The sequence below is a fragment of the Bos mutus genome, chromosome 9 (assembly GCF_027580195.1).
Source record: "Bos mutus isolate GX-2022 chromosome 9, NWIPB_WYAK_1.1, whole genome shotgun sequence".
Lineage (NCBI taxonomy): Eukaryota > Metazoa > Chordata > Mammalia > Artiodactyla > Bovidae > Bos > Bos mutus.
The window spans coordinates 54,397,412-54,541,590 of NC_091625.1; the positions used below are offsets into that span (position 1 = coordinate 54,397,412).

The 144,179-nt window shown below is 37.7% G+C and overlaps 1 protein-coding gene across 1 annotated transcript; it reads right to left on the minus strand.

Annotated features, from left to right (window-relative positions):
* Positions 1–26,821: 26,821 nt before the first annotated feature.
* Positions 26,822–107,434, minus strand: MANEA (mannosidase endo-alpha). Its single transcript, XM_005892995.2, has 5 exons — positions 107,289–107,434; positions 98,334–98,912; positions 61,812–61,921; positions 32,961–33,037; positions 26,822–32,113 (listed from the first exon to the last, which is right to left on the minus strand). Exons 2-5 carry the CDS (start codon positions 98,872–98,874, stop codon positions 31,444–31,446), a joined length of 1,398 nt encoding a protein of 465 aa, XP_005893057.2. The 5' UTR covers positions 98,875–98,912; positions 107,289–107,434; the 3' UTR covers positions 26,822–31,443.
* Between the last annotated feature and the right edge of the window lie 36,745 nt (positions 107,435–144,179).

Genomic DNA, 144,179 nt, shown 5'->3' on the forward strand with positions numbered 1-144,179 from the left:
CACAGTTAGCTTACAGTATGTCATTATAGTACAAGTATGCAAGCTCTAGAGTTTTCTAGGTCTGGGTTTAAATCCTGGTCCTATCCCTCGTGAGCTTTGCAACCCTAATTAGGTTACTATCACTTACTTTAACTAATAACACATAATTCCAGGAGGTAAGTGCTACAATTACTTGCATTTTATAGATAAGGAAACTAAAAGTGGAACTAAAATTAGCTCCTTTACCCTACAAGAATGTTCTGAAGGTTTATGAAACAATAAAGTTAAAGCAAAACCATAGACACTCAGAAAATATTAGCCAGAAATATCATCCTCATCTAATCAAAAATATATTTAGGGAGTAATGCAATTTCAACTATTCTTATTTAGAGCTTGTAATTCATGAAAATATGTTGTGGACTATTCATAGTCCATAAAGTTCTAAGCATATTATAAAATGTAAAATATGAGAATTATTGTGGTGTTTAGATTTAAGAATTGAAAAGAGAATTTTATTTTTCTCCTACTTTTAATTCTTCTATTAATTTCTTTTTAAATTAATTTTATTGGATTATTGTTGCTTTAAAATGTTTTGTTAGTTTCTTCTGTACAGCAAAATGAATCCCCCACACATGTGCATACATATATCCCATCCCTCTTGGACTTTCTTCCCATTCAGGTCACCACTGTGCATTCAGATGAGTTCCCTGTGCTATACAGTATATTCTCCTTAGTTATCTATTTTATACATAGTATCAATACTGTATATGTATCAATACCAATCTCCCAGTTGTTCCCCCTTTCCCTTTTGGTATTCATACATTTGTTCTCTACATCTGTGTCTCTATTTGTGCTTTGCTAATAAGATCATCTATACCATTTTTTCGGAGAAGGCAATGGCACCCAACTCCAGTACTCTTGCCTGGAAAATCCCATGGACAGAGGAGCCTGGTGGCCTGCAGTCCATGGGGTCTCGAAGAGTCAGACACGACTGAGCGACTTCACTTTCAGGCATTGGAGAAGGAAATGGCAACCCACTCCAGTGTTCTTGCCTGGAGAATCCCAGGGACGGGGGAGCCTGGTGGGCTGCTGTCTCTGGGGTCGCACAGAGTTGGACACGACTGAGGCGACTTAGCAGCAGCAGTAGCAGCATACCATTTTTTTCTAGATTCCACAACTGTGTTAATATATGATACACATACACACACATGATATTTGTTTTTCTCTTTCTTCATTCTGTATGGCACTCTTTAAATCCATCCACATGTCTACTGATGACTCAGTTTTGTTCCTTTTAATGGCTGAATAATATTCCATTGTATATATGCACTAAAACGTCTTTATACATTCCTCTGTTGATGGACATTTAGGTTGCTTCCTTGTACAGCATTATTGTACATAGTGCTGCAATGAACATTGGGGTGCATGTATCTTTTTGAATTATGGTTTTCTCCAGGTATATGCCCAGTAGTGGAACTTCTGGGTCATATGATAGTTCTATTTTTAGTTTTTTAAGGACCCTCAATACTGTTGCCCATTCTGGATGTATCAATTTACATTCCCAAAAATAGTGCATTAGGGTTCCCCTTTCTCCACACCCTCTCCAGCATTTATTGTTTGTAGATTTTTTGATGTTGGCCATTCTGACTGGTATGAGGTAATACCTCACTGTAGTTTTTTTTTTTTTTTTTTTTGAATTATATTTTAATTTTAATTTTTTTTATTTTATTTTATTTTTAAACTTTACAATATTGTATTAGTTTTGCCAAATATCGAAATGAATCCACCACAGGTATACATGTGTTCCCCATCCTGAACCCTCCTCCCTCCTCCCTCCCCATACCATCCCTCTGGGTCATCCCAGTGCACCAGCCCCAACATCCAGTATCGTGCATCGAACCTGGACTGGCGACTTGTTTCATACATGATATTATACATGTTTCAGTGCCATTCTCCCAAATCATCCCACCCTCTCCCTCTCCCACAGAGTCTTATGGACTCCCACAGAGTCCATAAGACTGTTCTATACATCAGTGTCTCGTACACAGGGTTATTGTTACCATCTTTCTAAATTCCATATATATGCGTTAGTATACTGTATTGGTGTTTTTCTTTCTGGCTTACTTCACTCTGTATAATAGGCTCCAGTTTCATCCACCTCATTAGAACTGATTCAAATGTATTCTTTTTAATGGCTGAGTAACACTCCATTGTGTATATGTACCACCGCTTTCTTATCCATTCATCTGCTGATGGGCATCTAGGTTGCTTCCATGTCCTGGCTATTATAAACAGTGCTGTGATGAACATTGGGGTACACGTGTTTCTTTCCCTTCTGGTTTCCTCAGTGTGTATGCCCAGCAGTGGGATTGCTGGATCATAAGGCAGTTCTATTTCCAGTTTTTTAAGGAATCTCCACACTGTTCTCCATAGTGGCTATACTAGTTTGCATTCCCACCAACAGTGTAGGAGGGTTCCCTTTTCTCCACACCCTCTCCAGCATTTATTGCTTGTAGACTTTTGGATCACAGCCATTCTGACTGGCGTGAAATGGTACCTCATAGTGGTTTTGATTTGCATTTCTCTGATAATGAGTGATGTTGAACATCTTCTCATGTGTTTGTTAGCCATCTGTATGTCTCCTCTGGAGAAATGTCTATTTAGTTCTTTGGCCCATTTTTTTGATTGGGTCATTTATTTTTCTGGAGTTGCTTGTATATTTTTGAGATTAGTTGTTTGTCAGTTGCTTCATTTGCTATTATTTTCTCCCATTCTGAAGGCTGCCTTTTCACCTTGCTAATAGTTTCCTTAGTTGTGCAGAAGCTTTTAAGTTTAATTAAGTCCCATTTGTTTATTTTTGCTTTTATTTTCAATATTCTGGGAGGTGGGTCATAGAGGATCCTGCTGTGATGTATGTCGGAGAGTGTTTTGCCTATGTTCTCCTCTAGGAGTTTTATAGTTTCTGGTCTTACATTGAGATCTTTAATCCATTTTGAGTTTATTTTTGTGTATGGTGTTAGAAAGTGGTCTAGTTTCATTCTTTTACAAGTGGTTGACCAGTTTTCCCAGCACCACTTGTTAAAGAGATTGTCTTTAATCCATTGTATATTCTTGCCTCCTTTGTCAAAGATAAGGTGTCCATATGTGCGTGGATTTATCTCTGGGCTTTCTATTTTGTTTCATTGATCTATATTTCTGTTTTTGTGCCAGTACTATACTGTCTTGATAACTGTGGCTTTGTAGTAGAGCCTGAATTCAGGTAGGTTGATTCCTCCAGTTCCATTCTTCTTTCTCAAGATAGCTTTGGCTATTCGAGGTTTTTTGTATTTCCATACAAATTGTGAAATTATTTGTTCTAGCTCTAGAATACCGTTGGTAGCTTGATAGGGATTGCATTGAATCTATAAATTGCTTTGGGTAGTATACTCATTTTCACTATATTGATTCTTCCAATCCATGAACATGGTATATTTCTCCATCTATTAGTGTCCTCTTTGATTTCTTTCACCAGTGTTCTATAGTTTTCTATATATAGGTCTTTAGTTTCTTTAGGTAGATATATTCCTAAGTATTTTATTCTTTCCATTGCAATGGTGAATGGAATTGTTTCCTTAATTTCTCTTTCTGTTTTCTCATTATTAGTGTATAGGAATGCAAGGGATTTCTGTGTGTTGATTTTATATCCTGCAACTTTACTATAATCATTGATTAGTTCTAGTAATTTTCAGGTGGAGTCTTTAGGGTTTTCTATGTAGAGGACCATGTCATCTGCAAACAGTGAGAGTTTTACTTCTTTTCCAACTTGGATTCCTTTTATTTCTTTTTCTGCTCTGATTGCTGTGGCCAAAACTTCCAAAACTATGTTGAATAGTAATGGTGAAAGTGGGCACCCTTGTCTTGTTCCTGACTTTAGAGGAAATGCTTTTAATTTTTCACCATTGAGGATGATGTTTGCTGTGGGTTTTTCATATATAGCTTTTATTATGTTGAGGTATGTTCCTTCTATTCCTGCTTTCTGGAGAGTTTTTATCATAAATGGAAGTTGAATTTTGTCAAAGGCTTTCTCTGCATCTATTGAGATAATCATATGGTTTTTATTTTTCAATTTGTTAATATGGTGTATTGCATTGATTGATTTGCGGATATTGGAAGAATCCTTGCATCCCTGGGATAAAGCCCACTTGGTCATGGTGTATGATCTTTTTAATGTGTTGTTGGATTCTGATTGCTAGAATTTTGTTAAGGATTTTTGCATCTATGTTCATCAGTGATATTGGCCTGTAGTTTTCTTTTTTTGTGGGATCTTTGTCAGGTTTTGGTATTAGGGTGATGGTGGCCTCATAGAATGAGTTTGGAATTTTACCTTCCTCTGCAATTTTCTGGAAGAGTTTGAGCAGGATAGGTGTTAGCTCTTTTCTAAATTTTTGGTAGAATTCAGCTGTGAAGCTGTCTGGACATGGGCTTTTGTTTGCTGGAAGATTTTTTATTACAGTTTCAATTTCCGTGCTTGTGATGGGTCTGTTAAGATTTTCTGTTTCTTCCTGGTCAAGTTTTGGAAAGTTGTACTTTTCTAAGAATTTGTCCATTTCTTCCACGTTGTCCATTTTATTGGCATATAATTGTTGTAGTCTTTTATGATCCTTTGTATTTCTGTGTTGTCTGTTGTGATCTCTCCGTTTTCATTTCTAATTTTATGGATTTGATTTTTCTCCCTTTGTTTCTTGATGAGTCTGGCTAATGGTTTGTCAATTTTATTTATCCTTTCAAAGAACCAGCTTTTGGCTTTGTTGATTTTTGCTATGGTCTCTTTTGTTTCTTTTGCATTTATTTCTGCCCTAATTTTTAAGATTTCTTTCCTTCTACTAACCCTGGGGTTCTTCATTTCTTCCTTTTCTAGTTGCTTTAGGTGTAGAGTTCGGTTATTTATTTGACTTTTTTCTTGTTTCTTGAGGTATGCCTGTACTGCTGTGAACTTTCCCCTTAGGACTGCTTTTACAGTGTCCCACAGGTTTTGGTTTGTTGTGTTTTCATTTTCATTAGTTTCTATGCAAATTTTGATTTCTTTTTTGATTTCATCTGTGATTTGTTGGTTATTCAGCAGCATGTTGTTCAGCCTCCATATGTTGGAATTTTTAATAGTTTTTCTCCAGTAATTGAGCTCTAATCTTACTGCATTGTGGTCAGAAAAGATATTTGGAATGATTTCTATTTTTTTGAATTTACCAAGGCTAGATTTATGGCCCAGGATGTGATCTATCCTGGAGAAGGTTCCATGTGCGCTTGAGAAAAAGGTGAAATTCATTGTTTTGGGATGAAATGTCCTATAGATATTAATTAGGTCTAACTGGTCTATTGTATCGTTTAAAGTTTGTGTTTCCTTTTTAATTTTCTGTTTAGTTGATCTATCCATAGGTGTGAGTGGGGTATTAAAGTCTCCCAATATTATTGTGTTATTTTTAATTTCTCCTTTCATACTTGTTAGCATTTGTCTTGCATATTGTGGTGCTCCCGTGTTGGGTGCATATATATTTATAATTGTTATATCTTCTTCTTGGATTGATCCTTTGATCATTATGTAGTGACCATCTTTTTCTCTTTTCACAGCCTTTGTTTTAAAGTCTATTTTATCTGATATGAGTATTGCTACTCCTGCTTTCTTTTGGTCCCTATTTGCATGGAAAATCTTTTTCCAGCCCTTCACTTTCAGTCTGTATGTGTCCCCTGTTTTGAGGTGGGTCTCTTATAGACAACATATGTAGGAGTCTTGTTTTTGTATCCATTCAGCCAGTCTTTGTCTTTTGGTTGGGGCATTCAACCCATTTATGTTTAAGATAATTACTGATAAGTATGATCCCATTGCCATTTACTTTATTGTTTGGGGTTCGAATTTATACACTGTTTTTGTGTTTCCTGTCTAGAGAATATCCTTTAGTATTTGTTGGAGAGCTGGTTTGGTGGTGCTGAATTCTCTCAGCTTTTGCTTGTCTGAAAAGCTTTTGATTTCTCCTTCATATTTGAATGAGATCCTTGCTACAATAATCTGGGCTGTGGGTTATTTTCTTTCATCACTTTAAGTATGTCTTGCCATTCCCTCGTGGCTTGAAGAGTTTCTATTGAAAGATCAGTTGTTATCCTTATGGAAATTCCCTTGTGTTTTATTTGTTGTTTTTCCCTTGCTGCTTTTAATATTTGTTCTTTGTATTTGATCTTTGTTAATTTGATTAATATGTGTCTTGGGGTGTTTTGCCTTGGGTTTATCCTGTTTGGGACTCTCTGGGTTTCTTGGACTTGAGTGATTATTTCCTTCCCCATTTTAGGGAAGTTTTCAACTATTATCTCCTCAAGTATTTTCTCATGGTCTTTTTTTTTGTCTTCTTCTTCTTCTGGGACCCCTATGATTTGAATGTTGTAGCGTTTAATATTGTCCTGGAAGTCTCTGAGATTGTCCTCATTTCTTTTAATTCGTTTTTCTTTTATCCTCTCTGATTCATTCATTTCTACCATTCTATCTTCTAATTCACTAATCCTATCTTCTGCCTCTGTTATTCTACTATATGTTGCCTCCAGAGTGTTTTTAATTTCATTTATTGCATTATTCATTATATATTGACTCTTTTTTATTTCTTCTAGGTCCTTGTTAAACCTTTCTTGCATCTTCTCAATCCTTGTCTCCAAGCTATTTATCTGTGATTCCATTTTGATTTCAAGATTTTGGATCAATTTCACTATCATTATTTGGAATTCTTTATCAGGTAGATTCCCTATCTCTTCCTCTTTTGTTTGGTTTGGTGGGCATTTATCCTGTTCCTTTATCTGCTGGGTATTCCTCCGTCTCTTCATCTTGTTTAAATTGCTGAGTTTGGGGTGTCCTTTCTGTATTCTGGCAGTTTTCAGAGTTCTCTTTATTGTGGTGTTTTCTCTGTGTGTGTGGGTTTGTACAGGTGGCTTGTCAAGGTTTCCTGGTTAGGGAAGCTTGTGTCGGTGTTCTGGTGGGTGGAGCTGGAGTGCAATGAAGTGTCCAGTAATTAGTTATGAGATGTGTATGGTTTTGGGGTGACTTTGGGTAGCCTGTATCTTGGAGCTCAGGGCTGTGTTCCTTTGTTGTTGGAGAATTTGCTTGGTATGTCTTGCCCTGGAACTTGTTGGCCCTTGTGTGGTGCTTGGTTTCAGTGTAGGTATGGAGGCGTTTGATGAGCTCCTGTCAATTAATGTTCCTTGGAGTCAGGACTTCCCTGGAGTCAGGGTTTGGACTTAAGCCTCCTGCTTCCAGTTATCAGTCTTATTTTTACAGTAGTTTCAAAACTTCTCCTTCTATACAGCACCATTGATAAAACATCTACTTTAAAGATGAAAAGTTTCTCCACCGTGAGGGTCACCCAGAGAGGTTCACAGCATTACATGGAGAAGAGAAGTGGGAGGAGGGAGTTAGAGGTGACCCGAATGAGATGAGGTGGAATCGATAGAGGAGAGAGTGGGCTAGCCAGTAATCACTTCCTTATGTGCACTCCACAACTGGACTGCTCAGAGATGTTCATGGAGTTATACAGAGAAGAGAAGAAGGAGGAAGGAGACAGAGGTGGCCAGGAGGATAAAAGGGGGGAATGAAAAGGAGGGAGACAGATCTATCCAGTAATCAGTTCCCTAAGTGTTCTCCACCATCTGGAACACACAGAAATTCACAGAGGTGGGTAGAGTAGAGAGGGGTTAGGGAGGAGACACAGGCGACCTGGTGGAGAAAAAGGAGAGTCCAAAGGGAGAGAAAGCAGTCAAGCCAGTAATCTCGTTCCCTAGTGAAAAATGGGTACTGAAGATTGGGTTCTTAAAGATACAAAATTGGTAACAAATACATAAAAGCAGAAATTAAAAATCTAGAGTAGAGTTTGGAATTTCAAAAATACGATGTTAAAGAAAAGAAGAAGGAAAAGAAAGAGAGAAAAAATGAACAAACAAAAACAAACAAGGTGGAGAAAATTATAAAGAAAATATAGGTACAAAATTGATAACTAATACCAAAAAGCAAAAGTTAAAAATCTAGAGTAGAGTTTGGAATTTCAAAAATACAATGTTAAAAAAAAAGAAGAAGAATAAGAAAGAGAGGGAAAAAAAAAAAAAAACCAAAAACAAACAAAGTTGCAAAAATTATAAAGAAAATACAGGTACAAAATTGATAACAAATACCAAAAAACATAAATTAAAAATCTAGAGTAGAGTTTGGAATTTCAGATATACAATGTTAAAAAAAAAAAAAAAAAAGGTCAAAAAATTATAAAAAATGTATATATGAAGTTTGCTTTAAAAAAATAGGTGTTTTTTTTTTTTTTTTGCAAAGTAATAGGTTATAAAAGTGAAAATTAAAGGAATAATAGAAGACTTAAATTTTTTAAAAAATTAAAAGAAAAAAAAAGAAAGAATGATCGTAAAAATAGTAAAAAATATATCTAGGACTTTCTCTGGTTTTGTTGTGAGTATTGTGGGTTCAGTTCATTTTTGGCTAGTTCCTTGGTCCGACTTATATTTCTCAAGATCTATAGGCCCCTTCCTATGTAGTCGGTACTAACCAACTAACTAAACTACAGGGTTTAAATCTATTGCCTGTAGCTTCCAAGGCGGTTCCCTCTGTTATAGCTTCTTCTGTTTGCTGGTCTCTTCAGTGTGTGGTTTCCGCCCTGACACAAAGGGGATGGTGGAAGACACTTTTATTTATTTATTTATTTTTGGCTCACTTGTTCAGTTGTGCTGTGGGGAGGGAGGGAGGGATGCTGCAAACAAATAACACTGGCGTGTCCTCACAGTGCCTCAGCCACACTGGGTCTGCCCCAGCTCACGGCGCATGTAGCCTCCCTGCCCACACTGCTTAGGCTCTAGGTTGCTCTGCCGGGAACCATCCGTGCCCGGCCCTGGGCTGCCTGCATCTCCCAGGTCCAGGCCGCTCAGGTTCAGGCACTTGGGTAGTCCTCAGAGGCGCAGACTCGGTTGGGCCTGCGTTTTGTGCCCTTCCCAGGTCCGAACAGCTCAGGTGATGAGGTGTTTGGCGAGCACCAATGCTGCGACTTATCGCCTCCCCGCCACTGGGTTATCTAGGTGTACAACCGGCGCACCTTCTCAGGCAGATGTTGACTGTCCAGACCCCCAAGAAGTTTTAGTTAGCAAAGAAGCCTGCTTACAGTTTTATAGATAATGTCTCTCTGGGGCTGCGATTGCCCCCTTCCGGCTCTGGCTGCCTGTCACCAGAAGGGGATGGTCTGCAGCCGGCTATCTCTGTTCAGTCCTTTGTTCTGTGCGCGGGCCTGGCGGTGTCTTAGGTTAGGGCTGGCTTTTCGCGTGGTAGATATCCCACAGTCTGGTTTGCTAGCCCAAATTATTTCGCTCAGATAGCGCTCATGGTATTCAGGCCAGAACCTTACCCTAAGCGATGCAGCCCGCGCCGCACCTCCCTGCCCAGCCCCCGCTTGCCAATGGCGTGTGCAGGCGTCTGCGCTGCTTCTCCGCTGGGGGAGTTACCGTAGGACTCACAATCTGCGGGTTTTAATTGTTTATTTATTTTTCCTCCCTGTTATGTTGCCCTCTGTGCTTCCAAGGCTCGGCACAGATTCGGCAGTGAGAAGGTTTCCTGGTGTTTGGAAACTTCTCTCTTTTTAAGACTCCCTTCCTGGGACAGAACTCCATCCCTCCCTCTTTTGTCTCTTATATTATTTCCTACCTCCTTTCGAAGACTTGGGTTGCTTTTCTGGGTGCCTGATGTCCTCTGCCGGCATTCAGAAGTTGTTTTGTGGAATTTACTCGGCATTTAAATGTTCTTTTGATGAATTTGTGGGGGAGAAAGTGTTCTCCCCGTCCTACTCCTCCGCCATCTTAGCTCCTCCTCCTCACTGTAGTTTTTATTCACATTTCTCTAATAACTAGTGATGTTGAGTACCATTTCATGTGTTTGTTGACCATCTGTATGTCTTTGGAGAAATGTCTATTTAGGTCTTCCACTGTTTTTATTTTTTTGTTGTTTGTTTTTGATTGGGTTTGTTATCTTGATATTGAGCTACTTGTATATTTTGGATATTAATCCTTTGTCAGTTTCTTTGCAGATATTTTCTCCCATTCCAATGGTTGTCTTTTTGTGTTGTCTATGGTTTTATTTGCTGTGCAAGAGCTTTTAAGTTTAAGTAGGCCCCATTTGTTTTTATTTTCATTACACTAGGAGATGGGTCAAGAAAGATCTTGCTCAAATTTATGTCAAAGAGTGTTCTGCCTATATTTTCTTCTAAGAATTTTATAGTGTCTGGCCTTAAATTCAGGCTTAATCCTTGTGTTTGTGTGTGTGTGTTTAGCAGAGTTTTATTAAAGTATGAAAAGGGACAGAGAACGCTTCTGACATAGACATCAGAAGGAGGGCGGAGAGTGCCCCCAGGCTTAATCCATTTTGATTTTATTTTTGTGCATGGTGTTATGGAGTGTTAAAAAGGATATGTCATCCTGCTTTTTTTTAAATTGAAGCATAGTTGATTTACAATGTTGTATTAATTTCTGCTGTACATCAAAGTGATTTAGTTATACATACATACATAAATATGCATAAGTATTCTTTTTTATATTTTTTCAATTATGGTTTACATAGGATATTGAATATAGTCCCCTTGTTGTTTATCAACTCTATATGTAATAGTTTGTATCTGTTTACCCCAAACTCTCAATCCATCCCTCCTCTGCCTCCTTCTCCAGGAACCACAACTCTGTTCTATATGTCTGTGAGTCTGTTTCTGTTTTGTAGACAGATTCATTTGTATTATTTTTTTAGATTCCACATATGAATGATATCATATAATATTTGTCTTCCTCTTTCTGATTTCAGTTAGTTTGACAATCTCTTGGTCCATGCATGATGCTGTAAATGGCATTATTTTGTTCCTTTTATGACTAATATTTCATTGTATGTATGTACCACATCTTCTTTATCCATTCATCTGTCAGTTCAGTTCAGTTCAGTCGCTCAGTCGTTCATCTGTCAGTGGACAGTAATGTTGCTTCTATGTCTTGGCTATTGTGAATAGTGCCACTATGAACTCTATTTCATTTTTTTTGAATTATAGTTTTGTCCAGATATATGTCCAGGAGTGGTATTGCTGGATCATATGGCAACTCTAGTTTTAGTTTTTTGAGGAACCTCCATACTGCTTTCCACAGTGCCTGTACCAACTTACATTCCCAGCATCAGTGTAGGAGGGTTCCCTTTTATGTATACTCTCTCCAGGATTTTTATTTGTAGACATTTTAATGATGGCCATTCTGACCAGTAGGAGGTAGTACCTCATTGTAGTTCTGATGGCGTCTACTCTGGATCCTGATAGTTCTGCCTATAAAAAAATCTGATCTGTAGAAATGTCATTTGCAACACTAAGCTTTTTTTTTTTTAAAGAAAGGAAAAGAGGGAAACTAGGAAGAGAGGAAGGGAAAAGAAGGGGCAAAAGTATAAAGCAAGGAAGAAATAAAGAGAAAGAAAGTCAAATATAAAAAGATAAAATTTTTAAAGTTTGAAAATACATTTAAGTTTATTTCCAAAGTGCTTATTATTTTTTTAAAGTGTTAGTGTCACTAATGAATTGTTAGCTCACTTGAAGCTAGTTAGGTAAAATACGTTTCTCATATTCAGAGTAGAAAATATTTTATTTCCTAGAGCACAGTAATTATCATTAAGAAGGCAGGATGCTTCTAAATGGTGAATAAAAACACATTTTCTGGAGTTCTTGGAAATCTGTGCACAATAAAGAAGAATTATTTCAGCTTATGAATGCTTGGGTTTATGCCTACAAAAGTTAAAAATTCAAAAAGACTGAAGTGTTGCAGGGTATCATTAAAGAAAATAGGTATTTTCTCAGCTATTGTAATAATATATGATGCCATAATGCTAAGAAACAAAAGAACACTGTCGATTAATGAGAGATATCTTAATTAGAGAAAAGTTTTGGGAGTTTCATTAATGATAAAGAGATGACTGAAATCAGTCTACATGGCATTATAATCATGTCTGCAGAAAAGCAGATATTGTTTAAATAAAATGAATATTTTATAAGGGCTATTTAGGAGAGAAAAACTTTAAGAAGCTATAGCACATAGGAAAAAAAAAAACTATATCAATCGGTATTAGATTTTACTAGATTCTGTGAGCAAATAAATCTGAATCTCTCTCAAAACTGTCAGCTCTTATAAGACCATAAGACATCCTCAGAAATACTTACTTTTCTCCATAGAAATTAAAATTGTTGTAAAACACCCTACTACTACTCAGACATAAGGCATTTGAAAATATCACACTACTGAGTCTCAGTTTATTTTCCTTTGCTTGACTAAATTGCATTCATGGAGAGAACGCCTGCAAACCCATAAAAGCAGTTGTCATGAGTACTATCTGATTCCGTGGTTCAGCCACAGTAGGGGGAATCCTTGATTTTCATAAGAAACTGTACAAAATTGTATGTTTTGTTGTGCAGTTGCTCAGTCATGTCTGACTCTTTGTGACCCCAAAGACTGCAGTGCATTAGGCTTGCCTGTCCTTCACCATCTCCTGGAGCATGCTCAAGCTCCTGTCCTTTGAGTCAGTGATACCATCCAACCATTTCATCTTCTGTTATCCCCTTCTTCTTCCTTCTATATTTCCCAGCATCAGGGTCTTTTCCAATGAATCAGCTCTTCGCATCAGGTGGCCAAAGAACTGGGGCTTCAGCTTCAGCATCAGTCCTTCCAGTGAATATTCAGGATTGATTTCCTTTAGGATTGACTAGTTTAATCTCCTTGCAATCCAAGGGAGTCTCAAGAGTCTTCTCCAAAACTATAGTTCAAGCATCAGTTCTTTGGTGCTCAGCCTTCTTTATGACCCAACTCTCATATCCATACACGACTACTCGAAAAACATAGCTTTGACTACAGGGACCTCTGTCAGCAGGTAATGTCTCTGCTTTTGAATATGCTGTCTAGGTTTGTCACAGCTTTTCTTCTAAGGAGTAAGCATCTTTTAATTTCATGGCTGCGGTCACCACCCACGGTGATTTTGGAGCTTAAGAAAATAGAGTCTGTCATGGTTTCCATTGTTTCTCCATCTATATGCCATGAAGTGATGGGATGAGATGCCAAGATCTTAAGTTTTTTGAATGTTGAGTTTTAAGCCAGCTTTTTCAGTCTCCTCTTTCACCTTCAAAAAGAGGCTTTTTAGTTCCTCTTTACTTTCTGCCATTGAGAGTGGTGTCATCTGCATATCTGAGGATATTGTATGTACTCAGCAATAATAGTTCCATTCAGGCATTAGCAGCTCATAGATAGTAGACTTACAGTCTTATACAACTTTATAATTATTTTTCTCAAGCCACATTTCTGTTTTACCCATTGGTCTCTAGTAGGTTGTTCATCTTAATTAAACCAAAGTTCGATGATTTCAGGCCCCAAATTGTACCCCTTTATAAGGAAACCTGGGCTTCCCAGGTGGCACTAGTAAAGAACCCGCCTGCCAAGCCAGGAGACATAAGAGACAGGGATTCAATCTCTGGGCCCGGAAGATCCCCTGGAGAAGGAAATGGTAACCTACTTCCAGTGTTCCTGCCTGGAGAATCTCATGGATGGAGGAACCTGGAGGGCTACAGTCCATGGGATCACAAAAAGTCAGAAACAACTGAAGTGGCTTAGCACACAGGCATAAGGAAATCCATCCACAATGAATAAACTGTGTATTAGTTTGAATTCTCAGAACACATGGCAAAAATTTCAAGACCTATGTACCATTAAACTTGTTTTCCTGAAAAAAAAAAAAAGCATACTGTGGAATTCAGCTGATGTAAACTTGGGCAAGGTATTGCTTTCTACCTCAAAACTGGTGAAAATACTAGAATCTGTTTCATAATGTATGTAATGTACTTAAAATAGTGCTTGGCACATAGTGAGAACTCTGTTTGCCTGTATGTTGAGCCCTTAGACTTTAAGACTTCAGTGACTCCTCTGTGAATGCTTCTGTAACCCTTCAGAAGGGATTGAACTTTCTCTTCCTAATGCCTTCTTCATGCGTACATGCGTGCTAAGTCATTTTAGTCCTGTCCGACTCTTTGCTACCCTATGGACTGTAGCCAATCAGGCTCCTCTGTCCATAGGATTCTCCAGGGAAGAGTACTGAATGGGTTGCCATGTCCTCCTCCAGGGGATCTTCCCAAATCAGGGATCAAACCTGGGCCTCATATGTCTCCTGCACTGGCAGGTGGGTTCTTTACCACTAGTACCACCTGGGAAGCCCATGCCTTCTTCATATCAACCTCTATTTTGAGACTTATGTGACTATATGCAGTTATATTAATCAGGACTCTTTCTGTTCCATGAAATAAACCTAACTAAAATTAACTTGATAAAGAAGATTTACTGGCTAATGGAGTGGAGCCAAAAGGCAGGCATGGTTCAGGGTAGAATTTGAGGGTTCAAAACACACTATCAAGTCTTTATTTCTTTACCTGTTTCTTCTGTTTTCTTCAATGTGTTGCCTTTTTACTCAGACAGAAACTTTCCATGTCAGACAAAATGTATCTATGAAATGTTCCCCGCCTGTATTACTAGAGCTCAACTGAGCTTGGTTCACATGCCTAGCCCTGGAGCTATCACTTAGCAAAGGGAGGAAACTCATTTGCCAGTTGATATCATATGTCCAACTCCAAAATATAGAGATTAATAATCCTATGAGGAATATACAGAGTGGTTCTTCAAATATAAAGGACAGAATTTTTATCAGTGGGGTTGAGGGACACTAGGCAATCAGAGACAACTGATAACTTGTGAAGAAATGATTCTTTCCTTTTAAGTTTGTGAACTCCTTGGACATGGACATATCACATTAATTTCATTCCTCATCATATAAAAGTAAGCACTCTGTGTATGTTAAATGGAAATAGCGGGGTGTAATCTAAAGCAAAATAGAACAGTCAAAAGAGGCTTCATTGGGAAGATAATATTTGAGCAAAGATGTCAAGAAGGTGAGGAATCACCATGGTATATGTATCAAAGCCAGGAACTAAAGTAGGTTGCTTCTGACTTCATTCAGATTTCAGCAGTTGTTTCCTTAATGGCTTTTACTGTTCCAGGATCCATCCTAGATACCATTTGCATTTCATATCTATGTTGTCTTAGTCTTCCCTGGTCTATGACAGTTTCTCAGCCTTCCTTTGTTTCATGATCTTGACAGTTTTGTGGAGTTCTGGTTATTTTTCAGAATGCCCCTCAATTAGAGTGAAGTCTGTTATGGTTTCTCATGACTAGACTGGGGTTATATATTTGGAAAGAATAATACAGAGGGAGCATGCTTTTGGAAGTTGGAAGAAAACAGATCCTGTTTGGTGATGGGAACGATTCACTGGAGAGGGTAGACTTAATGATGTAGAAGTGAAAGGGGACGATTGCCAGAGGAATGTCTGAGCAAACAAGAGCAAATTTTAGAAGATTACTCATAGTTAAAAGCAGGGTTGACAGAGTTTCTGAGCACAGATGATACAAGTAAGACTGTGGTATTGGAAGATTGGCCTTATTTTCCTTTCATCAGGTATTAGTTTTCTATTGCTCTGTAACAAATTATCACAAATTTAGCAGTTTGAGACAACATATATTTTATTATCTCAGTTCCCATGAGTTAGGATACCTGGCATAGCTTAACCTGCTTCTCTGCCTAGGGTCTCACCTACTGTAATTTAGGTGTCAACTGGCACTGAAGACTCATGTAAAGTTCAGAGCCCTCTTCCCCACTCCTGTGGTCTTTGGGGAATTTAATTTCCTTGAAGCTCTAGACTCATGGTGGTTTGCTTCTTTAGGCCAGCAAGAGAATATCTCTGTCTTCTGTCTTTAACCTCTGGACTTTCTTTTAAAGGTTTCAAGTGATTAGGTAGGTCCACCAAGGATTATCTACTTTTCGATTAACTTAAAGTCAACTATTAGCAATCTCAAATTATCATCCTCAAAAGCTCTTCACCTTGGCCATTTAATAATTACAGGAATGATAACCCATTAACGTTGCCTTCTTCTTTTAGATGTAAATTATACATCTTACCCATATGCAAGGGAAGGTGATTCTATAAGGGCATGGCTCACTGGAATCATCTTCAATAGCTTCTACTTTCTTAGGTAAGCAAGAAGCAAGATCACACATTGTTTGGATGGAGGAGAAAGTAGTGGAGGTTTGAGGAATGGAAAAGAGGATGAAATGTATCTAAGAATGTGTGTACTCTGACTCTAAACAATCTATTCAAGATGTGCAGGGCTTCTCCAGCATGTAGTTTTCTAGTGTAACTACTTATCCAACCTAATCCTCATACTGTAGCCAGCTACTAAATATTCCAAAAGATATTTGCGGGGCTTTGTCACAAATAGTAAGAATTAATTTTACTGTCCCTAAGATTTAGTGATCTAGGAGGAATTATGATTAATGGGGAAATGAGGTTAATAGTCAACTCATGGTCTTCTAAATCTTAATACTGATTGATATGCATGTCAACATTTACTTTAAAAAATTTTGTGGTCCATGCTGTTTTAATAGCTGTGTTAAATTTAGCAAAATGTTTGGTGGAAGGAACACAGGGATTATGCAAATAACCAGATACTATGACTCTCTCAAGCATTATACTGTTAAAGTAAATGACAGATTAAAAGTCTATTTAACTAGGACACTTCTAGAATTTCTCCCACTAATATGTTAAATCAATACAATAGCCTTACTTTTATGGAAGGAGTGGAGTTTTTGTGTATTGCTTCTGTTTGCTTTATAGAACTTCCCTAAAATTGACTTTGTATAAAAAGCTCATTAAAAATAATAACATATGAAATAGAGCTACAGTTTTATTTTTAATATCTTAGTTAATGAATAAAATGAAATTACATATGTCAATATTATTTGGTTACAACAATCAAATATGGGATGAATTTACAATCTTCTTACAAGAAGCCCAAGAGGAATAGAAAAACAATAGGTAATGTTCAACACAAACCTTGTGTGAATACCATGTTTTGTATATGCAGAGCTTCATATGAATCTTTCTTCAGTTCAACAGACATCTAATTCACACCTACTCTATGTCAAGCACCGGGACTATAATGGTGGAAAAGATACTCACTAATTAAGGCCAGTTTTAAAAGCTCCAAGGGAATGCTGCATTTCATTAAACTTAGTGTTGAATCAATGACTGTATTTTTTTAACTTCTATTTTATTATGTTCTGTTTTCTGTATTATATATTCTTAAAAGAATTGAAACCAAAGATATTTTCTACCCTCAAGGTGCTTATGGTAAGAGATACACATGTATGAAACTTCTTTCCAAACAAAGTAGTAGAAGTTAAGACTAGAAGTGTACTCTGAGTGCCTAGCCTGGTGCATGTCAGAAAAAGGTTGGGTGTAGGGAAATAATACCACTAAAACTGAATGACAGAGTTTGTTCAGCTCTGTCTCTACTCAACTGTGCGACATTGGCAACTTCGGTACATATATTTTCTTAATTATGAAATGAAAGCCAACTAAGAACGTTGGATGAATTGTTGCTGTTGTTGTTTAGTCACTCAGTCGTGTCCAGCTCTTTGCAGCAAACAAGGCTTTCCTGTCCTTCCCCATCTCCTGGAGTTTCCTCCAACTCATGTCCACTGAGTCAGTGATGCCATCCAACCATCTTGTCCTCTCAGCCCCTTCTCCTCCTGCCTTTAATCATTCCCAGCAGCAGGGTCTTTCCTAAAGAGTCGGCTCTTCACAGCAGGTGGTCAAAGTATTGGAGCTTCAGCATCAGTCCTTCCAATGAATATTAGGATTCATTTCTTTTAGGATTGACTGGTTTGATCTCCTTGTAGTCCAAGGGACTCTTAAGGGTCTTCTCCAACACCACAATTCAAAAGCATTAATTCTTTGGTGCTCAGACTTTCTTATGGTCGAACTCTCACATCCATACATGACTACAGGAAAAACCATAGCTTTGACTATACACATCTTTGTTGGCAAAGTTATCTCTCTGCTTTTTAATATGCTCTTCAATTTTTTCATAGCTTTTCTTCCAAGGAGCAAGCATCTTTTAATTTCATATCTGCAGTCATTGTCCACAGTGATTTTGGAATCCAGGAAAATAGAGTCTGTCACCATTCCCATTTTCTCCCCATCTATCTGCCATGAAGTGATAGGACCGGCTGCCATGATCTTAGTTTTTTAATGTTGTTTTAAGCCAGCTTTTTCATTCTTCTCTTTCACCTTCATCACAAGGCCCTTTAGTTCCTCTTCCCTTTCTGCCGTAAGGGTAGTGTTATCAGCATATCAGAGGTTATTAATATTTCTCACAGTAATCTTGCTTCCAGCTTGTGCTTCATCCAGCCTGGAATTTCGCATGATGTACTCTGCATATAAGTTAAATAAAGGTGACAATATACAGCCTTGGTGCACTCCTTTCCCAATTTTGAACCAGTCTGTTGTTCCATGTCCCTTTCTAATGGCTGCTTTGTGACCTGCATACAGATTTCTCAGGAGGCAGGTAAGGTAGTCTGGTATTCCCATCTCTTAAAGAATTTTCCACAGTTTGTTCTGATCCACACATTCAAAGGCTTTAGCATTGTCAATGAAGCAAATGTTTTTTCTGGAATTCTCTTGCTTTTTCAATGATCCAACAGACATTGGCAATTTGATCTCTGGTTCCCTCTGCCTTTTCTAAACCCAGCTTGAACATCTGGAAGTTCATAGTTCACATACTGTTGAAGCCTGGCTTGGAGAAGTTTGAGTATTACTTTGCTAGCATGTGAAATGAGTGTAACTGTGTAGTAGTCTGAACATTCTTTGGCATTGTCCTTCATTTGCGATTGGAATGAAAACTGACCTTTTCCAGTTCTGTAGCTACTGCTGCATTTTCCAAATTTGTTGGCATATTGAGTGCAGCACTTTCACAGCATCATCATGAAGGATTTGAAATAGATCATCTGGAATTCGACTACCTCCACTAGCTTTGTTTGTAGTGATGATTCCAAAAGCCCACTTGACTTCACATTCCAGGATGTCTGGCTCTAGGTGAGTGATCACTCCGTTGTGATTATCTGGGTCATGAAGATCTTTTCTGTATAGTTCTTCTGTGTACTTTTGCCACCTCTTCTTAGTATCTCCTGCTTCTGTTAGGTCCATACTCTTTCTGTCCTTTATTTTGCCCATCTTTGCATGCAATGTTCTCTTGGTATCTCTAATTTTCCTGAAGAGATCTCTAGTCTTTCCCATCCTATTGTTTCCCTCTATTTCTTTGCATTGTTCACTGAGGAAAGCTTTTTTATGTCTCCTTTCTATGCTTTGGAACTCTGCATTCAGATGGGTATATCTGTCCTTTTCTCCTTTGCCTCTCGCTTCTCTTTACTCAGCTATTTGTAAGGCCTCCTCACACAATCATTTTGCCTTTTTGCATTTCTTTTTCTTAGGGATGGTTTTGATCACTGCCTCCTGTACAATGTCATGAACGTCCGTCCACAGTTTTCAGGCATTCTATCAGGTCTAACCCCTTGAATCTATTTGTCACTTCTACTATACAATTTGTATAATTGTAAGGGATTTGATTAGGTCATACCTCAAGGTTCTAGTGGGGTTTTTTCCTACTTTCTTCAATTTACATCTGAATTTGGCAATAAGGAGTTTATTATCTGAGCCACAGTCAGTTCCCGGTCTTGTTTTTGCTGACTGTATAGAGCTTCTCCATCTTCAGCTGCAAAGAATATATTCAGTCTGATTTCTGTATTGGCCATCTTGTGATTTCCATGTGTAGAGTAGTCTCTTGTGCTGTTGGAAGAAGGTGTTTGGTATGGCCAAGTTTCTCCTGGCAAAATTATGTTAGCCTTTGTCCTGCCTCATTTTGTACTCTAAAGCCAAACTTGCCTGTTACTCCAGGTATTTCTTGACTTCCTACTTTTGCATTCCAGTCCCCTATAATGAAAAGGACTTCTTTTCTGGGTGTTAGTTCTAGAAGGTCTTATAGGTCTTCATTGAATTGGTCAACTTTAGCTTCTTAAGCATTAGTGGTTGAGACATACACTAGGATTACTGTGATATTGAATGGTTTCCCTTGAAAATGAACAGAGATCAGTCTGTCATTTTTGAGATTGCACCCAAGTACTTCATTTTGGACTCTTTTGTTGACTATGAGGGCTACTGCATTTCTTCTAAGGGATTCTTGCCCACAGTAGTAGATATAATGGTCATCTGAATTAAATGGACCATTCTGGTCCATTTCAGTTCACTGATTCCTAGAATGTTGATGTTCACTCTTGCCATCTCCTTTTTGACCACTTCCAATTTGCCTTGATTCATGGACCTAACTTTCTAGGTTCCTATGCAATATTGCTCCTTATATCCTCGGAGTTTACTTTCACCACCAGACACATCCACAACTGGGCATTATTTCCACTTTAAATCAGCCGCTTCATTCCTTCTGGAGTTATTTCTTCATCCTTCTCCAGTTACATATTGGGCACCTACCGACCTGGGGAATTAATCTTTTAGTGTCATATCTTTCAGTGTTGCTGGAATAACATGGACAGAACTTAACACAGTTGTTCATACACATTAGATATTTGTTAGAAATATTTATTTCCTTTCTTCCTTTGCTTTTCTTTTCCATTCTCATCCTCTTTCCAGTAGAAGTCAAGAGAGTCAATATCTCCATTCAAGATACCTGGAGTAACAGGCAAATTTGGCCTTTGAGTACAAAATGGAAGCATGGCAAAGGCTAACAGAATTTTGCTAAGAGAACGCACTGGTCATAGCACACATCCTCTTCCAACAAAACAACAGAAGACTCTACACATGGGCATCACCAGATGGTCCATACCAAAATGAGATTGATTATATTCTCTGCAGCCAATGATGGAGAAGCTCTATACAGTCAGCAAAAGCAAGACCAGGAGCTGACTGTGGCTCAGACCATGAACTTCTTACTGCCAAACTCTGACTTAAATTGAAGGAAGTAGGGAAAACCACTATTCAGGTATGACATCAAATCCCTTATGATTATATGGTAGAAGTGACAAATAGATTCAAGGGATTAGATCTGACAGACAGAGAGCCTGAAGAACTATGGACGGAGGTTTGTGACCTTGTACACGAGGCACTGATCAAGATAATCCACAAGAAAAAGAAATGCAAAAAGGCAAAATGGTTGTCTGAGGAGGCCTTACAAATAGCTGAGAAAAGAACAGAAGCTAAGGCAAAGGCAAAGGAGAAAGGATAGATATACCCATTTGAATGCAGAGTTCCAAAGAAAAGTAAGGAGAGATAAGAAAGCCTTCCTCAGTGATCAATGCAAAGAAAAAGAGGGAAACAATAGAATAATTTGAAAGACTAGAGATCTTTTCAAGAAAATTAGAGATACTAAGGGAACATTTCATGCAAAGATGGGCACAATAAAGGACAGAAATGGTATGGACCTAACAGAAGCAGAAGATATTAAGAAGACCTGGCAAGAATACACAGAAGAACTATACAAAAAAGATCTTCATGACTCAGATAACCACGATGGTGTGATTACCCACCTAGAGCCAGATATCCTGGAATACCTAAGTGGGCCTTAGGAAGCATCACTGCGAACAAAGCTAGTGTAGGTGATGGAATTCCAGTTGAGCTATTTCAAATCCTAAAAGATGATGCTGTGAAAGTGCTGCACTCAATATGCCAGCAAGTTTGGAAAACTCAGCAGTGGCCACAGGACTGGAAAAGGCCAGTTTTCATTTCAATCCCAAAGAAAGGCAATGCCAAAGAATGTTCAGTCCTCCACACAATTGCACTCATTTCACATGCTAGCAAAGTAATACTCAAAATTCTCCAAGCCAGGCTTCAACAGTACATGAACTGTTAATTTCTAGATATTCAAGCTGGATTTAGAAAAGGCAGAGGAACTAGAGATCAAATTGCCAACATCCACTGGATATTCGAGAAAGCAAGAGAGTTCCAGAAAAACATCTACTTCTGCTTTATTGGCTATGCCAAGCCTTTGACTATATGAGTCAGAAGAAACTGTGGAAAATTCTTGAAGAGATGGGAATACAAGACCACCTGACCTGCCTCTTGAGAAATCTGTATGCAGGTTAGAAGCAACAGTTAGAACTGGACATGGAACAACAGACTGGTTCAAAATTGGGAAAGGAGTATGTCAAGGCTGTTTATTATCACACTGCTCATTTGACTTATATGCAGAGTACACCATGCAAAATGCTAGGCTGGATGAAGCATGACCTGGAGTCAAGATTGCTGGGAGAAATATCAATAACCTCTGATATGCAGATGACACCACCCTTATGGCAGAAAGAGAAGAAGAATTGAAGAGCCTGATTATGAAAGTGAAAGAGGAGAGTGAAAAAGTTGGCTAAAACTCAACATTCAAAAAACTAAGATTATGGCATCTAGTCCCATCACTTTATGGCAAACAGATGGGGAAACAATGGAAACAGTGACAGACTTTACTATATTGGGCTCCCAAATCATTGCAGATGGTGACTTCAGCCATAAAATTAAGACACGTGCTCCTTGGAAGAAAAACTATGACCAACCTAGACAGCATATTAAAAAGGAGAGACATTACTTTGCTAACAAAGGTCCATCTAGTCAAAGCTATAGTTTTTCCAGTAGTCATGTATGGATGTGAGAGTTGGACTGTAAAGACAGCTGAGTGCTGAAGAATTGATGCTTTTCAAATGTGGTGTTGTGAAGCCTCTTGAGAGTCCCTTCTACTACAAGGAAATCCAACCAGTCCATCCTAAAGGAAATCAGTCCTGAATATTCATTGGAAGGACTGATGCTGAAACTCCAATACTTTGGCCACCTGATGCAAAGAACTGACTCCTTGGAAAAGACCCTGAAACTGGGAAAGGTTAAAGGCAGGTGGAGGAGGGTATTACAGAGGATAAGATGGTTGGATGGCATCTCTGACTCAATAGACATGAGTTTTAGTAAGCTCTGGGAGCTGGTGAAGGACAGGGAAGCCTGGCATGCTGCAGTCCATGGGGTCGCGAAGAGTCGGACGACTGAGCAACTGAACTGAATTGAACTTCCAGTAGGAGTAAACTAAATGAGGAACAACAGAAAAGTTATCACTTAAAAACAAAAAACAAAGGCCCCCATTCTTCATGCGGTTATAACATAACAAGTTTTGTTTGGCTATCCCTCTGAAAGATAATATTATTGTAGCAGAAATTCTGAGGAAAAAAAAGAACTAGAAGATAAACTCTTTATATAGGCATGGAACAGTAATGGGACATCTTGTATACCTTGTGAAAAAGCTTGTGCTTTATTGTGTAGACAGGAAATTGGGAATCACTAAATAATTTGAAGCAAGAAAATGGCCTAGACTTTGACTTTGGAGGTTGATTTGAATTAGACGATACTGCAGCTTTATACACTAGTTGAGAGGATATAATAGGTCAGGTGAAAAATGATGAGGTCCTGGGTATGACAAGAAACAGTACACATGGAGAATAGCATAAACACTTATGAGATATCCACAGAAAAAAAGGAAGTAGTACTTAATGTTTGATGGGACTTAAGGCACAAGAGTGTGTGAGAAGGCAAAGAATGACCCCGGGTTTCTGGTGGTATGGCATGAATGACAGTGTGGTAAACTGAGAGAATGAGAAGGTAAGTTGAGAAATTCCACTATTAGTGGAAGTGGAATTGTTGGTTATGTGGTAAAGATGTGATTAACTTAATAAGAAATTGCCAAATGGTTATTAAAGTAGGTGAAATATTTTTTATTACTACCAGAAAATTATGAGAACTTTAGCATTGTCAGTCATGTCAATTTTAGCCATTGTGTCAGTGTGTAGTAATACCACATTTTGGGTTTTCTAAAATTTTAATATATCAGATAGTTTATCTGTTTTTGTGTATGTTGGTAGAGATGTATAGCTGTAGTTTTGGCAGATGTTGAGACTCAGTCACTATCCAGTTAGGATACAGAATAGTTCCCACTCCTAAAGCTTGGTGACCGCTAATTTAATCTGTTGGTAGATTTGTCTTTTCCAGAATATCATATAAATAGAATCATAAAATACATAATCCATGGAGGCTGACTTCTTCTACTTAATGCATTTGAGATTCATCCATGTGGTTGTATGTATCAGTGCATTGTTATTTATTATTGCCAAGCAGTACTATATGAATATACCAGTTTACTTTTCCTCTGACCCACTGAAAGACATTTGGGTTGTTCCTATTTTGAGTATAAAAATGACAGTAATGGCCAACATTTGTTGAACATTACCATGTTTCAGGACTGTTTAAGGCACTTTATTTGTACTAACATATTTAATATTCACAATGGTAATTGAAAGGAAAAGATTAGAGTAATAAAATATAGAGAAGACAAAATTTTAAAGTTGGTATAATTTTATAGAATTCTTCCCCCCATGGTAATTTTATTTCTTGATTATAATAGAAATGAAGACTTTTTCTTTTTCTCTTGATGCTGTTGATAACATTAACATAAGAATAATTTTAGTGCTGATTAGCAATCTTAGCCATCATCTAAACCAATCCTTTCATTATAAAGATATGGAAACTGGGCAGATCAGATTTTAGTAAACATTTTGGTTTATTTTTTGTTAAAGAATGATGAGCCATGGTTAATATACTACTGATTCAACAAGTGGAAATCTTTTTCTATATAAAATTCTGAGCTATATAATTTCACTTTCCCTTCTGGAACTAATGTATATTTGACTCAGTTCCTCTCATTTTGATTATGAGAAATATCCATTCTGTCATGGATATAGCTGATCAGACATAAGGAATAAGAAAATGTAAACTGCATCACTTAAAATATAATGCTTTATAAGTTAAAAACTTATGTTTAAGTTTTAACTTATAAGTTTAATAACTTAAAAACTTATCATAAAAGAAAGCTAGCACCAGTACACTCTCTGACAGAAAGTGAAGAAATATTTAATTAATGGATACTCAAAAATAAATTACATGAAGCACTGTTTGAGGCCCATCCACTCCTTGGGATGGATATAGATGGATGGAGACATAACTGCTATCAGTAAATGGTGCATGGCATGATACTGTAATCACATACTATAAAGATATTTGTAAAAAAGTCTTATGAAACTTGATCTTCATGCATTTTAGGGAAGGTGCTGATAAATACATCATATAGTAATAGTATCCTCTTTATGAGAATCCTCAGGAGAAATTCCTCTAATAGCAAAGCACCTATACTTTTCTCTTGAGAAATTAATTTCTGTCTTATACTAGAGACATTTTCACAATGTGTAGATAATTACATGTCCTTTTACCTACTGGCCACTTGAAAGCTTAAATTTGTGACCACCAGTATAGCAGTGTATTTACATTATTTAGTTTTCATTTAATGCTGGGTTCAATATTTTTATTCTTGCTCTCTTCTTGGGAATATATTGCTACATGTTATATATTCCAGCAAATCACTAATATCCTTTTGGAAACAAAGCAGGTAGGAAAGGCAGATGATTTGAGACTAAAGAAAGTTGAATGGCAGGTAGGTAGGCAGGGGCAGACAGGCAGCAAAAGGACAGAAAATAGGCTTCACAAGTGGTGGTGGTGCTGGTGGTGCTGTAGTCGCTCGGTCATGTCCAACTCTTTGCAACCTTGTGGACTGTGGCCCACCAGGCCCCTTTATCCATGGGATTCTCCAGGCAAGAATACTGGAGTGGGTTTCCATGCCCTCCTCCAGGGGATCTTCCTGACCCAAGGATCCAACCTGTGTCTCCGGCCTTAGCAGGGAGATTCTTTACTGCTGAGTCACCTGAGAAGTGGAGACTAGAATTACACTCAATTACCTGTTTTTTTTTTCCCTACCTTCTTGCCAGGCATCAACAATGGATCCGTATCTAAATAGCAATAGAATAAAAGCATTCCAAGTCTCTCTCAGTGAATACTAATTCAAATCAGCTATTCAGAAGTCAAACTAGGAGGAATAATAGAGATGACTGGCTGAGAGATATGTACCTAACTCACTTTTTGATGCTTTAATTTTTGATAGGACCTAGGGAAAGCTAACACATAATCAGAGCCACAAGGACTCAGTTTCACTGACTTGTGTTTTGCTGTTATATACTTGGAATCTATTGTGTAATAATCATCACAATAACTAGTCTTATGGAATTCCCTTGAGTGTTATAAAATGTTGAGGACGTTTTTCATGATACAATTTTACCTTCTTTACATCAGAAGTCACAAATTAGTGACCAATGAACTGGTCCAACCAGAAAATATTTTTAAAATATTTTGCAGTATTTGCCAACAGGTATAATTAGAAAAATCCTCAAATACGCAGACATACACCCTCATTTTAGGGACGCAGAGCTACAGAGGGGGCAACACAGACAGGAGCTGTTAGCATCTACTCCTATTGGGTTACAATTGTCCACAGCTGCAGGTACTCCATGGGGTATAAATCTCATGCATTTACTTACATTACCTAGTAGTTTCCAGTAGGTTTCTGCAGTTTTGGTCCTAGGTATAATGCCTGTTTGAGAAATGTATTTTAAAATGTATTGACAAGGCAAAGTCTGTCTTCAGAGGGGAGGGGATGCTTCTTTTCTGGCAACAAGAGCCATATAACATCTTGCATTCACTGCTTAGAAGCTCTCTCACTACCAAATGTGTAGCCAACCATATACACTAGTATCATATACATATTCCTTTTAAAATTTCATCATTGATTATATATTAATTTTGTAACTATTTCTTAGAAAAAATATGTCAAATCCTTTCTGCAGAGTCAGTGTGCACATATTCTTATAAGAGGAAACATTAAATAAATTTTAGTTGAGGATGACTCAAGTAAAAAAAATGAAATGACAAAATACTATGTTAATGGAATATTTTATTTGCAAATTAAATTAAGCCTTAAGCTACAAACACATAATACTCATATGAAGAAAAATAAAATTTGAGTTCAACTACTGTTCATATAATGACTGTCACTACATATTGTTCTTACATGATATCTGAAAAACCAAGAACACAGTTTTCACGAATGTACTTTAAAAAAATATAACAACACAGCAAATTTTCAAGGAAGAATTTAGTAATCAGATTTGCAGTTGACTTTTACATGATGTCAGACTGGACTGCTCTATCATAATACTAATAGCTTAATAGTCTGTCATATGGATAATATGGGTGATTAAAAAACGTTATTATAGAATGGTGGTCAAGAAATATAAATTTAGTGTGTATAAACTGAAGAAGTATGGCAGCTACTCTTAAGTGACTCTGTTCGAACATAAATTTCTAAAATGTATTGCATGTATTACAACTGAATTTCCTTTAAAGTATTTTCTCTTTTGGATTTGATATTTTCAAGATCAGGATAAAGGTCACTTTAGATACTATCATCAAATTAACATGGTGATATATAGTGTTTTCAAAATGGCTTCTGTAAAACTGACTCAAAAAGACTTTTCTCCATGGACATAATCCCTTAATTAATACATTTAGTTTAAATGCTGTTAAGTAGCTGAAGACTGCCACTTTGTGTTGTTTATGATTGTTCAGATTTTTAACCTATTCTTTTAAAAAGTCAAAAACACAAAAGCATGATGACACAATCATAAACTATAAATGAACTGTATATAGAATTATTGCTACTGTGGTACATCATTAGTTTGTATAGTGAAATAATTATTTCAATGGGCTAGACTCTAAAAGGCATTTTAACTTCATGGTTACATTTATGGTTATATAAATTCAATATGTAAGCTACCTTAAATGAAGTTTAGAACAGACAATATAAAAAGTGCTACAAGTTTTGAGCTTATAAATTTTAGATCTGCAACTACTTGCCTATTAGGTCTTAAATTATTCTGCCTTTTGATTCATAAATAGTGATTATAACAACAGCAAAATCTAGTCACATTGAAAACCGTTCTTCCCTTCACTGATAGTTGGAATATAACAGCACTACCACTAAGTTCTTTGATTTGACTAAGGAGGAATTAAGTAAGCCAAAGTAGTACTTGAATTTTCCAGGATAGTAATCTTACATTAAACATACAGTAACATTTAGCCTTTATGTGGACATATAACAATCAGTATACAATTTAAAGTACATTAATATTTGTAAAAATGACTGAAATTTTGCTGGTAGTAAAAAAAAATATTGCTTCTACACTAGGGCACATAAGTGTCCACCCTTAATTCAAAATTTAGGTAAAAACTTTTAAGGACTGCTTCCACATGTAAGCACTGTAGAGTTTATAAGCAGTCATTATGTTTAAATTTCATAACTCTGGTCAGTTTCAAAAAAGGTTTGGTTATGGCTCAATCAGTAAAGAATCCACCTGCAATGTGGGAGACCTGGGTTGGGAAGTTCCCTTGGAGGAGGGCATGGCAACCCACTCCAGTATTCTTGCCTGGAGAATCCCTATGGACAGAGGAGCCTGGTGGGCTGCAGTCCATAGGGTTGTAAAGAGTCCAACATGACTGAGTGACTAAGTACAGCACAGCACAGGAACTTAGTAGGTTCTCTAGTGGTTTGTTACTTTGATGTTTTCAAGTGAAACTGAAATTGTTAGTCACTCAGGCTCCTCTGTCCCTGGAATTCTCCAGAAAAGAATATTGGAACGGGTTGCCATTTCCTTCTCCAGGGGATCCTCCCAACCCAGGGATGAAACCTGTATCTCCTGCATTACAGGCAGACTTTTTACCAACTGAGCTGGTTCAGGAAAGATCAATTTCCTAAAGGATGTCAGAGGAATACGATTATGCTCAAAGAATAAAAAATAGGAAATTTTTAAATTTGGGAAATGGTTTCTTATTTTTCTGTATATAACACAAATTCACAGATTTTAAAAGTATGTACAGTTAAAAGATGTGTTCTTTTTAAATGCTATATAGAGTGCAGACTGAATACTACTTTTTAACTGTTAATCAGAAAGTAAATATTTCATAAATAATTTTTTATATCTAAGATAAAATTTATTCTGTGCATGCTCTTATAAGATGAAAGTTAACTATTTTATATAACAAAATAGTCATTTTTAAATTGTACTCTTAAAAAAAAAAAATTAATATAGAACTGAGATCAACATTAATAACAGTAGTTTTTTATAATATCAGTCCTTAAAAAGAGAGTAGTAAAAGAAAGATTTGGTTTCTATACAGTCAAAAACATTAGCCTGATTAAACCTTAAAATAATAATAATTCATTTTAATCCATGCATTATATATATTACACTACTTCTCCCTTTAAACGGTTCCTTTAGTTTATTGAATTAAATAAAAGCAAATAATTTTTGTGATTATACAATCTAAACTTGTTATGAGTTAAATGGTAACGAATACCTGAGGAAGATTTTGAAGCATTCTTCCCTAAGAATAACAAAATTATTAGAGATAATTCTTTCAAATAACTTTTTTTAAAAAAGAAAATAAACATATTCAAAGAATTATAAATTAGTAAACTATCTTTAGAGCTGATTCCAAACATTCTTCCCTTGAGAATTAACTTTCTGCAATGAAGACAGAATCTATTTTATCTTAATTTGAAATCTGACAGTGGCTGGTTGGGGTAGTGTGTGTTGGGAACCACAACAAAGCTCAGAGGTGAGTCTGTGATCCTAGATGATCTATAATGAGAGAAGGAGACAAATGGTGGTGTCCGTGCTGAGGATTTCTGACCTTGTTTTTTATACTTTCTCTTAACCTCAGAACTATTTCATAAAATTGTCTATTATGGGTTCAAGCATATAACATAAACAAAGACAAAAATTCCTGTGTGGTAGGTAGATATCTAAACTTTAATAAAATATAGTAAGTAATAAAAATTATTAGGTATGACATATTTAGAGTTTATCCCTAATAAAACATATAGTGGCAAACTGACTATAATAAAAACAAAAAAAATCCACTGGTTATATCAGTATGAGTGTTCCTATGAATATGGTTATAATACAATAGTGAATTATTCTTGTAATCTCTTCTAGAAAGTGAATTTACTAATTACCATTGTACTAATTTCCCATGGTCTGAATATTCTGAGATATGGCAAATTCTCAAGTTATAAATCAATTTAACATTAATCATGCCTCTTTTCAAAGACATAATAGTTTGCTTTGAAAGCACTGCTTAAAAATAACTCAGTAGACAATGACATTTATGACAAATTCCACTATTTGTTTCTGAATGAATGTCCTTATATTCTGACTATATGTATTCTATATTGCTGACATTTAATAAATATCTAAAAAATATTCATGTAAGAGCATATAGATTAGTTTTTTTCTATAGTTCTAGTTACAAATATTAACTAAAATAACAGAGTGTCTTTTATTCTCTAGTTTTTAAAGAGATTCATTTTTTACAGATGATCAATTTGTCACACTATGACAACAGACCACAAGTCTTTATCCTGTTAGGTAACATAAAAGTATAATGTTTTTAGATGGGGATATTATTATATACAATAATTTAAAGTCTTTTAAATAAAACATTTCCATTATTAAATGTTACATCTAATAAAAAGTCAAACATAGGAATGAAATTTTATTTCCATAACCTTAAAATCTGAAATGCTAAGTAAATTTTCTCTATTAGTTTTGGTAAAAATAGCTTAAAAACTTAAAAGGTGGCAATTCAATGTTAGTATCAACTTTTTCTTAACAATTCATCTGTAATTAAATTTAAAATCATGAATAATAAAACAAGTTAAAGATTGACAAGATACCCTAAAAATAGTATTTTAGGCATTGTATTTCCAGAATAATTGTAAATTGGCTATGTTTTTTCAATAACTGAGAAGCAATTCTTAACTTTTATGAAAAGCCTTTATGAAAAGATTTTCCTTCTGAAGTCTGGAATTCATCACTACAAAGTAGAAACATCAGACATGCAAAATACCTAGCAAGCTCTAGGAAACCAGAAATCTGCATATGATGATATATATTGTGTTACAGAAAGCAGGCCTTCATCTCAGTAAGGCTTAAGGCATATTTTCTTCTGAAGAATTATTGGAACGTTTTCCAGAGTCTGAATGCTAATAGGACAAAGCTGATTAGATCATTAAAAAATGAACCATGTGTATTATCTTTTACATCTTTGTTCTTCAACAGACATATCAAATATATACACAGTTCTATTTCTTTGGGCGCAGAATACCAGTAGGATTAATTGTGTGCTAACTACTCTCTGAAATGCAAGCAATTGCCTATTGTGAAATAGAAACAGCTATCAAAGCAAGATTTCAATTCCAGTCACAGTTTCAGCAAATTTATGCCATAAGGAATATTATTTGCACAACTTTTCTCTCAGTGTAACACTGTGAAAGGTGGCAATGATATTACGATCCTTAACAATGTACAAATTATTTTTATTAGAGATAATGGTAACAGTACATATTGATTTTGACAGTTTTCTTCCCATAACCCAAAACAAAAGGAATGTATTGAAATTAGGTAATTTCTGTAATTATTAAACTTAAGTCAATCCATTAAGAAACAGGTTGTGTGCTAAGTTCCTGGTGACCCAATGCATAAATTGCTCTTTCCTTTCTGTATTTTTCAGACCACTTGCGAGTTAGCTCTAGATAAAGACTTGGTTTATGAGGCCGGTAATCCAGGTACACGATATTACTGGTTCTTTTGGGAACAGCACTTTCAATCTGAGTTCCTTCATGCCACTCATTAAAAGAGGTGATGGAAATTATACTGGGGTGGGCTTGGAGTGCAGCACTCAGAGCAGTCTCATAATATTTCCCGTTGATTCGGTTACGAGTGTTATGAGAGTTCCATGGTCGGATGCTGGTATCTATGTACCCTGGGCCCACACTTGGGATGAACATTAGGTCGAACTGATCACAAAAATATTTTATCTTAGCCCAGTTTTCATAGGATGAGCCATAAGTAAAGCCATTTGTGGCAAAGTATGTGTAAATTCCATCAAAACCACCTCGAAGAATTCTGTATCTATGCTTTTTATCTACTAGAAGTGCAATAAACAATGCATCATAAGGAGAGTTGCGAATGCTCTGAGACCCTGAGCTGGTTAAAAGATTGGCCCATTTTTGAGATGCTGTGATATAGGAATCATAGACATAAAACATTGGAAGAGCATTGCCGTTCTTAGTCTTGTACCTATAAAAGGCAGGATGATTTCCATACCTAGAATATAAACATATATGAAAATAAAATGAAAATTCATGCCTTATTTCCCATAGCCAGTTATTTATGTACTGAAAATGAAGGTAATCAGTACAGTTTAAGTGTATTGTTCACCTTCTTTGTGGAATTAGCTACGTAAGTGTAATCATTAAAAACACATTTTTAATTTTACACATTGGGAAATGAGATACTGGATACATTAAGACATTAACAAACAAGAAAGTAATTACTTATATTGAGGTTTAAAAATTATGACTAACACAATAAAAAATCCATTTTTCTACATGAAAATACTGCTTTTGTGTCTGTGTGTGTTCTAAATGATACATGTCCCAGCTGTTGCTGACATGTTTCTTTATAAGAGTATGGCATCTGTCACAGACTATTATCAGTAAACCCTTAAACAAAATGAAACTGTACTAATAAATTCTTTCCTTGTAAACATACTGAAACATAAATGAAAATATTAGATATGAATCTACCATATCTAATACCAATTCATATTTCATATTCTGAACATTTTTTTAAAAAGACAACTTTATATTCATAAAATTTACAGAATAATTTTGTAAATTATTTTTACAAACATGTTACAAACAATTTTGTAAGAATGTAAAATGTTAGATGACAAACATCATAGTCTAATATACACATAAGAGTAAAAACAGCAACTTATAATTATTCACAGAGAAATCAAATTATAAGAAAATTCAGAAAAGTTCCTCAAAATGCTTGCAATATTCATTACAAAAATAAATTGATATTAATGTCATACTATGTCATTCAAATCTCTCAAATATAATTTAAATACACTTATAACAGCAATTATAGGAGAGAAGAAACTCACTTGTCTATAATGTACTTGACATTTTGGTACATGGTTTTATCATCTCGATTCTTATATGGTTCAATATGAAAAGTGACCTAAAACAAAAAATATTGATAGAGAAAAAATTATGATTAACAATGAAAATGAAATAATAAACTGACTTAATAAACTGACTTACCTTAACCTTATTGAAGTTGACTTATATAGCTGAGTAACAATGTGTTAATTATTGTTGTACAGTAAAGTGACTCAGTTATACACATATACATTCTTTTTTATATTCATATTCTTTTCCATGGTGTATCATGGGACATTGAATATAGTTCTTTGTGCTATGCAGTAGGAGCTTGTTGTTTATCCATTCTCTATATAAAAGCTTACATATACTAACCCAACTTTCCATTCCATTCCTCCCCACCCTACAGCACCCAACAGTCTGCTCTCCATGTCTGTGATTCTGCTCCATAGATGGGCTCATTTGTGTCATGTTTTAGATTCCACATATAAGTGACAGCATGTGGTATTTGTCTCTTTCTTACTTCATGTTGTATGCTAATCTCTAGGTCTATCCAGGTTGCTGCAGATGGCATCATTTCATTCCTTTTTAATGGCTGAGTGGTATCCCATTGTGTATATGTACCACATCTTCTTTATCCATTCATCTATTGATAAGACATTTAGGTTGCTTCCATGTCTTGGCTATTGGGAACAGTGCTGCTATGAACACAGGGGTGCAAGTATCTTTTTGAATTATAGTTTTGTCTGGATATAAACCCAGGAGTAGAATTGCTAGATAATATAATTATATTCAGTTTTCTGAGGAACCTCTGTAGTGTTTTCCACAGTGGCTGCACCAAGTTACATTCCCACCAAGAGTGTAGCAGGGTTCCTTTTCTCCACACCTTCTCCAGCATTTGCTATTTATAGACTTTTTGATGTTGGTCATTCTGACTTGTGTGAGGTGGCATCTCATTATAGTTTTCATTTATATTTCTCTAATAATTAGTAGGTTGAGCATCTTTTCATTCGGCTACGGCCATCTGTATTTCTTCTTTGGAGAAATGTCTAATTTAGGCCTTCTGCCCATTTTTGGATTGGGTTGCTTGTTTTTCTGTTACTGAATTGTATGAGCTGTTTATGTATTTTGGAAATTATACCCTTGTTGGTTGCATCATTTGAAACACGTTCTTCCATTCTTTAGGTTTCCTTTGTTATGCAAAAGCTTATAATCTGATTAGGTCTCATTGTTTGTTTTCATTTCTATTGCCTTGAGAGACTGGCCTAAGAAAATACTGGTACAATTTACATCAGATAATGTTTTCCCTATGTTCTCTTCTAGGAGTTTTATGGTATCATGTCTTCAGTCTTTCAGCCATTTTGAGTTTATTTTTGTGTACGGTGTGAGGCTGTATTCTAACTTCATTGATTTTGCAGCTTTACAACTTTACCAGTAACACTTGCTGAAGAGATTTTTCTTTGAATTATCCTTAGTTTCCTTTATTAATGTTTTACAGTTTTCAGGGTATAAGTCTTTCTTGGCAAGGTAAGATGTATACTTACTGAACACAGAGGTTGCTAGAGAATTCTAACAAACAGTAATAATGTTTACTAAGTGCTTTCTCTTTTAAATAATGCTCTAAATATTTTATACTTTTTACCTTCAGTTAATTCTCACAAGTCTATAAGGTAGTTACTATTAGTATCTCCATATGAAGCAAAGATAAGGCAGTTCAATGAGTTGTCACCTAGCCAGCTGGAGGCAATATAAGCAATCTGAATTCAAAGGGCAAATGTTTGATCACTGTGCAGTGGTTCATCCTATATACTTATTCCTTTTAAAGAATAAGAATATATTCTATATTCAGATATATCTTTCTTTAAAAAAAGGCAAAACAAAGTATGATCTAGAAAAACCTGGATTCTTTTTTCATGCGTGAACATTAAGTTTACATTTAAATGCTGCTGCTGCTAAGTCGCTTCAGTGGTGTCTGACTCTGTGCGACCCCATAGACAGCAGCCCACCAGGCACCCCTGTCCCTGGGATTCTCCAGGCAAGAACACTGGAGTGGGTTGCCATTTCCTTCTCCAATGCATGAAAGTGAAAAGTGCAAGTGAAGTCGCTCAGTCGGGTCTGACCCTCAGTGACCCCATGGACTTCAGCCCACCAGGCTCCTCCATCCATGGGATTTTCCAGGCAAGCGTACTGGAGTGCGGTGCCATTGCCTTCTCCAACATTTAAATGCAATCAATAGCAAATGTCTTTAAATGACAGATTCTCCTATACAATTAAAATAGCATTTTACAAAATAATACACATTTAATATGTACTATTCAAATAATTTATAACAAAATTACTTAAAAATCAAAAACATACTATACTGAACAATAATTTTCAGAATACTCATTATTAAATACTCGTTATTGATGTGGTTTATACATCACTACCATGATGATAGAAAGCAGAAACCAAAAATACTTTTAAAGCACTGTGCACAGAAAATTCAATTTTTCTAACCAAAAAAAGGTTATATATAAATCAATAAAAACTAATTTTGGCTACCAAAACCATTCTGTAGGTCATTTATTACTAGCGGAATAGACTGTCATTTAAAGGAAAGATCATGTGTACTATCTACTTAAGATTTGCAAAACAACTATGAGAATTTTCATATTTATTACTAATTTTACTGACTTACCATTAAAAATCTTTATGGGAATCTGATAAACTTATTGATAATATTTTAATTTTAGAGTGGTTCCTATGAAGCATGTATGGAATTAGAGACTTATGTGCTACTGCAATATAAAATGTCTTTGTTTTCAATTACCTTAATTAAAGTGAAATGTATTTTGCATTAATCAGTGCTACTAGTTCTCACAGAATTAATTTTAAAGTCAGACAACATTCCGGAGAAGGCAATGGCACCCCACTCCAGTACGCCTAGAAAATCCCATGGACGGAGGAGCCTGGTAGGCTGCAGTCCATGGGGTCGCTGAGTCAGAAACGACTAAGTGACTTCACTTTCACTTTTCACTTTCATGCATTGGAGAAGGAAATGGCAACCCACTCCCGTGTTCTTGCCTGGAGAATCCCAGGGACGGCGGAGCCTGGTGGGCTGCCGTCTATGGGGTCACACAGAGTCAGACACAACTAAAGCGACAGCAGCAGCAGCAGACAACATTCAGTGTAACTCATTTCCTACTTTTAATAAAATTTCAGTAATATTATACAAAGAAAGGTTTTAGTAGTAACAAAATATATTCATTTCTGCAGTATACTCTAAGTACTGCTAGGGCAGACTTTGCAGTAGCTCTGATATTTGCTTTTTAACTTCAATTGAAAGAAAATTGACAAGGATATTTGTATTTTCATACTCTTACATAATGTAACCTTGGATAATCTCCCTTTAGATGCAACACTTTCTAAGGAAGTTTCATTTTATATATAAAGGATACCATATTTAAACAAATATCCTACATTAAAATGAATCTGCTTGTAAAGTTGCAAAGTATAAATGGCTTTCTTTCTATAAAATGCAGATCAATACATTTATAGTAATTCAAAAATCTATTATTGATATATAACACTCATATTATCCTTCATATTTCTAACTCATTAATGGTCATTATATTTCTTTATAGGTTTAATTAATAATGTGATGTATCACCATTTCACTATTCTGTTTGGAAAAAAATCTATTAGACTAATACTACCATTTTAAATATGACAGAATCCTATATATATAGATACACAATATATATATATATAAAATCAGATCTTTGTAATATCTTTAGAAGGGGAAGTAAGAGTCATATAGATGCTTCCTCATTTCATGCTTCCAATTTTAACCATGCACCCAAAGTGAACCTCTTAAGTTAAAACCTGATGATCCTGGAGAGTGGGATTAGAAACGTGATGGCATAAAATGTTCCTATTATTTATTCCCTTTTAAATCAACATATGAGATATTCATGCATGAGCAAAAGTGCCTCTGTGGTGTTTTAGGACCTAGTGTCTTACGCCAAGGAACCCAGGAGTTGTCTCACCCACTGTGAAGATGATAAGAGACAAACTTCTATTTGAGCTGGGAAACAGAGGAGTCAGCCAAACTGCCTAGACTTTTGTTCCTGTCAGGCAAAAACTGGGTCAGTGAAGACCCAGGCAGGTACTCACATATGAGACAGAACCTGCCGAAGTCTAATCCTCCCAAAGAGAGACTTCAGCACATAACTGGAGACCAAAAGTAAGTAAATAAGTAAACAGATAAATGCTAGTTTGGTGGCAGTAGACAAACTTTCTAAGCATCCAGTTCTGCCCAAGGAAACACTGAGAGGGGAAAAGAAAGCTGGTAAGTAAGTGCCTGGCTAAGTGCCTTTCCAGCTGGACTGGAAAGTGGCTGAAAAAATCCATTCTCTCCACCAGTACCTAGAGTACTAAGATATGAAAATTATAACTAGGGGAAGGGAGGATATTAGGAAAGATGCAAATAAGAACTTCACTTGGTGGGAAAGGGATTGTTCTTAGCAGAAGTCCACCTAGGAGCCACCGGGATTACCCTATTGGATCTGCAGGCACCCCCAATGTACCCAGTGCTAAACTCACACTTTACTGCCACTCTATGTTGGCTCCATGTATGGGTTCCCAGTGCCACTGCCAAGAGAAAGCTCCAGTAGAGTGAGGGCGTGCTCAGAATCTACGAACTGGAGGTATAGAAACTTTTTAAAAAGCAAAAGAGAGGGCAGAAGTGTTTAAAAATTCACTCAAAAGAGGAAACAAAGAAGACTAGAGCAGATACAAATTCACGAAAACAAAGTAAAAACTCTAATATCAACACTACAATAACATACCATCTGCTGAAGGCAACAAGAAAAGAGTGAAGGAGGTATCTACTAATTCATATGCAAAAACAAAAGTGCAAATCTAAAACACATAAGAAATATCAAGGAAACATTGCATCACAGAAAAATTATCTATTTCTAGTGGTCAAACTCAGAGGCACAGAATACTGCGAACTATCTGATAGAGTTGAAAACAGATGTTAATCAACAGGTTATAAGAAAACTCAAGACAATTCAATAAAATCATGAATAAAATATATGAATAAAACAATTCTTTATTAGAGAGACTGAAGTTTTCAAAAGAATCAAACAAAAATTCTAGAACTAGATAGCATGCAGTACAGAGAATATTTAGCAGGGCAGAGAACATGAAGATAGAATGACTGACTTGGAGGAAAATTTTGAAATCACATAAAGGAGAAGAGAGAACTGAAAGAGAAAAAAGAGAAAAGATCAAAGAAAGCCTACATGATCTACAGATATGTATCCATATATCCTGAAAAATGTCAGGATAAATGGGATTCCAGACACAGAAGGCAGGGTCAGGGAGTTAAAGAAATAATAGATGAGAACTTCAAAAATCTGAGGAAAGACTTGGATATACAAGTCCACAAAGCTAGTAGATTATTCTATTCAGCTCAGTCATGTCTGACTCTTTGCGACCCCATGAATAGCAGCACGCCAGGCCTCCCTGTCCATCACCAACTCCCGGAGTTCACTCAGACTCACGTCCATCGAGTCAGTGATGCCATCCAGCCATCTCATCCTCTGTTGTCCCCTTCTCCTCCTGCCCCCAATCCCTCCCAGCATCAGAGTCTTTTCCAATGAGTCAACTCTTCACATGAGGTGGCCGAAGTACTGGAGTTTCAGCTTTAGCATCATTCCTTCCAAAGAAATCCCAGGGCTGATCTCCTTCAGAATGGACTGGTTGGATCTCCTTGCAGTCCAAGGGACTCTCAAGAGTCTTCTCCAACACCACAGTTCAAAAGCATCAATTATTATCTCCACACAAAAAGACAGTCTCCAAGATATTAAAAGATAAGCAGTAAAAAAAAAAAAGCATGAACCCTACAGTGCACTGCCATTAGGCTATCAGAAGATTTATCTGTAGAAACTCTAGGCCTCAGGGCAGTGGAATGACATATTTGAAGAACTGAAAGATAAAAATGGCCAACCAAGAATACTTTATCGAGCAAAGTTATTCTTCAGCTAGAAAAGATAAGTAAAGGCCCTTCCAGAATAAACAAAATTTGAGGGAGTTCACCACCACTGAATCTGCCTTGCAAGAAATGCTGAAAGGAGTTCTTCAAGCTAAAAAATAACAAAAAATTACACAGTACTCTGGTAAAGATGAGAAATACACAATTAGACTTAAAAATTGTAACTCTGTAGTAGGATGGTGTGTTAACATACTATTGTCTGGGAATGTATTAAAGGCCATAGGCATTAGTTTCTGTAGAAATCCCCCAGTCAATAATGTGTTAACTGATTCCCAGGTGGCTCCAGTGGTTAAGAACCCGCCTGCCAATGCTGGAGATGCAAGAGATACAAGTTCAATTCCTGGGTTGGGAAGATCCCTGGAGAAGGAAATGGCAACCCATTCCAGTATTCCTCCCTGGGAAATCCCATGAACAGAGTATTCTGGCAGCCTACAGTCCATGGGGTTAAGAGTTGGACTTAACTGAGATGCCACACAATCACTCAACTATAGTCTAAAGGTTAAATGAAAGTAGGAAAAATAACTACTATAAGTTGTTAATAAATATACAATAAAAGAGGTAAAACTTCTCTGGTGGCTCAGATGGTAAAGCGTCTGCCTACAATGTGGGAGACCTGGTTCAATGTGGTCCACTGGAGAGGGGAATGGCAAACCACTTCAGTATTCTTGCCTGGAGAACCCCATGAACAGTATGAAAATGCAAAATGATAGGATACTGAAAGAGGAACTTCCCAGGTTGGTAGGTGCCCAATATGCTACTGGAGATCAGTGGAGAAATAACTCCAGAAAGAATGATGGGATAGAGCCAAAGCAAAAACTATACCCAGCTGTGGATGTGACTGGTCATAGAAGCAAGGTCCAATGCTATAAAGAGCAATATTGCATAGGAACCTGGAATGTTAGGTCCACGAATCAAGGCAAATTGGAAGTGGTCAAACAGGAGATGGCAAGAGTGAATGTCGACATTCTAGGAATCAGCGAACTAAAATGGACTGAAATGGGTGAGTTTAACTCAGATGACCATTATATCTACTACTGCGGGCAGGAATCCCTTGGAAGAAGTAGAGTAGACATCATGGTCAACAAAAGAGTCCGAAATGCAGTACTTGGATGCAATCTCAAAAACAACAGAATGATCTCTGTTCAAAGGCAAACCATTCAATATCACAGTAATCCAAGTCTATGCCCCAACCAGTAAAGCTGAAGTTGAACGGTTCTATGAAGACCTACAAGACCCTTTAGAACTAACACCCAAAACAGATGTCCTTTTCATTATAGGGGACTGGAATGAAAAAGTAGGAGTCAAGAAACACCTGGAGTAACAGGCAAATTTGGCCTTGGAATATGGAATGAAGCAGAGCAAAGGCTTAATAGAATTTTGCCAAGAGAATGCACTGGTCATAGCAAACACCCTCTTCCAACAATGCAAGAGAAGACTCTACACATGGACATCACCAGATGGTCAACACTGAAATCAGACTGATTATATTCTTTGCAGCCAAAGATGGAAAAGCTCTATACAGTCAGCAAAAACAAGACCAGGAGCTGACTGTGGCTCAGATCATGAACTCCTTATTGCCAAAATCAGACTTAAATTAAAGACAGTAGGGAAAACCACTAGACCATTAAAGTATGACTTAAATCAAATCCCATATGACTATACAGTAGAAGTGAGAAATAGATTTAAGGGACTAGATCTGATAGGCAGAGTGCCTGATGAACTATGGATTGAGATTCGTCACACTGTACAGGAGACAGGGATCAAGGCCATCCCCATGGAAAAGAAATGCAAAAAAGCAAAATGGCGGTCTCAGGAGGACTTACAAATAGCTGTGAAAAGAAGGGAAGCAAAAAGCAAAGGAGAAAAGGAAAGATATAAGCATCTGAATGCAGAGTTCCAAAGAATAGCAAGAAGAGAGAAAGTCTTCCACAGTGATCACTACAAAAAATAGAGGAAAAAGACAGAATGGAAATGACTAGAGATCTCTTCAAGAAAATTAGAGATACCGAGGCAACATTTCATGCAAAGATGGACTCGATAAAGGACAGAAATGGTATGGACCTAACAGAAGCAGAAGATATTAAGAAGAGGTGGCAAGAATACACAGAAGAACTGTACAAAAAAGATCTTCATGACCCAGATAATCACGATGGTGTGATCACTGACCTAGAGCCAGACATCCTGGAATGTGAAGTCAAGTGGGCCTTAGAAAGCATCACTACGAACAAAGCTAGTAGAGGTGATGGAATTCCAGTTGAGCTATTCCAAATTCTGAAAGATGATGCTGTGAAAGTGCTGTACTCAATATGCCAGCAAATTTGGAAAACTCAGCAGTGGCCACAGGACTGGAAAAGGTCAGTTTTCATTCCAATCCCAAAGAAAGGCAATGCCAAAGAATGCTCAAACTACTGCACAATTGCACTCATCTCACATGCTAGTAAAGTAATGCTCAAAATTCTCCAAGCCAGGCTTCAGCAATATGTGAACTGTGAACTTCTAGATGTTCAAGCTGGTTTTAGAAAAGGCAGAAGAACCAGAGGTCAAATTGCCAACATCTGCTGGATCATCAAAAAAGCAAGAGAGTTCCAGGGAAACATCGACTTCTGCTTTATTGACTATGCCAAAGCCTTTGACTGTGTGGATCACAATAAACTGTGGAAAATTCTGAAAGAGATGGGAATACCAGACCACCTGACCTGCCTCTTGAGAAACCTATATGCAGGTCAGGAAGCAACAGTTAGAACTGGACAAGGCACAACAGACTGGTTCCAAATAGGAGAAGAAGTACGTCAAGGCTGTATATTTTCACCCTGCTTATTTAACTTATATGCAGAGTACATCATGAGAAACGCTGGGCTGGAAGAAGCACAAGCTGAAATCAAGACTGCCGGGAGAAATATGAATAACCTCAGGTATGCAGATGACACCATCCTTATGGCAGAAAGTGAAGAGGAACTAAAAAGCCTCCCGATGAAAGTGAAAGAGGAAAGTGAAAAAGTTGGCTTAAGGCTCAACATTCAGAAAACAAAGATCATGGCATCCAGTCCCATCACTTCATGGGAAATAGATGGGGAAACAGTGGAAACAGTGTCAGACTTTATTTTTTGGGGCTCCAAAATCACTGCAGATCGTGACTGCAGCCATGAAATTAAAAGACACTTACTCCTTGGAAGGAAAGTTATGACCAACCTAGATAGCATATTGAAAAGCAGAGACATTATTTTGCCAACAAAGGTCCGTCTAGTCAAGGCTGTGGTTTTTCCAGTGGTCATGTATGGATGTGAGAGTTGGACTGTGAAGAAAGCTGAGCGCCAAAGAATTGATGCTTTTGAACTGTGGTGTTGGAGAAGACTCTTGAGAGTCCCTTGGACTGCAAGGAGATCCAACCAGTCCATCCTAAAGGAGATCAGTCCTGGGTATTCATTGGAAGGACTGATGCTGAAGCTGAAATTCCAATAGTTTGGCCACCTCATGCGAAGAGTTGACTCATTGGAAAAGACTCTGATGCTGGGAGGGATTAGGGGCAGGAGGAGAAGGCGACAACAGAGGATGAGATGGCTGGATGGCATCAGTGACTCGATGGACATGAGTCTAAGTAAACTCCGGGAGTTGGTGATGGACAGGGAGGCCTGGCATGCTGCAATTCACGTGGTTGCAAAGAGTTGGACATGATGGAGCTACTCAACTAAACTGAAAACAGGTATATTGTAACATCAGTATACAAAAGGGAGGAGCAAAATATTGGATAACTTACAAGGTTATAGATAAGTTTCTATAAACCTAAAATGCACTGTTATATCTAAGAGATGTTTTATATAACCTCCCTTGATAACCACAAAGCAAAAATTTAGAGTATATCGACAAGAGGAGGATAAAAGAGCTTATCACCATGAAAAATAACCAATTTACAAATGTAGGCAGAAAGAGATAAGAGAAAAAGAAATAATGACAATACAAAACCAGAATGCAATCATTAAGACTATATATAATAATTACTCTGAATGTAAATATATTGAATTCACCAGTCAAAAGGTACATAGTGACTGGATGGATAAAGAAATACGACCAAACTGTGTGGTGTGTTATCAAGAGACTCAGTTAAGCTTTAAGGATGCACAGAGACTCAAAGTGGAGGGATGAAAAAGACACTACATGCAGGTGAAACTATAGTGGAATATCAATTTCAGAATGTAAATTAAACAGGACTGAAAAATGACCAAGTAGAAGTTGTTTATGGAAAAGTTTCCATGTGCTGTTACAATTGGGATGTTTTATTTTAAAATTATTTTTTGTGTTTCTTCTGGTTATTTTCCTTCATATCAACATATCTTTACAATTCATTGTACTTATGATTATTGTTAACTTTCTCATTTACAAAATTCAGATAATTTCAGTGATCAAATATTTTTGTTTCTTTACAGTTTTACTGTATAATATTATTGAAATAACTATATCTCTGTTCTGTTAGGAAAAATAAAATGGTTCTGCTTCAAGAGGGTGATGAAGGAGATTCTGACTTACCTCCCTCCACAGACAAACCAAATCTACAGCTTCCTCTAGAAAGAACCTGCTGGAGTGACCTCATCACATGTGGTAAATGAGAGGGAAATCAAACCAAAGCAGGTAGGAAAGGCTGAGACAGAATCTCGTCATAAACCCCATCCCCAGTAGTGATATACAATCCAGAGGGAACTCAAAACCCAGAGCTTCTCCCTGAGGAATAAACAGTTTGTATCCCACATCTGGCATACCAATTTCTAAGACCAGCACATGAAAGATGAGTCCCCAAGATATCGGCTTTGACTATCCAAAGGGATGTAGCTCTTAAAGGGCTTGTGTGCAGTCTCATTCAGTCCAGGGACCAGTGCAAAAGCATCCCTATTGAAAAGTCCCCAGATTTTATGTAAAAGAAACCCATTTTCTAATTTTAAAAGCAATGGTCTGAGAGGCAAAGGCCTGCTGGGATATTCTATGTGGAAAGAGGCAGGAGGTCTCTGTCCACCCTCTGCTTACTAAAGCCAGCAGGTGCCATCCTTGAGCTCCACCCGCCTCACTCCAGGTAGTGCGTGGCATTACTGGGGTCTCCCTCTGTCATGCTCCAGAGCACAGTATTTCCAAGAGAGGAGCTTCTACATGCCCTGTGACCTAGATTTTGCAGGTGCCATGAAGGAACACCTGTTGATCACCTGGATCTGGAGGCCAGGGGAGCTTACATTGTGGTCCTATAAGATTGAATATATTCATACTTTTTAAAACCTGCTGCCTGAGGGTCTGACTTTCAATCAGCCACAGTCAACAGAAGGCTTTCAGGTAGCACCTAAAGGATACTGGTCTTGGCATACCTTTAACTATTCAGTTCAGTTCGGTTCAGTCACTCAGTGACTCTTTGTGACCCCATGAATCGCAGCACACCAGGCCTCCATGTCCATCACCAACTCCCAGAGTCCACCCAAACTCATGTGCATCGAATCGGTGATGCCATCCAGCCATCTCATCCTCTGTCGTCTCCTTCTCCTCCTGCCCCCAATCCCTTCCAGCATAAGGGTCTTTTCCAATGAGTCAACTCTTTGCATGAGGTGGCCAAACTATTGGAGTTTCAGCCCCAGCATCAGTCCTTCCAGTGAACACCCAGGACTGATCTCCTTTAGGATGGACTGGTTGGATCTCCTTGCGGTCCAAGGGACTCATAAGAGTCTTCTCCAGCACCCCAGTTCAAAAGCATCAATTCTTCGGTGCTCAGCTTTTTTCACAGTCCAACTTTCACATCCATACATGACCACTGGAAAAATCATAGCCTTGACTAGATAGACCTTTGTTGGCAAAGTAATATCTCTACTTTTTAATATGCTATCTAGGTTGGTCATAACTTTTCTTCCAAGGAGTAAGCGTCTTTTAATTTCATGGCTGCAATCACCATCTGCAGTGATTTTGGAGCCCCAAAAAATAAAGTCTGACACTGTTTCCACTGTTTCCCCATCTATTTCCCATGAAGTGATGGGACCGGATGCCATGATCTTAGTTTTCTGCATGTTGAACTTTAAGCCAACTTTTTCGCTCTCCTCTTTCACTTTCATCAACTATTAGGAGCTATTAAAAACAAAATAGGCTGCTTAAACAACCACAAAGGTTTGAGACAGTTAGGGAAGTATTAAATGATACGATTCATCTTATATACAAGGTCAGTGCTTCAAGACAGAGAAAGGTGAGTGTGTTATTAAATGCACAGAAACTAATACAGAGAGTCAAGCAAAATGAAGAACTGTATTTGGAGGAATATGCTCCAAATGAAAGAACATTAAGATAAAACCTCAGAAAAATAAAACAAACTTTAAAGAGCCCGAGATAAGTAAGTAACCTGATAAGAGCTGAAAGTAATGGTAATAAAAATGCTAACCAAATTCAAGGGGAGAAGAAAGGTTGAACACAGTGAAAATGCAACAAAGAGAAAATATTAGAGGTCACAGCGCTGAAGAATATAATAGCTGTACTGATAAACACACTAGAGAGGTTCAACAGCAGACTAGAAGCAGAAAAAAAGGGCAAGAGGCTCTTACCCAATCTGAGCAGCACAAAGCATGACAAACAGAGAAGACAAATTAAGGGACTTCTGGGACACTTACCATGTGAATGCTTACTTGATGTTATCCTATAAAGAGTGGAAAGAGAGAAAGGCACAGAAAACTTATTGGGAGAGGGGGTAACTGAAAAAACCCCTAATCCAAGGAAGAAAATACATCCAGGTCAAAGAAGCCCAAGAATGCCAAATACAATGAGCCCAAAGAAAACCACACCAGGACATATTATAATTAAAAGGTCAAGAATCCACGCACATACAGTCAAGTAATCTATAACAAAGGAGCCAAAAACATACAATGGGTAAAGGACAGTCTTCAATAAACGGTATTATAAAATAGTGTTAGAAATACTGTGCTCTGGGTCATGACAGAGGGAGACCCCAGTGATGCCGCCCACTTCCTGGAGTGAGGTAGGTGTGGAGCGCAAGGATGGCACCTGCCCTGCTGGTTTTAGTACGTAGAGGGTGAACAGAGACCTCCTGGCTCTTTCCCCACAGAATATCCTAGCAGGCCTTTGCCTCTCAGACCAATGCTTTTAAAATTAGCAAATGGGTTTCTTTTATGTAAAATCTGGGTGCTTTTCAAAGGGCTGGACAGAATACACAAGAATGAAACTACATCACTCAAACACAACTAAGAAAACAAAAGACAAAAAAAATCAGAAGTGAAAGAGAATAAATTATAACTGACAGTACAGAAATACATGTGAAAAGAGACTACCAGGAATAATTATAAGCCAGAAAAATCAGATAACCTAGAAGAAGTGTACACTTTCCTAGAATCATTCCAAGACTGAACCAGGAAATGACCATAATATTTAAGGAGACTGAGTTCATGAACTGGAAGAGTTAATACTGTTAAAATGTCAGTACTGCCCCAAACTAATTACAGATTCAACACAAATTGCATCAGAATACAATGTCATTTTTCACAAAAATAGAAAAAATAATCCTCAGACTTGTATAGAACCACAAAAGACCCTGAATAGCCAATCTTGAGACAAAAGAACAAAGTCAAAAAGGGATTAATCTCCAAAATACACAAACAGCTCATGCAACTCAATATAAAAAAACCCAACTGAAATAATGGGTAGAAGATTTAAACAGATGTATCTCCAAGAAGGCATACAGATGGCCAAAACACACATGAAAAGATGTTCAACATTGCTAACTGAGAGAAATGCAAGCCAAAACTACAATGAAGTATCACATCACATTGCTTAGAATGGCCATCATCAAAAAATCTATACAAAATAAATTCTGGAGAGGGTGTAGGGGAAAAAGAACCCTCCTACACTATTGAGGGGAAAGTAAATTGGTACGGCCACTACAGAGCACAGTATGGAGGTTCCCTAAAAAATTAAAAACAGAGCTACCATATGACCCAGTAATCCCACTTTTAGACATATACTGTAGGAAAATCATCATTTGAAAAGACACATGCACCCCAATGTTCACTGCAGCTCTGCTAACAATAGTCAGGATATGCAAGCCACCTAAATGTCCATCAACAGAGGAATGGATAAAGATGTGGTGCATATTAATATATACAATGGTATATTACTCAACCATAAAAAACAAAACAAAGCAAAATAATGCCATTTGCAGCAACATGGATGGACCAAGAGATTGTCATACTGAGTGTAGTAAGTCAGACATATTAATAGACAAATATATGATGTCATTTATATGTGTAATCTGAAAAAAAAGTACAGGAGAACTTATTTACAAAACAGAATCACAGATGTAGAAAGCTAACATGGTTACATGGTATATGAGGGGGAGGGATAAATTGGGAGACTAAGAATCAGACACGACTGAGCGACTTCACTTTCACTTTTCACTTTCATGCACTGGAGAAGGAAATGGCAACCCACTCCAGTGTCCTTGCCTGGAGAATCCCAGGGACGGGGGAGCCTGGTGGGCTGCCATCTATGGGGTCGCACAGAGTCGGACATGGCTGAAATGACTTAGCAGCAGCAGCAGCAGCAGGATTGGCATACACAAACTACTATATATAAAACAGAAAGGTGGTAAGAACCTACTCTTGAGCACAGGGAACTCTCATTTAATACTCTGTAATGACCTATATGGGAAAAGAACCTAAAAAAAGAGTGGACATGTGTACACCTGAAACTAACACAGCAGTATAAATCAACTATACTCCAATGAAAATTTAAGAGTTATCAATGAAAAAATGAATAAATAAAATGTGTGCACACACACACCATGAAAATATATTCAGTCATGAGAAAAAAGGAAACGCTGTCATTTGTTTACAACGTGGATGAACATTAATATCATGATATGAGACAGACCCAACAATGAAAGACAAGTATTTTATGTATCTCTTATAGTGGAATCCAAAATAAAATGAACTTGAAAACTCAGAGAGGAATGGTGGTTACCAGAGGCTGGGAGGTGGGGGAATGAAATAGATGGTGTTTAAGAATATATTTGGGCTTCCCTGATAGCTCAGTTGGTAAAGAATTCACCTGCAATGCAGGAGACCCTGGTTCAATTCCTGGGTTGGGAAGATCTGCTGGAGAAGGGATAGGCTACCCACTCTAGTATTCTTGGGATTCCCTTGTGGCTCAGCTGGTATAAAGAATCTGCCTGCAATGCAGGAGACCTGGGTTCAATCCCTGGGTTGGGAAGATCCCCTGGAGAAGCGAAAGGCTACCCCACTCCAGTATTCTGGCCTAGAGAATTACCTGGACTGTACAGTACATGGGGTCACAAAGAGTCGGAGACAAATGAGCAACTTTCACTTTTCACTTTCACTAAGAATATATACTTGCAGCCAGTAGATAATTAAGTTATGGAGATCTAATCTAACCATAATTATAAACAACAAAACTGTATTACAGCAAACTTGCTAAGAAACTAGATCTTAACTGTTATCATGAGAAGAAATGATAATTGTGTGTCATGATAGAGAGGTATTAGCTATCAATGACAGTGATATTACAATAGAAATAAATGTTATAATTTTAAACTTACACAATTTTATGTCAATTATACCTCAGTAAATTAAAAAAAAAAAAAAGCAAAAATCTGATATGCTTTTCTGCTTCTCAAAGTCCTCTAAACCTGCTTCACTCCTGCACACCCTCCATCCCCCAATGCAGTTAGAACGAGGCAGATCTTCCTACTCTTACGTGCTGCCATCGTACTCCTCCTCCAATTACTTGTGTTTGTCTCTGACCACCAAGAGATTCCAAGGTCTCAAGTACAAGGAGAATACCTTTCTTAGTACTACCAGCATCTCCAACAGTACCTGCCACATAGCAGACCCTGAATGATTTCCATGAAACAGACAACCATCAAATTAAATTCTAGGTATGCCATTTACATACCCCATTTAGGTAACATTCATCAAGTTTTCACCATAAATTCACTTTATTATATAAAGAGCAATAAGGTAAAAAAAAAAAAAAAAACAAGGTCATAAACAGTAAAATGTTTTCCAAATGAAACTGAAAAATCTTTTAGAAAAGAACCATAGATGTAATACTCATAATTTTAAGTTTCACATGGTCAAAAATCTGCAGAAGCCTGAGTAGCAGACATTATGATGACTCTCGAGCAATAGGTCAAATAAATAATGGATGGTGATAAGTCAATAGTGTAAGAAATATGATTTATATATAAAGTAGAAAAAACTTGCTCTTTTAAAATATGATTTTATTTAAAAAAAAACTTGCTCTTTTAAAATAAATTTATTTAAATGCGAGAACATCACCAGTGGCTGAGTTAGTTCTTTCCCCTATAATTCTGATTTTCTTTTACCTAGTTGGATAATTTAATTCAGTCAGGTTTAAGGTAATGATGTTTTATAGTAATAACAACCCACAATCTGAGTGTCTTCAAAGACAAATATTTGTTTACTACACATAGGTCTATGCACTGGCTATGCTGGTTTTGTTCCAGACTATGGATCAAGTTCAGTTTTGCTCCATGTCTGTCATTCTGGGTCCCAGACAGAAGGAGCATGTGGGGCATGCTGCTCGCATGGAAGAGGAACACAACCATGGAAACACATACTACTACTGCTCAGACATGGTATACATGACTTTTTTAACATCTCATTAGTCAAAGCAAGCCATCAGGCCAAGCCCAACATCAATGGGATGAGAGGTATATTTGCTCTTCCCATAGAAAAGAAGGAAAACAGGAATAGTTGTTGAAAATCTATCAAAACTATCTATTGTGCTTCATCAAAAGATTATTTCACTGCTGCGTTATTAATGATACAGTGGTAAATACCCAGCTGTGAAATTTATAGTCTCTGCAAAACCAGACTACTCAATGACAGTTAAAACTGCTATAATACTTGTTCTAGTGAATATGCAGGCAAGTATATAAAAGAGCAGATCTCTAAATCTTTTTGAAAAATCATGATTTACATTTCAGTATTGAGCGACTTTCACTTTTACTCAATTACTCTTCCAAAAGAAATTAGTGTACATTTGCAAAATATAATGTAGAATAACATTTTTATTATTGTCAAACATTTTCATTTTTCTTATGACTTAAAAGGCACTCACTAAATGACTTCCAGTTGAAGTTAATAAATCAAAATTGCAATCACAATGTATTTAGAGATGAATATTAAAGCATTATGTAATCAAAACTACTGAGCTATGACAAAAGCTTAACTGTGAGGCTAATTCCTTAAAAACTCTCTATTCCTAAACAAACAAAGAATGAAAATAAAAACATTTTCATCTCAAAAAATAGAGTAAAACAAACTCAAGCAAAGAATGAGAAGCACATTAATCAAGAATGAAGTAGATGATATAATCATTAGAATATTTTAAAAGTAAAATCATTGATAAATTGAAGGGTCATTTTGGGGGGAAAAGGGTGAAGTAAATCTATACTAATCAAATTGGGGGAAAGGGCAGATTATTTCCTTAAAGATTAGCAGGCAAAAAGTGTTAATAATGAACCCATTTATTTTACATTTAAGGTTTCAGGTGTGAACAGTTATGTGAATTTAGATCCAAGTTTATCAGCACAGAACTCATAATACTATTATACAAATTCTTCTATTTGTATCATATTGCCTTAGAAGTTTCAGTTATTCTAGTAAATTATTATCATTAATTAAACATTAACTTTCCCTCCTATTTGGAAGCAAAGCTTTTCACTCTTTACAGAAACAAAATTTTACTACAAACAAAATTTTCATCAAATTATAAAAAATGTTGATGGTGAACATCAACACAACAGAAATCACACAAAAGTATAATAAATAAAACCATCTTATCACTTCATCCTGTCATTCTACAAATGAAGCAGATAAGCCAAAAAGATGAAGTAAGTAATTGAAGATTCCAGAGTACTCAGCTGGGACAAGAACTCCAGTCTCGTGATTCCTAGTCTATTTTTTGGTACTGGATAGAGTTCATCACCAGACACAAGGCCAAGAAATGTTTCTAAAATTTTTGCAAATTATTACCCTGACTGGTTCCACATTTTTCTGATCATGACATACACAATCTGAAGCACAGAGAAATTAAGTATGCTGGTGACCACACCTCTTGGCCACATTCTCCTTCTGCACAGAGGCTTTAAATAGAACTAGTCAGCTATCTCAGAGAAGGCGATGGCACCCTACTCCAGTACTCTTGCCAGCTATCTTCATGCATCAGAACATTTCACTTTACCTTTAAGAATGTCCTGAAAGTACTAAAATTGCCAGCTCTCTTGAATTGTGGCGGCTTCTTACTTCCCATCTCCCAGGATAACAGTAGAGCCTGGACAAAAAAATGGCCTTTGGATCTGTTTTATGGAAAATAAATCATGTTTGTCCAGAATCGACGGACTTCCCTGTAGCTCAAATGGTAAAGAATCTGCCTGCAATGTTGGAGATCCAGGTTCAGTCCCTGAGTTGGGAAGATCCTCTGGAGAAGGGAATGGCAATCCACTCCAGTAATCTTGCCTGAAGAATCCCATGGACAGAGGAGCCTGGCAGACTACAGTCCACGGGATCGCAAAGAGTTGGACACGACTGAGCGACTAACACTACACCACTAACCATCCAGACTCAGACCTGATGTCCGTTTACTCACAGATTTCAAGCACCAATAAGAGCTCACTGAAAGAAACTGAGGACATGGCATATGACAGCTCTTGCCAGTCAGCTAATTTAAGAGATGCTTCCTTACCTTCAGGATTATAAAGTAGGAGCCTTCATTGACAGGAATAAAAAATTCTTGCCTATTTAGCTATTTCTCTTTCTCTAGAGTTCCACTTATATTCCCCAGTAGCTACCGAGTCTTTAAGCTGCAAAAAGAATATTAAGACTAATTTTCCACATTTTAATTTGGACATTAATATTTCAACTGGGATCCATATTATCTCTTAAAAGAACTTACTCAATTATTGTATTGTACTGTATTGGACAAATCAGCCTATGTTCCATTTAGCTATATAAACTGCAAGAAGTTTTTAAGAGTGAGAACAACCTCAGGGCACATAAGTCTCTGGTTAAAAGATATTCCAATTCATGTTTTCAGTAAGACTTGCAAACACACTGCATTGAAAAAGAATAAACTTGAACAAAGAACAATTTGAGAAGTAGAATTATTAGACGTGTAAATTAATGCCCAAGGACACAAAACAGCAGGGTAGATAATTCAAAACACTAAACCAGTATCATGAAGTTAAGATCATTAATAAACATTCCTTTTACACCTCACTCTCAATGATTCTTGAATTACGTTAGATTCTCATATAAAATGACTCTATTATTTTCACTGATCTCTGTGTGTATACTGATGCTAATGCCATACTCTTAATTTCTGTCATTTTAAAACACACTTTAGTATCTGGGAAGACAAGTTTTAAATGTTTAATAAATACTTTCCTAACATTTATAAACTTTGGAATAGCCTGCCAAATTCTTCATTTAAAATCTCACTGAAACTTTTATCTGGGATTGCATTTAATTTATAAATTATATTGAAAATGAAATACAAATGTTAGAGAGAATGGTTACTTTTGAATCTTTCCATAAAATTCATGTTTTCCCATTTATGTAAATCTTTCATTTCCTTCAATAAAATGCTAACAAATCTTTGTGCATCTACTGCTAATGTTATTCTCAATGTAGTTTTTCCCATATTTTCTCTTGTAATATATGAATCCTATTGACTTGCATATTTCTTTGGTTCTAGTTACCTTACTAGACTCATTAAATCTAGTATATTCACAGGTATTGTAAATATTTTCCATGTACAAAAATAAAAATTTTACTTAGAAAACATTTTTATACTTAGGTTAAACCACTTTGTTCAGACTTTCTATTATAATATTAAGTGACATTGACTATCGAGGGCATTCTTGACTGATTGTGGTTTACTGAGCATTAATGTTTATCCATTAAGTATGGTGTTTGATATAGGTTACTAAAGAATATCCTTTATCAAGTTAAAGAATGTTGGTTATTAATTCTATCAGTAAAGAGTTTTAATTCCCTCAAAAGTTTAATATCAAGATAATCATGTCTCCTTTAAATAATCAATAAAACTTGATTTACTTAACATGTGCCAGTAACTGTTTCCCATGTATTACCCTATGTAAGGTATTAATAGATTTTGTTACTTTTTCCATTGAGAAATGGGGAAACTGAAGCAAAGCTAGTAAGTGGTTGAACTAGGACTGAATGCAGGCGGTTTGGATTAAGATTTCATACTCCTGAATCCACTCATAGCTTCTTGTTAATAAACACTTCTAAGTTTTCTTTGGAAATTTTGCATATATTTTCATTAATGAGGTCACTCTATAAATTTCTTGTGCTATCCTTGTTTATTTTTTGAATCAGAATTGTGTTATCATTATAGATTAAATTTGCAAGTCTTCCTTGGTAACCAGTCTCCAACATGGCCACCGATGATCCCCAACTCCTGATATTTCAAAACCTGTGCATTTGCCTTGCACACTGTATGAGGACAGGTTTATCAGCAGAAAAACCAATAAAATAGGGCATACGTGACAATCACTTCCTCAATTAGATCACAAAACACTGCACCTTCTACATGGAACTCTCTCAAGCCACCATTATGGGAGAAGCCAGCAACCATAAGGAGACATAGGGAGTCTTGTGGAGAGGCTGTCCACAAACTATGTCTCATATACTGAAAAATTGTAAATCAACTACACTTTAATTTAAAAAAAAAAAAAAAAAAGACTGAGTCTCATTTCCAACAGCTAAAAGAAACTAAGGTATATCAACTACCACATAAGAAAACTTGGAAATAGATCCTCTAGCTTCAGATAACTATACTACCAGCCAACAGCTTGATTACAACCTTCTAAGAAATCCTGAACCAGACTCACCAGGCTAAACCACTTCCGGATTTCTGATCTTTAAAAACTGCGAGATACAAAGTCTTTGTTATTTTAAACTGCCGAGTTTTGAGGTAATTTGTTATAAAGCAGTAGATAATGAGAAAACCTTCCACAGTATTTCACTACAACAAGCATCAACTGGTTCTGAAAGGTTGAACAGAACTGCTAGATAAGATCTGGTATTTGAGGAAGACGTACATTCAATAAAAGTTTTCCAGGATACAAGTCAATTTAGATTTTTTTAAACTTCTCTCTGCAAAAAAATAAACTTTGTGTTTTCCAAGAATACTATTCATTTTTTATATATTTTAAATATGGAAGTGTTGGTCACTTAGTCGTGTCCGACTCTTAAGACCCCAGGGACGTAGCCCACCAGGCTCCTTTGTCCATGGAATTGTCCAGGCAAGGACACTGGAATGGGTTGCTGTTTCCTTCTCCAGGTGATCTTCCCAACCCAGGGATCGAACCTGGGTCTCCTGCATTGCAGGCAGATTCTTTACCATCTGAGCCAGCAGGGGAGCCCATATTTTAAATGTGGCAATATACAATCTTAAATGCACTTCTATCTCTATAGGTCTAGTATTCCCTTTCAAGTTTTGATATTATGTTTTGTCTATTTTTCCTTTTTTTTCTAATCTTGCTAGTGGTTTATTTTATTCTTCCCCAGAGTGGAAAAATAATTTATCAAGGCTACCGATTTTGAAGGTCTTGTATTTATTTAATTAATGGCTTATGTCATCCTTATTAATCCCTCCTTGTAATTTTCATTTATTTCATCATCCATGTCCCACATTGGTATTGATAATCTTAGTGCTGTCTATTTTTATATCATCCTAAATTTTCACTTCTGATCTTTACTTTAAAAGAAGTGTTATTTTCAGTTATAATGTTATAATTAAAATTTTAGACAATTTTATACTAAAAAGTTGAAAAAAATGTTTGAGGGCTTCCTTGGTGGCTCAGACAGTAAAGAATCTGCCTGCAATGCAGAGACCCCAGTTCAATCCCTGCATCAGAAAGATCCCCTGGAGAAGGAAATGGCAACCCACTCCAGTATATTCTTGCCTGGGAAATCCCACAGACAGAGGAGCCTGGCAGGCTACAGTCCATGGGATCAAAGAGTCCAACACAACTTAGCAACTAAATGATTAATGAAATGTTTATTTTGGCATTACTTTTAATGTTCAGTTGAACTGAATATGGACAGAGAATGCAGCCTGTATGGTTATGTTTTTTTGTGAATTTATTAAGATTAATGTTGCTAACTACTACATAACCAATTTTTGAAAAGCATCCTTGGATTTTAAAAATAATTTCTATTCTCTTGCTATTCATTGTAAAAATTTCCTTTGTAGTGCTATTCAAAATCCTTTTAATCATTACTTCTATTTGCTTCCATGATTCATTAATTTCTGAAATAAATGAAATTTTCCCACAGTTGTAACACATCTTACTATATGGGTAGAATATACTTGATCTTATAACTGCCTTCAGACTTTCACCTGCATTTTTTAGGTACATGAGTGTATGAGTGTGTCTGTGTGTGTGTGTACATACATGTATGTATGTGCATACAAGGTTTAAATTAAAATCCAATTTTGACAGATTTTTAGACAGTAGTTTGTTTTCTATCTTAGAAATATTTAAACTCATATGGTTAACAAAATTTATTTTTAGTAAATCTTTGACATCCAAGACACTTAGATATGTAAATCTCACTAGATGGTTTAGTCACTCAGTCGTGTCCAACTCTTGTGACCCCATTGACTGTAGCCTGCCAGGCTCCTCTGTCCATCGGATTCTCTAGGCAAGAATATTGGGAGTGGGTTGTCATTTCATTAGCTTTATAAAAGAACACTGCAATTCTCTCTTTTCTGCCATAATGAAAATAGAACATATACAGAAAAATTTTAATAGAATGGAACATTAGCAAATTATACTCTAGATGAGGTTTGGAACTCAGAAATTTTTCATGAGAAAATGTATTATTATAAAAGATTCTAAGTCATTATTTTCACATCAAGTTTTAATTAAAATGACTACTACAAAAATTGCAATTACTCTCCTCATATCCCAAAGAATAATCCATGAATATTTTATTATCAAATTGTCAATAATTTGATAATAAAATACCTTTAGAAGTTCTAGTTCTTGATAGCAATGTAGGGGGATTCATAACTTACCTCCTACCAGGGACACACCAAATCTACAACTATACAAGGAACAATTTTCTCTGAAAGAAATCCAAAAACTAGCTGAGTGACTCCTACATACTAGTGAAAAAAATAAAAAGACTGATACTGAAATGGGTAGGAGAGGCTGAGTCACAATCTAACTATAAACTCCACTCCTGGTATGGAGACCCACAAATAGGAGGAAAACACACAACTCTTGAGCTTCTTTTTGAGGAGCAAACAATTTGAACTCTATATCTGGTACCCCAGCTTTTCAGACCTGCACCTGAGCAACAAACACCTAAAACATTTCACTCTGATAGTTAACAAGGCTCGTGTCCATGATACACACGAGGCTATAGCGAACTCAGAAAAATTACATAGACAGTTCATGAGGATTCGCTATGCCAACACCCAAGGCCCAGCAAAAAGACAGACGATTAAAATTGCCTAGTCTTTCTGTAAAAGAGACTTAGACACTTATATTAAAGCTTCAGTTTAAGTGGCAGGCATCTAATTTAGGGCATACCTAGAAGCTTATTGAATACTCTCCAAAGACCAAAAAGGCTGGCAAGAGCCACGCTGGTGTCCTCTTCCATCTCACTCCAGGTCACCAGTATCTCCCAGAAAGAAACTTGTGCACATGTCTGGTGGCCTGGTTTTTGCTGCGGCAGCTAAGGAGGTACTACCTTGATCATCTGGCTCTGGCTGTCACAGTGGTTAGCATTTGTCAGCCCCGGAGGACTGAAACAAGTGGAGAAAGAGAACATAAGCAGCAACAACTCAGTGGACAAAGCAGAGAGGTAACAGACAGGCATCCAGTCTTTCTGTGAAAGAGGACTATTGTCCTATTTTCATAGATTTGGCCTGAGGGGAGGGCATCAAATTAAACACAAGTCTAGGGCCAGCTGCAATCTTGGGAACGAACTGGACATCAACTTCACAAAGACCCCGTGCCCAGCCCCAGGTCACTGGTAACCTCTGAGAAAGGAGCTTCTGCCCATATTTGGTGCACCAACTTTTGTGGTTGCTGTCCAGAAGAAATAACCCTTGATGCCTGGCTCTAGTGGCTGGTGGGTCTTGAGTTCATGGATCTATTTGGATGACACAAAGGAAGAAATGGTTCTTAACTATCATGCAGGACTCTGTACACAGAGAGCAGAGTGAAAGGTCCATCTCCCAGATGTCCATGGAAAGAGGTGTCTATGTATAACTTAAAAGCTGCTGCCCAAAGTCTGGCCTGAAAGTTTCAACCAAGATGAATTTAAGAAGACCCACACTAATATATAATACAAATAAATTGTCAAAAGTTAAAGGACAGACAGACTCTTTGAAGAAGCAAGAGAAAAACCTCTTATATAAAAGGGAACCCCTATAAGACTATTAGCATATTTTCTAGTTGAAAAAATATAGAAGGGCATGGTATTTTAAAGCTCTGAAAAAAATTAAACAGCCAAAAAAGAATACTCTGCATAACAAAGTTATCACTCAGAGTTGAAAGAGATTTAAAAAGTTGTCCAGAAAAATAAAACGTAAGAGTAATGACCAATAGTCCAGTCCTACAAGAAATGTTAAAGGGACTTTTGAAGATGAAACAAAAGGAAAAAATATAAACATATAAACCTCACTGGTAAAAATTAAAATATAGTAAAATTAGAAAAAGCTAATGTAAACAAGATTAATCACTTCTATAAAGTGCTAGCATGAAGGTTAAAAGACAAACAGTAAAAATAATTATAAGCACAGTAATTGTCAGTGAATAAGCAAGGTAAGATGATGTAAATGAAGACTTCAAAAATATAAAATATGAGTAAGTAAAAACATAGAGCTTTAGACTGTTACCAAAGTTAATTTGTTGTCAACTTAAAATAGACTATTATAAATATAAATTGTTTTATGTAGGCCTTATGGTAACTATAGAGCAAAACCTAGAGTAGGGACACAAAAGATAAAGAATATAGAATTTAAGAATGCCACGACAGAAAATCATCAAATCACAAGAGTAGCAAGAAAAGTAGAAAGAAAAAAAAAAAAGAAATTATAAAACAGCTATAAAATTATTAACAAAATGGCAAGAACTCCATACCTATCAATAATAAAAAGTCATCTTTATCTTACCCACAAGATTCTCACAAATGTACAAACATGTGTGTACAAACACACACAGACTGAAAACAAAGGGATGGAAAAATATACCCCACACTCTTGGAAACCAAGAGAAAGCTGTAGTGGCAACACTTATAAGAGACAAAGTAGAACATAAAACAAAGACTATAATAAGAGACAGAGGAGAAAGAGGTCATTACATAGTGATAAAGGGATCAATATAATAAGAGGATAGAACATTTGTAAATATGTTAGCACCTAACATAGGAGCATCTAAATATAAATACAAATATTAACAGACCTAAAGAGTAAAACAGCCATACAATAATAACAGAGGACTTTAATACTCCACAGACATCACAAATAGATATATTTCTAGAAATACAACCTTCCAAGACTGAATCATTAAGAAACAGAAAAATTTGAACAGACTGGTAGGTAACTTGAAAGGAAATAATCAGTAATCAAAAATCTCCAACAAACAAAACCCAGCATCAGACAGCTTAACTGGTGAACTCTACCAAATATTCAAAGAAGAATTAATACTAATCCTATCAAATTCTTCCAAAAATTTGAAGAGAAGGGAATACCTCCAAACTCATTATATGGGACAAGCAATATGCTGATACTAAAAGCAGTCAGGACACCACAATAAAAGATAATTAAAAGCCAATAACCCTGATGAACAGAGATGCAAAAATTCTCAACAAATATTAATAAGCTGAATTCAACATACAACAAAAGGATCATACATTGTGATCAAGTGGGATTTATTTCCAGGATGCAAGGATGAATTGACACCCTCAAATCAATGTGATACACATTCACAAAATTAACCATATAATTCATATGAGCATCTCAAAAAAGCAGAAAAAAAGCATTCAACAAAATTCAACACCCATTCATGATACAAACTCTCAACAAAGTGAGTATAGAGAAAAAGTACTTCAACAAAATAATGGCTGCATATCACAATACTGCAGCTAAAATCAGACTCAAGGGAGAAAAGCCGAACGTTTTTTTCTCCATGATCAGCAACAACTCGGGGATACCTACTCTCACCACTTTTATTCAATACAGCACTGGAATTCATAGCCAGAGCAATAATGTAACAACACAACAAATGAAAGGCATCAAATTCAGAAAAGAAGGAGAAAAATAGAAACTGTGTTGTCTCTATTTACAGACAACAGTACGTTGTCTCTATTTACAGACAACAACATGTGACATCCTGAAAACTCTTAAGACTTCATTGAAAAACTTTAAACGAACAAATTCAGTAAACTTGCAGGATATAAAAATCAATATACAAAAATCTCTTACATTTCACTAAGAATGAATGAAGAAAGATAAATTCATGAAACAATTCCACTTATCACTGCATCAGAAGGAATAAGCTACCTAGAAATAAGCTTAACAGAGGAGGTGAATGATCTGTACCCTGAAAACTATATGTCAATGACAGACATTAAAAAAACACAAGTAGATGTTAAGATATCCCACACTCGTGGATTGGAAGAGTTAATATTATTAAAATATCCATATTACCAAAAGCAATTTATAGATTCAATGAGATACTAAAGGCATTTTTCACAGAAATAGAACAAACAATTCTAAAATTTGTATGCAACCACAAAAGACCCTACTGCTACTGCTGCTGCTAAGTCACTTCAGTCGTGTCCGACTCTGTGCGACCCCAAAGACGGCAGCCCACCAGGCCCCGCCATCCCTGGGATTCTCCAGGCAAGAACACTGGAGTGGGTTGCCATTTCCTCCTCCAATGCATGAATGTGAAAAGTGAAAGTGAAGTCGCTCAGTCGTGTCCAACTCCTAGCGACCCCATGGACTGCAGCCTACCAGGCTCCTCCATCCATGGGATTTTCCAGGCAAGAGTACTGGGGTGGGGTGCCATCTAAAGCCAAAGCAATCTTGAGAAAAAGGAATGATGTTGGAGGCACCATACTTCATTTCAAACTATATTACAGAACTATAGTAATCAGAATAGTTTGGTATTGTCATAAAAATACATAGATCAATGGAATAGAATGCAGAGCCCAGAAATAAATCCAGGCACCTGTGGTCAACTAATTTGCAACAAAGGAGCTAAGAATATACAATAGGGAAAGGACAGTCTCTTCAATAAATAGCATTGGAAAAACTGAACAGCCACATGCAAAAGAATGAAACAGAACCACCTTACACTATACACAAAAAATATCTAAAAATGGACTAAAGTCTTAAGCATAACATCTGAAAACATAAAATTTTTAGAAGAAAACAAAGGTGGTAAGCTCCTGAAACTGGTGTTGGCTGTGACTTTTTTGGATTTGACACCAAAACCAAAAACAACAAAAGTGAAAATAAACAAATGACACTACATCAAACTACAGAGCTTCTGTACAGCAAAGGAAGCCACTAACAAACGAAAAGGTAACATAATAAATGGGAGAACATACCTGCAAACCGTGTATCTGAAAAAGTGTTAATATCCAAAATATATAGATGAGTCCTATTAACACATTAGCAAAAAACAAACAAACGCTTTGAAAAACGTGCATCACTTCTGAATAGACATTCTCCCTAGAAACATATACAGAGAGCCAACAGGTACTTGAAAAGGTGCTCAACGTCACTAATCATCAGGGAAATGCCAATCAAAACCACACTGAGATAGTGCCTTATACCTGTATGAATAGCTATTACCAAACATTAAGAAATAAGAACTGTTAGTGACCATGAGAAGAAAAGGGAACACTTGTTCACTTTGGTGGGAATATAAATTGATGAAGCCACTATGAAAATAGTATGGAGCTTCTTGAAATAATTAAAAATAGAAATATACTATCCTGCAATTCTCCTTCTGGGTACTTATCCAAAGGAAGCAAAAGCACTAACTTGAAAATACATCTGCATCATTATTTATAATACCCAGGAAATGGAAGTGCTTATGCTGGAAGCATCCATAATGATGAATAACAAAAAATGGTGTGTGTATACACACACACACATACAAATATTATATTATTCAGTCAAAAACAAACAAACAAACAAACCAGGAAATGTTGCCACTAGTGACAACATGAATTAACCCTGAGGGTGTTATGCTAAGTGAAATAAGTCTGTCAGAGAAAGACAAAAACCATATGATCTCGCTTATATACAGAATCAAAAACAAAACAGCAATCACACACACACACACACACACGTGCACACAAAACATAAAACAACCAACTCATAGATACAGAGAACAGGTTTGTGACTGCTTGAGACAGGGGGTGGGTAAAGTGTGTGAAGATAGTTAAAAGGCATAAACTTCCAGTTATAAAACAAGTAAGCTTCCAGGATGTAAAGTACAGCTTCATAACTATAGTTAATAATACTGCATGGTATATTTAAAACTTGCTAAAAGAATACAACTTAAAAATCCTCATCATAGCAAACAGACAAAAAAAAAAAAAAACAGCACTATGTGTGGGGATAAAAGTTAACTAGACTAATTGTGACAATTATTTCACAATATATACATATATCAAATCATTATGCTGAACACCTTAAACTAATCTAATATTATATCTCAATAAAATAAATTAAATACCTTCAGATTATATTTATGAGCTTTATCCAAAATAGTTGGCACCAAGTTATCAGTAGGTTCTCCATTCTCATCATTCAAATCAGGTGGGTACCAAGATAGGGCTAGTACACCTAATAGAAACGACCAAAAAGAAAATAAAAATAAACATAGGAACAGAAAAGACTACAGGTATTGTTAAAAAAAAAAAAAAGGCAGACAAGGACAGTATTAACATTAAAAGAAACATATTCAAATAATGTTATTTTGTTACTTTACTTAGATATCACTTTTAGTTATTCGATTACTTGGTATACTCAATACTTTAACCTTTTTCTCAGGCATTAGTATCTTTTAATTAACAGATTTTAGTTTTTAAAATAAGTTTTAGATTTACTGAAAAGCTGTACAGAAAATAAGAGTTTCTGCATTCTCCTCTCCTACTCACCATCCTCCCATGCCATACAGTTTTTCCATTAATATTAATATCTTACATCAGTGTGGTAAATTTGTTACGACTGTGATGAACCAATGTAGATATATCATTTTTAACTAAAGTCCACAGGGTTTACATTAGGGTTCCCTCTTTGTATTGCACAGTTCTATGGCTTTTGACAAATGTATAGTGTCATGAACCCACTATTTATTACAGTATCACACAAGGATAGTTTTACTGCCTTCAAAACCCATTGCACTCCACTTAATAACTCCTCTTTCTTCTTTTCAATCCCCCAGAAAATAACTGATCTCTTTACTGTCTCTATATATTTTGTCTTTTTCAGAATGTTATATAGATAGAATCATAAAGTAATATTTTCAGACGGGCTTCTTATACTGTGAAATGTGCACTGAAGTTTCATTCATATCTTTTTATGACTTGACAGCTCATTCTTTTTATTGCTAAGTAACATTTCAGTCTATCAATATGCTGTAGTTTATCCATTTACCTGTTGAAGACATCTATGTTTCTTAAAAGTTTTGGCAATTATAACAATAAACCTGCTATAAACATATAAGTGCAAATTTTTGTGTGGATCAGTATCACTTAACAAAAGACTCAGTGATTTTAAAATTACAGTTTATCCCTATAATACCTACTTGCTTTTGAACTAATAAACTACAAAAGGAAAGTTTTAAAAACAATAAGCTTGCAAAGAAATTACTAACTAGAGGAAGAAATCTTTGAAATCAACTAATTCAAAGCCTCATTTAAAGCAAGAGGCCACTAAAAGTATGGTGAAAGTGAAAGTGTTAGTAGCTCAGTCACGTCTGAGTCTTTGCCACCACATGGAGTGTAGCCCACCAGGCTCCTCTGTCCGTGGAATTTTCCAGCAAAAATACTGGAGTGCGTAGCCATCCCTTTTCTAGGGGATGTTCAGGGATTGAACTCAGGTCTCCCACATTGTGGGTAGATTCTTTAGTTTGAGCCACCTCTAAATCATTTAACAGACTCTTTATGACAAGAAGAAAAATACAATGTTATCAAAAGACAAGCATGTGGAAATGAAAATAGAAAACAATAAAGGCAAAGTTAGAAACCAGCAGAGAACTAAATTTAAGACTTAAACCTTGTGTTACCTATGTCATGTAAAAACAGAAGGGCTTCCCCAGTGGCTCACTGATAAAGAATCTGCCTGCCAATGCATGAGGCATGGGTTCAATCCCTCAGTCAGGAATATCCCCTGGTGAAGTAAATGGTAACCCACTCCAGTATTCTTGCCTGGGAAATCCTGTGGACAAGGAGCCTGGCAGGCTATAGTTCATAGGGTCACAAAAAGAGGTGGATACAACTTACCAACCAACCAAACAAAGCAAATACAAGAAAACCAATACAAACAGAGCAGTTCCACCTACAGAAACAAAACAGAACTCGGAGGTTAAGTTAACAGAAAAAAAGGTATCTGTCCCCTATACAATTTTATTTTATGAAAAATATAAAAACAGCAACAAGAACACTGAGGCAGAAAAAAAATTATAATACATGGGGCTCCAAGGGAGCTTTTAGTTAGCCATGAAAGCAGTCATTAAAAAAAAAAAAAAAAAAAACTGATGAGGAAACTCTGGAGACAACTGATCAAACATTTAAGATGCCAACGTTCCCAGCTTTATAAAAAGTACATCAATTTCTTGCAATGTGATTGTAAACTTCATATAAATTGATTGCAAAGTATCACCAATGAAAAGCAACAATACAAATTTTCTCAACATGGGACCTATCGAAAAACCCTGGAAAAAAAAAATGGAGAAAGAACATGAGAAAAGAATATAAAGTAGAAACATACAAAAGAAAGTTTATGCCACAGAGTTCAGAAAATTATGAACATGGCATGTTTCCATGAAATTAAAAGCAAAACAAGATTCCTATTTCTAATAGTAGATTAGGATACTCAGACCAAAATTCCCAACAAAAACAAATTATTAAATAAAAATGGGAACAAAAAACTTCCAAAAGTCAAAGAGCTGAAGACAGTAAAGAACTACCTACCTGTCTAGAATGAAGTGAAAATGTGAAGTCCGAGAGGTAACTGAGCAAGGAAGTCAGTCTGCCCTAAGCATAACTGGCAGAAGTAAACCAGCCCTCAAAGTCAGTAGATGAAATCCCAGGTGGACAATGCATGGGAAGTCCTCTAACCCCACAGAGAATGTAAAGTAGCTAGTATTTCCTACTGTATTGGCAAACACAGATATAGCATATTTTCATTATCACAGAAATTTCTATTGTACAGCATTGCTAATACACTGATTCTACAAACAACTTACCAACTGGTTCTTGTCCAGTGATTTTTCTTCCTCTTTATCCTTGCTGAAGATATACTCTAAGGCTTAGGAAAAATGTTCCTTGTTCTTCCTTATCCTATCATTGTGTTTCAGCTGTTTTACTGTATCAATTATCACTTCTACATGTTGAATTATATCCCCATATTGTGCTCCATAATCCAATTTATCTTTGTACAGTGTATTTTGGGCTGTGTTACTCATGAGCTTTGAATAAGTAATGGCCTGGGAACCAAGCCAATGATGGTCCTACTTCGGGAGGGGAACTGGTCCATTTAAAATGTTAATGAATCCTTCAGAGTAACCTGAAAGGTTTCTCTAAAATATGTCGACCAAGTATCATTTATACATAAAATCTATTAGAGCATATTTCTACCATTCCAATTGCTAAGTGAAAAAGGATACTCTTTAAGGTCCATTCTTGGAACATTAGTATATTAAATGCAGATCACTTCATATAATGATCACGTCCTCCCTCCACATCACTTATCACAAGACCTTCAATATAAGTGAAACCCAACAATAATATTTTTGTTAAGCTAAGTGATTCTAAACAGGGTAATACTTAAGAATACAGGTAGGAAACAGAGAGACCCAGAAAATTCAGTCCAATTTTGTCATCTGATAGATGTTTATCTTTAGGTAAGTTAGCCTACTTAAGTCTTCACATTTGTAAATGGGAATAAATTTAGTTCATAACCTAAAAGTCTGTTTTAAAAATCATACATGAGAGAATGCATTATGCAGAGTGGGACTTCTTCCAAAAAGTAATTTAAAAAATTTATAAAAAGAATTATTAAATAAAATATCTAAGACAGTAAAATGGTAAGTAAATTTGTTTTTGTTTACCTCAACAGAGCTTGTGATAGTTTCTCTTATATATGGGGAACACAGTGCTTCTTTCAAACATCTCAAACATTCTTTCAAACATCTCAAACATTCTTTCAAATTAAAGATTTCATAGAAAGAAAGGCAAAATGGAAATGCCATTTCCATACATAAACACTACTACACAGGATGACAATTTCAAAAAAAAAAAATAAGACATTACAAAAGCAAGAAAAATAATGCACAAAGCATTCAATAGAGAAAGACTGGCTCAGATCTGAAATAGATGCTGATATCATTAAACAAGGAATTTAAAATTATTATTATGATTCAATGTTAAAAGATCTAATAGGAAAATAGTCAACATGTAAGGTCAGGTGGGAAATACTAGCAGAGATGAAAATTAAAAGAAGTAAATAGAAATGCTGGGGGAAAAAAAACAAAACAAGCAAAAAAATCACTAAAGGTAATAATAAAAAATGCCTTCAAAAGATTTATGAACGTCAGAGCTGAGGAAAGGGTCATGTAATTGGGCAAGTCACAAGAAATTACCAAAAAAATGATTGGGGCAAAAATACAAAACAAATGCATCCAATACCTCTGGGATAAATTTCAAAGCTCTAATATACATATTTTTAACCTTATGATTTGAGACTGGAGAAGGGAATGACAGACAAACCACTTCAGTATTCTTGCCTTGAGAATTCTGTGAACAGTGTGAAAAGGCAAAAAGATATGACAACAGAAGATAAGCCCCCGAAGTCCGTAGGTGTCCAATATGCTACTTCAGAAGAGCAGAGAAATAGCTCCAGAAGAATGAAGAGGCTGGGCTGAAGTGGAAAAGACGCTAAGTTGTGGATGAGTCTGGTGGTGAAAGCAGAGTCCGATGCTGTTAATAACAATATTGCATAGGAACCCAGATTGTGAGGTACATGAATCAAAGTAAATTGGATGTTGTTAAGCAGGAGATGGAAAGAGTGAACACTGACATCTTAGTAATCAGTGAACTAAAATGGACGTGAATGGGTGAATTTAATTCAGATGACCATTATATTTATTATTGTGGGCAAGAAACCCTTAGAAGAATAGAGTAGTCCTCAGAGTCAACAAGAGAGTCCGAAATGCAGTACTTGGGTGTAATCTCAAAAACAACAAAAAGATCTCAGTTCATTTCCAAGGCAAACCATACAACATCACAGTAATCCAAGTCTATGCCACAACCACTAATGCTGAAGAAGTTGAAGTCACATGTTTCTAAGAAGACCTACAAGACTGTCTAGAATTAACACCAAAAAAGATGTCCCTTTCATATTAGGGACTGGAATGCAAACGTAGGAAATCAAGAGATGCTTAGAGTAACAGGTAAGTTGGATTTGGAGTACAAAATGAAGGAGGGCAAAAGCTAACAAGAGTTTTGCTAAGAGAACACACTGGTCATGGCAAACACCCTCTTCCAACAACAGAATGATTCTACACGTGGACAGCACCGGATGGTCAACAATGAAATCAGACTGATTTTAATCTTTGCAGCCAAAGACAGAGAAGCTCTATACAGTCAGAAAAAAAAGACCTGGAGCTGACCGTAGCTCAGATTATGAGCTACAAATTGAAAAACTCAGACTTAAATTGAAGAAAGTACGGAAAACTACTAGGCTTTTCAGATATGATCTAAATCAAACCCCTTATGATTATACAGGATAAGTGACAAACAGAATCAAGGGATTAGATCTGAGAGACAGAGTGCCTGAAGAACTGTGGACAGAGGTTCATAACATTGTACAGGAAGCGGTGACCAAAACCATCCCCAAGAAAAAGAAAGGCAAAAAGGCAGAATGGTTGTCTGAGGAGGCCTTACAAAGAGCTGAGAAAAGAAGAGAAGGGAAAGGCAAAGAAGAAAGGTACATATATACACAAATGAATGCAGGGTTCCAGAGAATAGCAAGTAGAGATAAGAAAGCCTTCTTAAGTGAACAATGCAAAGAAATAGAGGAAACAGTAGAATGGGAAAGACTAGAGGCTTCTTCAAGAAAATCAGAGATACCAAGAGAACATTTCATGCAAACACAGGACTGATAAATGACAGAAATGGCAAGGACCTAACAGAAGCAGAAGAGACTAAGATGAAGTGGCAAGAATACACAGAACTCTACAAAAAAGCTCTTAATGACCTGGATAACCACGATGGTGTAATCACTCATATAAAGTCAGATCCTGGAATATGAATCATGTGGGCCTTAGAATATACTACTAGGACCATAGCTAGTGGAGGTGACGGAATTAAAGCTCAACTATTTCAAATCCTAAAAGAGAATGCTGTTAAAATGCTTTATTCAATATGCCAGCAAATATGGAAGACTCAGCAGTGGTCACAGGACTGGAAAAAGTCATTTTTCATTCTAATCCCAATTCTAATGCCAAAGAATGTTCAAACTACCAAACGACTGCCCTCATTTCACATGCTAGCAAGGTACTGCTCAAAATTCTTCAAGCTAGGCTTCAACAGTACATGAACCAAGAACGTCCAGATATAAAAGGTGGATTTAGAAAAGGCAGAGGAACCAGAGATCAAATGGTCAACACTTGCTGGATCATAGAATAAGCAAGCAATTAAAAAAAAAAAATCTACTTCAGGTTCATTGACTACATTAAACACTTTAACTGTGTGGATCAGAACAAACTGTGGAAAATTCTTAAAAAGAGAGAGGAATACCAGAGCATTTTACCAGCCTCCTGAGAAACCTGTATTCAGGACAAGAAGCAACAGTAAGAACTGGACATGGAACAATGGACTGGTTTAAAATTGGGAGAGAAATACATCAAGGCTGAATACTGTCACCCTGCTTATTCAACTTATATCATGTGAAATGCTGGGCTGGATGACTGTAAAGTTGGAATCAAGATTGAGAGGAGAAATACCAATAACCTCAGATATGCAAATGATACCACTCTAATGGCAGAAAGTGAAGAGGAACCAAAGGGCCTCCTGATGAGGGGTAAAAAAAGAGAGTGAAAAAGCTGGCGTAAAACTCAACATTCAAAACACAAAGATCACTGCATCCTCCAGTCCCATCACTTCATGGCAAATAGATGGGGAAATTAATAGATTTTTGTCTTCTTGGGCTGCAAAATCATTGTGGATGGTGACGGCAGCCACGAAATTAAAAGATTCCTCCTCCTTGGAAGAAAACCTATGACAAACCTAGAGAGCATATTAAAAAAAAGCAGAGACATCACTTTGACAACAAAGGTCCGTATGGTCAAAGCTAATTTTTTTTTTCCAGTAGTAATGTACAGATGCGAGAGTTGGACCATAAAGAAGGTTGAGCACCGAAGAATTAATGCTTTCAATATGGTGCTGGATAAGACTCTTGAGAGTCCCTCGGACACAAGGAAATCAAGCAGTCAATCCTAAATGAAATCTACGCTGAATATTCATTGGAAGAACTGATGCTGAAGCTCCAATACTTTGGCTACCTGATGCAAAGAGCTGTCGAACTGGGAAAGATTCTGATGCTGGGAAAGATTGAGGGCAAGAGGAAAAGGGGGAGACAAAAGATGAAATGCTTGGATGCCATTGTCAACTCAATGGACATGAGTTTGAGCAAGCTCTGGCAGATAGCGAAGGACAGGGAAGATGGCGTGCTCTAGTTCATGTGGTTGCAAAGAATCGACATGCTTTAGTGACTGAGTAACAACAACAAAGCAAATAGCAAGCACTAAATGTAATCATAAAAAGTTTAGTTAACCCAAAGGAATACAGAATAAGAGAAATAAAAAATGGAAGAAATATAAAGACTGAGAAGACAGTAGATTTCAATCAGCCCAACAACATAAATAAACCATATTATGAGAAAAGAAGTGAAAGGCAAAGGAGAAAAGGAAAGATATATCCACCTAAATGCAGAGTTTCAAAGAATTACAAGGAGAGATAAGAAAGCCTTTGTCAGTGATCAATGCAAAGAAAAAGAAGAAAACAATAGAGTGTGAAAGACTAGAGATCTCTTCAAGAAAATTAGAGATACCAAGGGAATACTTCATGCAAAGATGGGCAAAATAAAGGACAGAAATGGTATGGACCTAACAGAAGCAGAAGATAGTAAGATGAGGTGGCAAGAATACACAGAAGAACTATACAAAAAAGATCTTCATGACACAGATAATCATGATGGTGTGATCACTCACCTAGAGCCACAAAGCCTGGAGTGCGAAGTCAAGTGGGCCTTAGGAAGCAACACCACAAACAAAGTTAGTGGAGGTGATGGAATTACAGCTGAGTTATTTCAAACTATTGTACAATTGCATTCATCTTACATGCTAGCAAAGTAATGCTCAAAATTCTCCAAGAGAGGCTTCAATAGTATGTGAACTGAGAACTAGATTTAGAAACGGCAGAGGAAACAGAATAAATTCCCAATATCCATTGGATCATAGAAAAAGCAAGAGAATTTCAGAAAAACATCTACTTCTGCTTCATTGATTACAATAAAGCCTTTGACTGTATGGATCACAACAAACTGCGAAAAACTCTTAGAGAGATGGGAATACCAGACCACCTTCCTTGCTTCCTGAGAAATCTGTATGCAGGTCAAGAAGCAAGAGTGAGAATCAGACATAGAACAAAACACTGGTTCAAAACTGGGAAAGGAGTATGTCAAGGCTGTATACTGTCACCCTGCTTATTTAACTTATATGCAGAATACATCATGAGAAATACCAGATGGATAAAGTACAACCTGGAATCATGATTGCCAGAAGAAACAGCAATAACTCACATATGCAGATGACACCACCCTTATGGCAGAAACCGAAGAAGAACTAAAGAGCATCGTGATGAAGATGAAAGAGGAGAGTAAAAAAGCTGGCTTCTAATTCAACTTTCAGAAAGTGAAGATCATGGCATCTGGTCCCATCACTTCATAGCAAATAAATGGGGAAACAATAATAGACTTTATTTTCTTGGGCTCCAAAATCACTGCAGATGGTGACTGCAGCTATGAAATTAAAAGACACTTGCTCTTTGGAAGAAAAGCTATTACCAACCTAGACAGTGTATTAAAAGGCAGAGTCATTACTTTGGGAAAAAAGGTCATATAGTCAAAGCTATGGTTTTCCCAGTACTCATGCATGGATGTGAGAGTTGGACCATAAAGAAGGCTGAATGCCAAAGAATTGATGCTTTTGAACTGTGGTGTTGGAGAAGACTCTTGAGAGTCCTTTGGACTGAAAAGTGATCAAACCAGTCAGTCCTAAAGGAAATCAGTCCTGAACATTCATTGGAAGGTCTGATGCTGAAGATGAAGCTCCAATGCTTTGGCCACCTGATATGAAGAGCTGACTCATCAGAATAGACCCTGTTGTGGGGAAAAATTGAAGGCAGGAGGAGAAGGGGATGACAGAGGTCGAGATGGTTGGATGGCATCACCAACTTAATGAATATGAGTTAGAGCAGGCTCTGGGAGTTGGTGAAGTACAGGGAAGTCTGGCATGCTGCAGTCGATTGGGGTTGCAAAGAATCAGACATGACTGAGTGACTGAACAGAACTGAACCATATGCTGTGTCCAGGAAAGCCACTTTAAGTATAAAGACAAAGATAAGTTAAAAGCTAAAGAATGATAAAAGATACAGGAGACAAAAGTTAATCAAAGAGAGGAGCAGTTGTAATAACAATGTGAAATAATGGACTTCAAAACAAAGAATATTACCAGCATAAAGATGGATTATTTTATAACAGTATAGGTCTCAATTATCCCCAATGATATAACAGTCCTAAATGATTATGTACTTAAAAAAGACCTCAAAATATATGAAGCAAAATCTGACAAATCTGAAAGGAGGAATAGATGAATCCACAATTTTTTTCTGAAGACTTGAAAACTGCTTTATCAGTAATTGATAAAAGAAACAGAAAATAGAAAAGGATAAGAAGATCTGAACAATACCGTCAAGAACGTGAACTGACATTTATAAGATAGTCCATTCAACAGCAGCAGAACATACATTCTTTTACCAAGGAATCAATGAAACCAAAAGTTGGGTCACTGAATGAGTCAACAATAATAATCATACTCTACAAACACTGACCAGAAAAGAAGATCAGAAATGGATTATCAAAAGTAGATGTGTGAGGCTTTAAAAGCATTAGAAAGAAATAATACATACAATTCTATGTCCAAGAACTAAAAATTTCAATGAAATAGACCAGTTCTTTAAAAAATAGAAGTATATAAAGTCACTGTAGAATAAATAATATGAACAGTCCTGTGTCTATTAATGAAATTCATTTTGTAGTTAAAAAAAATAATGAACCTACCAGCCCAAAAGGATTTCACAGGTGAATTCTATCAAGTAAGAAAGAAAAAAAACCAGTTCTATGAAATCTCTTCCAGAATATGAAAGAAGGAAGACTTCCTAACTAATTTCATGAGGTCATAAACTAATCTAATAACAAAAGACAAAACACATCAAAAAAGGAAAACCACAGACCAATGTCTCCAATATTTCATATGAAAAAGGATGCAAAACACTTTAAAAAGATTGTAGGAGACAGGAAGAATAAAAGAAAAGCAGGCTCCAGCAAGGACCGCAAAAGAAATTTATAATTATTGATAAACTGGATGCTATAAGGCATGAGACTCTTGGAACAAGTCCAGAGGGAACAGTTCATAATCTTGAAAACAAGATATGATCCTGAGGTCGGAAAACCGACCCCAGACTGTTTCTCAACTGGCGTCTCAGAGTCACATGTTTTACGTATCTGGTGGAAAATCTATAGATAAGAGTATTAGTCTTAGTTACTGATTTGTTATTGATGACTGTTTCCTAATTACTCAATGGTTAATGATTATTTTGTTCTTTGGCCCTGAAGGCCACATGAGTTATAGTTTAACTTCCCGCTTGTTATTTCATTCCCTGCTGAAAGTATAATCAAGCTGGCTTGGATTCAGTTTCAACACCTTCACCGTGGAACAGTGTTGGTCCCCTGATCCTCGCTTTTCTCTGAATTCTTGTGTCTCGTTTCTCATTCTCTCGCTGGTTCGCACTTTCAGAAACCCTGCTTGTTGAGCTGGTCTCGACAAAAGATGAGCAAATAGGATTTAGTAATATACAAATAGGATAACAAATCATCACCAAATAGGGTTTATTCTAGGAATAAAGAATGAGATTCAACATTTAAAAACTAATCCATATAAGTAACTATGTTAAAAGTAAAGATTAAACTGCCAAAGGATTAAAAAAAAAAAATTAAAGGGGAAACTGGAAAACACTTAAGAGATGAATAAAACAAAAATATGATATAACAAAACTTATGTGGCCAAAGTGATACTAAAGGGTAAACTAATAGCTGTAAATGCTTACATCTATAAAACAATGAAAATCTCAAACAAGTTAACTTTACAAACTTAAGGAACTAGAAAAAGATCAAAATAATTCAAAAGCTAGAAGAGGAAAAAGATAATAAAAGCTTAGATAACATATATATGAAACAGAAAATAGAAAAATAATGGAGAAAATCAATGAAACCAAACGGTTTTCAGAAGAGGTCATAAAATTAACAAACCTTAGCTGGATGAACTAAAAGGAAAAGAGAGATGGTGGAAATTACTAAAATCAAAGACGACAGTGAGAGTATTACTACTGATTCTACAGGAGCAAAATGATTTTTATAAAGTACCAGGAACAATTTTATACCAGCAAATTTGATAGCCTAGATAAAATGGGCAAATTCCTAGAAGCTCAAAACCTACCCAGACTGAATTATGAAGAAATAAACAATTTGAATAGACATCACTATTCAGGAAATTGAATCAACAAACAAACATCTCCTGACAAAGGAAGAAAAAGCCCTAAACGAGATGGCTTCACATGGGTGAATTCTACTAAATATTTAAAGAAGAAATGAAACAATCATTGTCAAACTGTTCCAAAAGCCAAAGAGGAGAAAACATTTTTGATCTCATTCTATGATATCTGTATTACCTTAATAGCAAAGCAAGACCAAAACACAAGAAAACTATAAACTACTATCCCTTATGAGCATTGATGCAACTCTTCAATAGAATGTTAGCGAGTTGAATTTGGCAGCACACTAAAAGGATTACACAACATGACTAGGTATGGTTTATCCCTGGAGTGCTAGGATGATGCAACACATGGAAACTGATCAATGCAATATGCTGCCTTAACAGAATGAAGGGAAAAATAAACGGTCATCTCAAATGATGCAAAAAAAGCAACCGGCAAAATTCAACACTTTTTCATGAAAACGCTCAAATGCTAGGCATAGAAAAAATAAAACAAAACTACCATAAGAGAAATTTTATATGAAATAGCCACATTGAACAGCATACTCAATACCAAAAGTCTAAAAGCTTTTCCTCAAAGATTAAGAACAAGGCAAGGAGGTCTACCTTCACCACTTCAATGTCACACAATACTAGAAGTTCTAGACAGCAATTAGGAAACAGAAAGAAGTAAAAGGCATTCATATTGGAAAGAAAGCAAAATTATCTCTGTTTACAGATGATATGATCTTATATGTAGAAAACTCTAAAGATTCCACTACACAAAACAAATATTAGAACAAGCGAATCACTGAAAGATGAACTCCCCAGGTCAGTAGGTGCCCAATGTGCTCCTGGAAATCAGTAGAGAAATAGCCCCAGGAAGAATGAAGAGATGGAGCCAAAGCAAAAACAACACCTAGTTGTGGATGTAACTGGTGGTGGAAGTAAAGTCTGATGCTGTAAAGAGCAATACTGCATAGGAACCTGGAAGGTTAGGCCCATGAATCAAGGTAACCTGGAAGTGGTCAAAAGGAGATGGCAAGAGTGAACATTGACATTTTAGGAATCAGCAAACTAAAATGGACTGGGATGGGTGAATTTAACCCAGACGACCATTATATCTACTACTGTGAGCAAGAATCCCTTAGAAGAAAGGGAGTAGCCAACATAGTCAACAAAAGAGTCTGAAATGCAGTACTTGGATTCAATCTCAAAAATGACAGAATGATCTCTGTTCGTTTCCAAGGCAAACCATTCAATATCACAGTAATCCATGTCTATGCCCCGACCAGTACCAATGAAAAAGCACAAGTTGAACAGGTCTATGAAGACCTATAAGACCTTCTAGAACTAATATCCAAAAAAGATGTCCTTTTCATTATAGGGGACTGGAATGCAAAAGCAGGAAGTCAAAAAATACCTGGAGTAACAGGCAAACTTGACCTTGAATACAGAATGAAGCAGGACAAAGGCTAATAGAGTTATGCCAAGAGAACGCACGGGTAATAGCAAACACCCTCGTCCAAAAACACAAGAGACGACTCTACACATGAACATCACTAGATGGTAAATACTGAAATCATATTGATTTACTCTTTGCAGTCAAAGATGGAGAAGCTCTTGTACAGTGAGAAAAAACAAGACCACAAGCTGACTGTGGCTCAGATCATGAACTCCTTATTGCCAAATTCAGACTAAATTGAGGAAGGTAGGGAAAACCACTAGACCATTCAGGTATGACCCAAATCAAATCCCTTATGACTATACAGTACAAGTGACAAATAGATGCAAGGGATTAGAGCTGACAGACAGTGCCTGAAGTACTATGGATGGATGTTTGTGACATTGTACAGGAGGCAGTGATCAAGACCATCTCGAAGAAAAAGAAATGCTAAAAGGCAAAATGGTTGTCTGAGGAGGCCTTACAAATAGCTATGAAAAGAAGAGAAGTGAAAGTCAAAGGAGCAAAGAAAAGATACACTCATTTGAATGCAGAGTTTCAAAGAATAGCAAGGAGAGATAAGAAAGCCTTTCTCAGTGATCAACACAAAAAAATAGAGGAAAACAATAGAATGGGAAAGACTAGATCAGTTCAATAAAATTAGAAATACCAAGGGAACATTTCATGCAAAGATGGGCACAATAAAGGACAGAAAAGGTGTGGACCTAACAGAAGCAGAAGCTATTAAGAGGTGGAGGCAAGAGTACACAGAAGAAATATACACAAAATATCTTCATGACCCAGATAACCATGATGTTATGATCACTCACCTAGAGCCACATTCCATCCTGGAATGCAAAGTCAAGTGGGCCTTAGGAAGCATTGCTACAATCAAAGCTATTGGAGGTGATGGAATTCCAGTTGAGCTATTTCCAATCCTAAAAGATGATGCTCTGAAAGTGCTGCACTCAGTATGTCTGCAAATTTGGAAAACTCAGCAGTGGCCACAGGACTGGAAAAGGTCAGTTTTCATTCCAATCCCAAAGAAAGTCAATGGCAAAGAATGCTCAAAAACCACACAATTGCACTCATCTCAAATGCTAGCAAAGCAATGCTCAAAATTCTCCATGCCAGGCTTCAATAGTATGTGGACCATGAACTTCCAGATGTTCAAGCTGTATTTAGAAAAAGCAGAGGAACCAGAGATCAAATTGACAACATCCACTGGATCATCGGAAAAGCAAGAGAGTTACAAAAAAACATCTACTTCTACTTTGTAGACTATGCCAAAGCCTTTGACTGTGTGGATCACAACAAACAGTGGAAAATTCTGAAAGAGATGGGAATACCAGACCACCTGACCTGCCTCCTGAGAAATCTGTACGCAGGTCAAGAAGCAACAGTTAGAACTGGACATGGAACAACAGATTGGTTTCAAATCGGAAAAAGGAGTATGTCAAGGCTGTATACTGTCACCCTGTTTATTTAATTCATATGCAGAGTATGTCGTGAAAAACCCTGGGCTGGATGAAGCACAACCTGGAATCAAGATTGCCAGGAGAAATATTAATAACCTTATATGCAGATGACACCACACTTATGTCAGAAAACAAAGAAGAACTAAAGAGCCTCTTGTGAAAGTGATAGAGAGTGAAAAAGTTGGCTTAAAACTCAATATTCAGAAAACTAAGACCATGGCATCCGGTCCCATCACTTCATGGCAAATAGATGAGGAAACAGTGGAAACAGTGTCAGACTTTATTGTTGGGGGCTCCCAAATCACTGCAGATGGTGATTGTAGCCATTAAATTAAAAAGATGCTTGCTCCTTGGAAGAAAAGTTATGATCAACCTAGAGAGCATATTAAAAAGCTAGACATAAACTTTGCCAACAAAGGTCTGTCTTGTCAAAGCTATATGGTTTTTCTGGTAGTCATATGGATGTGAGATTTGGACTATAAAGAAAGCTGAGTGCCGAAAAATTGATGCTTTTGAACTGTGGTGTTGCAGAAGACTCTTGAGAGTCCCTTGGACTGCAACGAGATCCAACCAGTCCATCAAAAAGGAAATCAGTCCTGAAAATTCATTGGAAGAACTGATGCTGAAGATGAAACTCCAGAACTTTTGCCCTCTGATGCAAAGAACTGACTCATTTGAAAAGACTCTGATGCTGGGAAAGATTGAAGGCAGGAGGAGAAGGGGACGACAGAGGATGAGATAGCTGGGTGGCATCACGGACTCGATGGACGTTGAGTTTGAGTGAACTCCAGGAGTTGGTGATGGACAGGGAACCCTGGCGTGCTGCAGTCCATGGGGTTGCAAAGAGTTGGACTGAGTGACTGAACTGAACTGAATTAATCAAAATTGCAGAATACAAAGTTAACACACAGGAATTAGTTTCATTTCTATACAAGCAATCTGAAAATTAAATTACAAAAACAATTCCAACATAACATGCAAAAGAAAAAAATACTTCAGATGTAACTTAACCAAGGAGGTGAAAGACCTGTGCAATGAAAGCTATGAAACATGGCCAGAAGAAATTAAAATACAAAAAATGCAAGCACATCCCATATTCATGGACTTAAAGAATTAATTTTGCTAAAATGCCACACCTATTCAAAGTGATGCATAGATTCAATGTGATCCCTACCAAACTCTCAATGACTTTTTACATAAACAGAAAAATGCATTTGAAATTCATATGGAAATGCATTTGAAATTCATATGGAATTTCATGTGATCCTAAAAGCCAAAATAGTCTTGAAAAAGAGCAAAATTAGAGGATTTATACTTCCTGACTTCAAAACTTATTACAAAGCAATATTAATCATCCTCATGTGGTACTGGGATAAACACAAACATGTAGACTAATGGAATAGAATAAAGACCAGAAATATACCCTAGCATATACATTCAAGTATTTTTGGACAAAAATGCCAACATCATTCAATGGGGCAAGGACAGTCTTTTTAATAAAAGCTGTTGGGAAAACTAGACTTTCACATGCAAAATAATTAAGGTGAACCCTAACACCATACACAAAAATTAACTCAAAATGGACCACAGATCTAAATTTAAGACCTAAAGCAATAAAACTCTTAGTAGAAAACAGAGTGTAAAAGTTTTATGACATTGTATTTGGTAATGACAATTTGGATGTGACAGCAAAAACACAGGCATCAGAAATATAAACAAACAGGACTTACTGAAATTTTTAAAAATGTGTACATCAAAAGATACTATCAAATGAGTAAAAATGCAGCTCACAGAATGGGAGAAAACACGTGTAAATCACATATCTGACAAGGGATTAAAACATCCAGGGTATAGAGAAAACTCTTAAAACTCAATAGTTACAAAAATAAACTACCAGACATAAAAGAAAAAAAGAGCAAAGGACTTAAATAAAAAATTGTCCAAAGAAAATATATAATGGCCAATGAGCACATGAACAGATATTCAACATCACTAGGGAACATATTAAATCATTAGGGAAAAACAAATCAAAGATATAATGGGATACTACCTCACACCCATAAGGCAAGCTTTTAACAAATAACAAAACAACAACAACAACAAAACAGAAAACAATTGCTGGCAAGGACATGGTAAGATTGGAATCTTTGTGCATTGTTGGTAGGTATGTAAAAAAGTAGAGTTGCTGTGGAACATAGTAGGGTGGGTTCCTGAAACAATTAAAAATAGAATTAGTACCTAGTCTAGTAATTTCACTTCTGAGTATACAACTAAAAAACTGAAGGCAGGTTATTAAAGAGATATTTATGTCCTTACACTTATGTTCATAGTAGCATTATTCACATACCTAAAATGTGAGAGCAACTAAAGTGTCCATCCATAAACAGATGCATATATAAGCAAAATGTGGTATCTACATATAATTCAATGTCATTCAATCTTTAAAAAGAATGAAATTCTGCAATATGTTACAACATATGGATGAATGAATCCACTGGATGAATCCACTGAAATAAACCAGTCACAGACAGATAAATTCAGTATGAATTATTTAAATACTGTATGAATTATTTGTATCAAAAATAATAGAGAAAGTATAATGATTGCTGCCAAATGTGGGGTGGGGAGAATAGGGAATTATTATTTAATGGGTAAAGTTTCTATTATGAAGATGCATGGGGGTGATGATTTACAACATTATGTATGTATTAATATTTAATATCACTGAATTTCACATTTAAATATGCTTACAATGGTAAATTTTATGTTATATGTATTTTACCATAATAAAAAGAATTTGAAAATTAAAAAAAATTACAGATCAATGGATACAGAAAAAAAGCATTTGATAAAACTCAACATGATAAAACGCTCACGACTAGTAATACACATGAACTTCCTTGACTTGACAAATGACATTTATAAAAACTCTACAGCTCATATAATACTTAAAGAAGAAAGACTTCTTTTCCTCTAAGATCAAAAACAAGTCAGGTATATCCTCTTCTCCTACCAGTTATATCCACATAACATCAGAAGTCCAAACCAGTGTGAAGAGAAAAAGAAACAGAAGTGTGCAGATTAGAAAGGAAGACATAAATATGTCTTTATTTTCATTTGATTGTCCATAAAAAAATCCATAAAAAATGCTCCTAGAATCAATAAGCTGAGTTTATTAAAATCACAAGACATAAGATATAGATATATAGTATTCCTATATACTTCTGATGGGCAAAAAATAAAAATTTAAGAAATAGTTTATTTACAATAACAAACCTCCCCAAAATACTTAAAACAAAAATATGTACAGGACCTGTATGTGGTTAATAATAAAAACCTAAAGTAAGTTAAAAAAAAATAAAGCCCTGTATAAATGGAAAGATACACCATGCTTATGCAATAGAATATTCAACTTGTTATTGTTCAGTAGTGGTATTATATTATTTTAAAAATGTCAACTTTACCCAAATTTATCTATATTCAAGGCAATCCCACTCTAAATTCCACCAGGATATTTTAAAGATATGGAATAGTTGATATAGATAAGCAAAGAAATTAAATAGCAAAAGAAACTTTCAGAGAACAAAAAGGAATAATATCACTTGCTTTCAGGAAGCGAAAGCAATCAAAACAGGATGGTATTGATGAAAGGAATAGACATATAAATTAATAGATTAGGAAAGAATCCTGAAATAAACCCAAACAAATAAGTATAGGCACTGGACATCTGATAAAAGTGAAAGAACACATAAATTGAGATGCTACCGTTTTCTTAATAAATAAAGTGAGAAACTTCCATACTACATTCTTATCATAAAGAGAGCCATGCCCATTTTCCAGAGATGAAAGCCCTAACAGTCAACACAAGAGACCAAAATGCAGTACTTGGGTGCAATCTCAAAAACGACACAATAATCTCTGTTTGTTTCCAAGGCAAACCACTGAATAGCAGAGTAACTCAAGTCTATGCACCAACCACTAATGCTGAAGAAGCTGAAGTTGAAATGTTCTATGAAGACCTACAGACCTTCCACAGCAAACACCAAAAAAGATGTTCTTTTCATCATGGGGGACTGAAATGCTAAAGTAAGAAGTCAAGAGATACCTGGAGTTAAGAGGCAAGTTTGGCCTTGGAGTACAAAATGAATCAGGGCAAAGGCTAATAGAGTATTGTCATGAGAACAAAGGGGTCATAGCAAACACCCTCTTCCAGCAACACAAGAGAAGACTCTACACATGAACATCACCAGATAGAAATAACGAAATCAGATTGATAACATTCTTTGCAGTCGAAGATGGAGAAGCTCTATACAGTTAGCAAAATCAAAACTAGGAGCTGACTGTGGCTCAGATCATGAATTCCTTATTGCCAAATTCAGACTAAATTGAAGAAAGTAGGGAAAACCACTAGGCCATTAGGTATAGGCTAAATCAAATTCGTGTCAATTATACTGTGGAAGTGATAAACAGATTCAAGGGATAAGAGCTGATACTGAGTCTGAAGAACTACAGATGGTGGTTCATGACACTGTACAGGAGGCAGTGACCAGGAGTATCCCCAAGAAAAAGAAATGCAAAAAGGCAAAATGGCTGTTTGAGGAGTCCTTACAAATAGCTGACCAGAGAAGCTAAAGGCAAAGGAGAAAAGGAGAGATATATGATCAGAATGCAGACTTTCAAAGAATAGCAAGGAGAGATAAGAAAGCCTTCCTTAGTAATCAATGCAGAGAAATAGATGAAAATAATAGAATGGGAAAGACTAGAGATATTTCAAGAAAATTAGAGATAGCAAAGGAATATTTCATGCAAAGATAGTCACAATAAAAGACAGAAACAGTAGGGACCAAATAGAAGCAGAAGACATTAAGAAGAGGTGGCAAGAATACACAGAAGAACTATACAAAAAACATCTGATGCAGATAACCACGATGGGTGTGATCATTTACCTAGAGCCAGACATCCTAGAGTACGAAGTCAAGTGGGCCATAGGAAACATCATAACAAACAATGCTAATGGGGGTGATGGAATTCCAGTTGAGTTATTCCAAATCCTAAAAGATGATGCTGTGAAAGGGCTACACTCAATATGCAAGCAAATATGGAAACTCAGCAGTGGCCACAGGACTGGAAAATGTCAATTTCATTCCAATCCCAAAGAAGGGCAATGCCAAAGAATTTTCAAACTATCACACAATTGCACACATTTGACATGCTAGCAAAGTAATGCTTAAAATGCTCCAAGCCAAGCTTCAACAGCACCTTAAATGAGAACTTCCAGATGTTTAAGCTGGATTTAGAAAAGGCAGAGGAACCAGAAATCAAATTGCCAACATCCACTGGATCATAGAAAAAGAGTGTTCCAGAAAAACATCTACTTCTGCTTCACTGACTACACTAAAGCCTTTGACTGTATGGATCACAACAAACTGTGGAAAATTCTTAAAAGAAATGGGAATACCAGACCACCTTACCTGCCCTCTGAGAAACCAGTATGCAGGTTAAGAAGCAACAGTTAGAACCAGACATGGAACAACAGAATGGTTCCAAATTGGGAAAGGAGTACATCAAGGCTGTATACAGTCACCCTGCTTATTTAACTTCTATGCAGAGTACATCATGCAAGATGTCAGGCTGGAAAGCACAAGCTGGAATAAAGATTGAAGGGAGAAATATCAATAACCTCAGATACGCAGATGACACCACCCTTATGGCAGAAAGTGAAGAGGAACTAAAGAGCCTCTTTATGATGGTGCAAGAGGATAGTGAAAAAGCTGGCTTAAAAGTCAACATTCAAAAAACTAAGATCATGGCAAACAGTCATATCACTTCATGGTAAACAGATGGGAAAACAATGGAAACAGTGACAGACTTTATTTTCTTTTGCTTCAAAATCATGACAGATGGTGACTGCAGCCACGATATTAAAAATGTTTGTTCCTTGGATGGAAAGCTATGACAAACCTAAGTGTTAGTTGCTCAGTCGTGTCTGACTCTGTGCTACTCCATGGGCTATAGCCTGCCAGGCTCCTTTGCCCATGGGATTCTCCAGGCAAGAATACTGGAATGAGTTGCCATTCCCTTCTCCAGGGATCTTCCCAACCCAGGGATCGAACCTGGGTCTCTTACACTGGTAGGCAGATTCTTTACCATCTGAGCTACTAGGGAAGCCCATGACAAACCTAGACAGTGTATTAAAAGGCAGCGTCATTACTTTGTGACAAAAGTCCATATAGTCAAAGCTATGGTTTTCCCAGTACTCATGCCATGGATGTGAGAATTGGACCATAAAGAAGGCTGAATGCTGAAGATTTCATGCTTTTGAACTGTGGTGTTGGAGAAGACTCTTGTGAATCCCTTGGACTGAAAGAAAATCAAACCAGTCAATCCTAAAGGAAATCAACCCTGAATGTTCACTTGGAAGGACTGATGCTGAAGCTCCAATACTTTGGCCACCTGATGGGAAGAGCTAACTCATTAGAAAAGACACCGTTGCTGGAAAAGACTGGAAGAAGGGGACGACAGAGGACGAGATGGCAGGATGGCATCACTGACTCAATGGACATAAGTTTGAGCAAGCGCCAGCAGGCGGCGAAGGAAATGGATGCCTGGCATGCTTCAGTCCCTGGTGTCGCAGAGTCAGACATGAGTAAGCAACTGAACAACAACTCTGAACCTACAAAAGATAATATGCTTTCAAGAAAAAAATGGCAAGGCAATTGGAAAAACAAGGAAAATGCTGGCACACTCCCAAGAGGAAGCTATCAATAGAACTAAACTCAGGTATCTATAGCAATATGAAACTATCATCAACCTACATTTAAATATGAACTTTAAAAAATACAAACAGAGTTATTCTAAAAGGAAATTTTATGACATTATGTTAGATCCTAATGGGTTCATTCAAACTTCAAAAATCTAATTTGTCTTACTAAAGGAGAGGCCCCAGCAAGATGGTAGGAGGTGCAAAACTGCATTTAGAATCAAACCCCATACCTGCCAGAGATGCTTGGAGAGCTCAAACGAAACTTCATGCACAACAGGACCCAGGAGAAAGGAGCAGTGACCCCACAAGAGACTAATGCAGACCTGCCTATGAGTGTCCAGGAGTCTCCAGTGGAGGTGTGGGTCAGCAGTGGCATGCTTCAGGGTCGGGAACACTGAGTGCAGCAGTGTGTGCACGAGACCTTTGGAAGGAGGTCACCGTTATCTTCACCACCTCCACCACAGTTTGGTCTCAGGTCAAACAACAGGGACGGAACACAGCCAACAGAAAATTGTATTAAAGATTTACTGAACTTGTCCCCGCCCATCAGAACAAGACCCAGTTTCCCTCAAAGTCAGTCTCTTCAGGAAGCTTCCATAAGCCTCTTCTCCTTATCCTTCAGCGGGCAGACAGAAGGAAAACCACAATCACAGAAAACTAATCAAACTGATCACAAGGACCACAGCCTCGTCTAATTCAATGAAACTATGTTCCGTGTAGGGCCACACAAGACAAACAGGTCACGGTGGAGAGTTCTGACAAAACGTGGTCCACTGGACAAGGGAACTGCAAAACACTTCAGTATTCTTGCCTTGAGAATCCCGTGAACAGTATGAAATGGCAAAAGATAAGACACTGAAAGATGAACTCCCCAGGACAGTAGGTACCCAATATGCTACTTGAGAAGAGTGGAGAAATAACTCCACAAAGAATGAAGAGGTGGAGCCAAAGGGAAAACAATGCCTAGTTGTGGATGTGACTGGTGATGGAAGTAAAGTCCAATGCAGTAAAGAACATTATTACATAGGACCTGGAATGTTAGGCCCATGAACCAAGGTAAACTGGAAGTGGTCAAACAGGAGATGACAAGAGTGAATATCAACATCTTAGGAATCAGTGAACTAAAACAGACTGGAATGGGTGAATTTAATTCAGATAACCATTATATCTACTAATGTAGGCAAGAATTTCTTAGAAAAGATGGAGTAGCCCTCATAGTCAACAAAAGAGTCCTAAATGCATTACTCAGTTGCAATCTCAAAAACAATACAATGATATCTGTTCATTTCCAAGGCAACCATTCAATATCACAGTAATTCAGTCTATGCACCAACCACTAATGCTGAAGAAGCTAAGGTTGAACGGTTCTATGAAGACCTATAAGAGTTTCTAGAACTAACACCCAAAAAAGATGTCCTTTTCATTATAGGGGACTGGAATGCAAAAGTAGGAAGTCAAGAGATACCTGGAGTAAAAGGCAAATTTGGCCTTGTAATACAAAATGAAGCAAGGCAAAGGCTAATAGAGTTTTGCCAAGAGAACGCACTGGTCATAGCAAACACCCTCTTCCAACAACACAAGAGATAACTCTACACATGAACAGCACCAGATGGTCGATATCAAAATCAGATTGATTATATTCTTTGCAGCCGAAGATGGAGAAGCTCTTGTACAGTGAGAAAAAACAAGACCACAAGCTGACTGTGGTTCAGATCATGAACTCCTTATTGCCAAATTCAGACTTAAACTGAAGAAAGTAGGGAAAACCACTAGACCATTCAGGTATGACCTAAATCAAATCTCTTACGACTATACAGTACAAATGACAAATAGATTCAAGGGATTAGAACTGATAGAGTGCCTGAAGAACTATGGACAGAGGCTCGTGACATTGTACAGGAGGCAGTGTCAAGACCATCTCCAACAAAAAGAAATGTAAAAAGGTAAAATGGTTGTCTGAGGAGGGCTTATAAATAGCTATGAAAAGAAGAGAAGCAAAAGTCAAAAGAGCAAAGAAAAGATATACACATTTGAATGGAGAGTTTCAAAGAATAGCAAGGAGAGATAGGAAAGCGTTCCCTCGGTGATCAGTGCAAAGAAATAGAGAAAAACAATAGAATGGGAAAGACTAGATCTTCAAGAATCAGAGATACCAAGGGAACATTTTACACAAAGATGGGTACAATTAAGGACAGAAATGGTAGGGACCTAACAGAAGCAGAATATAATAATAAGAAGAGGTGGCAAGAATACACAGAAGAACTATACAAAAAAGATCTTCATGACCCAGATAACCATGATGGTGTGATAACTCACCTAGAGCCAGACATCCTGGAATGCAAAATCAAGTGGGCCTTGGGAAGCATCACCACGATCAAAGCTGGTGGAGGTGATGGAATTCAGTTGAGCTATTTCAAATATTTCAAATCCTAAAAGATGATGGTGTGAAAGTGCTGCACTCAATATGCCAGCAAATTTGGAAAACTCAGCAGTGGCCACAGGACTGGAAGAGGTCAGTTTTCATTCCAATCCCAAAGAAAGGCAATGCCAAACAATGTTCAAGCTACTGCACAATTGCACTCATCTCACAGGCTAGCAAAGCAATGCTCAAAATTATGAAATTAAAAGAAGCTTAAGAAACTATGACCAACCTAGATAGCATATTAAAAACAGAGACATTACTTTGCTGACAAAGGTCCATATAGTCAAAGCTATGGTTTTTCCAGTAGTCATGTATGGATGTGAGAGTTGGACTACAGAGAAAGCTGAGCATGGAAGAATTGATGCTTTTGAACTGTGGTATTGGAGAAGACTCTTGAGAGTCTCTTGGATTGCAAGGAGATAAAACCAGTCAATCCTAAAGGAGATCAGTCCTGAATATTCATTGGAAGGACTGATGCTGAAGCTAAAACTCCAATACTTTGGCCAGCCAGATGCAAAGAACTGACTCATTGGAAAAGACCCTGATGCTGGGAAAGATTGAAGGCAGAAGGAGACAAGGACAACAAGAGATGAAATGGTTGGATGGCATCACTGACTCAATGGACATGAGTTTGAGCATGCTGTGGGAGTTGGTGAAGCCAGGCCTGCTGCAGTCCATGGGGTCACAAAGAGTTGGATATGCCTGTGTGACTGAACTGAACTGTCTTACTATAAGTTCTGTTTCTTCTACTTTTATGTACAAATTTTAAAAGCAGGAGTTTCAGAAATACAAAGTGTTGCCTTATAAAAACTGATAATTTTCAGCTTTGTTTCCATCTAGTGCTTTTCAAGTACCAATAAAGAAAACAAAAGGAAACCCAGGAGATGTGACTTACTCATCTTGAATCCAGCACAAGGCTGGGACATGGTAGAAACTTAATAAATAAACAGTGTTAAACGGATTGAAAGGGAAGATAATTTTAAAGATATAGAGTAAATTATGTTTTGCTGAAGTGTATTAGTTTTCTATTACTGCTGTAATGAATTAACACAAATTTAATGGCTTAAAACAATGAAAATTTATAACCTACAGTTTTATAGGTCAGAATTTGACATGGGTCTACTAGGCTAACATCAAGAGGGTTCAGTGGACTACATTCCTTTCTAGAGGTTTCAAGAAAGAGCTGTTTCCTTGCTGTCGTTAGCTTACAGAAGACACCACATTGTTTGGCTGTTGACTTTTCTAACCCCATTTTCAAAGACAGGCCCCACAAACTAAGTCCTTTTTAGATCACTCATCTCCAGCTTAGATCACTTATCTCTTATTTAGATCACTTATCTCTCTTTTCCCTCTTCTACTTTTAGGGATTCCAGTGATTATGTTAGTCCTATTTCAAGGTCAACTGATTAGCAACACTAATTATACATCTGTAACCTTAATTCCTTTTGACTTGTAAGACAACATATTCAAAGATTCCAGAGATTAGAATGTGTACATCTTGGGGTACATCATGTGTACATGAATACCCCTCTATGTTTTTTTGAGCATTTTATAGAAAATTAAAAAGTGGAAAGTACTTGCCTATGGTACTTTGAAGACTTGAAAAGGATATATATCTATCAGTGGCTACTTCTATCTGATACATGATTATAATGGTTAGAGTTTAAATATTGCATTAATACTTCATTCTAATTTCATCATTCTCGGGGGAAAAAAAAAAAGGTTAGACCACTAATATTTAAAACACATAACACTTTAATTGTAAAACAAATAATTAACGAGCTTGTACTGGGTGATACAAAAGTATAATTATTTCACACAGCAATTTCAATAAAAGGAAAAACAAGGCCATTTATATCAAAGGAAAAATATGAATTTTAAACAAGCACATTCATATAGCAATTTAAATAGCCTTCACTGACTATCTTCTTCAATTCAAAAAATGCCAGTGTCAGCAGGAAAAGTCCATGGACCAAAATAGTGTTCTATGTTCACAATTTTTATAACAAGTCCAGTTATTCTTTGTCTAATAATGATAAGTATAATAGGAAGTGATATCAGCAACATGGTGCCATTAAGATGGTCAGCGAATGAGACATCCTTATATTACTTTTGTGGTTATTTTGGGATCTAGTACCTTACTCCAAGGGACCTGTGAGGAATCTCTTCCAATAATATGGCAAGTAAGAAACAGACAAACAGGGCTACCAAACCAGTGTGTGCTCAGGCACACAGCCATGGCCAACTCTTTGCAACTCCATGGACTGAAGCCCACCAGACTCCTCTGTTCATGGGATTTTCCAGGCACGAATACTGGAGTGGGTTGCTATTTCCTCCTCCAGGGCATCTTCCCAACACAGGGATTGAACCCAAATCTCCTGCATTGCAGGCGGATTCTTTACTAGGCCAGTAAATCTGCCTAGACTTCCACTGGCTGCTATCAGGCAAAAACTGACAGAATGCTGTCCCTGGCAGGCAATTAAGCATGAAAGAAAACTTGCATAAGTCCAGCTTTCACCAAAGGATCTGAATTTGGTCAGATAGTATGAAGTATGAAAAACTTCCTGGTGCTGCAAACACTGAACAAGGCTGATTTATCCAGTGGAGGCAACTCCTCCCTCACGGGATAAAGAAAGCAGCTGGGCAGGATATGGCTGGAGAAATCCATTTCTCTTCACCTGGAGTACTAAGGTGGGAGCTTCACAACTCAGGAAAGAGGGGATGATGGCAAAGAGGAGGAAACGGACACCACTGGGCAGAAAGTCTACCCATGAGCCTACTGGAAATCACCCACTGATGTGGCTCACCGGGCCTACTGGCACCCTCAATGCACCTCAACGCTACAGCCCATACCTCCCCCCTCAATGTACCTCAACGCTACAGCCCACACCTCCTCCCACTTTGCCATGGGCTCCTTGTGCTTGCTCCTGTGTAAGCCTCCAGAAAAGCATTCTGGCAAACAGGAAGTCCACTAAGAAAACAAACCACCACAATCAACGCATGAGTGAGAAACCACAAAAACGTTGATCTACAGTGGCCACTTTCTGCATAACAAGAGGTTTCCAAAAGCCAGCCTGGGAAAATGTTAAAAGCTGAGTAGGCATTTATGCTTAAAAATTTTCCCCAAAGGGTAAGAAATATACTGGAGCAGATACAGCCTTACAGGGCAAAAAACCTCAAATATCAACATTATAAAGATACAATGGCATATGTGAAAGGCACAAGCAGAGTTAAGGAGGCATCAACTACTTCAAATGTGACAGCATCAACATATATCCACAAGAACAACAACAACAAAAATCAAGGAAATACAGCATCACAAAAAGAAAAGAGTATTGATATTTTCCAACAAGAAAGCTAGAACATGCCAAATATACAATCTAATAAATAATTCAAATTAGTTGTTCTAAAGGAACTCAACAAATTACAAGAAAACTTAGAAAGACATATCAATGAATTCAAGAATAAAAAGATGAACAAATGATTCTTTATTAAAGAGAAGAAAGTTATTAAAATTGTTATAAAGAACCAAATGAAATTCAGTGAATGACCTGAAGTATGCAGTGCAACAAGGCTGCCCATATGGAAGGAAAAAAAATGTAACTTAGAGGGTAGGAATTTTAAAATGATAGAAGAAAAGAGGGAATTTAAACTAAAAGAGAAGAAACTCTACGTGATCAATGGAAATCCATCAAAAAGACAAATATCAGAATAATCAGGATTCCAGACAGAGAAGGGGGAGGGCAGGGAGTTAAAGAAATGATAGGTGAAAATTTCCAAAATCTGAGGAAAAACTTGGACATGTAAGTTTACAAAGCTAATAGATCATCCTGCTATCTCAAAGCAAAAAGACACCCTCTAAGACTTTAAAGGAAGGCAGGGGGGAAAAAAAGAGAAAGCAATGGAAGCTACAATGGACTGCCATTAGGATTTCTCTGCAGACACCCTTCAGGCCAGGGGACAGTGGAAAGACATGTTTGAAGAGTTCAAAGATAAAAATGCCCAGCAAAGAAGGGTTTATCTAGCAAAGTTGTGCTTCCCTGGTGGCTCAGATGGTAAAGAATCTGCCTGCAATGCAGGAGACTTGGGTTTGATCTGTGGGTCAGAAAGATTCTTCTGGAGAAGGGAATGGCTACCTGCTCCCAGAGAATTCCTTGGACAGAGGAGCCTGGTGGGCTACATTCCACAGGGTCTCAAAGAGTCAAACACGACTGAATGACTAATTTCTCTGCAGAAACTCTTCAGGCCAAGGGGACAGTGGAATGACATATTTGAAGAGGTGAAAGATAAAAGTTCCCAACCATGAATGGTTTATCTAGCAAAGTTACCCTTCAGATACAAAGAAGTAAAGACTTCCAGACAAACAACATCTAAGGGAGTTCACCACCACTACATCAGCCTTGTACTTAATGCTAAAAGGAGTTCAAGCTAAAATGAAAACAAGCTAATCAGTCACATGAAAGCACACAAAACTGCACAGTACACTGGGAAAGAAGAGAAACGTGTGGTTAGATTTAGAAAACTAACTGTGTAGTAGGGTGGTGTGTTAACCACTCAACAAGAGTACAAAGTCTAAATGAAAGAGGAGGGAAAGTATACTATAAGTTATTCATAAAGATACAACAAAAAGAGGTAAACTGTGACATCAGTAATATAAAGGGAGGAGCAAAATGGTAGACACTTTATTGTTGCTCAGTCTCTAAGCTGTGTTTGTCTCTTTGTGATCCCACGGAATGCAGCATGTGAGGTTCCTCTGTCTTCCACCATCTCCTGGAGTTTGCTCAAATTCATGTCCATTGAGTTGGTAATACTATCTAACCATCTCATCCTCTGCACACTAAGGAAAACCTTTACAAGTTAAAAAGAAATTGCTATTAGCCTAAACTGGACTGTTTTATTTGTAAGATGTTATAACTAACCCTTTGGTAAAAATAAAACAAAAATCAAGAGCAGATCAATAAAAGACAAAAAAGGAGGAGAAAGAGCATACCATCATGGAAAATAACCTTTACAAATGCAGGCAGAAAAGATAATAATGGAAATACAAAACCAACACACAATAAGGTAGCATTAATAAATGCTTTTAATTTAATGCCATTAATAAGAGAAGCTAAAGGCAAAGGAGAAAAGGAAAGCTATACCCATTTGAATGCAGAGTTCCAAAGAATAGCAGGAGAGATAAGAAAGCCTTCCTCAGTGATCAATGCAAAGAAATAGAGGACAACAGAATGGGAAAGACTGGAGGTATCTTCAAGAAAATTAGAGATACCAAGAGAACATTTCATGCAAAGATAGGCACAATAAACAACAGAAATGGAATGGACCTAACAGAAGCAGAAGACATTAAGAGGTGGCAAGAATACACACAAGAACTATACAAAAAAAAACATCTTAATGACCCAGATAACCACGACCAGTGTGATCACTGACCTAGAGCCAGACATCCTGAAATATGAAGTCAAGTGGGCCACAGGAGAAACGACGAACAAAGCTAGTGGAGGTGATGGAATCTGAGTTGAGCTCTTTCAAATCCTAAAAGATGATGGTGTGAAAGTGCTGCACTCAATATGCCAGCAAATTTGGAAAACGCAGCAGTGGCCACAGGACTGGAAAAGGTCAGTTTTCATTCCAATCCCAAAGAAGGCAATGCCAAAGAATGTTCAAAGTACCACACAATTGTATCCATCTCACACGCTAGCAAAGTAATGCTTTAAATTCTCCAAGCTAGGCTTCAACAGTATGTGAACTGAGAACTTCCAGATGTTCAAGCTGTATTTAGAAAAGACAGAGGAACCAGAGATCAAACTGACAACATCTACTGGATCATTGAAAAAGCAAGAGAGTTCCATAAAAACATCTACTTCTGCTTTATTGACTACATCAAAGCCTTTGACTGTGTGGATCACAACAAACTGTGGAAAATTTTTAAAGAGATGGGAATACCAGACCACCTTAGCTGCCTCCTGAGCTATCTGTATGCAGGTCAAGAAGCAACAGTTAGAATTGGACACGGAACAACAGACTGGTTCCAAATCGGGAAAGGAGTACGTCAAGGCTGTACATTGCTACCCTGCTTATTTAACTTATATGCAGAGTACATCATGCAAAATGCCGGGCTGGATGAAGCACAAGCTGAAATCATGATTGCCAGGAGAAATATCAATAATCTCAGATACACAGATGACACCACCCATATGGCAGAAAGTGAAAAGAAACTAAAGAGCCTCTTGATGAAAATGAAAGAGGAGAGTGAAAAAGCTGACTTAAAACTCAACATCTTGTCTCATTTGCTTTTTCAGTGGGGTAGCACATCCCATATTTTAGAACAAGTAGGGGTGCCTTGCTTAAATAAAAATAGCATTTAATGTATAATTGTGTGAAAGGTTTATGGGTAAAGCTGTATTTCTGTCACATTGTGGCAGTATCTTCTGCTTTAATATTAAACAGCTTGTTATTTAAATACTGGATCAAAACGGCTGGCTTCAAATTGTAGTCATTAATAAACTAACTTATGTGCACCTGTGTACGAGAATCAAAGTTCTTTATAGTTTCTTTGCCTTGTTCCCCTTCTCAGGGTGACAACTGTCACGTGGTTACCAGGAGATGCAATTCTAGTTCTTAAAGTTGAATTAGCCCAGATTTCTGAGAGGTGGTATCTGAAAGAGAGATTATGCCGTCTCTCACTTAAAACATAACCATCTTTGAATACCAGCTAAGATGAAATCGCTGTACTGTAAGTAGTCAATAAATGAAGACTTATTTCAGGCTGAAAAAAAAAAAAACTCAAAAACTAAGATCATGGCATCAGATCCCATTACTTAATAGTAAATAGAGGAGGAAACAATGGAAACAGTGACAGACTTTATTTCGTGGGCTCCAAATTCACTGCAGATGGTGACAGCAGCCATGAAATTAAAAGACACTTGCTCCTTGGAAGAAAAGCTATGACCAATCTAGACAGCATACTGAAGAGACATTATTCGCTGACAAAAGTCCATCAAGTCAAAGCTATGTTTTTCCAGTAATCATGTATGGATGTGAGAGTTGGACCATAAAGAAAGCTGAGCGTTGAAGAAACTGTGCCGTCAGAGAAGACTCTTTGAGAGTCTCTTGGACTGCAAGGTGATCAAACCATTCAATCCTAAAGGAAATCAGTCCTGAATACTCATTGGAAGGACTAATGCTAAAGCTGAAGCTCCAATACTTTGGCCACTTGATGAGAAGAACTGACTCATTGGAAAGACCCTGATGCTGGAAAAAACGGAAGGCAGGAGGAGGAGGGGACAACATAGGATGAGATGGTAGGATGGCATCACTGACTTGATGGACATGAGTTTGAGCGTGCTCTAGGATTTTGTGATGGACAGGGAAGCCTGACATGCTGCAGTCCATGGGGTCGCAAAGAGTCGGACACAACTGAGTGAGTGAACTGAGTAAATCCTTAAGTATTAATAACTACTCTAAACAAAAGTGGATTGAATTCAGCAATCAAAAGGCACATGAGGGCCTGGAAGGATGAAAAACAATAGCCAACTCTATGGTTCCAACAAGAAAGCTTTAAGGATCCCCATAAACTCGAAGTGAAAGGATGAAAAGGCATTCCATTCAGGTGGGAACCAAAAGGAAGCCATGGCAGCTATACTTCTAACAATCAAAAGAGTTGGAAAATCTACAGATACATGAAAAATAAACAAGAAACTCCTGAGCAACCAATGGGTAAAAGAAGAAATCAAAATAGGAACCAAAGATTACCTTAAAACAAATGAAAATAAAATCCCTTTCTCCTAAACCTATCAATTCAGTTACTCAGTTATGTCCAACTCTTTGTAATCCCATGCACTCCAGCCCTCCCTGTTCATCACCAACCCCTGGAACCACCTCAAACTCATGTCCATTGTGTCGGGGATGCTATCCAACCATCTCACCCTCTGTCGTCCCCTTCTCCTCATGCTTTCAATCTTTCCAAGCATCAGAGTCTTTTCCAATGAGTCAGTTCTTCACATCAGGTGGCCAAAGTATTGGAGTTTCAGCTTCAGCATCAGTCCTTCCAATGAATATTCAGGACTAATTTCCTTTAGAATTGACTAGTTGGATCTCCTTGCAGTCCAAGGGTCTTCTCCAACAGCACAGTTCAAAATCATCAATTCTTCAGCGCTCAGCTTTCTTTATAGTCCAACTCTCACATCCATACATGACCACTGGAAAAGTCATAGCTTTGACTAGACGGACTTTTGTTGGCAAAATAATATCTCTGCTTTTTAATATACTGCCTAGGTTGGTCATAACTTTTCTTCCAAGAAGCAAGCATCTTTTAATTTCATGGCTGCAGTCACCATCTGCAGTGATTTTGGAGCTCCCAAATAAAGTCTCTCACTGTTTCCACTGTTTCGCTATCCATTTTCCAGGAAGTGATGGGACCAGATGCCATGATCTTAGTTTTCTGAATGTTGAGTTTTAAGCCAACTTTTTCACTCTCCTCTTTCACTTTGCTATGGGATGCTCCAAAAGCCATTCTGAAAGGGATATTTGTAGTCATAAAATGAAGATGTTAAGAAATGGGGAAACTTACAAAGAAACAATCTGGCTTTATACCTTGAGGAGCTAATACATGACAAGAGGATCAAGAACATCCTTTGGCGCTGGGAAAATTGGATAGCCATACACAGAAAAGAAAGTTGGGTCTATCCTATACTACTCACAAAAAGCACCTTGAAAGAGATCAAAGACTTAAAATATAAGACAGACCTGATATAAAACTCCCTGAAGTAAACACAGGAAAGAAGATCTTTGACACTGGTCTTCCCACTGATATTTTGCATATGACACCAAAAGCACAAATAACAAAAGAAAAAAATCTTAAAGTAGGACGATATCAATCTTAAAAGCTTCTACAGAGCAAAAGCAACAATAACACAATTAAAAGATACATACTGAATAGGAGATATTATTTTGCATATCATATAATAAATAAGGGGTTAATAGCCATCATTTACAAAAATTCATATAACTCAGTAACAAAAGGACTCCTGCCTGGAAATCTCATGGATGGAGGAGCCTGGTAGGCTGCAGTCCATGGGGTCGCGAAGAGTCGGACACAACTGAGCGACTTCACTTTCATTTTTCACTTTCATGCACTGGAGAAGGAAATGGCAACCCACTCCAGTGTTCTTGCCTGGAGAATTCCAGGGACAGCAGAGCCTGGTGGGCTGCTGTCTACGGGTTGCACAGAGTTGGACAGAGTCGGACACAACTGAGGTGACTTAGCACCAGCAGCAGCAGCAACAGTAACAAAAACCAGGCCATCCAGCCATCTCATCCTCTGTTGTCCCCTTCTCCTCCTGCCCCCAATCCCTCCCAGCATCAGAGTCTTTTCCAATGAATCAACTCTTCACATGAGGTGGCCAAAGTACTGGAGTTTCAGCTTTAGCATCATTCCTTCCAAAGAAATCCCAGGGCTGATCTCCTTTAGAATGGACTGGTTGGATCTCCTTGCAGTCCAAGGGACTCCCAAGAGTCTTCTCCAACACCAGAGTTCAAAAACATCAATTCTTTGGTGCTCAGCTTTCTTCACAGTCCAACTCTCACAATCATACATGACCACAGGAAAAACCATAGCCCTGAATAGACGCACCTTTGTTGGCAAAGTAATGTCTCTGCTTTTCAATATGCTATCTAGGTTGGTCATAACTTTTCTTCCTAGAAGTAAGCGTCTTTTAATTTCATGGCTGCAGTCGCCATCTGCAGTGATTTTGGAGCCCAAAAAATAAAGTCTGACACTGTTTCCACTGTTTCCCCATGTATTTGCCATGAAGTGATGGGACCAGATGCCATGATCTTAGTTTTCTGAATGTTGAGTTTTAAGCCAACTTTTTCACTCTCCTCTTTGACCTTCATCAAGAGGCTTTTTAGTTCCTCTTCACTTTCTGCCATAAGGGTGGTGTCATCTGCATATCTGAGATTACTGATATTTCTCTCAGCAATCTTGATTCCAGCTTGTGCTTCTTCCAGTCCAGCATTTCTCATGATGTACTACTCTGCATATAAGTTAAATAAGCAGGGTGACAATATACAGCCTTGACGTACTCCTTTTCCTATTTGGAACCAGTCTGTTGTTCCATGTCCAGTTCTAACTGTTGCTTCCTGACCTGCATACAAATTTCTCAAGAGGCAGATCAGGTGGTCTGGTATTCCCATCTCTTGAAGAATTTTCCACAGTTTATTGTGATCCACACAGTCAAAGGCTTGGGCATAGTCAATAAAGCAGAAATAGATGTTTTTCTGGAACCCTCTTGCTTTTTCGATGATCCAGCAGATGTTGGCAATTTGACCTCTGGTTCCTCTGCCTTTTCTAAAACCAGCTAGAACATCAGGAAGTTCACGGTTCACATATTGCTGAAGCCAGGCTTGGAGAATTTTGAGCATTACTTTACTAGCGTGTAAGATGAGTGCAATTGTGCGGCAGTTTGAGCATTCTTTGGCATTGCCTTTCTTTGGGATTGGAATGAAAACTGACCTTTTCCAGTCCTGTGGCCACTGCTGAGTTTTCCAAATTTGCTGGCATATTGAGTGCTGCACTTTCACAGCATCATCTTTCAGCATTTGAAATAGCTCAACTGGAATTTCATCACCTCTACTAGCTTTGTTCGTAGTTATGCTTCCTAAGGCCCACTTGACTTCACATTCCAGGATGTCTGGCTATAGGTCAGTGACCATCGTGATTATCTTGGTCATGAAGATCTTTTATGTACAGTTCTTCTGTGTATCTTCTATGTACATATCTTCTTAGTATCTTCTGCTTATGGTTAGGTCAATACCATTTCTGTCCTTTATCAAGCCCATCTTTGCATGAAATGTTCTCTTGGTATCTCTAATTTTCTTGAAGAGATCTCTAGTCTTTCCCATTCTGTGTTTTTCTCTATTTCTTTGCATTGATTGCTGAGGAAGGCTTTCTTATCTCTTCTTGCTATTCTTTGGATCTCTGCATTCAGATGCTTATATCTTTTCTTTTCTCCTTTGCTTTTCGCTTCTCTTCTTTTCACAGCTATTTGTAAGGCATCCTCAGACAGCCATTTTGCTTTTTTGCATTTCTTGCAATGGGGATGTTCTTGATCCCTGTCTCCTGTACAATGTCACGAACCCCCATCCATAGTTCATCAGGCACTCTATCTATCAGATCTAGTCCCTTAAATCTATTTCTCACTTCCACTGTATAATCATAAGGGATTTGATTTAGCCCATACCTGAATGGTCTAGTGGTTTTCCCTACTTTCTTCAATTTCAGTCTGAATTTGGCAATTAGGAGTTCATGATCTGAGCCACAGTCAGCTCCTGGTCTTGTTTTTGTTGACTGTATAGAGCTTCTCCATCTTTGGCTGCAAAGAATATAATCAATCTGATTTTGGTGTTGACCATCTGGTGATATCCATGTGTAGAGTCTTCTCTTGTGTTGTTGGAAGAGGGTGTTTGCTATGACCAGTGCATTCTATTGGCAAAACTCTATTAGTCTTTGCCCTGCTTCATTCCGTATTCCAAGGCCAAAGTTGCCTGGTACTCCAGGTGTTTCTTGACTTCCTACTTTTGCATTCCAGTCTCCTATAGTGAAAAGGACATCTTTTTTCGGTGTTAGTTCTAAAAGGTCTTGTAGGTCTTCATAGAACTCTTCAATTTCAGCTTCTTCAGCGTTATTGGTTGGGGCATAGACTTGGATTACTGTGATATTGAATGTTTTGCCTTGGAAACGAACAGAGATCATTCTGTCGTTTTTGAGATTGCATCCAAGTACTGCATTTCAAACTCTTTTGTTGACCATGATGGCTACTCCATTTCTTCTGAGGGATTCCTGCCTGCAGTAGTAGATATAATGGTCATCTGAGTAAAATTCACCCATTCCAGTCCATTTTAGTTTGCTGATTCCTAGAATGTCGATGTTCATTCTTGCCATCTCTTGTTTGACCACTTCCAATTTGCCTTGATTCATGGACCTGACATTCCAGGTTCCTATGCAATATTGCTCTTTACAGCATTGGACCTTGCTTCTATCACCAGTCACGTCCACAACTGGGTATTGTTTTTGCTTTGGCTCCATCCCTTCATTCTTTCTGGAGTTATTTCTCCACTGATCTCCAGTAGCATACTGGGTACCTACTGACTTGGGGAGTTCCTCTTTCAGTATCCTATCATTTTGCCTTTTCATGGGGTTCTCAAGGCAAGAATACTGAAGTGGTTTGCCATTCCCTTCTCCAGTGGACCACATTCTGTCAGACCTCTCCACCGTGACCCGCCCGTTTTGGGTGGCCCCACAGGCATGGCTTAGTTTCAATGAGTTAGACAAGGCTGTGGTCCTAGTGTGATTAGATTGACTAGTTTTCTTTGAGTATGGTTTCAGTGTGTCTGCCTCTGATGCCCTCTTGCAACACCTACCATCTTACTTGGGTTTCTCTTACCTTGGACATGGATACACACAAATAATTAATGATTCTATTTTTATTTAATAGTAAAACATTTACAACAACTACTCTATATGATACATAGTTTCCTTGAATGTAGGGAGAGCTGAATAGCAGACAAAAATTTGGGGGCTATAGAATATTTTACTTCATAATTGGGGCGATATCTACACAAATGTATAACATAAAGTGAGAGAATTCATTGTATCTTATGTCAATCATAATTTAATAAAATTCACAGAGTATTAAATTAGAAATCAATAAAAATAATACACCCAGAAATTTTAGTGTTAACATGTTATAACAACAGTTTAATCTAGAGTTTGTAAGTTTAAAATTATAAACTTATAACGCGAGACTAATTAATAATTTCTGACCCCATGGACTATAGTCCGCCAGGCTCCTCTGTCCATGGGATTTTCCTAGCAAGAATACTGGTGTGGGTTGCCATTTCCTTCTCAGGGTATCTTTCCAACCCAGGGATCAAACCCCTGTCTCCTGCATTGCAGGCAAAATGTTTGCCACTGAGCCAGCAGGTAAGGTCAATTAGTAATTAATGTTCTACAAAAATTTACTTATATATGCACATACATATCTAAAATACTTACCAATTGAAGCTGAGTACATTTGTTTCATGTGAGTTTCAATGACAGAAGGATCCCGAGAGCTGTAACTTCCCAACTCAGGATAAAACCTGGAGCCAATGTCATCAGGGGGGTTGTGCTTCCCTTTAGGATATTTCTTGGTTATCTGAGGGTCCCAGTGTGAGAGAACTGGATGGTTCCAATGTATATATTTACCATCAAATTGTGGATTTCCATACCAACTGTAATAAAATACATGTAAGTAATAATTCAGAGGTGGCGGTTCTTCTGGATGAGGTTCAGAGGCTACGGAAGCTTTCACAATGATTTCCTCAGATTTTAAGTTCTTGATGTTTGTTTCACTGCTGATTTTGTCACTCTTTTGGGAATCAAAAACTTTCGTCAAATGAGTTTGTTGCCGGATTTCTGGAAGAAGGTCAAGTCCAAAAGGATCTCCAAAAGCTGCTTTATTTGGTCTCAGCATTTTTAAACCCATCATCAGAGAGAAAATAAATAGAATAAAAAGTGACAAAATGAAGCAAGTCCTTCTTCGAAATTTTGCCATGATGTCATCCTTTAAACTCCAAAATGGTAAATGTTTAGCTGTAATGTATTGAAAAAAACTATTAGTAAGTGGTATTAATAATATTTTCCAATATATTCAAAAGGAAAACTAAAATTCATAAAGTTTGTTACACTGAAAAATTTTAAAGAGTATTATGATGTTAATTATATAATCAAATATTAATAGCTATAGACAGAGTCTATACATAATTAGACTGAATAGCAGTATTTATTTGGAAATATCACAATTACATTTTTGTCAGATAAAGATTTTAAGCATGTTTTTTAAAAAGTAAATATACTCTTCATCCTTTAGACAGATTTTACATATACTGATATAGAAAAGAAACATTCCACTCAGAGACTAAAATTTTCTAAATATAAAATAAAAACTTCAGATATAAAAAGGAAATATTTAGGAATATATAAAAAGCCTAGTCATTCAACAAACTTATTATTTGACTGCCTCAATTATAATCACCTTTTTTTCCCCACCCCATTTCACCAACTCAAGTGTTATACTCAATTTTGATCTTGTCTCTCATCTCGCATTATGGAATAAATTACACACATCAGAATTTTATGTCCCATGTGTTCCTTAAACATTTTAAAAATGTTCCTCCTTTTGTCTCTCTATGGTTCAGTCTGAATATCTTCTTCTGAACTATCTTCAATTTCCTGACTCTTCAGTGGCAACTAATTTCAGTTATAAATTTAGTCTTAAAATTTTCATTTAATTCTTCTCAAAGATAGCAGTTTTCTGCTAAAATTTCCTATTCCTTGAATTTTGTAATACCATTTATTTAAAGTCTACCTCTAATAACCTGAATTTGAATCTTAGGATTCTGTTTCTACTGCCTGTTGGGTTTTTCCTCTTAATATCCAGACAGTAACTATTTTTTTATAGGCTAAATTATTATTTTTACTAAATGCTATACATAGAATATGAAAAGTTTCAGAGATAATGTGAGGCTCTACATGACATCTTCCTTCAAAGAAAGCTTATTTTTATTTCTTGAAGACTTTTAGGGTAGAGGAAGATTATCTTAGTATAATCACATTGGAAGGGCTGGTGCTGAAACTGAAGCTCCAATACTTTGGACACGTGATGCAAACAGCTAACTCATTCGAAAAGACTATGATGCTGGCAAAGACTGAGGTCAAGAGAAGGGGGCAACAGAGGATGAGACGGTTGGATGGCACCACTAACTCAAAGAGACATGAGTTTGAGCAAACTGAGGGAGATAGTGAAGAACAGGGAAGCCTAGTGTGCTATAGTTCATGGGGTCACAAAAAGTTGGACACAACTTAGTGACTGAACAACAGCAATCACAGATGGAAATCTTCAAAACTGGGTTTGCTGCTGCTGCTGCTGCTGCTAAGTCGCTTCAGTCGTGTCGGACTCCATGTGACCCCATAGACGGCAGCCCACCAGGCTCCTCTGTCCATGGGATTTTCCAGGCAAGAACACGGGTGTGGGTTGCCATTTCCTCCTTCAACGCATGAAAGTGAAAAGTGAAAGTGAAGTCGCTCAGTCGTGTCCAACTCTTAGCGACCCCATGGACTGCAGCCTACCAGGCTCCTCCGTCCATGGGATTTTTCAGGCAAGAGTACTGGAGTGGGGTGCCATTGCCTTCTCCAAAACTGGGTTTAAGCCCTTGCAAATATTTGGTGTATTTCTGATTCATCTTTACTCCATTATACTTACAGGTTCTGAAATCAGAGTCACAAGTATTTACCAAGATTCTTCCTCTAGGATGGGCTTTAGAAGGGCCCTGAATTCCAATTTTGGTCCCCAAAGAGCCATGAAACTACCGAAAGCTCTGTTCATTTTCTCAGCTGCCATTTTTGCCTTATATTCCCAGCTTCTCTGATGCTACTTTGAAGCAGAGGTTTTAAATAATGCCCCTATTTCCCACCTTAATCTCTCAAAGAATAATGTAAGTTGTAGGGTTCAGAATCATTCAAATATTCATATAATCCCACCTGAATTCGCTTATATCTTTAGTGTAATAAAAGACTCAAAATTCAGATGCAATAAATAAAAAACAATTAACTACATAAATTTTTAAATATATATATCAAAAAACACTACAAAATAAAGTGAACAGACAACTGACAATCTTAATGAAAATATTTGAAAGATCTTCTGTATCATTCAATATTAGAAAAATGTAAATTAAAACCACACAAATGTAACATTTCTTATCTATGAGGTTGGCAAAAAATAAAAAGCATGAAACTACATCCTGTTGGCAAGAACACTGAGAAAATAATCACTCTTATGCGTTGATAGTGAATGAAATCTGTACAACCTTTTTTGGAATCTGGCAGTATATAACAAAATTACACATCCATTTTCCTTTGATTCAAGAATCCTACTTCACAGAATTTACCTTGAAAATCCACAACCAATAGGTAAGTACATAAGTTAATATGCAGCATTGTTTGTAAAATACTGAGTATTCAGAAAAAATGAGGAAGAGCTCTGAGATGAAAGAAAGTGATTCTGTGGCTATACTGCTAAGTGAAAAAAGCAAAATGACAATAAGAAAAAATAGATTTTCCCAAGTGAGCAAAAGAAACAGAAAAACAAGAATCTAATAAGGTTGATTATCTATAGAGGGTAAAAAGAAACTGAAAAATATGGGGTGATTAAAACAGGGTAGAAGTGTGGATAATGGAAGTAACTGAGTATAACTTTTTATATAGGTTTGTCATTTTAAGTTATGTTACATTTCACATACTCAAAACAAACAAAATATATTAAAGGTTAAATTCCAGTTAATAAGTAAATTTTTTTATGCTATGATGAAGGTTAGCAATTCTTAAAATATTTAATGTGCATTGTAAAAATAAGCAATATAAGCCAGAAAATGGGGCTCAGGTTGTTTACTGACAAAAAAAAAAAAAAAGAAAAAAGTGTTACAAACACAGAAAGTAGGAGGCTAAAATGAAACTTGTGTTGTCAGACTGCAATTGGCAGTATCAATATGGATGCATGGCTTTTAAAAGATAAACAAATTCATGTGTAGGGGTGGGTAAATGGGTGTGTACACATACAAATACATGCACATTATTTCCTAGTTCTGTCCACTGAGAGTCTAGAACCGAAGAAATCCTTGCAGCAATAAACCCATCTGATGCCAAGATTTTGAATTTTATATACCCTTCTCTACTTAATAGAACCAGGTTGATTTCAAGAATGTGGCTAAGAAAGTACAAGATGAGCTTGGAACAACTTGTAAAGGAAAATCAGCCTGAAATGAAAACCAGTATGGCCTGAAAATCAGGAATTATTCAAAAAACGTAGAGATATGTTCATAGGACACAGTAAAGAGGCAACTACTGACTAAATCTGGGATGCTTTCAACATCAAAATTATGAGTAAGAATAATAAATTACAGACATAAAATAAGACTTTATGAATCTATACTGATATTTTTAAAATGTGAAAATAAATGGAATAAAAAAGACATAATCAAATACCAATTCATAAATTTAGATGGAATAATGGAATCAGACTATCACCACTTGGCTACTACTGTATTAAGCAAGAATCATTAACGGATATTAATGAGGGGTTCAAAGAAATAGGGTTTATGAGAAACAGGATATCTACATATTGGCAGAGTATCCCTCCCCCAAAAATATACCAAATTAACTACAAAGGGAGATATATACAGCCACTTAACAGTGCAGATGCAGAACCTAGCAGACATCACCTCACACAAGTGATCAAAATTAACTTTACCAGCTGATTTGAATAAATAGATTAACATGAGTCTATAGAGTGAATGCCCTAAGAAAAACATACAATCATTGCTGCAGTATTTCTGTCAACATTAATCTGGATCTAATTATGAAGAAACGGCAGACAATATATTAAGATACTCTCATACACATATAGGAGAAGGCAATGGCACCCCACTCCAGTGCTCTTGTTTGGAAAATACCATGGACAGAGGAGCCTGGAAGGCTGCAGTCCTTGGGGTCGCTGAGGGTCGGACACGACTGAGCGACTTCACTTTCACTTTTCACTTTTATGCATTGGAGAAGGAAATGACAACCCACTCCAGTGTTCTTGCCTGGAGAATCCCAGGGACGGAGGAGCCTGGTGGGCTGCCGTCTATAGGGTGGCACAGAGTTGGACACGACTGAAGTGACTTAGCAGTAGCAGTAGCAGCATACACATGTATGTATACATATATGCATATGTACACATATTACATACAATGTGTATGTAAAATTATATACAATGTAATATATGAGTGTGTGTGTCTGTGTCACAATAAAGCAAATGTTTACAGCAAAATATTACCATTTGGTGAATCTACAGGAAAAATATACAGAGATTTTCAAGTTGTTTATTTTTTGAAACTTTTAAGTCTAAAATCATTTAAGAACAGGTAAGAAAGGAAAACAGCTATCACCAGCAAACTGCAGGACTCCAGGGATTTAACATTCCTTTGTATGGAATGTGACAGTCTGACCTGCCTCTATGATTTGTTGTCCTAAAATTTCAAAGTTGACAAGACAAAAACAAATCCTTCCCTTTACTTAAAGAAACTGAGAATTACTGACAAGTCATTAAGTAGGAAAAAAAATATGGATTTAATAGGAGCTCAACTATATTAAGGAGACAGAGAGGAAAGAAGTACACTTAAACAAGCATAATGACTACCTGTGGGTAATCATTTACTTACTGATATTTTCTTATGTTGTCTTCTAAAGTTGGAACATAATATTTCGTAAGGAAGAAATATTTATATGGAATAGGTATTTTAATAGGCTCCTTCCTTTACCTATAAATCTATTTCTCTTTTCCTTTCATATTATTTCCAATAAGTCTAATCTACCTAAATAAAGACAGGTCTCCTGTGCTTAAAATTTGGACTCTGTGGTTCAAATTCTAGCTGGGCTTTTTTTAGCCATTTCACCTATATAAGTGACTTGAAAATTTCCCTTCCTTTCTCATCTTTACAATGAGTTATTACCTCACTCAAAGGATTTTTATGAGGATGAAATAAGTTAATATTAAAAAATCCTTGGAATCATTTCTGGCTTTGTTATTAAAGATAGGTGTCTGGCAAGCAATCAGTTAACACACAGTTTACTCTCTCTAAATACCTACTCTCCATATGGCTAATTTCTGGACTGCTACACTAATCCATCAAGACAAAGCTAAACTGTTGCCTCTTCTTGATACTTCTCCCAATGATTCCAAACTGAAAAATACTCACTTTCTCATATAGTCTATTATGACACTATTATCTACTTTTTAAATTGGCATTTATCTATTGCACCATGCTATTTAATGCATTATACATCCTACTAGATTGTTCCATAAGATCCAAAAATGGAGTCCTTATCTTTACACTATAGTAGAACCCAATATATCTTATATTTAGTCAATGACCATTAAATGTTCAACTTTAAAAATTTAATTTCTGGCCCTTTTGTTTTTGACATTGGTATCTATTGAGGCAGTATGTGTACAAACAGGTTCTGCAGACTATACATATAGTTGACATGCCCAGTCCATACTGAACATATTATATAGGAAGAATCATAGCTAAATAGATAGATCCAATAATTTTTAAAATCCATTTTATTAAAAATTATTGTGTCCAAATTAGCAAAACAATGAAACTTGAGATGCCTAACAGGGTCTAATGATCTTTAGTAGAAAAACTGTGGTGGGACTACTTAATTGGTTTCAACACAAAAAAGTTCCAGAAGTCACCTCAGAGGAAAAAAGTTCCAAGTTAATTACAGATGTATAGATTTCCAAAGGAGTAACCTACTCAATACTCAGGGTATTGGATAAGAGAAAAATCTAGTGTCTTCAAAGGGCACATGATAAAATAACACACAGAAGTAATACATTTGTTCTTTTGAAACTCTACGGCTTCTACTTTTGCTTCTTGTGATTTGGAGGTCTTTCAATCTTTGAAATGATGACTTTAACTTGTAGGTCTAGCGAGATATAAGAGATCCAGAATCAGTATGATACTATGATTTCAAAAAGGATTACCTCCCATCCTGCTATGCAGAAAGCCCCCAAAAACCTCATTTTTAAATTTTTATTATTATGTTATACAGACTTCTGATTGCTTTCTTTTTCTAGCTGTTTTCCTAACATTATTTTCTAAGAAACCACTGAAGAGAAATATAACTAATTCTAGTTTTTGACTGTGGTGTTGGAGAAGACTCTTGAGAGTTCCTTAGACTGCAAGGAGATCAAAGCAGTCAATTTTAAAGGAAATCAGCCCTGAATATTAATTGGAAGGACTGATGCTGAAGCTCCAATACTTTGGCGACCTGATGCAAAGAACGGACTCATTGGAAAAAACCCTGATGCTGGGACAGATTGAAGACAGGAGGAGAAGGGGACGACAGAGGATGAGATTGTTGAATGGTATCACCGACTCGATGGACATGAGCTTGAGCAAGCTCAGGGGATGGTGATGTACAGTGAAGCCTGGCGTGCTGCAGTCCATGGGGTCGCAAAGAGTCAGACACGAATGAGCAACTGAACTGAACTAAATTGCCAATAGAGCAGTTGCCAACTTTTTCCCAGTACCTGGGCTAACAAATCGGAGAAGGTGATGGCACCCCACTCCAGGACTCTTGCCTGAAAAATCCCATGGACGGAGGAGCCTGGTAGGCTGCAGTCCATAGGGTCACTAGGAGTCGGACACAACTGAGCAACTTCACTTTCACTTTTCACTTTCATGCATTGGAGAAGGATATGGCAACCCACTCCAGTGTTCTTGCCTGGAGAATCCCAGGGATGGCAGAGCCTGGTGGGCTGCCGTCTATGGGGTCGCATAGAGTCGGACACGACTGAAGCAACTTAGCAGCAGCAGCAACAGGGCTAACAAATGGCCAAGTAACCTGTGGTTAAGCAGTGAGCAAAGAGCAGAGAAATACAGTTCTAGAACTCAAGCTCCTCCTGTTATCACACCTTCCTACATTTTAGACAAAGCAAGCTTAGAGAATATACCACCATAAATTTTGTGACAGATGAAACCTGCTGACATGTGATTATGTTTTTGCTTAAAGTCGATTATCTGTTATTTCCTACTCATAAACTGTAGTCCAAATTAAATCTGAAGAAAGTTTATTTTCTTACATACTCAATACTCATCGTGTGACTGACAGCAACAGCTCTGGTAATGTTTTATGCATAGAACCTAGAAATCTGCAAGATTCCCTACACAACACTATTTTTTTAAGGTTTACATATAGTTCAATATGAATGGAGCAACATACTGTCATGAAAATGATGTGCAATCGTGTGACTTAATATTACCAATATCTAGATTTTATTTTGTATTTTTCTTTCAACTATTGTCTAAATTTGGTTGTTGTTGTTTAGTTGCTAAACATGTCTGACTCTTTGCGACTCCATGAATTGTATGTAGCCCACTCCTCTGTCCATGGGATTTCCCAAGCAAGAATCCTAGAGTGAGTTGCCATTCCCTTCTCCACGGGATCTTCCCAACCCAGGGATCAAACCAGGATCTCTTGCACTGCAGGTGGATTCTTTACCACTGAGACACCCAGGAAGCTCCTGTCTTAATACTTTAACATAACCAACTCATTCCAGGCTTACGTGCCTTTTTCTGAAGTCATATAATTAACATTATCTTCCCTTGTTTTATTTTTTTAAAGTACTTCCACATTTGTCCTTAACTCATATCTGCAGGGTCTCTAACTGTTGAAACAGAAACCAACAATCCTAACTGCCTAAATTTTCATTGGTTCCTCTGGAAAACAGGAAAAGATACTATTCCAGCAGAGTTGCATCCTTCAATTTAGCAAACGGTAACAGGCTAATATGACAGTCCCAAACGTGGAACAGGTGAATGGAAATCGCATCTATGCGTTGGCCTCTCCACCCTCGCTCTCCTCTCCCTACGCCTCGGCGTCCGGAGACCGGAGCCTGCCACTTTCCTGCAGCCCAAGCCAGGTAGGCCTCGACCTTCCCACTTGCCCCTGAGGCACAAGGCCGAGTTTGGGGACAAAAGGATAAGGCGCTGAAAGGCTTTTCATTTACTCCTAAAATTCCCAACTTCCTGGGGAGGGAAAAATACCGAGGCGACAAGAGGTTCCGCTGCAAAACAGTGGCGGAGACGAGGCCGACAGGCCCGGGATAAAGTAGAATAGAAGACAACAAAACTAACCCTAACAAAATTAGGTATAAGAGCAACGGAGTGGGGTTCCCGAGTTCCTGAGGCTCGCAGCGAGACGCAGCCCGCCGCGGCCGGCGCAGGGTGTTGGGGCGCAGGGTCAAAGGCCATCTGCAGGCGAGCAGATTGGCTGGCGGGTAAGAGCGCAGGCGCTGAGGGTGGCCCCAGTGCCGGCCACGACTGAGCCAGCTGGGCCCAGAAATCTCCAGCTACTCACCAGGGTCCGGGAATCCAGACACCAGAAGAGGATCAGCCAGCGGAGACGTTGAAGCTGAGAGCAGAGGTAGCCCGCTGCTGCCCGGCAGTGAGCCTGAGCAGCCCCGCCTCCCGAAGGGCGCGCGCACAGTGTACTGGAAGACCCTAGGGGCGGGGCCAGAGTGGGGTGGGGCTCGCTGAGTGGGCGGGGCTCTGGTTTTCCGGCACAGGTCCCTCTGGAGTGTAAGGGACGGAAAGGGGTGTAGATGCATGCAGGGAGAGATTTTTCAGAGTTGAGTTAAAGCTGGACTCCCCCCGCCCCCTTTCCCCAACTAGAGAAACCCATTCCTTAGAAACTGGTGTTCTAAGGTTCTGCTGGAAAGCTTTGAAAGTGAAAGTGAAAGCCGTTCAGTGGTGTCCGTCTCTTTGTGAATTCTCCAGGCCAGAATACTGGAGTGGGTAGCTTTTCCTTTCTCCAGGGGATCTTCCCAACCCAGGGATTGAACCCTGGGTTGCAGGCGGATTCTTTACCAGCTGAGCCTCAAGGGAAGCAGAGGTATCCAAAAGTTCCTTTTAACTGGATTACATTGGCAGTTTTCAAACATTGTAAATTAGAGAACATCTTGCCCTCCAAAAAATAGATATAGATCTCTCTCTCTATATATGAAACTTTACTTGGAAGCTAAAAGACAGAAATGACACTTATTATTTGCAAACAGATTGCGTAAAATCACGTATTGGAATACTTTTAGAAATAATTGAGAACAATGAGGCAGCTGTGAAGAAAAAGAACTTTTGAAATAGCGGTTACAGCTGAAGGTTTTCACCTTACATCAGAAACCAAGAGAATTCTCTCTTTTGTTTGGTTACCTAGTAGCAAGAAAATCCTCACTGACAGTCTAGAAGTTGCTGATAGAAACATTTTGTAAGAGTTCTTCTTTAAATCTCACTGGATTTTCTAAACAAATGTTAATTGTGAAATATATATATATATATGTGAATGTATCCCATATGTGCACATTTTAAAGGATAATAATAAAAAAGAATACCCAGGTACTCACTACAGACCGGAAGATCCAGAAAAGTGCCAGCATTTTTGAAGACTTCTAAGAGGCCTCTTTAAAACTTTTTCCATCCCAGCCAGAAATAATTATTACTCTGAATTTTATATTACTCATTTACTTGCTCTTTTTGAAAATATTTATGTATGTAATTCCCTAAAAATATAGCTATCCTGGTATTGTATTTTGATCTAATAAGTTTACACTTATTTTTCCCTCTTTTTTTCACTGCACATTCAGTTTTTGAGGTTCATCTACACATAAATCCATTTCACATGAACTGGACTGTCACATCATTATTTGTAACACCCACACTATTGTTGATTACTATTGTAATCAACCTACACTGATTGTTATATTCAGATGGTGGTAGCATCTGATTGATCTTTTAATTTGTATTTTCTGTCTTGCTAATATGGTTGTGCATCTTTATATGTTTAGTGGCTATTTGGGTTTCTGTGAAATGCCTGTTCTCTATTTTGGCTCATTTTTTGGTTGACTTGTTTTTTAAAATTAATTTGCAGATAATCTTTCTATGTTTTTAAATTTTAATTACTCCTTTTTTGTCAGATGTATGTGTTACAAATAGTGTTTCTTAGTTTGCAGGTTGTCTTTTAATTTTTTATGGTGTCTTTTGATGACTAAATGCTATATATTTTATGGTACTGCTAGCTGAATTGAACAACTTTTTAGGTTATATTTTGTGCTCTCTACTTTCTTGTTTACAAGAGTCTTAACAATCAGAGTCTATAGCTACAGTCTTTTATTTTCTTCTAAATTTAATTGTGAAATATTTTAGACAAACACAGAAAAATACAGATAAAATAATGAACTCCCATGCACCCTATACAAACATTTTCCAAGTCCCGCTTCCATATGATTCTTCTCTAAAATTACCTTGGCTATTCTTGGCTCTTTGCTTTTTCATATAAAGATTAAGATGAATCACCCAAGACCCAAAAATTCTGCTTGAATTTAATTGGAATGGAATTGGCCGAGGCCTACTGAGGTCTATGTATATAACGACTGGATTGTCCCACCAGACTCCCAGAGTTCCTAGAAAGACTAGTGAGTATTAGTTCTGCCTGGTGTTTCCCATCCTTGTTCACATTTTGCCAAACAGATAAAAAGAATATTTTCACAAAGCTTTGAGGCAAACGGCCTTCTTGCGGTGAACATGATGGATCTGTGGCTCTGAATATCCCAGACTCTACAGGGTAAATCCTAGAGTTAAGGAGACTGATATTTTGGCACACACATTGATGGCACCCTAGACGAGAAGCTCTTCCGTAACTGATTAATTTCACTTCACCAAAGGACACCACTATATAAAAAATCTCAGGAAACTGGGGCTCCAACAGTTATGCTGGCAGAAGACCACAGTGTATGCCACTGTGGCTTGTGGATAGATTGGGAAACCATCCATTAGTAACATCCATCTATGAGGGAGGACGAGGTTTGCACAGTCTCCTTATCAGTACTCTTTGTAAGTAAACCCCTGTGAATCTTCCATGTACTACTGTTATTTCCCAGCTCTGCATCATGTAATTTTGTTTTATAATATAGTGCATGCCTTTATTTTCTCTTGAAGTAGTGGGGGAATTGGAAAATGGTGAGACATCAGTATCATTTTGGTCATGAGAGATACATTTTGTCTTCTTCCTTTTCTGATTGGCTAGTGAGTTTATACCACTTGATGCTTTAAACTCCCTATTCTATTCAATTACAGTTTCAAGAGGGCTATTAGAATTGTAGCAATAGAATTTTAATCCAAGCCTGGGTATCTCAGGAAGAAGTTGATACGTGCCTCAGGGCAGCTGGGTCAAGAGGTAAGTAGCAGGGCAGCGTTGATGGCACCAGCCTTTCTACTGTCATATGTGGAATCTCACTTCCTTATTTTTTGTACTGTATTATTTTACATAAACTATTAAATTTATGATTAACCATAACTAGCAAATAGGTATGTATTCATAAAATAGAGAATGTAGCCCTTAAGATCCACACTCTTTTACTTTCATTCTTCTAGTATTATTTGATATAGGAAATTTTACTTAATTTCTATTTCTGTCAATTTTTAAAAGTAATAAATGGATTACAATAATTTGCCCGAGAGAGAGAGAGAGAGATCAAAATGGTCAAATTAAAAATTGAAAGGAAGACTTCCCTGGTGGTTCAGTGGTTAAGAATCTGCCTGCCAATGTAGAGGATGCAGGTTCAATCCCTGGTCTGGGAAGATCCCACATGCTGTGGGGCCACTAATCCCATGTGCCACAACTACTGAAGCCCATGTGCCCTAGAGCCCATGCTCTACAACAAGAGAAGCCACCACAGGGAGAAGCCTATGCACTGCAACTAGAGATTAGTCCCCACTTGTCGCAACCAGAGAAAGACTGCACACAGCAATGAAGACCTAGCACAGCCAAACAGTCACTCCAGTCAGAACGGCTGCAATCCGAAAGTCTACAGGCAATAAATGCTGGAGAGGGTGTGGAGAAAAGGGAACCCTCTTACACTGTTGGTGGGAATGCAAACTAGTACAGCCACTATGGAGAACAGTGTGGAGATTCCTTAAAAAAATAGAACTAGAACTTCCATATGACCCAGCAATCCCACTGCTGGGCATACACACCAAGGAAACCAGAATTGAAAGAGACACGTGTACCCCAATGTTCATTGCAGCACTGTTTATAATAGCCAGGACATGGAAGCAACCTAGATGTCCATCAGCAGATGAATGGATAAGAAAGCTGTGGTACATATACACAATGGATTATTACTCAACCATTAAAAAGAATACATTTGAATCAGTTCTAATGAGGTAGATGAAACTGGAGCCTATTATACAGAGTGAAGTAAGCCAGAAAGAAAACACCAGTACAGTATACTAACACATATATATGGAATTTAGAAAGATGGTAATGATAACCCTATATGCGAGACAGCAAAAGAGACACAGATGTATAGAACAGTGTTTTGGACTCTGAGGGAGAGGGCAAGGGTGGGATGATATGGGAGAATGGTACTGAAACATGTAAATGATCATATGTGAAACAAATCGCCAGTCCAGGTTTAATGCATGAGACAGGGTGCTTGGGGCTGGTGCACTGGGATGACCCAGAGGGATGGGATGGGGAGGGAGGTGGGAGGGGGGTTCAGGATGGGGAACACATGTACACCCATGGCGATTCATGTCAATGTATGGTAAAACCAATAAAATATTGTAAAGTAAAAAAATAAATAAAACTGAAAAAAAAATTGAATAGAAAAAAAAATTTTTAATGAAAGAAATTTGTGCCTTGAAATTCACTACTCCTCTGGAAAAGACTAGTGTCTCCTTGACTACATAGATTTTGCCATTTTATCTTTAAGTGTCCAGAGCCAACAGAATTGTTGCCATATAACAAGAATTCAACAAACAATTTTTGGGAGTGATAAAAGAGTGAACAATTAGGAGATCACTTAGTCATTATTGGGCTCCCCAGGTGGTGCTAGTTGTAAAGAATCCACCTACCAAGCAAGAGACATGGGTTCAAGACATGGGATTGGGAAGATCCCCTGGAGTAGGAAATGGCAACCTACTCCAGTATTCTTGCCTGGGAAATCCCATGGACAGAGGAGCCTGGCAGGCTATAGTCCATGGCCAAGAAAGAGTTAGACACGATGGAGCGCACACGTGCATACACACACACACGTCATTATTATTTAACCCTACTTCCCGATATGTACTATTTGTCTAGTCCCCAAACTGTCCTTATTATCTGTCTCCTGAAGACAGTTGTTGTTCTTCAGTATCTGCAGAGGATTGATTAGTTCCAGAACCACCCCCCCATACCAAAATCTTAGTATAAGCTCAAGAACCTTATATAAAATGGTGTATTTGCATATAACCCAGGAACAGCCTCCCTTATACTTTAAATCACACCTAGTTTGTTTATAATACCTAACTCAATGTAAAAGCTATGTAAATAGTTGTGAATACAATTTAAGTGCTCTGTAAATAGTTGCCAGAGTGTGGCATATTCAAGTTTTGTTTTCTGGAACTGTCAGTAATTTTAATTTTTTTAAATGTGGAACCTGTGGATAGAGAAGACCAGTTATATTTCAAGTCTGTTTTTCCCCTCCAGTCTTGGAAGTTTTATTAGAATCTCCTAGATTAAATCATGCCATTTTATTGCCATTTACTTGAGATGTCTTTTTGGTTCATTTTCACATCCTCTCCATTCCCACTGGACTTCTCTGGTGGCTCAGTGTTAAAGAATCCTTCAGTCAGTGCAGGAGATGCAAGAGACCCAAGTTCAACCCCTAGGACAGGAAGATCCTCTGGAGTAGGAAATGGCAACCCACTCCAGTATTACTACCTGGGAAATTCCATGGACAGAGGGGCCTGGTGGTATACAGTCCATGGGGTTGCAAAGAGTCAGATACAACTGAGCATGCATGCATGCCACTGCCATTAGTCACAGTTACTTTTTGCAGAGAATAGAAGCTGAATCTTTCAGCTAAACACAGATAGACTTTATATGAAAAGCTATACAGTACTGCATGAAGGTAAAGGCTAGTATCAGTACTTAGGCAATGGCAATGGACAGGAACCCAGAGGGGCTGGGCATTGGGAGCACAGCCTCATACCACAGTACAGCTTAAGGCACTGATAATTTCAGGATGTACTGAACCCTTAAAGTCGTTGATACCACAGTGAATACTTTCTCAATTCTGCCTGTATTATTTCTCTCATTTCTTCAAGATTTAAATTTTGGATGGGAATAATCTGCTTAGCTAAGCCTAGGTTATATGTGTGTATCTCCTTAGCTTCCCCACGTCATGGTATTAGAAGGTGGGGCCTTTGGGAAGTTATAAGGTCATGAGAGCAGAGCCCTCATGAATGGGATTAGAGCCCTTATTAAAGAGGCTTCAGAGAGATCCCTTGCCCCTTTCTGCCATGGGAGGATAAAATGATAATTTTACAACCCAGAAGAGAATCATCACCTGACCACACTGGCACCCTAATCTTGGATATCCAGCTACCTCCAGAACTATGAGAAATAAATTATATTTATATGCCATCTTGTCTACAGTATTTGGTTATAGCATCCCTGAGCAAATTAAGACACTAACTAAACACGTTAAATCCCTTGACAAAAGCACTTTTCATTCTCTGATTCAAGCACTATCCTGGGTCCTGGTAGCCCTGACTGATGGAGATAGAAGAGAGTTCCAGTGTCGTAACTTCCCATATAGAGGTGGCAGATTGTTCACCCCTGGGTATCAGGTGATGCTAGATGTGAATGCACCAATGCTGGGTATGGACCAGCTCTTCTGAGGGAGACCCTGTTCCTTTCACAGGAATGGTGGGAGCTGAGACAGATACATGCCTTTAGTTGAAAGCTGGGCCAGCCTGGAGATGGAGCACTTCCTGAGTGAAACTACTCTATAGGTTGATCCAGAACCTCTTGGTGTTTTGAGGGGAAGAAGTTTCACATATTGTGATAGTGTGTTAGCTTTATATCCTAATCAGCCAAACTCCCAATGTTACACCATGAAATCTAGGTTTTATAGAGTCATTTCCTAAGGCATTCATGTTTGGGTTTCTTCCTTTTTAGAATGCCTTAGGTTCCTTAACCAAATTGACCCAACTTGTCTTCTTCCATAACACCACCCTCTCCTTACATAAAACAGGAGCGGTTTATAAAGTCACTGAAAGGTGGGGTTGGCGGGGCTGGGAAGGCTTGCCATTTCGTAAGATAGATGAGCCCACTCATTCTCTATTTATACATGAGAGTCCGCAAATAATTCTTCTCAACAGTATCTGCTGCAAGGTGATTTTTCTATGCCTGCGTATTCTAAGAAGTACCTGGCAATTTCTGTTGTTAAAAGAGAAAAGGAAACAACATGCATTTACTCTCTGATAAAACATTTTTCTGTTAGAGAGCTCAATTAAAAAGTAGGTCGGTGCCTTGTATAATACATCTTGTCTACCTCCCACTGTATTAAGCTCCATCTCTGCAGGTGCAGAGATGTCTGACTCACAGCAGTGTCTCCTACATCCAACATATAGTAAGTGCTTTTTGGAAGATGAATTGATTGGTTGGTTGGTTTGTTGCTCAGTTGTCTCCAACTCTTTGTAACCCATGGACTGTAGCCTGCCTGATTCCTCTGTCCATGGGATAATCCCAACAGAAATACTGGAGTGGGTTGCCATTTCCTTCTCCAGGGGGATCTTCCCAACCCAGGAATCAAATCCACATCTCCTGCAAGTCTCTTGCATTGCAGGCAGATTCTTTACTATTGAGCCACCAGGGAAGGCCAAGAAAGTCTACTACATCAAGTGTGTTCTCACAAAATCATAGGTGGCCCTCTAACGTATCACATTAGAATACATGTGAGAATCAAAGAATGAATCAGTTCAGTTAGGTTCAGTCGCTCAGTCGTGTCCAACTCTTTGCAACCTCATTACCCGCAGGAAAGAGCTGCTTTCTAGAATATACAAAACCACTCAGTTCAGTTCAGTTCAGTCACTCAGTCGTGTCTGACTCTTTGTGACCCCATGAATCGCAGCACACCAGGCCTGCCTGTCCATCACCAACTCCCAGAATTCACTTAAACTCATGTCCATCGAGTCAGTGATGCCATCCAACCATCTCATCCTCTGTCGTCCCCTTCTCCTCCTGCCCTCAATCTTTCCCAGCATCAGGGTCTATTCCAATGAGTCAGCTCTTCTCATCAGGTGGCCGAAGTATTGGAGTTTCAGCTTCAACGTCAGTCCTTCCAATGAACACCCAGGACTGATCTCCTTTAGGATGGACTGGTTAGATCTCCTTGCAGTCCAAGGGACTCTCAAGAGTCTTCTCCAACCACAATATTTATATTACACTTAATATACATATATGTGTGTGTATGTGTGTGTGTGTAGCTCAGTTGGTAAAGAATCTCCCTGTGGTGTGTGTGTGTGTGTGTGTGTGTAGTTCAGTTGGTAAAGAATCTCCCTGGGGTGCAGAAGACCTGGGTTAGATCCCTGGGTCAGGAAGATCCCCTGGAGAAGGACATGGCAAACTCCAGTATCCTTGCCTGGAAAATCTCATGGACAGAGGAACCTGGCAGGCTACCGTCCATGAGATTGCAAAGAGTTGGGCACGACTGAGTGACTAACACATACGTATGTATACCTTTGTGTGTATGTACATTGTTGTTTAGTCACTAAGTCATGTCACACAAATATATACACAGAACCACAGGGATGAGGAAAGAGAAAAATAGAGAACAATATTGATGATAATAAAAAATAAGTATGTGTGCATATAGAACAATTTTCTGGAATACACATACCAAGCACTTTTTACGGAGAACACAATGGCATCCCACTCCAGAACTCTTGCCTGGAAAATCCCATGGATGGAGGAGCCTGGTGGGCTGTAGTCCATGGGGTCAATAAGAGTGGGACATGACTGAGTGACTTCACTTTCACTTTTCACTTTCATGCATTGGAGAAGGAAATGGCAACGCACTCCAGTGCTCTTGTCTGGAGAATCCCAGGGACGGGGGAGCCTGGTGGGCTGCTCTCTATGGGGTCGCACAGCGTCAGACATGACTGAAGCGACTTAGCAGCAGCTGCACGTTTTAACAGTAGTTATTTCTGGGAATTGGAGTTTTAGTTTTTATGTGTACTCTTAAGAATGGTTTGCATTTTTACAATAAGCACACATTAATTTTGCACTTAAAAAGTAAAAGAATAGCAAAGTGATGAATGATGCTCAAGATACTTAATCAAAATCACCAGAGTTATCTCCTAATATAAACATCCAGGGAAAGAAATGGTCTCTGAATAAAATATATGTTTCTTGAATTATTCATGAAAATCAATTGGCAGATACTTTCCCACAGGTGCTTTATGCTATGAATTGAGGAAATTAATCTTTAAACTACTAATTGGCTGAATTGTTACATAACTAAATAGACCAGCCATTTTTAGCATAGAATAATCATATTGGTATCACTATAATAATAATTCTAATAACACTATTATGCCACAGTGATAGTAACAGTGTAAATAATAAACTGTTTATATCTTAATGGGGTATATGCTACCATTTTAAAGCATTTTTAAAAGCGTTCATTTTGTAAATTCTCAAAACCATTCTACAATATTAATAGGCAAAACAGATAATATTATCATCCCTTTTTGGAAGAAATAATATTCAGAAGACTTAGGAGTTGCCCAAGGTCCAAAAGTTCAAAATTATACAGAAACAAAATAAGTACTTAAATGTTCTGTTTAAGGAACTATGTACAATTTAAAAATAAGTATGACTTCTGTTCTAATGAAGTTAACACATAGAAATGGAAAGAAGACATGTATGTGGGTGGTCATACTCAAGGCTGAAAGCTGTGAAAATCACAAAAAGGGTACCTATGAAGCCTTATAAGAGTTTAGAGAAAAGTTGATTGCTTGAGTATGAAATTATTGGTCAAATAAGCAGAATTTGAACTAGGCTTTAAATAATAACTATGGTATGATTTTACCTAAACAGGAGCCGAATTTGAGGTGCAGGACTTTGAGACCAGGATTGAACAACAGTGCCCCTCTTAGTATCAACGACAAGGACAAGCCTGAGAGAAGCAACAATCATTGTGCAATTAGAATTAATATCAGAAAACAAATGAAAGAAACAGATCCAAAATGAAGACAAGTTTTCAATTCTGGATACATAGAATAGTAGACTTCCCTGGTGGCTCAGAGGGTAAAGTGTCTGCCTACAATGTGGGAGGTCTGGGTTTGATCCCTGGGTTAGATCCCCTGGAGAAGGAAATGGCAACCCACTCCAGTACTCTTGCCTGGAAAATCCCATGAACGGAGAAGCCTGATAGGCTACAGTCCATGGGGTCACAAAGAGTCAGACACGACTAAGCGACTTCACTTTCACTTTTCAGTTTTAGCAGTATTCATTAGAAAAGACCCTGATGCTGGGAAAGACTGAAGGCAGGAGGAGAAGGGGACAACAGAGGATGAGATGGTCGGATGGCATCACCGACTACCAACTAGATGGACATGAGTTTAAGCAAGCTCCGGGAGTTGGTGATGGACAGGGAAGCCTGGCATGCTGCAGCTCATGGGGTCTCAAATAGTTGGACACCACTAAGTGAACTGAACTGAACTAGCAGTAGTCATAAGAAACATTTCCTTCGGATGGTTATTGCTTGTAATACTTTTCAGAAATTGCTTTTCTCAAGTTTTCCAGAGGCTTCCTTGCACTAAATACAATAAACACACATCAGTCTCTACCATAATTAAGGTCTTGGTTGTAATCAGCTCTATAGTTGGTTTCATCTATATTGAACAATTTCTTCCTTTGACTTCCTTGACTCTACACTCTGTGGTTTTACATAAACCAATCCATGCAAAGTGCTTACTGCACTCAATGCTCAGTGAACATACACACTCAAAATATATTAGCTTAGTCCTGATTCTTCCTGTTATTTTTTTGATGACTTACCTTCCCCATCTTCTTTGCAGGCTTCCATTTCTTGGTTGAAGAATCTGGAGCCTCTCTCTTTTCATGTGGTGTACTCACTGTTGGCAATCTTCATTTAGTTTCATGCTTTGAATAACCTTTCATGCCCTAAGGCTCACTAAGGCAAAGTTTCCAGTTTAAATTTTTCTCTTAAACTCCAGACCCATTCACTTTCTACTGATTATTTATGCTTATACTTAAAGAAACTCAAGTGCAACATGTTTAAGATTGAACTCAAATTTTTCCTTTCTAAACCTGCTGTTCTTCTGTTCCACTTCTCAGTAGAAGGCTGTAGTATAACAAAAATACATATTTGGTCTTTGTTCCCCATTCCTGACACCCAGCTCCTAAAATCCTTGAAATTTCCTGACTGATAAGGGTTATAGAAACAACTTTTATTCTAATGAGGTAACTGATGAAACCTCCATAAAACCCCCTCAACCACAGAGTTCAGAGAGTTACTGGGCTGGTGAACATGCCAAGGTGTTAAGAGGGTGGTACACCTGGAGAGGGCACGGAAGCTATGTGTCCCTTCCCATATGCCTTGCCTTATGCATTTCTTTCATTGGCTAATCCTGAGTTTTATCCTCTATAATAAAGTAGTAATAGTGAGTACAGTGTGTTCCTGATCCTCATGAGTTATTCTAGGAAATTATTGAGACTAGAAAATGGAGGTTGTGCATACTGTGGAAACGCCGACTCTCTAGCTTAGTGAGACAGAAGTGAAGATAACATGGTAACTCAGTACTTGCAACTGGCATCTGAAGTGATGGAAAACTTGAGGACTGAGCCTTTAGGTCTGTGGAGTCTGCTGCTACCTCCAGGGTAGTCAGTATCAGAATTTAACTGAATTGTAGGACATCCAGTTGGTCAGAAGAAAACACACACACACAGATATCCTTATACATCCTATTACTCAAGATATAAATCATTGAATTTTCTCCCTCTAAAGCCCCAATTAATGAAATCACCATGACCTTCAAAATATATTTTAATATCCTTAGCTTTTCTCCATTTCTAATGTCATTGCTTCAATCAAAGATTTCATCATCTCTCATTTCATTCTAATTGTTATTTCCCCTGTCTTTGGCCTTTCAATGTGAATGTAACCTTCACAGTGCAGTCAAAATGATATTTGTAACTTCAAATTTGATCAAATTATCCTTCTTTTTAATCCTCCAATGTTTCCTCTGTCCTTTTGAATAAAGTACAAATTCTTTAACATGACTTAAAGAGCACTTATGGATTTGGCTCCTGATTCCTTTTCCGGTGTGAAAACTCACTATTTCATACCCCTAAGAAGCATCCAGATATAATGAAGATCCCCTGGAGAAGGAAATGGCAATCCACTCCAGTACTCTTGCATGGAAAATTCCATGGACAGAGGAGCCTGGTAGGCTACAGTCCATGGGGTCACAAAGAGTCAGATACAACTGAGTGATTTCACTTTCTTTCTATTTTCTAGACATGCTTGTGTGCCATGATTTTTTTTTTTTTTTTTACTGTTATACTCACTGTCTTCCTTACCTTCTCTCTTTTACATGGATAAAATATTACTCGAGCTTTAGCACTTAACTTAGATGTTACTTCCTTTAAGAAGCTTTTGCTGACACCCAAGTCAGGATTAGGTGCTACCTTTGTTCTTTCATTCTATCCCAATATCATCATGACTTGGTACTTCTCATGCCATCCCATAATGCTAACTTGTATGCTGCGTGCATGTCTCTTGATTCTGTGAAAATCTCCTCAGAGGACTGAACTTGTCATCTATCTTCACTAATATATATCCAGCAACAAGACTTGATACAAAGGAAGTATTCAATAAATACAATAATGAATAAAGGTATAAATGAACAGATGAATGAGCATACAGAGAGATAGATATGGAAAGGCAATGGATATGGAAAAATATGGAGTTTTGAACATGTTGCTTTGACTTAAAAGCATCATCATAATATCCAAAGCAGGAGTAAACACTCATCTGAATGGTGGAACCAGAGCCTATGGGAAAAGCAAAAGTAAGTAGATCTGGGTATATGTGGGTGGATGGGTGGGTGCGTGTGTGCACACGTGTGTCACGCGTGCTCAGTCATGTTGGGTTCTTTGTGACCCCGTGGACTATAGCTCACCAGGCTCCTCTGTCCATGTGATTTCCTAGGCAAGAATACTGGAATGGGTTGCCATTTCCTTCTCCAGGGGATCTTCATTATATCTGGATGCTTCTTAGGGATATGAAATAGTGAGTTTTCACACCGGAAAAGGAATCAGGAGCCAAATCCATAAGGGCTCTTTAAGTCATGTTAAAGAATTTGTACTTTATTCAAAAGGACAGAGGAAACATTGGAGTGATTGAACTGGAATCTCTTGAATCTCCTTCATTGGCAGGCAGAGTCTTTACCACTGAGCCACCTGGGAAGCCTAAGATCTGGGATTTATCCATAAAGTAGAGATGGGAAACTGGATGAAATTATATATAGGAAATATAGAAAAAAAGATGAGAGCTAAAAATGAAACAGAACCCACTAGTACATTAAAAAAATAATACACCACAACACATTTAGATTCATTTTCACAGTGGAATAATAGTTTGACATTAGGGAATTAATTAAAATAGTATGCCCTATCAATTAGTCAAATGAGATAAATATAAAAGTGTCTGTTTTACACTGTCAAAAATTTAAATGGACTTGAAGTAAAAAAAAAAAAAAGACAAAATGATAATCAAAATACTAATTTCAAATCCTATAAAAGTCTCTGTACTCTAGGTTTCAAGGATTTGGGCTGAAGATGTGTGCTATAATTCATGCCTTACTCCCTACCACAGGTCAATAACCAGAGACTACTGACTCAACACAGTTAAGAACTCAAGAACTTAAGTTCCTGTGTTAAGGAACTCAAAACAGTTCCTTAACACAGGAAAGTACCCTAAGGGACAGTTTGTCATACTTCTCTAATCTGTCTGACTAATAGCAAGGAGTTTCAATAGAAAAGGGATGTGTAAAGTCCGAATACAAAGGTACATCCAAATTGCTTAGACCAGAGTCCATAAATGAAGGCCTATAGATAAAAAGATACAAGTGCAGGCAAAACATACATGCATGCAACAAAGAGAAAGCCAGCAGGGAGGGTTTTGTTTGTTTGTTTCTTTTCAGTCTCTTTAAAATTTTTACCAGTGTGGCAAGTTCACAACAAAATGAAAGAGTAATCTATATTAAACACTTTTGTAATAGGTAGTTGATACTGTACTGGATGAAGTAATTTAAAAAATAAAATTCCCTAGACTTTGGTGGTCTGAGAGTACAGTTCTCGATTCTCTCTTTAGGCAGCTAAACAAATGAGTAGGTGAATAGGTAATAAAATCTTACACCCTGCCAATCTGTTAAACTGAAGTTCTAAGTGAATGATCAAATGGGGCCCACTGAAGAGAAAACTTGAGAATTCAACCAAATTCTTCTAGCAGAAAAGTCACTCATCTGCAAATTGTAAATGACATTCTGACAAGTACTTGAAGCTATCCTTTTCTTATGAATTCAACTGGCAGCCAGATACAAGAACCTGATACAGTCCATGGTGGACTCTCCCTTTGGCACAGAATGCAAAAAGGTGAAAAACAGACCTCTAGAAGAAAGGACATGATGACCACGAACATGATTAACATGCAAAATAGCCTGCATGTTTTTTTTTTCCTTCGAAAAGATCAAATCTAAAAGAATAGACTTAAAAATATGTGGGGCCCATAAGAAAAAAAAATATGTTAATGAAATACATGAATAAACACAAATATGGAGGTTTACATCTTGTTTTCATGTGTGAAACGTTAATGTTTGAACACACTGATGTGTAAAGAAGACAGCTAGTGGAAGCACAGGGAGCTCAGCTCAGTGCTCCATGATGACCTAAGGTTGGGATGAGGGGTGGGAGGGAGGTTCATGAGGCAGGGAGTATATGTACACATATAGCTGATTCACAATGCTGTACAGCAGAAAGTAACACAACATTGTAAAGTAATTATACTCCAATTAAAAATAAACAATAAAAAGGCATTCATTTATGCAGTTGGATCAACATATTCACTGCTTTTGCAATCAAAATCTGAAAGATTCCATTACCAACTTGATGAAACAAAAAATACAGGTTAGAAAATTAACAAGAAAATAAACGAATATTATTGAAAGTAGAGGAATAAAAGGAATCATAGAGCTACAGTAATTAAAATAGTGTGGCTTGGGGGAAAAACAAGTTAGATCAATGGAACTGAATAGAAAATCTAGAAATTTGTTCCTATATTTTTATTGGCATGTGAAAAAAATGTAGCATTTCTAATCATTGGGGAAAATATAGATTGCAAGATAAATGATATCAGGTCTACTGAATAACTAGTTTGGTGAAAAGAAAATACAGTTAAATTCTGACCTGAAGTAAAAAAAGACATATAACAAGATTAAATATTTACATGCAATTTAAGTATAAAGAAAAAATCATATACATATAAGAAAAATTAGATAATGCTTCCATAATTTAGGCATGAGACTCTAAATTTTTTACAAATAACTGAAAAGATACACTGGTCATAGCAAACACCCTCTTCCAACAACACAAGAAAAGACTTTACACATGGACATCACCAGATGCTCAATACTGAAATCAGGTTGAATATATTCCTTGCAGCCAACTATGGAGAAGCTCTCTACAGTCAGCAAAAACAAGAACAGGAGCTGACTGTGGCTCAGGTAATGAACTTCTTACTGTCAAATTCAAACTTAAATTGAAGAAATAAGGGAAAACCACTAGACCATTCAGGTATGACCTAAATGAAATCCCTTAGGATTATATAGTAGAAAGGACAAATAGATTTAAGGGATTCGATCTAATGCACAGAGTGCCTGAAGAACTGTATGCAGAGGGTCGTGACATTGTACAGGAGGCAGTGATCAAGACCATCCCCAAGAAAAAGAAATGCAAAAGGCAAAATGGTTTTCTGAGGAGGCCTTGCAAATAGTTGAGAAAGGAAGAGAAGCAAGAGGCAAAGGAGAAAAGAAAAGATATACCCAAGTGAATGCAGAGTTACAAAGAATAGCAAGGAGAAATAAGAAAGCCTTCTTCAGTGATCAATACAAAGAAATAGAGGAAACCAACAGAATGGGAAAGATTAGAGACCTCTTAAGAAAATTAGAGATACCAAGGGAACATTTCATGCAAAGATGGGCTCAATAAAGGACAGAAATGGTATGGATCTAACAGAAGCAGGAGATAGTAATAAGAGCTGGCAAGAATACACAGAAGAACTATACAAAAAAGATCTTCATAACTCAGATAACCATGATGGTGTGATCACTCCCCTAGAGCCAGACATCCTGGAATGTGAAGTCAAGTGGGCCTTAGGAAGCATCACTATGAACAAAGCTAGTGGAGGTGATGGAATTCCAGTTGAGCTATTTCAAGTCCTAAAAGACGATGCTGTGAAAGTCCCACACTCAGTATGCCAGCAAATTTGGAAAACTCAGCAGTGGCCACAGGACTGGAAAAGGTCAGTTTTCATTCCAATCCCAGAGAAAGGCAATGCCAAAGAATGCTCAAACTATTGCACAATTGCACTCATCTCACATGCTAGCAAAGCAATGCTCAAAATTCTCCAAGCCAGGCTTCAGCAGTACCTGAACCATGAACTTCCAGATGTTCAAGCTGGATTTAGAAAAGGCAGAGGAACCAGATACCAAATTGCTAACATCCTTTGTATCATTGAAAAACCAAGAGAGTTCCAGAAAAACATCTACTTCTGCTTTATTGACTATGTCAAAGCCTTTGACTGTGTGGATCACAACAAACTGTGGAAAATTCTTCAAGAAATGGGAATACAAGACCACCTTATCTACCTCCTAAGAAATCTGTATGTAGGTCAATAAACAACAGTTAGAACCAGACATGGGACAACAGACTGGTTCCAAATTGGTAACGGAGTACGTCAAGGCTATATATTGTCACCCTGCTTATTTAATTTATATGTATAGTACATCATGTGAAATTATGGGCTGGATGAAGTACAAACTGGAATCAAGATTGCCAGGAGAAATATCAATAACCTCAGATATGCAGATGACACCACCCTTATGGCAGAAAGTGAAGAACTAAAGAGCCTCTTGATAAAAATGAAATAAGAGAGTGAACAAGTTGGCTTAAAACTGAACATTCAAAAAACTAAGATCATAGCATCTGGTCCCATCACTGCATGGCAAATAGATGGGGGGAAAATGGAAACAGTGACAGACTTTATCTTTTTGGGCTCCAAAATCACTGCAGATAGTGACTGCAGCCATGAAATTAAAGACCCTTGCTCCTCGAAAAAAAGTTATGACCAACCTAGGCAGCATATTAAAAAGCAGAGACATCACTTTGCCAACAAAGGCCCGTCTATCAAAGCTATGGTTTTTCCAGTAGTCATGTATGGATGTGAGAATTGGATCATAAATAAAGCTGAGCAAACTGATGCTTTTGAACGTGGTGTTAGAGAAGACTCTTGAGAGTCCCTTGGACTTCAAGGAGATCAAATTAGTCATTCCTAAAGGAAGTCAGTCCTGAATATTCATTGGAAGGACTCATGCTGAAACTCCAACACTTTGGCCACCTGAGGCAAAGAACTGACTTGTTGGAAAATACTCTGATATGGGGAATGATTGAAAGCAGGTGGAGAAGGTGACAACAGAGGATGAAGTGGTTGGATGGCATCACTAATTCCACGGACACGAGTTTCAGCAAGCTCCAGGAGTTGGTAATGGACAGGCAAGCCTGCATGCTGCACTCCATGGGGTTGCAAAGAGTGGGACACCACTGACTGACTGAACTGAACTGAAAATATACACTAGAATTTTAAAAACTTGGTAAAAACCATGGTCAAATAGCAGTCAGAAACAGAAATCTAACTGAAAGGGCTAACATACATTTAAAAAGCCCAGGCCAGAACCGGACTCATGAGTCTGAAACTTTCAATGTCACAGTGTGTCCCAAGCTTATAAAGGCCTCATGCTTGATATGATATTTTTCTGTCACAGGCTTGAAATTCTTAATATTTTTTTCAACAAAGTCCTTGCACTTTCATTTTGCATCAGGTTCTGCACATTATGTACCCAGTTTCAATTAATCTTCACATACAGTCAACAAAATACAATTCAAACTCAAGAGTTCAAAAATTGTTTTCAGATTGAAAAAGATAAAATAACTTTATAGACTATTATATCCATAGTATAGATAAAGCAGCATTCACCTACATTTTTTTCAAACATTTGTGAACATTTTAAAGTATATGCCACTCTTTAAAATAATACCTTGGTCCAATTTTTCCTCCAGAATTAGACCTACAGAAGTTAACTGGACCCATATGTAAAAATAAGGATATTTATCATAGTACTGTTTATAATAGCAAAAACCATCAGCAAATCTAAATGTCCATAACATTATTGATTATATATGGAAAGATATATTTACATAATTGCATGTTATATTTTAATTGAAATATTAGATATATTGTATATATATGTAATGGAGAAGGCAATGGCACCCCCACTCTAGTGCTTTTGCCTAGAAAATCCCATGGATGGAGGAGCCTGGTAGGCTGCAGTCCATGAGGTCGCTAGAGTCGGACACGACTGAGCGACATCACTTTGACTTTTCACTTTCATGCATTGGAGAAGGAAATGGCAACCCACTCCAGTGTTCTTGCCTGGAGAATCCCAGGGACAGGAAGCCTGGTGGGCTGCCGTCTATGGGGTCGCACAGAGTCGGACACGACTGAAGCGACTTAGCAGCAGCATATACATATAAACACATCCATATCATATATAAAGATACAGAATAATATGGAAAGATAACCATGAGTCTTTGCTAAGTGAAAAACAGGCTATACAATAACAGAGTGAAATGCTACGGGTAGCTATAGAATATTTTTTACATATATGTTATTAAGTCAGAAAAGAAAACCAAAAAGATATTTTTCTCTGGATTACAGAAAATTTTAAATTTGTTGCTACATCTTTTATTTTTTTAACAATGAGCTCATCGCTCAGTCGCTCAGGCGTGTCAGACTCTTTGCGACCCCATGGACTGTAGCCTACGTCTCCTCCGTACATGAGATTTTCCAGGCAAGAGTGCTGGAGTGGGTTGCCATTTCCTTCTCCAGAGAATCTTCCCAACTCAGGGATCGAGACCGGGTCTCCCACATTGCAGGCAGAGGCTTTACCGTCTAAGCCACCAGGGACATTAATGAGCTCACAGTTCTATTAAAATCAAGAAAAAGCATTTTATTTTAAATTAATATGATTTAGGGCATTTAATTGTGCCTGGCATCACTAAACATTTAAATATATAATTGCAAAAATAATTCTAATTTGGTATAAAACAAGGAAAATGACATAGAACATTTTGAAAGAAAAAATAGGCAAAATTAAAAATTATAGTAAGTTTTAAACATTATAGTAAATTGTTTCAATCATGTGATGTATAAATTAAAAATTAGAAGGGTAAGCTCAACCTATACTGATTTCCTCATCTTGAAGTAAATAAATACACACTGCCTTAGTTTTGACATAGATAATTAAATTAAAGAAATATAGATTAAATTTTGTTTTTGCAAATCATAAAGGTAGAATTTATAAGGATTTTTAGAAGTATGAAAAATTGTACTGAGATCATGTACGGACATGATTTTTAGATAGAATATAAGGTTATATGTCTTGACCTGGAGTAAAGAATAGTATTTAATGTGAAAAATAATAATTGACTTAGATTCAAATTTAATTTAAAAGAGAAGAAATTATATCATACTTAATGAACTGCAGGAAAATTAGGTATTTCATCTAGACAGAAAACTAGATGTGTAACTGAATCCAGATGATATATTACAGTCATTGAATTAATTCTCTATGTTGATTAAAGACATAATCTCCAACAAATTGCTTCCTGATAGTCCTTTAAGTTGCTTTGCTTGAAAGGAGTTTAAAATGGAGAAAAATAGAGACATCTAAAGTAAATTCTGGACCACCTGCAGTTTGACTCTTAGAAGTCTGATGAGTAAAGATATTTTAGTCAAGTGTTTGACGTAAAGTCGTTTTTCTATCACCATTTTTGATAGGAAAGGGGATTCTTACAGGTAATCCAGCATAATATGTCCATGAAACTGTAGCAGAATACCACTTTTATCTGTATAAAACTGTGTTTTGAGCTATTAAAACAATGTTAAAGAAAATTAATGGACATTTACTTTTCTTGCCAAATTCATTTACAGTTTATTAAATCATGCTTTCATTCTTTGAAAATATTTGAACCTGTACTGTCAAAGTGGTAGAATAAAAAATTTATATACAAATTCAAAAATTGAACCCATAGTGTCTGTATTCATTAAGTTGATAGTTGAATAAAAGAATTTAAGCTGTTTAAAAAGTTAATTGAAAAATTCATATGAGTTCTCAAAAGTAATACTAATTTAATGAATGCTAATTTGTAGAAACCAATATTTCTTTTAAATAAGGCTGACCCTGTACAGCAGCAACTAGCTTCAGTGACAAAATTTGGTGACCTTAAGCCAAAGAATGCTTGTGCTAACTTCAGATAATAGAGGATTAGATGAAAAACAACAGAAGTAGCTGATGGTTTTTTAGTCAGCATGGACCATCTGCATAAGGAGGACCAGCTGTGACCTTTTAGTGAAAGTGTTCATTCAGATATTCAGGCCCTGGTTCAGGATGACCAAATTCAAATTTATGAGGTAAAACCCAGGAATTACATTTTTGTAATCATCTTTACATCTTTACATCTGCATCTTTGCCAAAACCTTTCCAACACCTTCAAGAAGTCTCAAAACCAGTACTATAGGATGAGAAACAAGAATCTATAGTAGGGGAAAGGGAAAAGCACAGGGAGCTAAACACAGGTCACTAGCTGATTCTCTGAGAGCAGCTGACATCACACATCTCATACCTGTGATGCATAACTCCACAGATTCTTTGGAAATTGCATTAGAAAGATAGATGTCAGGAGAGTTATTCAGACTTATTTAGATGTCTCAGAATAAGTTGAGAGAGGATGGTGAAGGAACCTGCTTTATCAGCAGTTTTGCAGACAAAATTTAGGAATGAAAATTAAGAAATGTACTCATCTTCTTACTTGCTATATGAATTTTGGTAAAATATGTTTTTATATCTATTTCAGTATCATGTATAAAGAATAAAAATGTTTACATTCTCCCAACTACAGATAAAATTTTTTATGAAAATTAAGTATTTTAAGAAGCTTTGGTTATGTTTACAGAACTGACTTAACTAGGCCCACTATTTATTAAATCAACTGTTTCCTTTCACTAAACTATATCCCACCCCAATACTCGCCCCCTCTCTCTTTTTTTTCCCCCTATATACAAAGAAAATCCTGATAGACTTTCTTGTGGACTAATATTTTAACACAATACCTAGCATTGTCACCAAGCATCATGCTCATGCTTAGTCGTTCAGTCCTGTCTGACTCTTTTCGACTCCTTGGACTGTAGCCTGGAGGCTCCTCTGTCCGTGAGATTCTCCAGGCAAGAATACCGGAGGGGGTTGCCACTCCCTTCTCAAGGCGGGTCTTCCTGACTCAGGGATCAAATGCGGGTCTGCTGCATTGCAGACAGGTTCTTTATCATCTGAGTCACCAGGGAAGCCCCATCACTAAGTATATAATTTATTAATAAGAAACAGTTAATGTTATTGGTAAATTGCTAACATTTCATTTACATTTCACATTCATCTATTTTTCTTCATTCATTGACCAAATATTTTGAGTCTCTACTTGTACAGGATACTGCTAGGGCTAGTCTGGAACTGATGAACCAAATAGCACCATGAAGTTTAGAGGATAATGGCAGAAACAAATATCAGACAAGCGTGGAAACTAAGAACTTTTCTAAAAGCCAGAAATGCTACTAACAAAATGTACAGGGTGCTCTCAGAGAATATAACAGTAATCCAACAGAAAGTTCGGTCCTATATGAAGAGATACTGGTGCCTAAAGGATAGATTTACTACTATTTGTCCACAAGAGTGAAGGTGAAAGTGTTCTGAACACACAGAGCTATAAATTACACTTCCACAATCCAGAAGGCAGTCCAGTATGGCTGGAACTTAATGAATGAGAGAGAAAGAGTAACTGGAAAAGAAGTTGAAGCTGAAGGTATTAGTCAAAGAAAAGGCTCAGAAGGCTTAAGTGAAAACAATGAGGAGGACCCTGAAGGCTTTGAAACAGGGGGTGATTGTATCCTCTTTGCTCTCTATGCAGAAGAGATGGGGGAAGAGATAATAGTTAACTTGGGGAGCACCTTAGAGGCTATTTTATTCTAGGTAAATATAATGGTGACTTCATCCTGGGTCTTCTAACGGAATTAGAAATGTATTTAGGGATGGACTAGCTATGGACTTGGCTGGAAGGAGAGGGAAGGGATAAGAATGTGTTGTTTTTGTGGCACATTCTCATTTTTTAATATGACCAGTATGGCCCAGGAAATAGAGTTTAGATAATCCTAGAGAAATCCTGACCTTGACCCAGGTATAATGAAAATTTTGAAACAGAGCTTGTTTCCAGGAGTCAGGAAGAGTGCATTTTGGGAAATAGATTATAATGTTGAAAAGAAATCATAATAGATGGCAACTTTAAAGCTGTGGTGTCAGAGGAAGCCTACTGAGAGGACCAGGTTTAGAAATTCCACCCAGAAGGCAGAGAGGCAGACAGGCAGCAGCTGAATGTCCTCCTCAGACCAGGCAGCAGACCTTGAACAGGGCAAGATTACAGCCCCTCCCATTGTTTCAGGAGATAAGTAAACCCAGAGGGTTTAAAATACTGGGTAAGTAACCAAGAGAGGGATTTGAGGCCTCAGGGGAAAACACAGTGCCCAGTTGCTGTAACTCATATGTGAGAATGAAACAAAGGCAAATTTTTCAAAACTATAGCATGACAAGCGGCACAGGTGACGGTTACTGTCAGAAGCTTTGGCTAGAAGTCATTAGAATAGGCTTGTTCTGAAAACTGCAGTGTTGTGGGTGGGGGTTGGGAGACACCAGTTGTAGGGAAATGGGAAACAAGCTGATAGGGACCTATAGGTAAAAAAAATGTTTCATTTTAAATCACTGGGTGATGATAGTGTTATGCAAATTATTGGAGTAAATGCTACAGAAGCCCAAAATGTTGTAAAGATTTGTGCTGTGCATTTAAAGTAATGAGCATAAGCATCAGAATCAATTCTGTTAGCAATGCTTGATGAAGTCTTCCCAAATTCCAAGTATGATATCCATAAAAATATTAATATATTCATAACCCCCAAATCAAGACAACCAGTTTTATCTTTACAAATTACACTTTTCTTTGAACTTAAAAAGGAAGCATAAGTAATGAGTGATACTTTGCCTTTGGAAGGAAGCAGTCTCCAGAGAAACAGAACCAATAGGTTAGATAGACATAGATACATAGACTGATTGTAGGAAATGTCTCATGAGATTATAAAGGTCAAGAAAACTCACAATCAGCCATCTTACAAGGCCGGGATCCAGAAAAATAAGTGGTGTAATTCAGTCTAAATGTGAAGACCCAAGACTCAAGGGAAGTTGGTGATGTAAGTCCCACTCCAAGAGTAAGAGAAGATGAGATGCGCCAGCTCAAGCACTGAGGTAGAAAAGAAGGGGCAAATTCCTCACTACTCTTTTATGTCCTATTCAGGTCTTCTGTGTATTGGATGATGCCAACTATGGGGAGGTTTATCTACTCTACTGAGTTCACAGATTCAGATGCAAATCACATCTGGAAACAACCTCCCAAACACACCCAGAAATAAATCGGCATCTCATGATCCAGGCAGGTTGACACATATAATCAACTATCGCAACAGATAACTAATGTGTAAGCCTAAATGTCATTAGCCTTAGCTTCTGGGTCTCAGTGCCCAATGTCTGCACCAGCCACAACACTAAACTACTTTTCCTGTAACATGAAGGAAAGAGCTGCTTTTTAGAATATACAAAACCACTCAGTTCAATTCAGTTCAGTCACTCAGTTGTGTCCGACTTTGTGACCCCATGAATCGCAGCATACCAGGCCTCCCTGTCCATCACCAACTCCCGGAGTTTACTCAAACTCATGTCCATTGAGTCGGTGATGCCATCCAACGATCTCATCCTCTGTTGTCCCCTTCTCCTGTCCCCTGTCCCTCCCAGCACCAGGGTCTTTTCCAATGAGTCAACTCTTCCCATAAGGTGGCCAAAGTATTGGAGTTTCAGCTTTAGCATCAGTCCTTCCAATGAAAACCCAGGACTGATCTCCTTTAGAATGGACTTGTTGGATTTCCTTGCAGTCCAAGGGACTCTCAAGAGTCTTCTCCAACACCACAGTTCAAAAGCATCAATTCATTGGCGTTAACTTTTCTTCACAGTCCAACTCCCACATCCATACATGACCACTGGAAAAACCATAGCCTTGACTAGACGGACCTTTGTTGGCAAAGTAATGTCTCTGCTTTTGAATATGCTATCTAGGTTGGTCATAACTTTCCTTCCAAGGAGTAAGCGTCTTTTAATTTCATGGCTGCAGTCACCATCTGCAGTGATTTTGAAGCCAAAAAAAATAAAGTTTGACACTGTTTCAACTGTTTTCCCATCTATTTGCCATGAAGTGATGGGACCAGATGCCATGATCTTAGTTGTCTGAATGTTGGGCTTTAAGCCAACTTTTTCACTCTCCTCTTTCACTTTCATCAAGAGGCTTTTGTGTTCCTCTTCACTTTCTGCCATAAGGGTGGTCTCATCTGCATATCTGAGGTTATTGATATTTCTCCCAGCAATTTTGATTCCAGCTTGTGCTTCTTCCAGCCCAGCGTTTCTCATGATGTACTCTGCATATAAGTTAAATAAGCAGGGTGACAATATACAGCCTTGACGTACTCCTTTTCCTATTTGGAACCAGTCTGTTGTTCCATGTCCAGTTCTAACTGTTGCTTCCTGACCTGCATATATGTTTCTCAAGAGGTAGGTCAGGTGGTCTGGTATTCCCATCTCTTTCATAATTTTCCACAGTTTATTGTGATCCACACAATAAAAGGCTTTGGCATAGTCAATAAAGCAGAAGTAGATGTTTTTCTGGCACTCTCTTGCTTTTTCCATGATCTAGCAGATGGCAATTTGATCTCTGGTTCCTCTGCCTTTTCTAAAACCAGCCTGAACATCTGGAAGTTCACAGTTCACATACTGCTGAAGCCTGGCTTGGAGAATTTTGAGCATTACTTTACTAGCGTGTGAGATGAGTGCAATTGTGCGGTAGTTTGAGCATTCTTTGGCATTGCCTTTCTCTGGGATTGGAATGAAAACTGACCTTTTCCAGCCCTGTGGCCACTGCTGAGTTTTCCAAACTTACTGGCATATTGAGTGCAGCACTTTCACAGCATCATCTTTCAGCATTTGAAATAGCTCAACTGGAATTCCATCACCTCCACTAGCTTTGTTCGTAGTAATGCTTCCTAAGGCCCACTTGATTTCACATTCCAGGATGTCTGGCTCTAGGTGAGTGATCACGCCATCATAATTATCTGAGTCATGAAGATCTTTTTTGTATAATTCTTCTGTGTATTCTTGCCACCTCTTCTTAATATCTTCTGCTTCTGTTAGGTCCATACCATTTCTGTCCATTATCGAGCCCATCTTTGCATGAAATGTTCCCTTGGTATCTCTAATTTTTTTGAAGAGATCCCTAGTCTTTCCCATTCTGTTGTTTTCCTCTATTTTTTGCATTGATCACTGAAGAAGGCTTTCTTATCTCTCCTTGCTATTCTTTGGAACTCTGCATCCAGATGTGTATATCTTTTCTTTTCTCCTTTGCTTTTCACTTCTCTTCTTTTCACAGCTATTTGTAAGTCCTCCTGAGACAGCCATTTTGCTTTTTTGCATCTCTTTTCCATGGGATGGTCTTGATCCCTGTCTCCTGTACAATGTCATGAACCTCTATCCATAGTTCATCAGGCACTCTGTCTATCAGATATAGACCCTTAAATCTATTTCTAACTTCCACTGTATAGTCATAAGGGATTTGATTTAGGTCATACCTGAATGGTCTAGTGGTTTTCCCTACTGTCTTCAATTTAAGTCTGAATTTGGCAATAAGGGGTTCATGATCTGAACCAATCAGCTCCTGGTCTTGTTTTTGCTGACTGGTTTCAGTGTTGACCATCTGGTGATGTCCATATGTAGAGTCTTCTCTTGCATTGTCAGAAGAGGGTGTTTGCTATGACCAGTTCTTTCTCTTAGCAAAACCCCATTAGCCTTTGCTGTGCTTCATTCTGTACTCCAAGGCCAAATTTGTCTGTCACTCCAGGTGTTTCTTGACTTCTCACTTTTGCATTCCAGTCCCCAAGAAGGTCTTGTATGTCTTCATAGAACCGTTCGACTTCAACTTCTTCGGCATTACTGGTCAGGGCATAGACTTGGATTACTGTGATGTTGAATGGTTTGCCTTGGAAACAGAGATCATTCTGTCATTTTTGAGATTGCATCCAAGTACTGCATCTCAGACTCTTTTGTTGACTATAATGGCTAATCCATTTCTTCTAAGGGATTCTTGCCCACAGTAGTAGATATAATGGTCATCTGAGTTAAATTCACCCATTCCAGTCCATTTTAGTTTGCTGATTCCTAAAATTTCGACATTCACTCTTGCCATTTCCTGTTTGACCACTTCCAATTTGCCTTGATTGATGGACCTAACATTCCAGGTTCCTATGCAATATTGCTCTTTATAGCATCAGACCTTGCTTCCATCACCAGTCGTTGTTTTTGCTTTGTTTCCATCTCTTCATTCTTTCTGGAGTTATTCTCTACTTATCTCCAGTAGCATATTGGGCACCTGCCTACCTGGGGTGTTCATCTTTCAGTGTCCTGTCTTTCTGCCTTTGCATACTGTTCATGGGGTTCTCAAGGCAAGAATACTGAAGTAGTTTGCCATTCCTTTCTCCAGTGGACCACATTTTGTCAGAAGTCAACACCAAGACCTGTCCAAATGATAAAAAAAAGATAAGGAAAAAACCTGCCAAAGATATATTGTATAAAGGCAAACAAAAGAAAGTGGATAATATTAAAATCAGCTATACTAGATTTTAAGGCAAATAAATCATCACAGAATCAGAAGAAATTGACTGTCATTTTATATTGGAAAATGATACATTCACCATGAAGATATTAGAGGCATAAACCTTTATATGAGAAATAACTACAAAATGTTTGAACTAAAAACTGTGCAATAAAGCTTTACAAGGAAAAATTGGAAAATTATAATGCAGCTTTGGAGATACATCTTCCAAGTTTTAAAGAACCATGTAGAAAACATGGTAAAAATATAAAGGCTACATAATACTTTCATTTATAATTTATTTAAATGACAGACCAAGTATGTTCTAAATAGGTGGTATGTATATTTCCTTCCCAAAGCTAATGGATCAGAGAAGTTACAACTGACACCACAGAAATAGGAAGGATGATAAGAGGCTATTACAAACAATTATATGCCAATAAAATGGACAACATAGAAGAAAGGGGAAAATTCTTAGAAAGGGTCAATCTTCTAAGACTGAACTAAGAAGTCATAGAAAATATGAACAAAGCAATCACAGATACTAAAACTGCAACTCTGATTAAAAAACCTCCAACAAATAAAACTAATGGATCATTTACTGGACAAATAACAGGCCACAAAACAGTTAAATTACAGAAAAGCTGAAATTGTGAATGTTATGATATTAGATCGTGATACCAAAATAGTCATTAATACCAAATGCTGAAAATTATTTGGAAATAATGCATGGCTCATTTACATGGATCAAGGGGGATTATTGATTGTTTACAAGATAATATCAATGAAAATATGTTACTAAATATTTGATAGAAGCTCTACGTCCATAAACTCTTTGGCTCAAAATCATAGGATGGGGATTATTGATTGTTTACAAGGCATTATCAATGAGAATATGTTACTAAATATTTGATAGAAGCTCTATGTCCATAAAGATGGGATGTACTAATAACTAATACTCAGTTACAACTCCCCGGTGACTCAGACAATAAAGAATCTGCTTGCAGCGAAGGAGACCCAGGTTCAATCCCTCGGTCAGGAAGATCCCCTGGAGAAGAGAATGGCAACCCACTCCAGTATTCTTGCCTGAAGAATCCTCATGGACAGAGGAGCCTGGCCGGCTACAGTCCACAATACTTTCACTTCATAGTAGAAAAAATTAATACTCATTCTGCAGCCAAACTGTTATTTTAAAAATGCTTTAAATACAAAAAAATAAGAAAAGGAAGAAAATAAACCAAAAAACTGAATAAAAATATATCAATCATTCCTAATATATTTTAATTACTTAATGTATTATTTAATAATTTAGTATATTAAACAAGTCACCTACTTGTTTTAAAATCCAGGTTTCATTATTTAGTTATGGTTAGGCAAAAAGAAAAGGAGATGATTACCATTAAAAAGATAGCTTATTACTCTCAGTTCCCAAGAGGAGGCACATAGCATAATATACAGGGCCATGTCAGGAAGCACAGGGATGGTCTGAAAGCAGAGGTTACAGGAAAAAAAAACCTGGGCAAGAGCCTTTATTTCCATATCCGTGTGAAGGGATAGGCATGGCTGGGAAAGCAGGTTTAGGATTGGCTAGTTTGAATAATGTCAGAGGCCTTGGGGCTGTCTCAAACTGTCTCTAGCTCTGGGATGAGTAGGGAAAGAAGATAGTATCTCAATCTGGAATGATTAGGGAAGGGAGGTAATGGCCCTGAGAGAGAGAGGAGGGGGTGAAGTGTGAGAGCTCCGAGAGACTGGTTGGTTTGCATACAAAAGTGTGCTCCTGAGCTAATCACTTAACACCCCTAAGAACTGGCTTGCACATGCAAAGGGTAATCTCTCCAGAGTCAGCAAGACTCCAAGACATCAAAGCATTGGAACTCACAGAAAATAAAGAGGCATGATCAATACACTGCTGATCCCAACAGTTGGTCAAAAGCAGGCTTCCACAGACATGGCAGATGCCATGATGCACTACTGCATTTCTACTCAGAAACAAATGACTTACCCAGCTGATGGAAATGCTGCCAGCAGACACCTCGAACCTAAAGAGTATTCTCACCTGTATCACTTTCTCTAGGCTAACCTACATCTAATGACTAATCTGTGCTCTGCTGCTGCTGCTGCCACTGCCAAGTCGCTTCAGTTGTGTCTGACTTTGTGTGACCCCATAGATGGCAGTCCACCAGGCTTCCCCGTCCCTGGGATTCTCCAGGCAAGAACACTGGAGTGGGTTGCCATTTCCTTCCCCGATGCATGAAAGTGAAAGTGAAGTCGCTGGCACAGGGTTTTTTAACCTTCAGCTTCCCTGGTGGCTCAGATGGTAAAGAATCCACCTGCAATGCAGGAGACCTGGGTTCTATTCATAGATTGGGAAGAGCCCCTCAAGAGGGAAATGGCTACAAACTTCAGTACTCTTGCTTGGAGAATCCCATGGACAGTGGAGCCTGGTGGGCTTATAGTCCATGGGGTCACAAAGAGTAGGACATGACTGAGCAACTAATACACATGTATTATTGACATTTTGGACAGGACAATTCTTTATCGTGGAGTTCTGTTCTATGCATTGCAGGATGTTTAGCAGCATACCTGTTCTTTACCCATTAGTCACCAGTGGTACTCATCTTCAGTCACAGTGATCAAAAAATGTCCAGACACTGCTCAGTGTCCAGACGTGGGGGGCCAGGAGGGGATGAATTTTTTTTTTCTGGCTAAGAACTACTGAACTAAGAATATAAAAGCTCACCCACTCATCCTAATGACTCTAAATGAGTTTCATAGAAACTCTGTGAGTTTCATAGAAAGCTGACAACTCTGGTCAAGCTACTTATTCCTCAGGGGTTAATTCATCCATTTCCAAGCATTTGTGGGCATGTATATACAGACAGCTTTTAGATTCATGTTTCTAGCCCAGATTTCTTGCCTAAACAACAACTTTGTATATATGTAGAGAGAGAGAGAGTAATGGCAGCCCACTCCAGTACTCCTGCCTGGAGAATCCCATGGACGGAGGAGCCTGGTGGGCTGCAGTCCATGGGGTCGCCAGGAGTTGGACACGACTGAGCGACTTTACTTTCACTCTTCACTCTCATGCTTTGGAGAAGGAAATGGCAACCCACTCCAGTGTTCTTGCCTGGAGAATCCAAGGGACAGAGGAGCCTGGTGGGCTGCTGTCTATGGGGTCACACAGGGTCAGACACGATTGAAGTGACTTAGCAGCAGCAGCAGCAGAGAGAGAGCTATTGTGAATAAAGGGTTACCATCAGTTCTGAATATCAAGCCTCTTTCAGAAAAATCTTCAATTCTCATAGTTACTGTTTCCTTGGAAACAGTAGAGTTAAGATAAATGAGGAATATTTTGTCTGCCTCATTTGTTGTCTGGGTTATACACATCTGCCTCGGGTTGCGGGGGGCAGTGGAGGAGACCTGAGTTAACAAAAAGCCTATGTGATGACTGTGATCTAAAACTTGGTGGGAATAGAGGCTGAGAAACCTCTATGTATCAAGGATGTACTCTTACACACCCTCCACATGTACCTTGGCTCTCATCTGTGGCAGCCATCCTGTCCATGTGGCTGAGGCTGCGAATGAAACCTCTTCTTTTGTATACCTGAGTAGCTGCTTAAATGAGATGAAAATGAGATAGAGATGCTGAACTTACTGCATGTTCTGCGTTATGCCCTTGTATAATGCCAAGTAAGCATACAGGGAAGCCACCAGGGCTTCCCTGGTGGCTCAGATGGTAAAGCTTCTGCCTGCAATGCAGGAGACCCAAGTTCGATTCCTGGATTGGGATGGTCCCCTGGAGAAGGAAATGGCAATCCACTCCAGCACTCTTGCCTGGAAAATCCCATGGACGGAGGAACCTGATAGGCTACAGTCCATGGGGTCGCAAAGAGTCGGACACGACTGAGTGAATTCACTTTCACTTTCACTTTCAAGCATACAGTACTATGTTAAATCCTCTCTGTGCCTCTTAAGTCTGCTTGCCAACTCATACCCACAACTACAACTGTGGTGCTAGAGAATGGTGTTAGAAATAGGTTTGGCTTTTGGATCCTTGAGTCAAAATATAGTGATGCAAGAAACAGAAGGGATTCTGCTGAGAATTTGATGCCAGGGTAGCTGCATTACATAGATTTCTCTCTTGGATTACTGGTAAACAAAAGTCAAAGAGAGGCAAAGTGGGACAGGTTGGGAGAGAGGCAGCTAAAGAATTAAGAAAAGGGTAAATTAGATATACTTATTATTAGGTGGCAGTTAGGACAAGGGATAAAAAAAGAAGAAATTTAAGGTGTTCTTTCAAAGGATTTACTAGCTCACTAACAATAGGTGTAAAGAGGAAAATCTGCTCCATATCAGGGCAGCTGCTTTCCTTAGTAAATTCCTTGAGATATGCTCCCTTTAACCCATCCTGGATGAATTTAAGTCCAGTGATGCTGTTAGGGAACAATAACAAAAGTTGTTGATTCAGGCTGCTAAATGTACCCTGTGACTAAGGCAGTAGAAATCATAGAGGATTAACATGAAGGCTAGGACATTTTGCCCTATCCCAGTGGAAATTCCAAAGCCATGTGCTTTGGTTAAAGCAGAATATCCTAGAGTTGGTAAAAACTTTTTGAAATAAGTGTAATAAGTACAGTAAGTATATAATGTACTATACATCTCCAGGGAGCAAGAGGACAACACTAAGAGGTCAAAAAAGGAAGCTAAGGAGAGATGGAGATGTTTTGATAGGAGGCGCCATGGTCCGAGTAAGACTCCTGAAAGAAACGTGATAAAGGAAGAGCTACCCAGTAGTGCCATTCCCTTTGCTTGAATCTATAAATGGAAAGGATATGATACATGAACAAAGGTCTCGCCCTTACTGGTCTGTAGCTGAATGTTGGAGACACCTGCCCATTGTCAGGTTTGGATCAGCTTAATGGCAGTCCTTATAATTCCCCTAAACATTTTTTTTAGCAAAGACTAAACTGTACCACCTTCTAGGAAGGCAACAGGAAGTCTTGGTCCTGATTAAAGAAGTCTTGGGATCTAGTGTCCATCTTCGTCTTGTCTGGCCTGTAAGAAAACCCAGAAATAAAACAACTCTGCCTAAAGTTTCTATGTTCCAGAGAGGGTAAAAATTATCAGGAAGTTAAGCAGGCCAGTGTTGATGGCATTTGGTCATAGACTCAGAATCTCCCCAGTATATGAATCACTGTGTGTATCCACACTACAGAGATTGCATTACATATACTTTACCATCTTCCTTTAAGGTAACTCACTTTCTGCAGGATTCAGTTACTGCCCTATCTATTGATTCATGAAGTTGATAATATACTTTACTTCTCAGAAAGGAAGTTGAGACAGGAGGAGGGGTAATTTAAAAACTATAGTCGAGATGAGACTAGCTGAGGATCCCTGAATAATTTGGCTAAGCCTCAGGGCCCAGCTCTGTCAGCCATTTTTTTAGAAATGATCTGGGCTAGGACTACCAGAGGCATTTCACAAACAGTGAAGAGCAAATTGCTATCCTTTCTGGGTCTTTATTAGTAAGAGATAGACACAAAGCCTCAAAGGGCTGTTTGAATTCTGGAGGACACATATGGCATATTTGGGAATCCTGTTGGCCCTGATCTACAAAGAGACTAGTGAAAGAAATGGGCTTGAATGTGGTCCAGAGCAGAGGGTAGCCCAAGTTGCCCATCTTGGATTTATAATCTTGACATAACAGCCAGGAATTTTAGATAAGGCCACTACTAAAACTCACATGGATGTGTCCCTGGCAAAAGCCTTAGAATGCTACTTGAAGGTGATTGCTAGATTTCCAGACCAATATACTCCCTGATATTGTGTCTAAAAAGAGCTCATGTGAGAGTCAGGTATTAGCACACCATTTGGTCTTGTAGAAACGGCCCTCATACCTGAGCAGCATCAGATGATACTGAGGTTTGCTACTACTACTACTACTAAGTCGTTTCAGTCGTGTCCAACTCTGTGCGACCCCGTGGACTGCAGCCTACCAGGCTTCTCCATCCATGGGATTCTCCAGGCAAGAACACTGGAGTGGGTTGCCATTTCCTTCTCCAATGCATGAAAGTGGAAAGTGAAAGTGAAGTCGCTCAGTCGTGTCCGACTCTTAGGGACCCCATGGACTGCAGCCTACCAGGCTCCTCCATCCATAGGATTTTCCGGGCAACAGTACTGGAGTGGGGTCCCATTGCCTTCTCCCACTGAGGTTTGAGTTACCTCTAAAGTCATGGATTGTATTACAAAGAGATCTCAACAGGAAGGAGCTGCACAAGTTTCCTGATAAAATACAAATAGTGCATTTAGGAACATGTTAGAGAGATTAGCTCTAAGGGAGCCATAATATCTAAGAGTAAGTAGCATCTCTGCCTCTACAGTGGAGCTTCTGAAGATTTTACCCACTCTTAGTGTCATAGGGTCTGAAACCTACTGAGGCATAACACCTGCTGAATTCATTGGTGGGAGTTCTACTGAATGGTGGAACTTGGTATAGAAGGCCACTGCTACCTGAGAGTCATTTGTTAAAGTCCTAGATATAGGGTAAGTATACACAGTGGGCTGAATTGAGAGTAGCATATGTGACACAGCAGGAAAAACTGGGTTCTTGGCCTCAGGGAAATATTTGACTATAGAGATGCATACAGAGCCCAGGGCTGTATCGCATAAATGTGCAGGCAAATGGTTCCTGGATGAATACATACATAAGAGAAGCTTGGTGTGAAAGGGTGTATTTGTGGATAACCCTACAGAAGCACCTAGGAAGAACTGCATTTGTGGATGTGCACCAAGAGAACCTGTTTGTGGCACTGGAAAGCCAAGGCAGGTGCCCTGGTCTGCCCCTGGGGGAAAATATTTGGATATATGAGATGAGCTGGTACAGTAGTGCTCAAGCAGTGCCATAGTGGATGAAACAATGGCATATTTCAGTGTCATTCAGTGTCACTAGTATGGTGACAGACTGTCCTCAATGCTATCAAGAGGAAAAAAAAGAGTCTAAAAATGGCACTGGGAGAATTCCACGGGATCAAGGGCATCAATGACAAATTACATAGAACACTGCTCACGGCTCTTAGGGTATTTCATTGGGTCTTTTCTGGAATAGACAAGTGTTTGGGGTCCTATGTTCATATTTCATAGGGAATACATTCACCATAGCCTGTTTATCAAAACGGGACAAAAATCACAATGTATAATGGACATGGATTCCTATCAGTTACACAGGAGTGGCTTAATTGAAAATTAGAATTGGCAATTAAAACATTTGGATTTGAATGACAGTGTGTGCAAATGTTTGGAAGGATAAGAAAGTCTGGCTCAGTGAGTATGTGCTTCATTGGAATATGAAAACCCTTTAGGGAAGGTTTCTATGTGATAGGAGTAAATGGGTGGGAAATGAAGCTGTAGCACTAATCTTTATCTTTCACACCTCACAAAATTTTCCTTTCTTTTGAGTTATCTGATCTAGTGGTTTGGGCTTCCCAAGTGGTGTTAGTGGTACCGAACTTGCATGCTAATGTAGGAGATGTAAGAGACATAGGCTCTATCCCTGGGTCAGGAAGATCCCCTGGAGGAGGGCATGGCAATCCACTCCAGTATTCTTGCCTGGAGAATCCCATGGATAGGGGAGCCTGGCGGGCTACAGTCCACAGGGTCACACAGAGTCAGACATGGCCATGATCTAGTGGTGTAGACCAGGATTGCGTTTACTCTTCCAGTTGAATGGAGCATTACTCCTTAAGATACTGTATTCCTTTCAATTTAATTGTATTTATTCCTAAGGCAATCCTGATTAGATGGTCACTTTGCCTAATGTGAATAAGCTAAGACTCACCTTAAATGTAGCTTTATTGCCCAGTGGTAGAGACTGACCTGTTACCTTTTATCTCTGCGGACCTACCATCTACTTCCAGGAATGGGGAAAGAAGGACCTAATGAGGCTCTGTTGCTACCTGGAGGGAAGAAAAAGCCACTTGGGACATTCTGCCCAGCAACAACTCTGGGAAGGGGCTGTATTTTCACCCAGAAGGGCTCTCTACTGTGTTTGATGGCTATTGTGTTTAAAGAGCAATGCTGGGGTGTTTTAGAGCCCACACCAGCTATTGAAATGCTAAGGGCCACCTAAATTATAGTAGGGTACTGCGGGAATGCACACTCTTTATCATTTCCTTATTGCATGTGTGCCATGAATTTGAAAGGAGGAAGCATTTCATGCTGTACAGTTAGTGGATATGGAGCAGATAAAAGAACAACACTGTGTTCTCTTTACAGGGTAAATGAGTTGTACTCTACATTAATATGTGGGAACCAGTGTCAATAAAAACCTGTTCCTTCACAGATGAGAATGATTGGGCCTCCAGGCCAGAAGGAATCCTGAATTTATTGAGTGCTCTAGTGACCATCCCTGTCACTGAAAATATATAGTCTATGGGCAAGAGATGATTCTGCTGGGAAGGACTGGGAAGTTACACTGCAATACAAACAAATGTTTAGTGTGCTAAGTATTATTGTACTATCTTATCGACTGCCATTTGGTGTAATATTAACAAGTGGTTTGTGTGCTAAGCATTGCTTTAGTGTCTCATCTACTGCTATATGGCATAATAAAGTATTTTATAGGCTTACATACGGAAATTAAAGAAAATGAAATGGATACTAATGATGACCCCCAGGATGAAAAGATATTTTGAGAAACCAATTTAAAACCCCCAATTGACATTACCCCTTAGGAAACTGTCCTGACAAAATGGTAAGTTTGGCTTTAGAGAAATAAAACACACATATAAATGTCTCTAATAATTTTTGAAAGATGCAAGTACTAGTGAATGAGAGGGCAACATGCAACTGATTAAAGTGTCTAAAGATTTAGGAAGCACATTGCTCAAATTAACATATTTTAGGGAAATGTTACCTGCACTTTATTGGATAGCACAAATCTTGATGGTTATAGCTGTGCTAGCTTGCTTTTTCCTGCATGTAAAACATTAGATGTGTCAGTCAGAAAAAATATCACAGAACACTTAAGGAATATATTTTGTGAAAATATTGATTTGAGGTCATAGGGTTGAAGCTGAGAGAAAGAAATTAATGTCAGCTGATCTGAGGCAGCCTCTCAGAGAACAATCTCAGTTTTCCACAGCACTCTTTCCTTGGAAGGAGTGGAGCTGAGAAAAATGAGAAATGGTATTTCTGTTTGTTTTGTGAAGTCAGCTCTGGGGTGGGAGAACTACATGCTGATGAGCAGGTTTGGGATTGAAGAATGAAACGGTATAAAGAATTGATAGAAGATATAGCTTGTAGCTTCTATGTGACAAGGTGACCCCTATATACATTGGCTCTCATTAGTTGGACCCAAAAATCCTTGTGGTGAGATAAACAAAAATACCTATGCACATGGCATTGCTGAGAGAGAAGAAGATAAGCTGAAGACATTACAGCCCTGTGTTTTCCTGGCCTGTATCCTGTCATAAAGCTAAATAAACATGAAACCTTGATATTTTCAGGAAAACATCCAGAGTCTTTAGTGAGATGTCCATTCATTATATAATCCTGCTTCATCCTTTCTTATAATTCTCATTCCTAATCTGTGTATACTTACTAACCATAGATAGATATTTCAAAATACTTGTATTTTTGAGAAATAATTTTCTCTTATCCCTGAATATTTGCCATATTTCTCCCTTTGCAATTACCCACTTGCTCTATGAACCTCACCCCACCCCTACTCATCTCAGTCTTGAAGGACATCTTTGTTATAAAAACAGTGACAAATATCCAGTCCATGTCCTCTGCTGTGCTTAGTCGCTCAGTCATGTCTGACTCTTTGCGACCCCATGGACTGTAGCCCACCAGGCTCCTCTGGCCATGGGGATTCTCCAGGCAAGAATACTGGAGTGGGTTGCCATGCCCTCCTCCAGGGGATCTTCCCAACCAAGGGATTGAACCCAGATCTCTCACATTGCAGGCAGCTTCTTTACCATCTGAGGCACTAGGGCAGCCCAAGAAGACTGGAGTGGGTAGTCTATCCCTTCCCCCGGGGATTTCCTGACCCAGGAATCTAACCAGGGTCTCCTGCATTGCAGATGAATTCTTTACCAACTGAGCTACGAGGTAAGCCCTATTCAGGCCATATCATGACATGAATGAATTACATCCCAGGACACTCTTTTTCTCTCTAATCTTATTATATGGTCATCATGTAATCTTCTAATTATTTTTTATTTT

Coding starts and splice junctions, on each gene's coding strand:
- MANEA (XM_005892995.2), bottom strand. CDS start 98,874: ATGGCAAAATTTCGAAGAAGGACTTGCTTCATTTTGTCACTTTTTATT. Junction 61,922..98,333: donor AATGTACTCAGCTTCAATTG/GTAAGTATTTTA, acceptor CGTTTCTATTAG/GTGTACTAGCCCTATCTTGG. Junction 33,038..61,811: donor CTCATAAATATAATCTGAAG/GTATTTAATTTA, acceptor TTTTTGTTTTAG/GTCACTTTTCATATTGAACC.